Source organism: Tachypleus tridentatus, chromosome 2, assembly GCF_004210375.1.
Source record: "Tachypleus tridentatus isolate NWPU-2018 chromosome 2, ASM421037v1, whole genome shotgun sequence".
Classification (NCBI taxonomy): domain Eukaryota; kingdom Metazoa; phylum Arthropoda; class Merostomata; order Xiphosura; family Limulidae; genus Tachypleus; species Tachypleus tridentatus.
Genome location: NC_134826.1, coordinates 39391335 through 39535513, shown reverse-complemented (window position 1 = coordinate 39535513; position 144179 = coordinate 39391335). Strand labels below are relative to the sequence as shown.

Sequence of the window (144179 nt, the reverse complement as noted above, 5' to 3'; positions counted from 1 at the left end):
TACAAACTTATCTTCCTTCTTACTTTTGAGTTATTAAAACTAACAATATAAGTTTAGAGGTTGCCTTTTCACCCAAATCATTCACATTTTCAAAAACATTCTTTAACTTCTTGTTTACAATTTTATCAATTTATTTTTATATAAAACTGGTATTAATCGATATTCTTATGTTTAATTATTTCCTTATTCTATTGATATTTTCTCCCAGTTAAATTCACCATCAACAGTCTTCTCTGGATGATGACGTGTTATGAAAAATGGTTTCAATTCTTTTAATCTGAGATTTCTCAGATCAGACTAAATATCAATGTCTCGAAATAAGGGGAATATTTTACACATAACTTTGCGTCAAGGTAACGTGTATATTTAATTTTGGCGATTTGTTATGCTTGCAAAAAAAAATCCAAATTTTTTAGTTTATAATAAACATCACTCACGACTTATAGGTTTCTTTAATTATTACAAGGGCATGTTTGTGTGTGTTTTCTTATAACAAAGCCACACCGGGCTATCGGCTGAGCCCATCGAGGGGGAATCGAACCCCTAATTTTAGCATTGTAAATCCGTAGGCATACCGCTGTAGGAGCGGGGAGCATTACAAGGGCATACAATATTTTCACTATACTTATACGTTATATATATTGTTTCACTCAGCTGTTTAAAATCCGGTAGAAAATTTCTGTGACATAACTTTTGTTCTAAACGATAAAATAATCATCCAAACATCATGTTACCTTTAAACACTTTACACACTTAATCACAAAATAATTTGAAAATTATGCTTTCTAGAAAATCCATTACTGGAGTTGAACGAGACTGGTGTAACTCCGGTGCCTATAGCAGTTTTCGAGATTTCCTTTTCAAACACACACAAACAGAGACGAACAATTAGACGAAGCTAAATATATGCCTTTTAAAATAACTTCCTTTTTTAAAAACCTCTTGCGGCACATATTTTATATGTATCTTTAAGTATACTGTGAATACTCTCCACAGAAACTTTAAGGTTATCCAACGAAGTGAGAGTTTTTTAAAAACTCTAGTAGTCTGTAGAATTTAGTTAATGTCATTGCAGTAACTTTAACGTTGATATTAATTTAAATACTATTTAATTCGAGTTTGATTTGAAGCGTTAATGATAAGATAACTTATTTTGTAACCCGAGATTTTTTAAAAGTCTTTAAAAATTAAAAATAAATAAGAAAATTATAATGAAAAATAAAATTGTATTATTTTATACCAATTTTAAACTTAGATTTGTAGCTTTTTGGAAAAGACTTTTGTTGTTTTGTTGGTAATAAAACTTTTTTACTGAAGAGTAGCCAGTGATGCTATGAAATGGGTTAAATAAGAAAAAGTTTTACAAAGAATGGTTTGGTAAGGGAACAAAATGAATCTCGTTTCCTTTTTTATACATACATACATATATACTTGCTCAATTAATGTAAATAACACGAGTTTTATGATCATAAGACAAAATTATCAATGTGCTCGTGATGTAACGCCACACAAACTACCGATCAATAGATAACGCGTCGCCAGCATAACGAGCTATGAACTATGATAAATTATCGCAATATCTACATGCAGTGTTCATACGAGAGAAAATATAGACCTATAAAAAGTACTACGTTATAGCTGCATTGCCTTACGTAGTCAACGTTTTGTTTTTGTTTGTTTTTTGAATTTCGCACAAAGCTACTCGAGGGCTATCTGTGCTAGCCGTCCCTAATTTAACAGTGTAAGACTACAGGGAAGGCAGCTAGTCATCACCACTCACCGCCAACTCTTGGGCTACTCTTTTACCAACGAATAGTGGGATTGACAATCACATTATAACGTCCCCACGGCTGAAAGGGCGAGCATGTTTGGCGCGACGGGGATGCGAACCCGCAACTCTCAGATTACGAATCGCACGCCTTAACACGCTTGGCCATGCCGGGCTGACCAACGTTTTGTAATATTGAATAATAATTACACAGTAAGTATGGAAGCAAAGAGTTCACACAACAGCTTCTGTTCATTGTATTTACGACTGTACCTTCATCTTGAGATTTCAACTGCATGCTCTATTCGACAGACAACATAAAATATTGCCCCCCAGTGGCTCAGCGGTGAGTCCGCAGACTTACAACGCTCAAAACCGGGTTTCGATACCCGTGGTGGGCAGAGCACAGATAGCTCATTGAATTCTTAATATAACTGTATTATTATATCTATACATTAGAAAATGAGTTACTGTCCGTGGAGGCCATGTTTCAAAAATACGGTGCCTAAAGCGACATCTAACTACTACTAAGCTTATATGCTTAACTTACTTCCGTTTTGATTACTAATTTACTCATTCGATTACTACTGTCTAACACTACAAAAACAAGTTAGAACAAATGTTAAAAATACTGACTCTATCATTTGCAGGTTTTCCAAAGCATTTTTTGCGCATGGAGAAACTTGTTTCAATAACACATGTGTGTATAAACAATCGAATCCACTGATGATGGATCGAAAAACTCCACGTGCAGAAATGCCTACAAATGGTATTACTGGGTCTTCTGTAGTGTTTGGCTCTATTACAAAAGTATAAAGATTGATGTCCTTATCCTGACGAAACTATCTTTTCTGTGTTCTTCCCATGGAGATAAAACCCCTTTTATGACAAAGAACTGAAATTCCCTACTTGCGAGTATTGTAACCTTCCTTTTCAATTTCTTCACACTGTTCTCAGTTTTAGTTTTTGCATGGTGGCAAAAGCATGGAGCAGCTGTAAACCACGCTGGAACATGTTTTGTTTTGTCTTCAAAACCCAGTATGATATTTTTTCTCTCCAACAGTCGATAGTGAATGACAATGGGACTTGTGTTGAACTACAACGAATGCTCAGCTGTGTCTGCTTGTTTATGTTTTCCAAGAAGTGAGGATTGTTGGTTTTATTTACTCAAAATGTTTTAGGAGTAAGAATTTTCCGTTCAGAATGTTAAGTATTTTTCATACAGCTTTGATGAAATGATCCTTTGAAATAAAACAGCACAGTGACAGTCTTTCTTCACTGAAAGAATGTTGTCAGTGTTGGATTAAATTTAAACGAAGTTTTTCTTAAGTACTTTGAGCTCTGTGTTTTGTTTAAATGCACTGTTCTTAAGCAAATATATATTGTGTTTGTCATGATTAAAGAATATTTTATTGCCAGTACTTTTATTTATAAAATTGCTTAAAAGGTGTATATTTTTTACTGCAGTAGAGAATAAAGATAATATACTTTAGAATCAGTGTTAATTTCGGGTCGTTCTTGTATTTCCTGATATGTAATGTTTCCTCAGACTTTAATATGAGCTCTTCATTCGTATGTTTCATCGAGAATGTCTCTTTGTGGCACAGTAGAAAGTCTGAAGTCTTTAAATCGGGTTTCGATACCCTCGGTAAAAGAGCCTTGTGAAAATTAAAAATAGTGTTTTAATTAATATAAAATATTTGAATCTTGTCCATTACTTGTACAAATATATAATTACTGCAGTTTTGAATAAACAGTGATACAGGATGTTATTTATTCGAAATATAGCCATACTGTACTATTAATTGTTATGCTGAATGTTAATTTTAGTTAGAATTTTTCATGACGATTTTGTATATTTTCTATATGTTTTAATTACTGTAATACAAGTGTGTATATAGATGGTTTTATTTACTTGTTTAACTTCATTTAAATGTATTTTTTATTTTTAAAAATATAATTATAATATATGTATATATGCACACGTTACATATTATAATTTATCTAAGACGAGTCTTCGATTATGTATAGTCATTTCAAAAAGTTAGGACACCCTATGAAAGCCTGTGTATTTTTGTAACATTTTTGAATATATAGATATTTAATCTCAATGTTAACAATACTGAGAGATTATAGGAATATAACTAAACAATTAAAACTGAAAAAAAGACTTTTCAAGATCTTCTGTAAATGTAATTCTACAAACATGCATATTCTAACTGAGGAAAAGTTAGGACACCCCCACATTACGCCAAACATGTCCTCTGTTCTGGTGTCCAAATAATTCAATTTCGGACTCATCTGTCCAAAGAACATTATTCCAGAAGTCCTGGTCTTTGGCTACATTCTCTCTGGCAAACTTCAGTCTGGCCTTGATGTTTCTCTTAGAGAGCAAAGGTTTCCTCCTTACACACCTCCCATGCAAGTTAAACTTGTGCAGTCTCTTTCTGATTGTAGAGGCATGCACTTTCACATCAACAGTAGCTAGAGCCTGCTGTAGGTCCCGTGATGACATGTTAGGATGTTTGGAGACCTCTTTTAGCATATTGCGATCTGCTCTCGAAGTGAACTTGCTTGGACGTCCAGATCTGGGCATGTTGGCAGTTGTTTTGAAAGCCCTCCACTTGTTGACTATTTTCCGGACAGTGAAATGGCTAATTTCAAAATCCTTTGGGATCTTTTCAAATCCCTTACCAGACTCATAAGCTGCTACAATTTTCTTTCTGAAGGCCTCAGACAGCTCTTTTGCTCTCACCATGGTGCTCACTCTCACTTCAACAGTCAGGAGCACACCAAACTAAATGTCTGAGATATAAATAGAGCAAGCCCCATTCAAAATGCTGAGTAACGATCTTCTAATCATGTGCACCTGGTGTGATACACCTGTGTGTGAGTTGAGCCATTTTAAGTGGGAATAAATGTGGGGGGTGTCCTAACTTTTTCCTCAGTTAGAATATGCATTTTTGTAGAATTACGTTTACAGAAGATCTTGAAAAGTCTTTTCTTCAGTTTTAATTGTTTAGTTATATTCCTATAATCTCTCAGTATTGTTAAAACTGAGATTAAATATCTAACTTTTTTCACCTGACTGTATGTTAGCGTACTACTATTTCAAGTAACCGGAAATTTGAACTTAGAAGTTAATTGAATATCAATATGCATCAAATTTATGATGTTTTACAACAATTATGATACACACAATTTTCTTTCGTAACGCAAATATCAATATATTAAGATACATACTACAATAAAATTTATAATAATGACTGCTACAAATAGTTATTACAAATATTAATCTGTGTAAATAGTTTTACAAATTACAAAATTTGCAGAGTTTTCTGTTTGGTCTAGAACCGAATATTTTATCGTCGGTCCACGTCCATTACGAGATAATTATTTCTGAGTTAATACTCTTATATCTCGCTTAAGCTAACTAGCTGTCTTTTCTTGGCTGGCTTTACACCGCTTACAAGCTGACTCTATAGCATCGAAGGTATTTTGAGTCCTCGTAAACATTCTAACGTCCTAAGTTCATTCACTGAACTTGAACGGTTTATAATGTTTGTAATCTATGAATGTTACTGTTCAAGTTCTGTATTTTCCGAGTAATAAGCGTTAATCACGATTATAGCTTCCGAGGCTTATAGTATACTAACTGTAGCGACCAAAAAATATTCTTTACTGTCTCTTGGCACATAGACTTATAAAAGTTTAGGCGAATTTCTCGAAAGTTCAATTGTCAACAATACTGGAAATCGCATTATTGATTCTTACGTTCGAGAATCTTCAAATTCAGAGAACAGTTGGGACTTGCGCAATACACATTTAACAATATCCGTTATATACATTAAACTGAAGCAAACATAACCCTTGTGCAAATTAATTGAAACAAATGGTCATTTTACAATATTTTCAGTATGGACGGCCGTTGTAGGCTCGCTGGACTCGCTGATTTCCTTTAATAGTTATTTTTTCACACAAACGGCGTCATTAGCTGTGTTTTGTAGTACGGTCGATCTATTTTTGGATATATGACGAGATTTTGAGAAATATTACGTCATTCGAAATTGCATTAGAAGGGCAAGGAGACCAGTCAAAAACAACATTTTACCAACTCAATGAAGAAAAAACGGTATCAATGGGGTCTGAAATACAAGAACTGGACGCAAGAACAATGGAGAAAGGTGTTATTCAGTGACGAGGATCATTTCTTCGTAAAGGGTCAAAGAAGTCTGCATGTTCGCAAATCTCCAGGTGAGAAACTTCGAGAATCTCACATCAATCAGTTCGTAAAACATACCTTGAAGAAGATGTTTTTTGGGCTTTTTCAGCTACTATGGCGTCGGAGGCTTACATATTGTAGAAGGTATGATGCAAAAACCCCAGTACATCGAAGTTTTGCAGAGAAGAATCGTTCAAGAATTGAAAAAGAGATTTCCAGATGGACTGGCATTTTTCAGCAAGATCTGGCTCCGTGCCACACATCGAAGCTTGTGAAGAATGTTATGACTACAACGCGAATAAAGATGCTGGACTGGCCTGGAAACTCTCCGAACTTAAATCCTATTGAAAATCTTTGGGCGATTTGTAAAGAAAGACTTCGGGGAAAAGACTTTACCACGAAAGATAAGCTAATTGAGGCCATAACTGAGGTGTGGTACCGCGATTCAAAATTAATAAAGATTGCAGTCAACTCGTGGACTCGATGCCAAAGCGGATTAATGATCTTCTGAAAAATAAAGGCGGTCATAACATGTATTAATTTGTGAGTAATTTTTGGATTCTCAGAAATATTGTTTGTTTGTTTGTTTTGGAAATTTCGCACAAAGCTACTCGAGGGCTTACGCGCTAGGCCATGCCGGGCCCCACAAACAAACAAAAGCGACATGATTTTTCTAAATGTGATTTAACTAGCTTTATTTTAGTTCCCTACAATCTTATACTGCAAAATTACGGAGAGCTAGCGCAAATTGCTCTCGAGTAGCTTTGCGAGAAATTCAAAAACAAACAAACAAGATATGATAAATATATATTATAGAATATGATTTAGTTAATTTTTATTTTTATTTTTACGTCACATTTTATGTCTCCGTTGAACGAAAAAAATAATGATTTGTTCCTGCGATTAACAAAGTAATAAAATTGTGTGCGCTAAGTAAAATTTCGTCACAACGATTCCTGAAAACAACATTCCTGTTTTGTTTTTCACATTTATAATTTCGAGAATTTTAATGCATTTGTCTTTTACATTATCAAATCCATGACATAAAACTTCGAGTTCTGACCATCCAATAATCTGTAAGGATTAGGCATGATCTTTCTTGAATTTCATTCACACCCACTACAAAGCCAACTGCAGGTTTTACATCCATGAGTAAATAAAGTTTACAGTTGTGGCTAATTTGTTTAAAGACAAAGCAGCCTTAAATTAATTTGCTGGCCTGGCATGGCCAAGCGTGTTAAGGAATGCGACTCGTAATCTGAGGGTCGCGGGTTTTCATCCCCGTCGCGCCAAACATGCTCGCCCTTTCAGCCGTGAGGGCGGTATAATGTGACGGTCAATCCCATTATTCGTTGGTAAAAGAGTAGCCCAAGAGGTGGTGGTGGCTGGTGATGACTAGCTACCTTCCCTCTAGTCTTACACTGCTAAATTAGGGACGGCTAGCACAGATAGCCCTCGAGTAACTTTGTGCGAAATTAAAAAAACAAACAAACAATTAATTTGCATCTGTAAATTCAAAAGTCATCATTTTCTTTCAAATTTAGTTTCTACAACCAGCATCGCTAATACGCATGTAAAACAGTTGCTATTGTATTTTAATATAGCTACAGATGAAAAGAAGAAATAAACCTCGTTCTCGGGGCTTTCGCGAATCAATTTTCCTGCATCCAATTACTGACAAACCAGAAGATTGCTTAGAAGTAGACGTATTTAAGGAAATATTTATCACTATGTAATTAAAACTTCAGTTCAATACAATAAGAGAACAAGAATTTATAACATTGAAATAACTAATATATATATATATATATATTGATCACAAACATATATATATATATATATGTACATACGTAGCTCAGTATGTTTCTTATTGCCAGTAATTTCGAATAAACTGATTCGAAAATTATGAAACGATGTTGTTGTTGTTTTGAATTAAGCGCAAAGCTACACAATGAGTTTTCTGTGCTTTGCTCACCACGGGTATCGAAAACCAGTTTTTAGTGTTGTAGGTCCGCAGACATACCGCTGAGTCACTGAGGGTATTTTGAAACGATGAACTTCAAACATCAACACAAGAAGGAACTGCATAATTATCAGAGAATAAATTTTAATTTTTTTTCGGATATATTTCTCCTGAGTAAACTAACGCCCCCCAGTGGCTCAGCGGTATGTCTGCGGAGTTACAACGCTAAAAACCGGGTTTCGATACTCATAGTGGGCAGAGCATAGATAGCCCATTGTGTAGCTTTGTGTTTAATTCGAAACAACAACAAGTAAACTAAAAATTAATGGTTTCATGATGGATTCTGTTATTAAGGTTATTGAAGTATATAAAGTATATTACTTATTGCTTTATGTATCAGTGTTTAATTAACTTGTGATGTCTTGAAAATTGAAGATCTTAATACAATTAAATATTTTCATACACGTTTTACTGTTACTTTTGGGAGTAAATCTTATTGTTTATTTTATATAGTTGAAATAAAATGGACAATATTAACTGTAACCATGAACAGCATGAATTCATGGTAGCTATACGAAATCTATATCCCTTCTAATTCTATTAGATACACGTTCATGCGTACACTGTGCTGTAAAATGAACAACATATATACACCTTCACCTCTTACATCCTCACGCACAAGTATTTGCTTTGGTTTAGTATATACCGAAGCTCAGTGGAATTACAAGTCTAGTTGCTGTGCTTGATGTTGTATGTATGTCACATAACAAAAGTCAAATGATTATAGCATATCTTCAACAGGATAACGCGCTTCCACAAAAGCGCTGGGGTATCTCCTGGGGCTTTTCTGGCATTCAGCACTTTGCGTTTCCTGAAATATATCATTGTTAAGCCGTAATAAACTTGAGGGAAAAAAATTATTCTTTCAGTTGTACAAGGGTTTTTTTTCCCCCACAGCATCCCAGGAAAGTCAAAGCAATGAATTTTGAAGAAGCCATAAGATTTGTTCTAGATACGCTTCGAATACTGGATACTTGAAATGTATGCACTCCATGCACGGAAATCACGACAAATAAGAACCCCCAGTGGTTCAGTTGTATGTCTGCGAACTTACAACACTAGCAACGGGTTTCGATGTCCATGGCGGGCAGAGCAAAGATAAGCCATTGTTTTGATTTGTGTTTAATTATAAACAAAGAAACAATAAATAAGTTACGTGCCTGAAAGAAGTATGCACAAATCTCGCGCAAGCGATTTTCGAACACTAAAATATAAATTAATATGACGCCACAAAACACATGATTTTACTAAAACCATAAACACACAAAACACATGATTCTACTAAAATCATAAACACACAAAACACATGATTCTACTAAAATCATAAACACACAAAACACATGATTCTACTAAAACCATAAACAACCAGTTTTAGTGGCTTTGAAACTATGAAACAAACACTGTATTTTCATTACAAATTGGTCCTCCAGTGGTACAGCGGTATGTTCACAAACTCGCACTACTAAAAACCGGGTTTCGATACCCGTGGTGGGCAGAGCACAGATAACTTATTGCATAGCTCTGTGTTTAATTCAAAATAATTAATTAATCAATAAATTCATTACAAGTGTACACTAAGTAATGCTCTCTACTGGTAATAAACCACGCTGTCGCAGTGGTGGAATTAAAATAAAAACAAGATCTGTTGTCTGAACTGTACTAAGAGCAGATCTACACCTACGATTAATATAATAACTGAAAAGGAATGGTAGCGTACTAAACATTGTGCCTTTTTGTATTTTAGGAAATATACGGCTAAGCAACATACCTTATGTATTTTATTTGAACTTTCAAGCGTAAGCACAGGTTAATGTTAACCACACTACGTTTACCATACATAGTACCGACAGGCCTTTCGATAGTATCAAGAATCATTTGGCTGACTGGATTAATACATACATATTAATGACCTAAGAGCTATTTATATTAGCAATTTCATGAACAACAATAATGATCTAAGAACCATTTATATTAGCAATTTCGTGAACAACAATAACGGTCTAAGAGCCATTTATACTATCAATATCGTGAACAACAACAGTTAGGTTATGAAATAGGTTATATAAGTGAAATCTAATTACTTAACAGTTTTACGACCAACAACACTTATGAATTATATTGTATACATTAATTGTACTTATTATAAATTTCATGAACAGTAACTGTTATGGTATGAACTATGTTACATGCTTTCATTTGCAATCATTCGCAAGTTCACGAACAACAACTGTTATTGTATGAGCTACATTATGTAAGTGAATTGTGAATTAAGGTCAAGCAGTAATTTCCTTCGCAATCAAATCTTGTCACTGTTCCAAATTCGCCTGAAAAAATTAAAACGTGTTATAACTATTCGTTTTTCCTTCGTAGAACTGAAGCCAAATAAAAGATGTGGAACATTATAGCAGTTTTCGGGTTTCATCTGTTAGGCTTGACAGATTTTACTATCGATATACGGGGTTGATGTCCGAAAACTTAGTAGCTCGACCCGAAAACAGACTGGAATGTATGATTATTTTCTGATAAATATTAAGTTTGAACCTTTTTATAAGTACATAACACGTCACATACAAGTTAACTAGGTTGCTTTGTGTATTGGTGATTTTTAAAGGAAAGAGTTAAACTTCATGAAGAAAATCGAACTTCGTTCCGTGATCAAATATTTTGCTAAAAAGAAAAGACATCGCAATAAATTCACCAGGACTTCAAAGCAACATTTTTCAGAGGCTGTTCCGGCATTTTGAACAGAGAAAAAGTGAGCTGCTGAGTTCAAGCGGAGTAGAAATTCACGTGAAGATAATTTTGAAGAGTCAGGTCGACCATCCATATCGACACGGCAACAAAAGCTGTGGGTATAGTTTATGATATATAGTGGAAGAATGACCTTTAGAAATATTGTAAATATTATCTGAACGTCTATTCAAAGAATTCGCAAACTTGCACGAGGAGTAGATATTGGTTACGTTTAGTTAATGCTTTAAACTCCTTTAAGTGTATGATTATTTAATCAGAAAATGAAAAAAAAAAAAACTTGACAGCAACCGTTATAGCTTTCAAGTTGATTTATTAAGGTATTTTTATTGTAAGTTGATCATAATATAATTTAGGCACTCCAGCTTGTGTCTTGAGATCATTTATCATGAATGTTCTAAAGATGAGAAATTTCTTGAAATGTTGTTTACTGAGTTGCCACATTTTCCAGTTGCAGTAATACAAGTTATATAAAAATAGGTTAGGTTCCTAGGTGGTATCGGACCAATAATATTCTGTCTTAGGAGAAAGATGTTATTTCATATTTTTCATGGTTTTATCCATTTACGTTTCTTGCTTTTAATGATTCTCAAAAAAAAAAATGCGAACAAAATTACGATAAAAAGAAAACTTGGTTTTCAGGTGTTTTTTATTTACCCAAAACTATATTTACCTTGAAATATTTAATGATTCTAATTTGAGAGTTACGTTTATAATTGTCTGTGTTAAAATATGCGTTTTTATGGCTTTGTAAACATAATACTGAACACTATGTGTGTGTTTTTGTTTGCTTGCTTCACTTTACATAATTACCTTTTCAAGACAGAATTGTAACTGTAGGTGAAATTTAGCGTCATCTATTGTGGTTATGTATAAATAAAATAATTAGAAATGAAAAAAAATAAGTTAATTATCGGGATTTTCAATTTGGAAGACAGTATAGAAAGTGGCATATATTTATTCATTGCTTTTATTCATGAGGTAGTTTAAATAAATTAACTGATATGACGTAGTGATAATGTCAACAGCATGTTTAGACAAACATAACAATTTTAATGTCACAATATTTTGATTATCTAATTAACCAGAGTTTATTCCACGTGAAGAGCATAATTATGTTAATTAAAGTTTGTAAACTGAGGACTGTGAAAGCAAACTAAGGGTGATTTTTAAAAAAAATCATAATTGTCTCTATGCTTTATATACTAAGGTTAATTACACTTTATAAGAACAACGTGCTGCCCTTGAAACTACATCATTCATAGTCGTTCATGCCCATAATGATGACCATAATTATGTACTAGTGTTTTACACCACAGTTTAATTTTGATAAGCTCCTGTAATTGACAATGAGGTCGTACTTAGACCATGCAATTGACAATCCTTTATACACACAGACTGAAAGTGAACAATGACTTCCAAGACTACGTGCGTTAAAGGAGGCTCATTATATTTTCTTTGAAGGAGTAGAAATATATTTGGTCATATACAATATGGACTATTGTAATTTCAGTTTCTCTGGTAATTTTTCTTATGGAATAAGGTAATTTCTAGGTGTAACTGGTAGTCTGTAAGTGTTCACAAACTTCAAATCATCGTTTCTTATGTTATTTGCATCACTTAAAGATATACCCAGCTTTCATTGCAATAGCTCTTGGTGTCGGATAGACTTGTGCAACATAGTTTTTGCTTGACGGATAGGGGCGTTGATTGGTATAATTTTAGAACCCACTATTGACTTAAACTCTCTGCTATTCATGTTATTTTGCTTCTATGAAGTACCTTGTGTCTTTTGTCTTTACAACGTTCAAAAATTCGCAAAATACGAACATATTTTATAGGAACGCTTTTGCCAAATGTACTTCAGCTAAAGTCTGTAACGGATTTAAGGATGTATCGATTTCATATAATACACCTTTTAACAACTATCCAATAAATGTTTGGAAAAATGAATATCCCCATATTTATGTTTACCTATCAAATTACAAAATAATTTCATTACAACCTTTAAATTTGATACATTATTTCGACCCTCGTTGAGTCAGCAGTAAGATTATGGCCTTACAATGCTATAAAATCTTGTATTCTATTCCACGCAGAAGACGGAGTGTAAAATGGCCCATTCTATATCTTTGCACTAAGAAAAAAAATCCATAATTTTTAATAAAAGAATATATTGATATTAAAATAGGTTTTTCAGTTTATGACAAAAAAATCAGAAAAATTGGGTTTTTCGTATTGTTTTGTCTGATATAAAAATAGAAATTTTCTTTGACGAAAGCATACCAATTTGAATAGAATCAAATATCTTATGTAGTGTTGTTTCTAAATCTGTACTCATATTTTCTCTGTATAAACCTTGACAACCTGAGCGTTCAATTTTTGAAACACATCAGCCCATGTTTTGTAGTTTTGGGGTCTCACTTGAAGCAAGCAAAGAGACTAATAGTCACAGAAGAAAGATCGATATAACAACGAACTTTATTTGATTTGTATATGTCACCCTAAATCGTGTACGTTTAATATCGTCGACGATAGGTGGCACACGTAATTGACATTTTTTTTTAGAATATTCTTTGTTTAAATATCAAATCACCAATTCCTGTTCTATGTGGATGTAATAAATGTTCTTTGAATAAAATAAATTCTGATTTTCAGCTCTTCTAAAGAAGCGTCTTTCCTGCCATCTGTCGAACTTCGTTGTAATTACATATTGTCAATTTAACTGTTCTGAGTTAAGAGAAGAGCATAAGTTAAAATAGAATTGAAATTGTAACCTGAATTTGCATCTTATATGTCGCCCTCCAGTGGCACAATGATACATTTGAGGACTCACGCCGCTAAAAACCGGGGTAGCCCTGATAGCGCATTGTGTAGCTTTGTGCTTAATACTTAACAAACACCCAAACAAACCTTATGTGTCCAAGGATTAAACGGTAAAGTACAACAATATAAAAACTGAACTATTGGTCAAAAGTAGAGATGTCAAGCAGGAACACTTGCTGTCATATGAGTTTTGTCCGACTTTTGGAACAAATTAGAGGACTGAATGTCACATTTATTACACACCCACAAATAACCTTTGAACCTTTCGATCCACAGTTCTGCACTTTGCTCTAGGCCATTTGCATTTCAGCAGTTTCGGTGTGAGGTGCACTAGTGATGAGAAAAAGTGAAAATATCTAGTCTTAGCGGCTGTTTAACAATAAATTAACGTTAATTACATGGTATACTACAAACACATAATATATGCTATACAGGTACAGTAAAAACGTTAATGAATTCCAATTATTCTATATTGTATCAGTTCTATGAAACAGCTATTTTAACGACATATCGTTTTCGCTTTTGTTACTAATCTGATGGGGAATAACACTCCATTGTGGTTTTAAAAATGAACTACTTCCATAACATGCCTAAATACTTTATATATTTGTTAATTATAAAACCCACTCCAAACAGTTCCATACAATAAATTAAAATAACCAGAAAACAGAAAAGTGCATTACCTTTAGTTATAGTAAGGCATACTGGACCATTGATACTGCTTTTTAATGAATATTTTGTTATTACAGACTAAAGGAATCAAAATATATTATATTCTCATTTCGACCATGGTGACTTTCAGGTTTATGACTCTGATTCAAGTTGACGATAAACAGTTATTTGTCTGTATGGTTAGGTAGCTGATTGCTGGAGACACATTTTCAAATTTTATGAGAATATAGAATAAATCTTTTCAATATATATTGTTTCTTAGATATCTGTGATTATGTTTATTGATCGATTATTTTCTAAAATGGACCGGACTTATGCATGGACATGAACGTTTGTAGTGTTGAGTAGTGCTCAGTACGCAAAATTCCCTGTTTCGTCACATGCAAATCATCAACAACGGGATTAGATGTAAGATCAAAGACAGCATGTGTATTCCTCCGCTTATGCATCATATCCTATGACAATTCCTTGATCCAGAAACTGTTTCCGTATTCCATTAAATAATGTTTCATAGCTTCTTGCTTACTAATCAGAATGAAAATGGAGTTCTAAAATCCGTGTAGGAATCAGCTTTCCGTCCACGTTAATTGCTAAGAAATTGACAGTTAACGTGATACTTGAATTTATAAGGGCTTTTCTTCCTAGTTTTGTTAATAGCGTAAGTATCAACGCATACTTTAACAAGACGTGGGGTACTTTACCTAAAAACATATTGCATATTTCAAAAGATGTTTAGCAGTTCCCTTATAAAATGATTTCATGCGTAACAGAACGACTGACGGACTGATTTTGAATTTTCTAACGTGTAATAGAACTACCTTGAAATCAAAATAATCACTCGACGTGGTATATAATGTACCTTTACTTCGTGCGAGGCATGGTTTTAAAACGACACCATTTAGTAACATTTGGAGATGTTCGTCTGTGAATGATTGATCGTTTCAACAGCTTAATTACTTCAGGTATCTATGTGTCCATCATTAATTCTATTGTTATTCCTGTCTTTAAAGTCAAAATCATTAAAACTAGAAGCTGTGTACTTCACCCACACAGACGTAGTCATACGAATGTTCTTGGGTTTCCCTTATAACGCTGTAGTATTTCTGTATACATTTTATAGACACAGAGACCGTGAGATGAATAAATGAGTTTGGCATTCAGATGTTTGTGAACCTGAGAAAATAGAAAATGAAAAAACAGACTGACAGGTACAGACTTGTCTTCATTTTTTTTCCGTCTGTCTCATCACGTTTGACAGTCTTTCCCTTCGTGTGTAGATATGATTTTACCAGATCTATGCATTCAGCATGACCAGGTGGTTAGGATGCTTGATTGCAATCTAAGGGTCGTAAGTTCGAATCCCCGTCCCATGAAGCATGCTCGCTCTTTCAGCCATGGGAGCGTTATGGTGTGACAGTCAATCTCACTATTCGTTGGTAAAAAGAGTAGCCCAAGAGTTGACGGCGGGTAGTGATGACTAATTTCCTTTCCTGCTGCTTTTCACTGCTAAATTACGGACAGCTGGCGCAGATAACACTCAAGTACGTTTTCGCGAAATTGAACACAAACAAACTATGTAGTCATCTCCTGATTCCAATATAGAAAATTCAATGAGTCCACCGTCAGTCGCTGAAGACCGAGAATAATCTTGCATCCACTAAACCACCTTAATCAGTTTTTGTGTAGGAGGGAGAAAGAATAGGTCTAGCTCTGACTTTGTACATTGATAGAATTTTTCATATAGTAGGCAGGAAATAATTACTTGTCAAAAATATTGGGACTCAGTGTTCTCTGTCTCTTGATTTAGTAATTCTGAAAGCGGGTCCTTTTTGTTAGGTAAAGCAGTCTGTTTGACATCTTGAGTCAAGTTTGGTAATCCTTCTTCTGCACCTTGTATGCCATCTGGTGTTAAATTTATACCTCATTTTACTGCTACTTTTTTCAGAAAAGACTGAACGAAACAACCTGCTCAATACATCTTCCAAACTGTGATCTCATTATCATAAACCGATTGTCGTGAATAAGATACTTTGATGTTGTTTAAGACGACGAAAGTGAAGTGTTGTGATGCTCCTCTCGTGTTCAAATGGTATACGTCGACATATGTAGTTCTCCTTAAAAAGTGACACACGTGCATCATTGATAACACGAGGTTCCCCAATACCCTCCGAATAAACATAGAGTAAATGATATCCACTGTGCATATTAACATTAGGTGAAGCTATAGTGGACTTCCGTATCATACGATTAATCTGAAATTCAAGAAGTACAGAAAAGAGAGAATCATTCGATCTTGAGAATTGATCCTTCATGTTCTCACTTATTTTTCTGGTGAATGAATCTTAGCTAAAAAATAATAATCGTATTTGAATTTTTTACGGAATAAAACCCTTTTTAATATGATTCACCAGCTTGTAGACGTTTAAATTGGTGAAGTCCAGGATAAAATATGAAAATATTTATTTTGAACCCTTCAAGAAAATGTTGAGCATAGCTTCATAATGATTTAGACCACTTATTTTATATCTCAGTTTGTTCTTATCTAGACAGAAAGATATATTATCAGAAAAAGTCCAGTTCCTCTTTTGTCATCAATTTCCACTGTATGTTGTATACTCTTCTTTTAGTCATTAAAATACCCCGAAAACTTTATTATTTTCACGTTTATTTGTCTCTCTTTCAATCATTTCGACTTTAGAAAACGTTTAAAGCCACAGCAAACATTTTAGTCTTAGCTTTTAAGTTTCTCATCAAAGAACAGAGCTCTAGGGTAAGAAGTTTAATTTTTTTAATGAAATGAAGTGCTTTTGAAATAAGGAGAAACTTAAATATAAAAAATAATATATTGTCAATTCAAAACCAAAACAGAATGACGCTATCTATCATTGTATTTCAGCCCTTACCACACAGTTAACTGAACTTCGTGATAATAAGACCAATAAAACTTGATTAGGTATTGTTTTTAGACGTTTTTTTTATTTTCTATCTAACTTCTTATTGTTCATTGTGACTATATTGTTATTTTTTAATCCTTTAGATTCGTGTGAAAAATTTTAAACAGTTTTATAAGTAAAATTTGACTCGTTTTTTTAAATCCTGATATTTGTAATAGATTACTGTGATTTGGTGCGTGAATGAGACGATGTTTCAATCTTCATGCTATTTTTAAAGATTATCCCTTCCCCTGGGGATTTATAACTCAAAACATCGTATTTTGATACTCACTATGGCTACAGTACAGATATTTAAGTTTAACAATAAATCAATAAATAAAACAGTACGTACTGAAATTTCGGCTGACTTGAAAACTGAGGCAGGAAGAGTCCATTACATATGGACTTAGAAAATCTACGCAACATAAAATATCAAAGCAGTCACTTGTTCTAAACGGATAAGCTGGTACGGTATGCATGTACAAAGGACTAGAAACAAACAAATTCTTGTAAAAACAATAATATATGTATTTGAAAATTCAGTTCTGTTCTCGCAAATTTGTGATTTGAAATTAAAAACTCACGAAACTCAATTTCTTAGAGGTTGAAATGCTTACTTCAACGGCCCGGTATGGCCGACTGGTTAAGACACTCGACTCGTAATCTGAAGGTCCCGGGTTCGAATTTCTCTCACACGTCTAACGTATGGGCGTTATAATGTGACAGTCAATATCAGCATTCGTTCGTGAAAGGATTGGCGGTGGGTGGTGATGACTTGCTGCTTTCCCTCTAGTCTTACACTGCTAAATTAGGGACGGCTAGTGCAGATAGCCCTGGTGTAGCTTTGCGCGAAATTCAAAATAAATATTCTTTCAACTTACAAACACTTTTACATGTATTTACTACATCCCAAAAAACTTGTAAATAATCTTTACGCTATTTGAAGGGAATAGAAAATGAGAAATTCAAAAACTAACCTGTTTTCATTGAAAAACACATCACAGCTTTTATGTAAAATGAGAAATAAAAACCAACCTGTTATTCCAGAAAACATACATCAGCTTATTTAAAAAAAAAAAATTCTTAAGTTATAGAGTGTGTTTTACTTGTCATTTTAACAGTGAATAAAACTATCCAGTTTTCGCTAACTTCTTTTAAACTCACAGAACAAAGTTTTAATAAATTCGAGTAAATTGTTACCAACGTTTATGATCGTGTCATTCTTTTTCTGGATTAATTACCTTCTTGAAGACGTTGCACGTGAAAACATTTATTTTGTTAAAGCTTATAGATCCGCGTCACAATCGCACAAAATTACTTTCGTAGATCTCTCTCTGTTTAATTAAATACTTGAAAAGAATACTTATGGCAAATTTTAGAAACAATCGCAGTCGCAAATGTGGATAAACGCATTTTATCTAATCAATCCAATTATTTAAAAATGCTATAAAACTGTAAACAGAACGCAAAATTTGTTTAATTAGATTTCGAGAATTATCCATTTTGAAATAGAAAATAAAACAAAACAAAGCAACTGATTTCAAAGAAACCTTTATTTATGGAGATGTTAAAGCTTAACTTTGGCACAGAGTAAGCTGAACATGTACAAAGCATTAGCTGTATAAGAGTATTACAATTAGCTGTAACAATTTACAACAAACTCCGCAAAACATTCATTAGGTAGAGATTTTCTAAGCAGAGCAAAACAAAGCTGGGATATATAAACCACTAACACTCACGGAAATGATCGTAAACAGAGTTTCAGAACGTCTTCAGATTATGACAGATCGTATATGTATATATATATTTCTTTTGTTTGTGTATGTAACGCAATTTTCATCTATTTAGAATCAGTAACCACGAGAAAAGTTTAAAAGAATCGTACATATAAATGTTAGTATTTCTATGAGGAAAATAACGAAGTGCTAACCACAGTGTTGCTCATATGAGCGGGTATATATATATATATATATTATAAATCTCTACAAAATCCCATTAAGGTCTTTGAATATTACGAGACAAAGAAGTAATTTTTCTCTGTTACCTTTCATATAACCAACGAATATGGTTCCACTGAGGAGATCTTTATTTTTTTAATTACCCCATTTATAAGATCACCTTTTGCGTCACTTGAAGAGACGAATGTACATTTTCAAAGTCATTATCTATAATAGCTTAATGTACAATCACTTTGTATAAAATATACATATTTCTCTATTTCCTCTCCAATCACCTCTTCTTTCTTACATCTAAATAAGAGCAAGTTCGATATTTAAAGACATCTGTGTATTACTCGAAAGTCTTGTGTGACTTGCTTTTCATAATCCTTCTGAGTCAAATATTATAAACTGAAGTTCAAATATAATGCAGTACTTGTCTTATAAAGTATGTATTTTGTCGCTGAAAGATCAGAGGCACAGTTTATCCGGGCCTCGTTCCTCTAACTATTACAAGCTTGCATAATGTAGTGACGAAGAAACAGACTCGGATACATCGACACCACCTGCTGGTGAATAGTAGCAGTTTCATACGTCCTTCTGTTACTCGTGTCGAATAAACACTATTTATGAAATTACTTTCACCTTATACCTCTGGTCCAATTGTTAAAACCTATTAACCTAAGACGTAACATCCAAACCTCATTCAAAATTAATGTTAACATTAATCCTTATATTATTCAGGAAGTGACCTTACATCGTTCATATGGCAGTAGTTTTGTTTGTTTTTATGATATATATTTTTCGCAATCTCTGCCAGAAATTGAGCTTACTATTAGCCAATGAATAGTGGGATTTCATCAGAACGTCCCCACGATACAAAGTGAGAGAATTATCGCGACAAGGTTTAATTCTGACGATAGTGTAATAATAATTCCTTTCAAAGATTATTTTCTGCTCGTGGCTAAAACACAAGTGAAACTTTTTCGGAATGAAAAAAGTTCGTTTCTGATACACGAGGTCTGTTTTTTTAAAAAACATAATTTGTTTTTAATATTCGTGAAAAGCAATTGAAGAGCTGCATGTGCTAATGGTCCCAAATTTTCAACAGGTAGAACTAGAGAATCGGCAGCTAGTCAACCGAAACTCTTGGGCTGCTCTCGGTCGAATGAGAGAATACTACGTGGTCGTCACCTTTATAAAATACAAAGATGACTCCAAACTGAGAAGCGTAGAATTTTACTGGTAAAAATAGACTTACGATTTTTGTTTCGCCACACGTGCCGTTTGATAACGCTAGGCCTTTACTTTTACTGACACCTTTATTTCATGTAATATTTCATCAGCTGAAATCTAATTTGTACTGCTGTTTTGAGCGTGTGCAAAAATTTTCCGGGTAGGGTGAGCCAGCGCACCCTCGTCCCTCTATAGGGTGGTCCGTAAGTCCCTACCCATCCATAATATCTTATGCATCCAGTGTATCTGTGTGCTGTCCCTCATTTCATGCACCCACGCACTTGTCACAATACGCTCTTTAAGTGTAAATGGGCTTACATCGGTCATATGTCTCTGAAAAAAAAGAAATAAATTTATAATACATGCGTAATTGAATATAACATAATAACATATGGATGGGTAGGGACTTAGGGCCACCCTGTACATACGGTCGCCCATGACTACTTATTCAAATTACAGGCTGAAACACATAAAACAATACACAACACCTTGATTTTATTACAAATGTTTGTTTTTGTGACACGAAATTATTTCTCATTTTCAGTGTGTGTGTGTGTTTGTTTTCGTATAGCAAAGCCACAAAGGGCTATCTGCTCAGCCCACCAAGAAAAATCGAACCCCTGATTTTAGCGTTGTAAATCCGGAGACATACCGCTGTACTAGCAGGGGCCTCATTTTCAGTAAAATCCAGTCATGCTTTCATTAGAAATCCAAATTACTTCTTACCATCTCGTGTTGAAAAAAAGTTAAGTGTTATTTTCACAGATCAGATACACTTTGTTACATGTTTATTCTGACTTTACATAAGTTTATCATGTTTTCTGTGTTTTTTGGCCGATTCTAAGTAAAAGAAGATACGTTGAAAAGATTGTTTTCTCATCAACTTCTGACGAAAACAACAACAGACAATGAAGTTACATGGACTGGTACATTTACTAGCCTCACTTTCTTTTGAGCCCGGTTAACCAGGTGGGTTAAGGCGTTCGACTCGTAATATGAGGGTCCCGGGTTCGAATTTCCGTCGCACCAAACATGCTCTCCCCTTTCAGCCGTGGGGGACGTTATAATGTTACGGTCAATCCCCAATATTCGTTGGTAAAAAAGTAGCCCAAGAGTTGGAGGTGAGTAGTGATGACTAGCTGCTTTCCATCTAGTCTTACACTGCTAAATTAGGGATGGCGAGCGCAGATAGCCCTCAAGTAGCTTTGTGCAAAATTCAAAATAAACAACCAAACACTTCCTTTTCTGATTGGGTTACCATTCCAAAATAGCCTTCAAAAAAGCTGCAAAAAATACATGATTTTTCTTATAAGTTATTCACGCACATTATGGAAATACACAGTCACACTCTACATCCTTTTAAAAAGGTAAGAGTTACTTTTACGGAGGCCCAAAAAAACCAAAGTCACACATGTAACTGTTATTTGTTTTAGAGCAAAGACACATTGAGCTATCTTGCGAGTCAAATGTGAGAAACTGAACCTCGGATTTTAGCATTGCAAGTCTGGGGAACTACATGTAACTAAACCAGGTTGTAACTTATCATAGATAATTGTGAAAGTGTAAAGAATTTCCTATCGAATAAAAGTTATATCTTGAACTAGAGTAGAGTTATTTAATCAATTACGTACGAGCTGTGATTAGAATTGCTGGCGTCACAAAAACTATTCAAAAACCTGAAATTATAGTTAAATCGATTAACGTTATGAAAATAATCAACTTATCGAAAATAGTGTTTCTTATTATTCCAACAACGGATTAATCAAAACGATGGTTTAATTAATTATGGCGAAAGTAATCAATTAATCAACATTAGTTGTTCCAATTTCTACCACTTGTAATTGTTTAAACTATTCAAGTAATCAAAATATTGCCGTTATGTTTGTTTCTTAAGCAAAAAGCTAGTGAACTATCTATGATCTGCCCTCTGAGGATATTGAAACTGAAATTTAATGTCATATGTTGCTTTTTTTTTTAATTCAAGCTTATTTTGCATCAACCCAGCATAACCTGAAAATCTGGCGAGTGGGGCCCGGCATGGCCAAGCGTGTTAAGGCGTTCAAATCGTACTCCGAGGGTCGCGGGTTCGAATCCTGGTTGCACCAAACATGCTTGCTCTTTCAGCCGTGGGGGCATTATAATGTTACAGTCAATCTCACTATTCGTTGGTAAAAGAGTAGCCCAAAAGTTGGCGGTGGGTGGTGATGACTAGCTGCCTTCCCTCTAGTCTTACACTGCTAAATTAGGGACGACTAGCGCAGATAGCCTTCAAGTAGCTTTGCGCGAAATTCAAAACAATTCTGGCAAGTGTTCATGATTTGAGGGTCTTGGGTTCGATTCCTGTTGCCAAAAATTGACTCACCCTGTCTTTGTTAAGATAGAGAAACTATGGCCATTTGCCACTTGGGATACCTTTTTTTTTCTTTTTGTGCTCATATGGGGAATCCATATCGTGGTTTGAGGAACACCGTACTAAACTGGAATAATGAAAAGTTCTGAAAGTTAAAATGGTTTTTTTTGTTAGAAGCATGTATGAGATGATTCCTACTACGTGTTGATTTAAGACTTTGAATTTTTCTAAAAACGTATTGGCGTTGTGTTACCGAGTCAAATATATATAAACATTTCTTGTATTTATTAGTCTCTTACAATGTGTAACAACAATGAAAACTAATCTGAAATATAGAAATCCAATCTTAACACATACTTCATTTAATCCATACTGAGAACAAAGTACCATTATTTTTCACTAAACAAAATCCTTGTTTCAACTACAACACAGCAGTATAATATTTTATGAATGAAATGTTATCTAGTGATACAAAGTTTAAATACAAGCTGAATCACTGGCAATGCCTGTACACAACGATACAGCTGTTTATAAACATTATCATACACTAAAGAAAATTAATAGAAATTATAATGGAGTAAAGTAACTCCCATCTCTGTTCTCACTGAGAAACGTGAAACAACTAATGTTATTTAAACTAAGTTTCCAGCTTGGACATGCTATTAGGATACAGTCACAAAAGTCACAATATAGTAATAAATTCCATTAAGTACAATAAGATTGGTTTCTTTTTTTCCTCAGAATATCACAATTTGCATTTACAACTCAAGTACTCTTATAGCATTATCCAGTCAACTGCTAAAATGACTTTTTAATTTCTTAAGAAAAGTTTATTAAACAGCCTCACATTCTGTGATTACGAAGAGCTGGACTAGGACAGAGAGACTAGGAGGACCAACTGGAGATAAACACAATACACTAAGGTCTGGGATGGCTAAGAGAATCATATGCATGGCTTAATAATACAAAAGAACCCATTACCTTAACAATTTATTTTTATTATTTTCCATGCATTACTACATACTGTTCTTTAGTCTTTACTAGAAGCATTTCCAAGTTCATTCAACACAAGTCTTCATTATTAGATTGTATTTATGCTTAGCAATAAGTGCTAAAATTCAGTGGAAACTGGTTTCCTTGTTCTGCAGGTACTTCTGGGTGTAAGCGATTAACTACCTTTTCACCTTCCAGCACTGCTATAACAGCATTCTCTGAATTAGCATGGAGTAGGTCAGGAAGAGGTTTTGTCCATTCACTTTGTTCTTGATCTGTGTGAAGATGTAGCTGTTCAAGAGGAACCATTGAGTTTAGAATTGTATTAGAAGCATTGTATTTATAAAATTTAGAGCTATATAACCTATCACTATTAAACTTCTTATGAAAGCTTCCATAAGCTCTTTCGCTTCTGTGTTGGCGAGGTAATTCGGGTGTTGAAGTTAGAGAAAAACTGTCATGAGAAAGATCTTTTCCATGATCGGGATGTGATGTAACCAACAGAGGACGCTGGTCATAACCACTAGAAGAAGAATGTTGGCTGAGATCAGAGTGTTCTCCATAAAGATTGTGTGAGCAGATAAAACGATGACTAGCTTGTTGGTTGTCATGACAATCACAATGCAGAGATGATACTGTGTCATTATCAATAGATTCATAAATATGTTCTGGATAAGTACTGTACTTATCTGAAGAACCAGAAGATTTCTGATATGGATAATGTTTATGTCTGTCTTGCAAGGAGTAATGCCAGGCAACATTAAGAGGAATGCCTGTAAAACCATATAATTTTTCAAGAACTTCAGAGCTGCTTCCACTTTTTGAAGCGTTTCGTAAATATTCTGTACTCAGTGTCTGAGTATTATTTTGTGTTTCTTTTATCCGAAGACATTCAGTATCAGAGTCCCTTTTCTCCTGGAATTTACTTTCTTGATTGGTTGTGGTAGCTGGGCAATCTACTGGAAAAGTAAAAAAACAAAAAAAAAAAAATAGAATTCAAAATAAATAAAATTAGAAGCACTTAAATTATAAACTGATAATTAAAGCTTCAAACATGATAGTCACATTAGACTTGGTGAATGGGTGGTAGTTGGAAGCTGTACTACTTTGTTTTGATAGTTGGATGGGATGCTTCATGCTGGTATAATTTGTTTGCTGTGCTGTCAATTAGTGCCTTTCTACCATATTGGGATTGGAATGCTAGCTTCAAGAGGTAAGTTACTTACCCCCAATAGGTAGTAACTTATTTCCTTATTTTCATTTTTATTTTAATTAATTTTTTCTTCTTTATTTGGGAGAACAATCACCTTCTCACAACTGTCTGCAGGCAGTGAAGGATGATATACATGTGGGACGTTGTGAGCTTGAGCACCCACATTTCACTCTCCTAATTTCTATATGTATTGAAACTCTTACTTCTTATGTGAGACTAGCTAATGGAGATTAACACTGATAGATAGTGTATCCCCACTGCAATGTAGGTACTACTTACATTCACCTCTAAAGCCTAGTGTACATTTTATTATCCCACATTATAGCTTATACCCTGGGATATTTTCAATTAGTGCAGCCAATTTTGTTTAATTTTTACTTGTTTCAGCTTGTTTTTTTTAGTAGAAACATATCTATAAAGCCTACTAAGTGTTTCTTATTAAGGTTAGAAACTCTTTAACTTGTGTTTTAGTAATGCCCTGTCCCTTATATAACTTGAGTCTTGTACAGGCTTGCATCAAAAATGGAGAACTAAGAATGACACAAAATCACATACATATGATTTATATATAACTTGTTATAAGTACAATAAACATCTCACCTATATTTTCTAGATGTGAACATGTAATAAAAACAGAGTATTTTACTTTTTAATGTTTACAAATGATAACATACTGGTATGACCAGTATTTAGTGTATGTATAAGTTTCACAGATTTTTAGGTCCTGGTTCATATCAAGAGAACAGGTTGATGTATTTTGATGTGTAAGATTACCACTCTTAATTTTCTATTAATGAACAATACTCAAGATTTGGTATTTTCCATAAGTTTATGATATGGCCAATTTCAATGTTTATGTTTATGAACAATAATATCTGCACATGAACAGTTTTGTGATGTCATGGTAATTCTTCAAAATGTGTTATACTGAACACTCCAACAAAAATATTGAAATAAGAATTATGAATAATACTTTTTTAATCTATCTTTTCTGATTGGTTGTTTAGCCTTGGCTTACGTGCTTCAAAATGTTCGCAGGTATTTTAACTAAATTTGGATAATTCCTCTAGAAAGTATCCAAGTGTAAATTATTATCTTTGAAGTGGAAACCTTTGTCTGATAAGATAAGTTGTCCATGTTTTATAGTTATGTGGTCTCATAAAAAGGTGTTATTTACCATAGTAATATCTGATTGACTAGTATGTTACAAGAAAGTGAATCTTAGTTTCAATGAGAGAGAGGAAAGGGAATATGTAATGACAGCAAGAGTATTCTGTAAAAACTGTAACATTGCTAATTCTACAGTGTTTGTCCTGTTTTTACTAAACAGGAAGCCATATTTCGTATTAATGGATTTTTATGATACTGAAGATGGGTGAAGAAGGGAGTGCATAAAACACAACTGTTAGTCCGAGAATTACTTTGTGTTCCTTGGATTATCAAATGCTACCATTACATTTGAAACAAAAAGCTTTCTCTAAACTACCAAACTATTCAGCTCTAAAATCAAATTAAAATTTCTTCAACATTTAAATATACCAACAATTACATTACAACAATCATGAATAAAACCTCAAATGAGGCAACAATCTCAAAAGTTTATAAGCATCCTCCAACACAATAAATGAAAAGCCTGTGCCAACAAACTAATAAGTATATGTATATAACATTATTATAAGAATGAGAGAATAATTAAGTTTTAAAATCAAACGATTGTTCACTTCAAAAACGAAAAAGTCCAAAGAAAATTTTTATTTCTAAGATAACGAAATATATCCATACACAAAATATCTCTTCACTTCTAACATCAAGCTGTGATAAAAACAGTTTGTCCCTGAAGAAGATCCCTTGTAACATCAAGTTGTGATAAAAACAGTTTGCATCTGAAGAAGATCCCTTGTAACATCAAGCTGTGATAAAATGTTTGCCCCTGAAGAAAATCCCTTGTAACATCAAGCTGTGATAAAAAGTTTGCCCCTGAAGAAAATCCCTTGTAACATGAAGTTGTGATAAAAAAGTTTGTCCCTGAAGAAGATCCCTTGTAACATCAAGTTGTGATAAAAACAGTTTGCCTCTGAAGAAGATCCCTTGTAACATCAAGTTGTGATAAAAACAATTTGTCCATGAAGAAGAAAGGTTCACTTTTTGAAAGTGCTTAGGGTTATATGGTTTTTATCCTTTTGTATCAGCACCTACATGTTTTTTTGACATCATGAATAAAAATCTCTGTAATTGTCCATGGGAATGAAACAAACTTGTGTTTATCCATAATGTAATTAAGAGTTTATAGTTATTACTTTTGTTGGATAAGAAACATTTTACAATTTATATTATAACAGTATGAAAACCCTCTGCCAGTTGTTTATGTAGGGTGTGACTAATATGTTGTTTGGGGTAGCTAACTTCACAGGGGTAGTATAGAGCTACATTTATCTGTGGAGTAATCTGTGTAAATCGCTTCTGATGTAACTAGTAAAGTTTTAGCTTTTAATGACATGACAGGAACCTATATTCTCCTTGATTTCTAATAAATTATTTATAGGCTTATATATATGGTAACTTCTGTGATCACTGACATACAACCACAATGGCACGTTAATGTTAAGAAATTCATGGATGCTATAAAAAGACACACCTGATGTTGTGAATTTTGGGAGGATAGTAAAGGTCTTGTCTTGTGAGTTCCATGGCTGGTTGGCGACCTGTAAATGAGGAACATAAATTAAAACCATCACATTTTGCCAAACTGTTGATATACAGATTCTAGGAAATGGCATATTGATTTAAGGTTGGTTTGTTGTTTGGAGTTTTTGGCAGTGTGAAAGAAAAAACTAAAATACTGTAAAATGTGAAAAACTTCCATTAAAAAACAACTATACAATGCCCAAAAAATGTGAGCTGAATAGGATAAAAAACAATGGCTTATAAAAAATTAAAAACACAATCAAGTTGAAGTGTCACCATCATCAATGCCACCATCTAATGTCAGGTAAACCTGTAGAAAATACATATCTAAAATGGTACCACAGCTTCCAGTAGTTGCAATGGCATAACAGTAATATGTGGGCTGTTATGACTGGAGTACTGATTTGAGGAGAGATAAAGAATGATATTATAAAGCAAGTAAGGACCAAAAGAATATCCTATATTATATGTTAACACAATGAATGTATCTAAAACCACTGAAAAAGCTTTATATAAGACTACTGAGTTACCAGGAGAGCTAGTGGAAGTTTCACAATATGGTGGTCTTCACTGCAGGCCTTAAGTTTTAAAAATCAAAATGGTGTGAGATCAGTGGTCTTATACAAAGCTTATACAGTTAAACACTGGGCTACAATACCCACATTGGGCACAACAGTGATAGTTCATTTTATGACTTGTGCTTAAAAACTTACACCAACACAAAAATTGTGGTGTGCCACCTTTCATTGTTTCAAATAATCATCACTTTCAAAGGGTTCACACAAAAAAATTCAATAAGGAACAGATCCTGTCATCAAACAATTTAATGCTGAACTAAGTCAGTTGACAATGATTTCCATTTATCAGTTTCTAACTTTTAACAGTAACTGTTTATGATGTGGTGCAATTCTAATTCAAGCTCAATAGTAACTGTTTATGATGTGGTGTGATTCCAATTCAAGTTCCAGATTATGTTCATAGACTTGACACATGTTATACATATGTTCACGCAAACACACACACACAATAATAAATCTCTGACAAGTCCTTTTGTTAAGTGATAAATAAGTATAAATAACAGTGAAATAAATGCAATGATGCATAATATTTATATGCAAAAACGGCTCGTTTGGGTTGAGAAAATATTTTACATAGAAGAACAACGTTTCGACCTTATTCGGTCATCGTCAGGTTCACAAAGAAAGAGGTAACTGACCGGAAGCTGACCACATGTGGTCGCCTGATGATGACGAATAAGGTCGAAACGTTGTTCTTCTAAAATATTTTCTCAACAAACAACTATAAATTCTCAACAAGTGGGTTTCTCGACATCACGTGATCATATTGTTATGAAAAGGTTTTAGAAGCTTCATTCTCAAACCATATCTGGGTACAAAGAGAACTAACGTACATTGTGTTTTTCCTTCTGTTTAAAAAAAAAAAACCCTAGTTTTATAATACATTAAAGGAATGTACAAAACCTGCAGGAGGAAAAGGTGAGTAGGAAAAAAAATATAAGGAGAATTGATAAGAATAAGAAGAAAGATGTGCAAGTTAGGGTTAATTGAAATAAAAGCAAGACGTTTCGTAAAGGAAAAGAAACTAAGGAAAAAATAAGAAAACAAACAAAAATAGGGTGCAAAAGTGCAGGTTTAATACCTGAAGATAAAGAACAAACAGAAGAGGAAGGCAGAGGTTCAGAAGTACCCACACTTAGTTGAGGTGTTGTCTGAATCCTTGAACTTGGAAAACTGGCTGACGGACTCTGGTTTTTGGATTGTTTCATGCTTTCTGGGAGCCATTTTAATTGCTGAAAATAAGTCCTGACTTCTTCTTTTATCTGTGTAGTACATGAAAAAGGATTTTAATAGTTTCACAAATTAGCTTCAATGCACCTTGTTTTATTTAGGTATTGAAAATGCATAATGTATGTAACGATCCAAAATATGTAGTGTTTTTGGTTTTATTTTTTTTCATTACAAGTCTATATATCTTGATCCACTGAAAGCATGTGAAGTATGTAACAATCCAAACATTGTAGTTTTTTTTTCATTACAAATCTATATATCTTGAGCCATTTAAAACACAAAGTATGTAAAGATTCAAACTTTCTAGTTTTTTTTTGTTACAAGTTTGTCTGGGAAACTAACTTCATAAAGAATATATTTAGAACCTTTGAAACTAAAAGGTAAGATGTAACAACAAAAAACAAAATGATAACTCTATTAAAAATAGAATAATATAAAATATCACCAAGACAAAAAGATTTGTTGGTTTGGTATTTTATGGTGCAAAGCAACTAGGCTATCTGCGCTAATCATCTGGTAAAAAGTTAAAATTAAAGTAAAATTATTAAAATTCGTTGAAAGGAATCACAGTAAAACAAAAAGTGTAATTTTTAATTAAAAATTTAAATATTGTTAAAATGACAATGGCCTTTAAAAAACTAAAAACATTTGTAAGGTTGACAGTGTCACCATCGCCGATGACACAGTCCAACGTTATGGGTAAACCTCGGGACAAAACATGTCTAAAATGGTACCGTTGTTGAGAGTCGTAACGACGGCAAGACAGTAAAATGTGGCTTATTGTGACGCGAGTGTCACACAAACAACACACTGGTGCATCAATCCCAAATATAAGAAAATGATGGGTTAAAAACTGTAACCAATGCGTAGTCTAGTTACGACAACTTCCTCTTTCCGATTCTTACAGAAACAATAGAGGGCTTTATTTGGAAAAGCTTGATTTTACATTGTTCATTCCAAGTCGACTGCCAACTGGCAGGCGGCTGAGCCTTGAATACAGGCCAATAGTCCATGTATGGAACAGGCACAGTAGTGATAGCGCCAGAGCAGACAGATAAGCTACGGTGTCAGCAAGCCCGTTCCCAACGTGGCCTGGTATCCAAAAGAACTATATAGAAGTAGATGTTAAAAAGAAATGGACTAGTCGGATTTAAATATCGGCGAGAGAGTAGGGTGAGAACTGACGTATAGCGATTCCAGGGCTAACACAGAGCTAAGTACATCAGTATAAATAGTACAGTTCGTGTACTGCATAGCTTCAATGTGATCCAGGGCAAAAGAAATGGCGTACAATTCGGCAGTGAACACAGAAACTGTAGAGGAGATTCTATGTGCAACAACTGAATTACGGCAAACAATGGCAGAGCCTGCAGAGTCACCTGATTTTGAACCATCTGTATGGAAGAATGGTTCGAAAGACGTTTGGCAAATAGAAGGTAATGCTTCCAATCAGGAGTATCTGCTTTCTTCAGATGACTCAAAGAGACCTCACATTTGGGGATAGTAATTAGCCATGGTGGGATAGACTGATCTGTGGATATTGCTGTGTCATCCAAAGATAGACCCAATTCATCCAACTGCACTTGGATACAAAGGCTAAAGGAATAATGACAGACCGTTTATTATGAAAAGTGTGGCCCACTAAGAAAGGAAAACACAACTCCAAGTGGGATGCTGTGGTAAAGAATGAAGTTTTGAAGCATACATGCAAATGAGAGAGGTTCCTAGGACTCCGTCCTATGGACCAGAGACCCATAGCCTAGTTTTGATTGAATAAGGACACGATAGATTTTTAACAAGGAACATCGATCCACCACCCAAGAGATGGAAGAGAGGACACAGAGGATGTATGCAGTGTCCTTGTACACTTGACACATAGCTGCTTGATGTGTGGAATAAAGGTCAGCTTATGGTCAAAGATAAGCCCCAAGAACTTTGTCTCAGGGAACACAGGTTGCACAACTTCACTGATACAGAGTTCAGGATCAGGGTGAATACTCCATTGGCAGTAAAATTGCATGCAAGCGATTTTAGAGAGAGAAAGGTTGAAATGGTTTGTTGTGGTTCACTTCAGTAAATGATTGAGAGCAGTCTGTAGCTGCCGCTCAATATACCTCATATCTGATGACTGACACGGGATATGGAAGTCGTCGATAAACAGACTGTTTGCAACTGTCCACCCATGCCATCATTCTTCATAATTAAAAGTGTGACACTTAAGACACAGCCTTGAGGGACTCAAAGTTACTGTGGGAAAGAATGAGAAAGTGTTGAACCCACACTGGCCTGGAATCGCCAATGCATTAAAAATGTTCAATAAAATCGGTAAATTGCCACAACCCATACCAGTGGAGGTCTCGCAAGATAAAATACCTCCACGTTGTATCATAAGCTTTTTCAAGGTAGAGAAATACATAAACAAAATTCTGTCACTTGAGAAAGGTTTCCCCTGTTTGATGTTTCAAGTTGAATCAGGTAGTCCGTGGTGGAGTACTGTCTTTAGAACCCACACTGAGTTAGTGAGAGGAGGTTGTTTGATTCGAGGAACCAACCAAGGCGAGCATTAACCATCTTCTTTAAGATCTTACAGAGACAGCTCATCAGAGCAATTGGACAGTACTTCAAAAGTATCTTGGGATCCTTCGCAGAGTTTAGGAAAAGGGAATACAATAGCATGGTGTCAAGCATTGGGAAAAATATTTTCCTTTCAGATCCAGTTGAAAACTACCAGAATAATAGCAAGAAAGGCAAGAGAGAAATGGCACAACATCTTATAATGAGTATCATCAGGTCTGACTGATGTACTGCAAGACCGATGAAGAGCAAGTTTAAGTTCTACCAGTGTAAGGGGGCGATTATATTCATAAAGACGATCAGCCCAAAAGGGAAGAGGCGATCGTTCTGCCAGTGTTTTGATAGCTAAGAAAATGGGGGATGAAACAGAAGTGCTAGATGCATGAGTAGAGCTTTAGCTGAGAGTACTGGTGATGCTCTGGGTATCAGCAATTTCCTAGCCATCAGAGAACAACACTGATAAGGGACAGAAGTATAATGGCCACTCACCTTTCCTATTTTGTCCCATATGACTTTGGAACTGATGGTAAAAAACATGCTAGAGGTGTATTTAATCCAAGATTCCTTGTGACTTTGACGTCTGACCCGCCAAGCATCTGCAGGTACCTGCTCAAATGCAAAGCATTTTACAAATGTGGGACACCTAAAAAAGGTATTCCCAGCCCAATTTTGAGTTTTTCATGTCATGTGGCAGGCAAGATTCCACCAAGGACGAGGATACTGTTGGAAACGTGTCGAGGTTTTAGGAATATACTGAGCAGCTGCTTGGACAATAAAGTCAGTTACTGCTGCTACATGGTCATCTATTGATGGCTTACAGATGATGATAGGATCAAGTTCTGAGAGAGCAGTGAAAGAAGGTCAGTTAGCCTGGTCCAACTTCCATCAAGGTATGTGGGTCGGATGGCATTGACCACAGCCAGTCTCTCTCAAAACGATAGGAAAATGATCACTGCTCCATGAATTACTGTCGACTCTCCAAGAAAAGTAAGTGAAAAGTGAAGGGGAGCAGACAGAAAGGTCTATAAGGTATATCTAGTCAGTAAAAGACTGACTAGATGCACGAAAATAAGTATAAGAACCAGTACTGAAGAGAGATAGGTTGTGGTCCAAGAGCATATGCTCTATAGCACGACCCCTCCCATTAATGCTAGCACTACTGCAGAGGTGATTACGTCTACTAAAATCCCCAATAGTAATAAGGAGGATGGTAACTACTCAATGAGGGTATCAAGGTTTGACTGATTAGAGATTTCTTCAGGAGGCAGGTAGAGAGAACAAATAATGATGGTACAACCCAAGGAAACATGGATGGCTACTGCCTGCAAGGGTGTATCAAGTGACAAGGACAGAGTAGGCACATGCTGATCAACCAACAATGCCCACCATGCACTCATCAATCACATGACCTGTCATTTCTGTACAAGGAAAATTAGCAAATGGTGACGGTATCAGCAGGCTTCAAAAACATTTCCTGTAAGGAGAGGCACATGGGATGGTAAAAATCAATCAAATCCTTAATGTCATCTATACTTGATTGAAAACCTCGACAGTTCCACTGGATCAGAGTGGCCATTGTTATTTATGTGGAGAAGAATGTGGCAGGGAGATCTGTGTGTGACTACGTTTTTTTCTTTACTGGATAAAGATCTATCAACCTTCATGGATCCCACACTGGGTCAAGTAGGCAAAGATTCCAATGACTGAGGGCATGAATGAATGGTCCATATACTTTGAGGCTGCAGAAAAGAATGGGCCCAAGGAAACACTTGAACATGAAGGAAGTGAAACTGGGCAGTCACTGGAATGAGTGGTATAAACAGAGATGGAAGTAGACATAGGAGTGTCAACTTTTTAAATTATGGAATGTGCAAGAATCTTAAGATGTTTTGCAAACAACTCTGTTGGAGGCATGGATAGATCTGTTTGCACTGCCACTGTGGTAGTGGAATGAAATGCAGTAGCATGTGTCAGAGATGGAGTTGGGGAAGATAATTCCAAGTCTCTGGGTAGGTGATATTATTAACAGTCTTCAAGTGTTGCACCATATCCTCTTCTACATATTTAGGGTAAGAAATAGAGTAAGAGAGGTGTGGGCCACTACAGTTAACACACTATTGTTCCAGGTTGCACTCATAAGCATCATGGTCTTTACCACCACAATGAGCACATATCAAAGATCCCCAAAATGATGTTTTTGAGTGATCAAACTGCTGACACTGGATATATCTGAGAGGATTAGAAATGTAGGGCTGTACCTTGCAGTTCAAATAACCTGCTTTAACTGTCACAGGAGGACGTGGTGATATAAATGTTAATATCAGAACATTGGTAGGGTCCATAATTCTGTCTTTACGAATAAAGATTTGGTGCACACAGTAATGCTTTGGCTAGAAAAACAGGTGAGTATTTCTGGCTTGGGAATGTTCTTTAAATTCCTCTCAACTATAACTCCTCTGGAAGAATTCAAAGTTACATACGGAGTAACCTCAATGGTATATCCCCAATGGCCTTTGAATTCAACAGGAGTTTGGTATGTTTTGGTGAAGATGTTTCCACCAAACTGTTTCCAAGGTGCAATTTCTTTACCAACTTTGGAGAGCTAGCAAGTCCCTCTAATCCTTTCTGAATGAAAAATGGAGACATTTGCCTCAATAATTTCTCATATAAGGAATGGATAATCAAAAATTGAAGTGCAGAATCTGGCTGTAATATTAACTGTACAACAGAGTAATCCATGCGTGGTTATTTTTCAATGTTCTGTTTTTTACAGTTTTGTCATTTTTATTTATTTTGTCAGAAAGAGGGGAATCCATAATGAAGAAGCTACATTTCAGTACCCACTGACCCCACCCACCATTGAGCCTTATGAGGGGATGCACTGCAGTGCCTAACAAGAACACTGCAGCAACACCAGTGATTCATGAGCGTGAGCACTATACCCAAACACCAGCATCAGATACTATATCCATAACACTTGCTGAGAACATCCAACACTGGTATTTGGCTGACCATAGCCAAAGTGGACTCTCTGACTGACCCTAGAGGGGGGCCACCCCAAGGCTGCCCATCTACAGGAATTCAAAGCCAAAGAGGTGTGTCAGGGTTGGACCCCTCAACCATCAGGATCCTCTTCTCCTCTTCATGGGTTACCACGCACAGCAAATACGTGGGTGGATGTTTAGATTCCAGAGGAGGTAAACTCAAAGAACAGAACCTCCTTCCTTGGGAGGTCCCCTCACCACATACAGGAATCCACACCAAGGGGAGACAAAAAAGAATGTTATGGTAATTAATCCTATCTATTGGAAGAAAATGAATATAATACACTTTTTCATGGGTATTTTTTAATATACTGATAGCTCATGTGATCAACTATTCTCGTATATATTTGACACACATTTATAAAGACACACTACAGAAGAATCAGGCATTTTCTTCCAAGAGTAATATTTTATATGGTACAGAAGTATAAATTAACATTTTACATACAATATAATACTTTTAGTGCCTAAGGTGCATTCATAAATTGTTCATCCAGTGTAAACACTCACTATCACATGTGTGATAACATCAGGTTCATACATTTGCCAATATTGTAAGAGAATACTATGTACATTTACATATATTCTAAATATTGTTCATTCAGTTGAATAATTTCACAATAATGTTAGTAATCACATTAGTTTAAACTTTGGTTTTTCAATGACATAATATCACAGATATCTGCATATGTTCTAAATATTACTGTATCTTAAACACAAGTTGCTGCAGGCAGATTCCAACAGTATAAAAAATGAGTTTTGAAATGCTTTATCACAAAAGAGCTTCTACTTGTTATTTTATAACCATATCACCAACTCTTGCAATTAAAACAGATTTCTTCATGAGAAGTACACCAATGATTAATTCTGGCCATACTGTTATCAAAACATGCCCCTAACAGTGGCTTTCTTCCACGGCCTTTATATGTATAAAACATCAATAAAAATAATAATCTACCCTTTAAATATTACCTTTTCATTTTTCATGAAGTAGAATATGAAAATGAGAACTCCCAAAATACAGTTCAATATTCCAAAGATATAGGCAAAGATGTGTTTGGATTGGGATACATACAAAAGCCCTACTGCCCATGTAGAACTCAGAGATGCAATAAGCACACTGGCCCATCTTATCCATGATCTGTAAAAAAGAAAATGCCCACTCAATGAAAAAGCATTAAGTTTAAACTAGAATCAGTACAGCTGGTCACCTCATTAGCTAAGGTATTTAGTATAGGTATTAAACATTTATCAATTTTTACCAATTATAAATATGTTTGAAACAAGAGTAAAACTATTTTTAAAGTGATAAGTGTCATAAAAATCACAAGCAAACTGAAACAAAGTTTGTTTGAACACTTCACTGCTAAGTTGTACAATACAAGTTTATCATACATACTTTACAATAAAATAATAAAATATTAGATGGCTTAAGGATTTTTGTTATGACAGTTAATACTTCTACAGACAGTGAAAAATTCCAGCTATACTATTAAAATAATGCTCAGATTTCGTAAGTGACTCTACTATTGATTTAACATCTCTTCATAATCCATATAAATTATTCAACTTATTCACAACTTTTGCAGTCGGAAAGGTTCTTGTCCTATGGTCAGCTATAGAATTTAAAATCACTTGTATAACAAGATACTTACCCTATGATCAACTGTAGAATTTATAATCACTTGTCTAGCAAATTGCTTGCCCATGTCCAATTACAGAATTTATAAACACTTGTGTAGCAAGATTTTGCCCAATGGTCAGTTGTAGAATTTGTTATTACTTGTCGAGTAAGATAATTACTCTATGGTCAACGATAATCATTTGTCTTGCTAAATACTTGCCCTATGGTCAACTGTATAATTTATAATCACTTCTCTAGCAATATTTTGGTTGATTCAGACAAGTGGACCAACATAAAGCAAAAATTTAGTATGCTATTTATCTCGTCAGTTCTGAAAATATAAATGAAATACAACAAAACTAAAACCCTAAACAACAGAACATACAGTTATTATGTCTAATTAGGACAAGAGAAATTAATTCTCTCTCTACACAGACATGGGTGTATCTAATAGTTTGTTAAGTGTGCAAATGAAGCTGTGTTTTAATTCTTGTTCATGGTCACTTAAGTTCATACCTAAATACTGATATATTTAAAAAAAACAAAAACAATCATACTTTAGTTTTTTCAGTTTTGTCTCCTCCTTCCCTTTAACCATTGTCTTAACTCCAGAGTGATAACAAAGAATGCACATGGCTATACACAAGAAGACTGCACTACCCTGGAAGTAAAGAGTAAACACAGTTTTATTTCCACACTGAGATCAACACTGACAGAAAATTACAACATGTAAACTATCATAAAAAGTATTTTTTCTGTAAATGTGGATGATAACAAAATAACATTTTTTCTATGAGTGTAGTAAATGGCTTAATGTTTTAGCCATTTATGTACAGGTGATGGTCAAAGTGTACATGCTATGACTTTTTCAAGTGGTATTATATTATGTATTTGATGATGGAAGTTGTCAACTATTCATCTTACCCTATATTGGTGATTTAGCAACAGTTTATGGGAAAGGAGAGTGAATACCACACATAACATATAGAGAGATACTGAAAAAAACTGTAGATGTAGATTTCAGAAGACCTAGAGGTCATACAAATTGATTAATGGTCAATTTTAAATATATTGGGTTTACAAAATGGTTATTTTATGTATATTTGTTCTTTAAGTATGAAGTTATACAAAGTATCATTTATCATAAATATATTGGGTTTACAAAATGGTTATTTTATGTATATTTGTTCTTTAAGTATGAAGTTATACAAAGTATCATTTATCATAAATATATTGGGTTTACAAAATGGTTATTTTATGTATATTTGTTCTTTAAGTATGAAGTTATACAAAGTATCATTTATCATAAATATATTGGGTTTACAAAATGGTTATTTTATGTATATTTGTTCTTTAAGTATGAAGTTATACAAAGTATCATTTATCATAAATATATTGGGTTTACAAAATGGTTATTTTATGTATATTTGTTCTTTAAGTATGAAGTTATACAAAGTATCATTTATCATAAATATATTTGGTTTACAAAATGGTTATTTTATGTATATTTGTTCTTTAAGTATGAAGTTATACAAAGTATCATTTATCATAAATATATTGGGTTTACAAAATGGTTATTTTATGTATATTTGTTCTTTAAGTATGAAGTTATACAAAGTATCATTTATCATAAATATATTGGGTTTACAAAATGGTTATTTTATGTATATTTGTTCTTTAAGTATGAAGTTATACAAAGTATCATTTATCATAAATATATTGGGTTTACAAAATGGTTATTTTATGTATATTTGTTCTTTAAGTATGAAGTTATACAAAGTATCATTTATCATAAATATATTGGGTTTACAAAATGGTTATTTTATGTATATTTGTTCTTTAAGTATGAAGTTATACAAAGTATCATTTATCATAAATATATTGGGTTTACAAAATGGTTATTTTATGTATATTTGTTCTTTAAGTATGAAGTTATACAAAGTATCATTTATCATAAATATATTGGGTTTACAAAATGGTTATTTTATGTATATTTGTTCTTTAAGTATGAAGTTATACAAAGTATCATAAATCTTATATATAAAAGAACTCATCATTTCTTAAATATTTATTTCATTGTTTCTTAAGTGTACTATTAAAGATTATTTTCTATAACAAAGTTTCACTATAAACCAGTGACACTTTGTTTGTAGTTAAGCACAAAACTACACAATGGACTATCTGTTCTCTGCTCATCACAGGCATCAAAACCCACTTTCTAGTGTTGTAAGTCCATAGACATACAACTGTGCCACTGGGAGGCACTACTTTCAACTACAACAATCTTCTACAAGAGAAATGGGAAACAGATAAATGATTTAACCTTTGCTTTGTTCTCAGCTTGTTTTCAAACCTAAACATAAAAAAATCTAAAATGTCTAGTGCAAGAAAACAATTAGTATTTAAGTCTTGTTTTATTGTATTATTGTGTTGAAAATTGAAAATACTTAAATCATGGCAAAGGAATACCATACTTCTTTACAATTTAAACAGTGTAAATGTTTTCATATTTTGACTTTCAGGACAACAGTTTGTTAGATTAAACCTGTGAAGTTTTGACTGTTAAAATTATATGAATACTTTTATACTTTTCAAACAAAAATTTTTGATGGTATACATTAACACTTCACAAAATAACTATTGGACTGTTCAATCCATTTTTCTTATGATAAATATTTTTTATTGCAGTTTGCTTTGATAGAGTTGTCAGCATTTCAAAAATATTTTCGAGCATTTATTGAATAAATTATTTTATTAAAACTTAAATTAGTTTCAAAGGGTTTTACAAATATTTGACAAAATCTGTATTTTTTTATAACTAAGATGAATATGTTGATTGTACTTATTCTTAATTTTTTCTGTAATGCCATATCCTCAGAAATTAGAAAAGTCCCAAGAATTTAAAAATATATTGAATTAATTAAAGTTTGTATTGAATAAGCTTATGTTTAATCAAGTTTTTTTGTCATCCTTTAAAAAGGTTTTGATCTAATATGTACCTATCATTATATAAGAGACACTTTTCACTTCATCAAATTAGATGGAAAACTTAACAGACTCTGAAGTTTTTGAAGTGTATGATCATACATTTTGGTATTTTGAACAGCTGTCTCACCTTAGTGTTAAACATTCCTTATCATTATTTTCTTAATTTTACAGATGCTATACATGTGTAAATATTACAGTAGTTTATTTATACTACTAAACCATTGAAAACTAAGTCTGCTATATTAATGTATAGAAGTTTTAAATGTTTATAAATCTATATGTCAGGAACATAACTATACAAAAGTGTTGATATACATAGATGAATTTTGCTCCTATTGTCCAGTGAAATATGAATCACTTATAACATTTTTTTTTCAGAGATATATAGACTGTTGCTGTAAAATCAAATATAAAGGTACATAAAGGGAAGATTTGGCATTTTTGTTACTCTTCTAGTGCAAAAAAAATCAAATCAACTTTACATATTTCTCTATCACATCACAAACATTTGTTTATTAAAACAATAGCTTCTAACTTCAGAAGAAACAACTGATATTATAAGTTAAATTTTCATCTGCATAAAAAACATTTCAAAAAACTGAGTACAATTAATTTAACATTCAACTTATTTGTAAGTAGTGTTTGAAATAATTACATGGAGTATCCTTGTAACATCAGATATGAGATAATTTTCAAAAAGTGCCAGATAAAAATTTTAACAATATGTTTAAGGTTTGTGAAAATAGTGAATCTAAAAATTGGTAAGCTATATTATCAGTTACATAGGAAAAACAGAGGTAGATAATTGTAAAGCATATAAGCAATGTGTAGGCAGCATGCACAAAATGCAGCATTATTAAACACCCCCCCCCACTAGTACAGCAGTGTGTCTTCAGATTTACAACACTAAAATCAGGGGTTCAATTCCCTTCGTGGGGCTCACCAGATAGCCCGATGTGGCTTTGCTATAAGAAAGCACACACTCTTTTGGGTTAAATCTATCCAAAAATTCTAAAGCCCCCCAGTGGCTCAGCAGTATGTCTGTGCATTTACAATGCTAAAATCCGGGTTTCGATGGTGGGCAGAGCACAGATAGCACATTGTGTAGCTTTGTGCTTAATTCAAAACAACAAACAACAACAACAATTAAACACACATTTCAGTGTAGTACATAGATTTATGTATATATAAAAGAATTAACGAAACTTTGATTAAAACAGTCTATATACAATAAAATAAGTGCAAATGTAAATCAATTACTTGCTTTGTGTGTGATTATTTTTTCAAAACGAGGCATAAAGTAACTTCAAAATAATAATAACTTCAATACACATCACAGAAACAACAAGTAAAGTTTCAACATCAGTAGTTTAAAGTAGTCAACTTTTATGAACTGTACAATTTCAAAACTGGGTGATATAGGCTTCTGTAACATTTTGCACTTGTTGAGAATTTTGTTTTTTAAAAATACACTGGTATAGCTAATGTTACAGATCTTTGCAAAGCATTTTGCAAATGCTATGATCATCAAAATAGGTAACAATTAGCATGTACTGCATTGATATGCTGCAGATTTGTTTGTGTGTGTTTGCTTACTGCTAGGCAAGCAAGAAGGAATGAATTATTTCATAACAATACACTTAAGTGTACAAACCATTTGATACACACATAGGCCTACATGTATATCCCATAAAATTTTGTATCAATTAAGGTATTAACAATTTGTGAGTAAAAGAGAGATCTATACCTTCTGAAGCATTTTAAGTTTTTAAAATTCTTTTTCTCAAAAACAGCATTATATTGAAGCAAATAAAAGACACTGTCAATGTTGACTGAATAAAAGTTTACACTAGGAAAAAACACATTCACTTGTATCAATAGAGAGAGACAAGAATTTTCATGAATATAAATTATTACAGTTAAACAGAAATGCATGCATACTCTGCCACTGTTAATATTTTTTATGTAGCAGCAGGGCCTTTAAGAAGCCTGAATGCTAAAAACAAAACAGTGTTTCACTCTCAAATGTTTCAGGTAACAAAAAATGCAACATAATTAGCTACACTAATTTCAATACTTACAAAAAGTATTCCTACTGCTGGACCCACAAAGCTGAAAATAAAATAGTTGTCTGTCCGTAGCCAACAAAATTCTTTTGTGCCATAGCTGTATGGATCCACAATGGCTGAAACTGACACGATAATTATTGGAATTCCATAGCCCAATCCATGATACCAAATAGCTCTGGATTTCTCAGATTCATACACCTCAATTAAAAGAACATAAAGATGAAATCCTTCAACAAATACCCATGCAAAAACAGCCAAGAGAAAGTAGTGTAATAATCCTGCTACCACACCACAGAGAGTTCTAATATGGGTTTGACTAATTCCAGTTGCAAAGACTAACTCTGCCCCCAGAAGACAAAGGCAGAGATTCTTCTGAATAGTTATTCTGTCAGTTTGAAGATTTCTGAAAATATAAAGAAATGATATTTTAAACAAAATAATTTATAATTACATATAGGTACACAAAATTTGTATTAAAACAAAACAAAAATGTTAAATTGTTTCTTGAACCAAATAAACAAACACAGTATATTTACTAATGAAACAGGTTATGGTATTCATCAGAATATTACTTAAACTAGTAAACTCCATACAAAATATGCTATTTTCAATGTATGATACATTTTTAATACTAAACCTTCAATACTTCAGTATTAATAAACTTGGACAGCATAAGTAGCACTTTTATCACATTAAATGAAGCAACAATTGAATTTTAATTCAACTTTAGTATACATAGGAAGTGCAACATGTTTTCTAAGCACTACAACTACAATAGTACCTGTGGAAGAACAACTACCTTAATCAAATACAAATAACTGAAGTTTTTTCCTATCAACCATATTAGATGTCACCTAATGTTTTCAGACTGACATATAAATTAATATTTAATTTTATAAAAACACACAAATTAATTTAAGAAACTAACTTCTTAGAAAATGCTTTATGTATTAGTAGAAGTTCTTATACTTAATAATTAAATGAGAAGAAGAAACTTTTATATTTTGTGACTATATAGAAAAGATTACAGAATTCTCCACAATAACTTACAGCAAGCATTGAAAAAAAAAGTACTACAATATGAAAGAAATAACAATGATAACCTAATGAATGTTATATAAGGTATTTTATGACTTGTTCAGAAAATATAATACATACATTGTTATCTTTCAAGATACAGCACAATCCAATTAGTTAAACCTACATGTACAATCAAATTTTGAATAAAGTTTCTAAGTAATAATGTGTTCTTATAAACCAAACTTGTTGTAACTTTTCTGTAGTAGAAAACTGCAAGATTTCCCTGAATGAATTATAAGGTGTACATTGACTGAAATATCAGAATAAGTCATTTATTACTGATTAATATCAGAAATTAATATCTTTTCTACTAATAACTTAACCTAACCCAGCAACACACCTGCTTCCCTTACAGTAAACATACTCTTTCTGACTGTTTATTGAATTCATTCTACTTGTGTGAGGAGAAGATACTAGCTTTCTTCTGTAAACATAATTTTATTACAGCATTCTAAAGGTTTGAATTTAATATTACATTTTATATTTACCAGATTCATCAATACTTTATTAATGTCATCCTTTGGACTTTCAAATGTGTATTTTTCTCCATGGAATGCTGTTCTAGACTCAGTTTTCTTTCTGAGTGATATTAATTTCTCTCCCTTTTTTCTTCTTCTAATACTTCAGTTATCACAAAATGTTTATCAGTTTCAACTCTTCTAACATTGGGTTTCTTTGTTAACTCAACATTTTCCATAATTATTTTTCAGTCATCTCTTGTACTCTTATCCTTTCTGTCTATGGTTTAATTTCATATTGTGTATTCTCTTGGTGTACAGTCTAATTTTTAGAAGTTTATCTCTTTTTTTTTTTAATCTAAGAATCATTATTATCACTATTTCCATATTTGTGATTGGTAGATTTTTGTCCATATCTTTTTTCCATCCTTGGTTCTAATATTTGTCATCAAACATTTTTGATTATTATTTGTTTACCAATAATTTTCTCTTGCTTTTATCTTTATGATCTTTGAACTTATAATGATATTGTTTATTGCTATGATGTATTAGTCTTAATAGCCAGAATACCAATAAAATAATGTTTTAAAGTTTGTTTTTATCAGTTTTATTCTGTTTAAGGTCATCAATGGCAAATAGAAGAAATACACTAAAGTTTACCAAATTATAGTAGTTTTGCATATATACACACATGCTTCTAAAACTGTCAGTTACATTAACAGTCAGTAGACAATTAAATCAACACTATAAAAAAAAACAATGAGTTTAATATAAAACACACATTACAATAGAACTAAAATTAAAGTTATTTTCCCTTATTGGACCAAGTTATCAACATTAAGTCATAAGTTATAGTTTAATTTCAGTTCTATTGTAATGTTTATTTTATACATACATATATAAATAAATATATATCAGGTTACCCGTTAGTCATGCCTGAAAATTTAATACGGAAAATGCATCATATTTTCTGTCTTTGTAGAAGGCTTTAATGACTAAAATATGTAGTAAGACATGTATAAAAATGTTCAGACAAACAAAAGAAACCAACCCAACTCCACCTTTTCAGATCAGTAATCAAGTAAACCCTTATGAAGATGGATGTATCTGAGGAGCACATCAGGCATATAATTCTTTACAAGTTTAAAAAAGGCAATAGTGTAGCAGAAACTACACAAAACATTCAAGGTGTTTATGGTGTGGAGTCTCTAAATGAAAGAAAATGTTGAAGATGGTTTCAGAAGTTCAGATCTGGTGACTACAGTTTAAATGATGCACCACATTCAGGTCATATTGGTGAGTTTAATTATGACTTTCTGCTGGCTGCACTTGATGACGATTGTGCTATAACAGTTGAAGAACTAACACAGAAGCCTAATTCAACCCATTCATCAGTTTACCATCATCTGCAACGGCTTGGAAATGTGTCAAATTTTGGAAAATGGGTTCACCGTGATTTGACAGAAGCTAACCTAAGAGCAAGAGTGGACATTTGCACTTCTCTGCACTCTTGTGAACGTAACTCACCGTTTTTGAATAGGTTAGTGACTGAAGATGAAAAATGGATATTTTATAAAAATGTTAAGCACTGCAGACAATGGCTCAGTGTAGCTAAACTGGCTAAAGCACAGCCCAAAATGAACCTCCACCTTAGGAAAGTCTTGTTAAGCATTTGGTGAGATATTGTTGGTGTGATCCACTTTAAGTTGCTGCCACTGAATGTAACGATTATATCAGACTTCTGTTGTCAACAGTTAAAGCACTTCAATGTTGCACTAAAACAACAGAGACATGCTTTTATCAATCATAAAGGTGTTGTATTACACCAGAATAATGCATGGCTCCAAAAAGCAAGGATCACATCTGAAAAGATTGAAGAGCTTGACTGGGAAAAACTTCCACACCCTCCTTATTCTTCAGACCTTGCCCCATCTGATTATCATCTGTTCCAAAGTTGTGGAACTATCTTGATGGAAAATAGCTTGGAACATTTGAAGACATCAAAACTACCCTCTCTTCATTATTTTCCTCCAAATCCCAAGAATTTTATAAAAGTATCATTAAGAAGCTTGTGAATCGTTGGCAGGAAGTAATTAATAATAATGAAACATACATTATTGATTAAATAACATTAAGAGCGTTTGAAATCCTTTCCATTTTTCTGAACCTAAAATCGGACACTACTTAATAGATGACCTCATATATGCATATATAATATTAATAATGAACAGTCATGTAAAATAAAACCTAATCAAAAGGAAAGATTGCATTAAAAACAGCAAATCCAAACCTCTGTCTAATGATAATTTGTTATAAACAAAACCAATACCAAACAAAAATAAAAGATGCTGCACTAATTGAAAAGATCTGCAGGGTACAGGATATATATAATATGGGATATAAAATGCACCCTAGGTTTTAGAGGTGACTGATGAAGTATGACCCACATTGTAGTGGGGATACACCATCTAACAGTCTTAACCTCCATTTGGCAGTCTCATATGAAGAATTATTAAGGAACAAAATAATCAAAGGAATAGAAATTAGGAGAGTGAGATGTGGGTGCTCAAGCCCACAATGTCCAACATATATATCACTCTTCAGTGCCTGCAGACAGTTGTGGGAAGGTGACTGCTCTTCAAAGTAAAGAAGTAGAAAATAAAATAAATAATTAAATCATAATAAGGTATTACCACCTGGGGTAGGTGAGTTAAATAAAATTACCTCCTGAACCTGGCATTCCAGGTCCCATTATTGTGGAAAGGCACTAATTTGTAGCCTAGTACACAAATTACACTAGTATAAAGGGTCCCAACCAGTTACCTAAACTAACTAGAATAAATGATTTTGTTTATAACAGATTATATATATATATACTCTGAATAACTGAAATTTGTATTACAAGCATTTGATATTTTGATCAGTCCAACTGATATTCTGTATGAACGATGTAGATTTTACTACAAAAATTTATATAGTGTAAGAACAGGCAACAAGGGTTAACAGATAATCTAAACCTGTCTTCTACAGCAATGGTTTCTAACTGTCAGTCCACAGGGAAATTTCAGTTAGTCAGAAAAAGAGATGTGTGTGGTATAGAATATTTTTTCTGAAATATAGTTTTACAGTGTAATTCAAAAGTACTCCAACCCAGTACAGTACAAATTGGGCCTCCTGCTAGTACAGTGGTAAGTCTACAGATTTTCAATGCTAAAATCAGGGGTTCAATTCCCCTCAGTGGACCCAGCAGACAGTCTGATGTGGCTTTGCTATAAGAAAAACACACACATACATGATATGAATTGGTTCATGAAATGTTGGAATCATAATATGCTGGCCCTCAGTTGGAAAAAGGTTGGAAGCCATTTTCACAAATATTTGAATATTGTTTCTCAAAATAAAATCATTGTATTCTAAGAAAATACAATGAATATTATTCAAATCAACAAATTTTCAGTTATTTTTTGTCACTTACTTAGTAAGATGAAGAGCTGCAATGGTTGCCAACACAAAAAGGCCACATAAAGCACAACTAGTGGAAGTCAAAATTTGAAGTAAACTGTTTTTTCCATGAGCCATCTATAGTAATAAGTGAAAACAAATTTCAAAAGTATCACTGAAACCAAAAATAATAATAAAAAATAAACTATTGAACATATTTTACTTTGCTATGTTACAAGGAATACTTATGTTTGTGCAACACATAAATATTCAGCATAAAACTTCATCAATGATAAGTTATTAAAGATACCTTTCTCAGAGAGATATTCTGATATCAAAATATTAAACAACATTTTAAGGAGTAAAGTTCATTTTCACGGGGACATGCTTTTGTTTGTTTTTCATTTTCTAGAACTAAATCTACTATTTTATAAATAAAATATAAATATATATTTATTATATGATAATATAATATATATCAATATAAAATATATATCAATATATATATTGATGTCAATTGTGACACAAAAGTCAAGATATTGACAAGACATAAACTTAATCACAGAATATGATTAATTTTTTTTTATAAAAACACCAATATATTTTTGAGGCATACTAATTCTAGGAATAACTACATACAAATATTTAATGCTATATATATTAGCCTACATATGTATATTACATATTCCTTAGAGAAGGAAGGAGTTCAGGGATATCCTTCCCCATAAAATGTTTACAATTAGAGTGACAGTGCAGTGAGGGCCAAAATAGGAAACAAAATGGAAAAAAAATAACAATAAAACATAAGTATAAATAATGGAAAAATAACCGCACAAATGTCCAAGTTCACATTATCTTTTTATTTCCACCTACTGAATTACTTTTAGAATCTTTGTGTTCAAGAAATAATAAATTAATTGATATTTATGTAGGGGGTAAACTGAGTGTTGAACATGTGTATTGGAGATAGAAGTATTCTATGCCCCCTATACTAATTGCCTGCACTTACTAGAGATTAGCAAATAATCCTCTTGTATATTTTAGGGATACTGAAAGCCTGTATTCTAACTATTTAGGTAAATGATATCACTTAGTGTTCTAAGTGATATTCTAACTACCTATTTTGTGTAAGTGAGGTGAATAAATTTAATAATTAGCTACTATAAATTCAGCATTTCATATTATTAGGAATATTAAAATTATCCACTGCAAGCTTAAAGGTTCATATAACTGAGCTAAGTTCACTTTATAAATATTTTGAAATTTTGAAAAACAAAGATACAGTATATGATCAGAATTAAAAACAACTCAACTTAAATAAAATAATAAATATGCTATTTGCTGCTAAGTAAAACGTTCACTGTCCGTTTAGATCAATATCAAACATCTGTGGCAGTTACAGGCACATCTTGGACTGTCAACACTTTAAAATGAAAATGTTATCTAATGATACATGTAGTACCTGGTTAGAACACAAATTAATGGAACACTAGGTATATCATTGGTAGTTTGTCTGCATGATAGTGTATGTTTTCCCTCTAAGCTAGTTTCCTTCAATTAAAACCATTGTGTACCACCCCGACTTAGGTAAATGCTGTAGAAAATTTCTAGTGCCAGTATATGAAAACAAAGCAAAAAAAAATGCACTGCCAGTGAAGTATGAGGCAGCCAATGTCCTGATGAAACAGATGCAAAGTTATTCTTGGATACAAAATATGATTGATTTTGAAGTATGATTGTAATATTGGTCAGACCAAAAACAAAAGTGAGAAACACAGAACTTAAAAAGTCTATTTAAACACTTACTGTACAACATGTGACAACAAAACATTTTGTTACCTCCAATGGCTTGACTTCCATTAAAACAGCAAAGTTGGTCAAGTGGTTACAAGCACAGACAGTGTGTGATATGTTTGACTTCTTTACCCAGCAACCTTCTCCTGACCATTCCCTAAGTATATAAAGAAACAAATTTACCAGATCTTAATATACAGTAATGTGTATTTCAAGGTATGTGAAAATATATTTGAAAACAAAAATAATTAGATAGATATTTACATTTACCTATGCTTTACTAACTTTAGGTATAAACTTTCAGCATCAGTTAGAGAAGGCTACAGCTCATCTTATCAAAATGATCACAGTATCACATACATGACATTCTTAGTTCATTCTTTCTGATCCAGATGGTTAACACTTACAGTGTGATTACCTTAAGTATGTCACACTTGGAATTTGTTGCCCTCGTGGTCATCACATATATTACAATATAACTTATGTAAAACAGTTAGGTTCTTATATTAGTTAACAAAAGTTCTAAGTAAGTTAATACAGTAAAAAGCAAAACTACTCATAAAACGAACTAGAATTATTTCCAGAAATACTTAGGTATTTACTTATTATCATTGTAAATATAATGTGATTAGTAAAACATTCTTAGTTACCTGATAATTACATCCCAATACACACAGTGGGCATTAGTGGCATTCTCCTCCTAGTGGTGTTGGATGAAGTGAAACATAACAGTAAATTTTTAAATATTAACCAGTTTCATCTTTCTTAAACTCCAAAGTAATTTTTAAAATCAAAATGATGAACTTAATGATTTGTATCTTTCTTACTTCCAGAACTGATATAGTCTTGGAAATTAAAAATTCTTCTTCCAATGTAACAAATAAGGGAATATTTATTTTCAACGTACAAAGATAGAATCATGACTATTACTATAGTCGTATATATTAATACTGTAGATCTAACTCGAAAAGCTTCTGCAAATAGAAAATTCCAAATTAACTAAACATTACCATTTTCTTGCTCTGAAAAAGCATTTCCATTAGACCTCCTCTCACATAAAAGGCTTTCTCAACTTATACTGTCTTCTGTCAGCACAACTTTTTGCTCACCCATAACCTTGACAGCCTCACTTATTTCTGCACACAAGCATGCAAATGATTATGTAACAACCCTCCACTAATAGGAGCGTGGCACTACCCCTATTGTAAGTAGTGCTCTTTCTAATCTTACAGCTGTTAACCACTTTGAGATTGGCAAAGGAGACAGAAAGGATTGGAATGATGGTGAAAAATAGAGGGAATGGGTAGGTGTAAAGGGAGAAGTACCCTCATGAAGTTCCAAAACCTTGGACATAAAGGAATATTCAGGAACAGGGGCTTGAGGTAGTGATACAAAAAACATGAATATGACAGGTTCAATGGAGTATGAGAGAAAACATGGAGGACCACATAGATATGTTAATCCAGAAGGGAAGCAGGGAGGGGAGGATGGGTAAAAGAAAAGGAATGAAACAACACGTATAAGACTAGCAACTGGAAAACAGAAGCAGAGCCAGGAAACTGGCAACAGCAAAAGAAACTGAAAGGCTCTGCACAAAAAGCCAAGTCAAAAAGAAAGGAAGGTATGTGAGGAACCATACATTTGGAAGGACTATAACCTCTTTGCTTGGAGGAAGAAAGAGCAGGATAAAATCAAAGGAAGCTACATGAGAAAATACAGCCCTTCAAATGGGGACCAGACAAAGCCATACATGAATATGAATAGCATGTACAAAGGAGTGTCAGAGGTACAGGAAAAGAAAAGGAGATGACACCAAAAATTGATGGAGCAAAGTTAGCTAATATTTAACCACTGGAGCAGTGGAAATCACTTGTGAGTTGGCTAATATGTAACCACCAGCAGAATATTACACCAAGAGAAATGTGATACTACCCCCATTGTAAGTAGACGCATTCTCTCTAATCTGGCAGCTGTTAACCAGCTTTGAGTTTGATTATATTACACCAAATCTCCTGAGAACCAATAACTGCCAGATGTTAGACAGGTGAAGAACCCATATCAAGATGAATAAAATAATCTGTAACCCTTTACAAATGATAATGGTTAAGAACAATGTAATTAAAGCAGAAAAATTAACAAAGCAAAAACTTGTGGATAAACTAATCAAATTTTGAGCAAAATCAGGTCTATTCAATAAGACTGCCAACTGAGAAATGGTTAACTTTGTGTTTAGAGAGAGCACTAGTTACAAAAGGGGTAGTATCACACTCCTACTGGTGGAGGGTTGCTGCAAAATCATTTGAAGTTATCATACAGAAATAAATGGGAACATCAAGGCTAGTAATGACCAAAAATGTATACCAATGGAAGGTAGAGTAAATTGAGAAAGGTTTTTATGAGTGAAGGTAAAATATCATTTTCGAATTTTAAACTTAAACATTTTAAAAATATGACATCAGATTTTATTTGTTAAAATATTGTTCCAAACTATTTTGGAAGAGATACTCTCCTGATTTAAATAAAGGGAAAATAATTAGAAAAAATATATCAAAACAATTACCTGAATGTGTTTTAAACTGATAATAACAGGTTCTGATAATCTAACCATTCTCCTCCTTCCTACAGATGCTGCTACAATACGAGAATTAATTGTCCATGAGATGTTTTTATTGGCTTTATCAATTGGAAGCACTGGCGATTGGAATCCATTTCCTGGTTGAAGAAGTTCATCCACTTTGTTATAAACTCGAAGAATAATGCGGACAAGACCTAAGATACAAAGTAATATTTTTAACATGCAGACTGGAATGAAAACACCTGTTAATACATGTGGCTGAAATTACAGGATAAAATGACAGTTCAACCCTTTTAAAGCTATTTAGTGCATACACTAAAAGACTATACCCTCTATAAAAATGTTGTAAGGACTTACATTATTATTCTAAAATAATAAAGCTGCACTTGCACAAAAAGCATCTTGATCTTTAATCTCATTTTAAGTATATCTCATTATTCTGAAGACAATTTTGCACAAACCAAGAAATGGTATTTTGCTTTAAAGAATTATTGTTTAGTATAAACTACGATAATCAGAATACTAAACATATGAAGGGTTTATATAATAACAAAGGATCAGTAATGAAGAATTTTTAGATGCTGAAATGGGGTATAAAGAAAGATTTCAATAATTAGCAAGTTATATGTAGATTTTTACAGGAATGTGTGCTAATGAAATATCTACACTGTGAAACAATAATTCTGTCTTTTACTGGGTTATAAACTTTTTGGTAAATATTTATTTGATAGGCTTTATAAAAAATGGATGTTCAAGTAAATGAAAATAAAACATAAAATGAAGTTGAAATAAATATATGAACTTTCTCACTTACCATTATTGGCAAGATCAGCCAAAGCTTGGACTGGCAAAAATAGTAGATCTTCCACTTTGACCCAAGATGTCTCCCTAATATCATTTCTCACAGGAAACAAAACATTTTTTGAATGTTTTACTTCCATTACAAGAACTGATAATACTGAAAATATATATTATCAAAATAATTAATAAGAAGCTCAAATAAATTAAAACAATTTTTTTATTGTGAATGTATATTTTATCATCATCTGTGAAAATTTAATAATTTCAAATAACTTGAAATATCTAAAGGTTTTTATGTACTGAACATTTATATTTGTACATTCAAACATAAGCACAAATTTCAGTTTTTACTAACTGCAAAAAACTATGCCCTGATAAAAGTAAATGTACTTATCACTAAGAGAATATCCAAATGAAAGACAAATTTTAATTAGTACAAAACCTTATTTTGAACATGCCAGTTAGTTCTTACACAAAACATACAAAGTAATCTACAAAAAAAAGTCAAAAATGTATTCTTTATAGTTAAAGTGCAGATAAGAGCCTTTCTTTTTCTTTATTAGTTGTAGACCCTTCGACAAAAACTTCTATGTCACATCTCAAACATTTTACTTCATGAACAAATGTAAATAAAATGACAAAGTTCTATACAATGACCACACCTCATTATTTATATTAAAAATGGAGCATTAAGGTGACCTTTCATCTGCATCTTCATCATAAAGCAGAATTTGAAAATTCAAGTTACAGTTATGTCTAATGAATGCACATGAACACAAAGTATCACTTAATTTTAGATTTAGATGTAAAATAAAAGAGACTTGCCACTAGTTAATAATACAGTCATATCTGTGCTTAATATAAATACTTTGAAAACAGTAGAAATCCGGGTATCAAGTATATAATTTGCATTGTTATTTCTAAATGCTGAAAGTTACTTACATACATTATTCTTTGCAAACAAGTAACTGTTTCCTTGTACTAAAGTTTCAGCTAAAAGAAAAGCACTTTCTTCTAAGCCTTGTAACAAGTGAGATGCAACTTGTTTACGCTCTGATCTTGAGAGGTCAAGCCATGCCTCACTGTGTTTTTCTTCCAACAGGTTACTAACAGTTTCTACTACAGACTGTAAAGGTGGAAAAAAAACAAACAATTTAATATTTTGCACATAAATATTACTACAACAAAACCACCTGTGTAAAATATCCTTATGTTGAAGAGAAATATACATATCTTTTAAACTTAATGTTGGAAATATTCATCTTGTGAAAGGCGAGTTTAATATGTCACTAAAAGTGCCATTCTCTTCTATAAAAATTCTAGTAATACATGACCTGAATAACCTTACTAATGTTCTACAATTTTCATGTTACACATCACTTAGAGCTAATTAAAAACCTATCACAGAAATTCTACCTATAACAACAACAAACATGTTCATAGCCGTACAATTTTTCTTACATTTACAATGAAAAATGTGAATGGTACGAAAGTTTCTCAGAATTGTTATTGTTTCCACACTTAGTTTAAAAAAGTAGAAAAACAATGTTGCTTAGCATGTATGCTTTCATTTTTAAGACATTGTATGCTAACCTAAAGAAACTATAATTATCTTAATGTTACTCTAACTTGTTTATAGATGAAGATGACCCAGATAACAGAGTTTTAAGCTAGTAATCACCCTGGTATAATCTGACTGCTTTAATTTCTTGAATTATTCAACAGAGATTTTGAATCTATTTATTTCAAAACATTTATATTATTAAAGACATAAGTATCAAGTTACCTGGAATCATTCTGTGCATTACATACATGTAAGTAAAATCTCTTCTTTATTTCCTATTATTATTAAACCCTCATGCATTATAATTAAGCAATATATAAAATTTACTGTTATATGACATGCCAACTCCTTTCTGATTACCTCTGGAATTTTTATTTAAATAAATATTTTCATTTTACTTAAAAGTCTTTCTTTTTCCTTCATAACTGTAATTAAACATTTCATACTTTTGAATGATGTCTTTCATTTATAATTGTAATGTTAAGTAAAGAGTATCAGAATTTATAGCCATAGCAAAATGCTCGAGACCAAATGATTAGCAGTGATAATATATTTTTTATAAATTAAAATGGCATTTCTGTACCTCTAATAGTTCTTTGAAAGTTTGATGTCTACGCCAAATTTCTAAATAGCTGTCCATGTTATTTAAAGCTCTGCGTAAGGTCTGATGAATCATAGAAGTCACATGAGTGATATCTTTGCTAAAAAGTGGTCTGGTTAATGTCATCAGAGCCATTTCCATGGTAACACTGTTAATAGAATCCCCTCCATGCATCTGAATTAACAAATAAAACATTTTGATGAATTCACCAAACATCTTATATCTATGTAATTTATCATTTAAGACTTGGTAATAAACCACAAAAATTAAAGTATTCAAATAAACATTCACAAAGTAATTCTAATATTGGCTATTTTTACAAAATGCATAATACTGTAACAATTATGAAAGGTAATAGAAATGCATTAATTAAAAGTAATGCATCTTGACATATGCTTTACCTTGTTAATAACTGCTTGTTGTATACTAATATAAATTAAATAGAATATACTGTATTTTACTTATTATGATTAAAATTTAGAAAATATTGAAAACTGTATAAATCAGTGTTTTATACAATGCCTGTTTCAGACATAAGGTATTTATAGGAGCTCATATAGGACCTGGTTATTGTAATTTTTCAAACAAATTAGAGTACAGAGGCTCTCTATTCTATTATATAAATTAACTATAACATGGATATCAACATTTTTCAAAGAAATAATGATTCTTTCAAGAAAGAGTTATTTACGTAGGTAAACATAAATCTTTGATTTATGAAAGCAGTCCCCAGATGAAAAATTGTATTCTCAGGAGAAATGTGTCCCCAATTTTAAAAAATTATCACCCTGGAATACCACAACATTCAATTTGTTACATTTATTATTAAATCTGCATCAAAAATACCTTAGAATTAAATATTCATCAACGTTTTTATACCAAACTTAGTTATTACATCACAATGTGGTGACACTCATGTAGTTCTAGTAGTTACAAATTTGAAATGTCATAAACATTTTCCTGTTTGAGAAAAAATAAATAAATTCTGAAATAGGTATATGCATTTGATAAAATAAAATTGGAAGTAATAAATCAGACTTTTCCAATACTGTCTGCATCTGGAATTATACCTGAAGTATATGAGTACAGGTTGAAATATTTATAAGTGTCCCCACTTGTGGTTTCTAAAATAAGTCTCCTTTATATTAAAATGGTTATATATTTCAGTCTAGTGAGCCACTAATTATTCTGAATACATTTAACTTGCTTACATAATTTAGGATTAATTGCTCACTTGTGATGACTTAATTAAAGCTGTGTATATAGGATTACTTGATGTACGGAGTGAAAAACTCCCCACCAACCAATTGAAACCATTTTGAAGCAAAGCTATTGGTAACAACTTCCATTTTAAACCAATGTTATGTTATTGTTATATATTTGGTCATACCTTGTCTCATTGGATTACTTTATTCAGCAAAAATAAGCTTCAGAAACTACTTCACAATTCTTCCTGAATTAAATGTATCATTTGTTAAGCATGACTCTAAAGCTTCTGTTAATGACATTGTGATATTGTACCCACATGTGAAAAACACCCGAAAGACCTCGAGTTGGTTTGCTAAAAGCTGTTCATAACAAGTTTTGCCAAACAGAAGTGCAATACTTAGAATTTAAACTTACTTCTGACACAGTATACACAAAGTAATGCTGTGAAATGCAACAGAACTCCAAAGAATTAGTTCAGGAGATACAGTTATAAAGAATTATTGCTATATTGTTCTTGATAATGGGAAAATGATTTAATTTTTAAGTATTTTTATTCACTGGTAAATTAAGTGTTTATTCTTCTGTTTATTTTTCCGAAATCATTTTATATTTATTAAAATCAGTAACACTGAGATTTATGTTGTGCTATCTATTATTGTATTATCTGACCAGAGATTGGCTTACTGCTCATTTTGAAGAGGCTCAGCATGACTAGGTGGTTAAGGCACTCGACTCCTAATTCGATGGTAAAAGAGTAGCCCAAAAATTGGAGGTGGGTGTTGATGACTAACTGCCTTCCCTCTAGTCTTACACTGATAAATTAGGGACGGCTAGCGCTGCTAGTCCTCGAGTAGCTTTGCGCGAAATTAAAAAACAAAAAATCAACATGAAAATGGCAAAATTTGTATTCTAATTGTTTTAAAGTTTTTCTTTGGATTTCTGTTGTTATATGTAATAAATTGTTTTTGTTGGTTACGCGTTTTGTTTAGTCAGTTACAATTTAAATTACGATAATATACCTAACACTTTTTACCATTTGATAAATATTTTGATGCTAATTATATCGCGTTTTAAAACCATAGAAATCAGAATTTGGTATCACTTTATCCAACTAAAATTATAACAAATAAATTAGAAATTTGTCGAAGTTGACTTGCAAAAAAATCAATTAAAAGAAAACAACGAAAAATGGTTTTAGGATTTTTACATTAAGGATCAGTAACTTGCACGCTCCTGGACTTTGTTCGACGTGGTTCCATAGGTGCTGAGTTCTTACGAAAATAACTTTTTTTTTTATTTCACCATGTTGAAGCACTTATCGTACAACAATTAAATTCAAAAGATCAAACAAACGATTTTATGACAGTGATTGCCTAAACCTTATTTTCTGAAAAGAAAATCGAAACCTCAATATAATGCTGAAACTCATTATTTATGTAGTGTATACTTAAAACATTTGAAGGTTTATACAATCATTACCGTTTGTGTTTTAGTTAAACGCTACCGCAGAAGCTGTAAACCGAAACGACGAGTGACCAGTTAAATAAAATAACAAATTTTGTTGTTTTAAGGTCATTTATTTCTAGTTTTAAAATACTATTTCCCATAATGCTTAACAAGGTGTATGCGTGTTCAGCTTATTAGCATGCGTTGTCTGCTAGTCGAAAATTGTCTGTTTTTAACTGTTATATATCTGAATTTACATATGTTGAAGCGGAATAAGGATAAGTGTTATTGAATAGATTGAGCCTAAGATGTACATCGCTAAAGTAGTGAGCATAGTTTGTTCCTAAGAGTAGCGATTTAGGATTGCTATTTGTAGTTTTGATCTTAAATGTTTCTTGTTTTTAGCACTGTGCATCCAAAGTAGCTAATCTTATTTTTCTAGCTCGTCTTACCATAACTAATTATGCATGTTCGTTAGCGATGTTTAAATATCACCTGATAAAGGGTTTAGGCTTAAAACATTGCTGAATAAATAATCTAGTTCTGGTTTGTTTCTGAATTTCACACCAAACATAAAGTTACGGTCTATCCCATTATTCATTGGTAAAAGAGTAGCCCACAAATTGACGGTGGCTGGTGATGATTAGCTGTTTCCTTTCTTCTGTCCTCCGCTAGTACAGCGGTAAGTCTACGGATTTACAACACTAAAATCAGGGGTTCGATTCCTCCGGGGGGTTCAGCAGATAGCCCAATGTGGCTTTGCTATAAAAAAGAAACACACACACTCCTTCCTTCTAGTCTTACACGGCTAAATTAGGCACAGCTAGCGCAGATAGTCCTCATGTAACTTAGTGCGAAATGAACCCGCGACCATCGGATAAGGAGTCGAGTGCCTTAGCCACTGGCCATGCTGGGCCAATACCATTCCATATTAACATTTTTGCAGTGTTACGATTCAAGTACTAGGCTTAAATGAATGATCTTCGATACTTCCTTGGCCACCAAAAAATGATTTGTTAGGGGTCTATAAAACGAAAAATCAGCTAATAATAGGCCTACACGGTAGCATCAAATAAATTTCAGGTCTCAAGTAGCTTTGCCTAGAAACTTTAATTTTTGAATAAATTTGAAAAAAACAAACATATTGACGACAAAATAATATTTTTTTCACAACATTTTAGTTGCCCAAATAATTGTAAAACCACGACAACTGCCTACACAAAACATTTTGACAGTCGCCACTAAATTATTATTATTATACTTCGAACTTACTCTCTCTCTCAGGTTATCCACCCAGACAGATTTGCATTCTTTCAGATCTGGATCTTTCGGTGTCCATTTCATATCTGCACCACACCGCCACTTAGCTAAACCTGAACAACAACAAAAAAGGTACATTTACTGAACGTCTTAGATATTAGTACGCAGCCATAAATGCATTGAAAGTAATTAGTTGTATATGTTAAACTTAAAATGGTTCCAGGCACCCATTTCACGACATAAGTCGTAGTTAACAACGGCATAGTGTACGATATGCGAAAATTATGAAAGTTCAGCGTTAAGAAGCCTGAATTAACTTTATTGCATCTACGATTCTTGACATACACCATATATCTTTATCCCAAGAAGTATGTTAAAGACGTCCAATCAGAAACTATAAAACCATGACCTATAATGGGCGGAACTTGATTTACTTTATGTGTTAAAATATTGTAAACTCCATGTACTCCAACTGTTTAATTCATTTGCATTGGTTTTCAATACAATATTTCATCATGTAATTCTGTAGAAGTATCAGCTCAGCCAATTATTCTAATTCCTTTGGGTGAATTTAAACAACTAAGTTAAAACCTACTTTAGTATAATGTTTCAACGTCTCTCCTTTCACTTTAGATACACTTATTCCAAAACGTTTGATGTAATAAATAATATATAACAAAAGTATAAATTATAAAAAATTTGCATGCTAGAATAAAAAAGTTAGGGTAAGTATTTCAGCTCTTACGTAGCCAGTAACCTTGTTACTGTCTGCAGTTTGATACAATAAATGATAGGTGGAGATATTTATTTATGTTTCTGTTTTTAACCTGATTCAGGAATTAAACTCGATGATATCATTAGTTGTGGATTGGTACAGAAAGGGTTTAGACTGCTTGGTATTGGAATACTCCCTTTCAAAATTGTAATTAAATATGTAAATTCCAAAATTTTGTCTTTCGTTGATAAATTTGCTTCGAAAAGTTCCAGTATATTATATCACATAAAACTAGTTTGAATTATTTTTTGTGTGTTTTAATGTGTCATTAACTGAATATTTTGAATATGTACTTTTTTTATAATATAATACGGATAGGTACATTCAGTCATAATCTTCAGTAACAAGTTTATCATGCTTTTTGAATTACAGACAACATCCAAAATAGTTTTATTACATAACTTGTATTAATTTTTAAATTCATATGTTAACTTTGATTGATCAATAACACATCGACTTGAGTGCTTCTCTGATGGCTCAGCAGAAAGCTTGAGAATATATAATTCTAAAATTCGAGGTGTGACATCCATGATTGGCATAGTACAGATAAACCATTGTATGAATAAGCAGTATATGAGCCCAAAAGTACACGTAATGAGCAAGCAGTGATGATGCTGTTATTTTACAAAATTATCAGTATTTTACAAATTAATAAATAATTGGTTTTTAGTTTTCATAAAATACGTTTTAACATGTTTTGCATTTTAATTTTTAACATTGGGAAGCAAAGTGTGATCAGAAGAGATTCAACAATCATGTAATTCTGACTTACCTGTTGCACCACCTGGGCAACTCTGAATATTAATCTCTCCAGCAGCAGTCCAGTTCCAGTAGAGATTATGAGAACTGGTTGGTGAGCACATTCTACTAGGGTCTATATATGTTTCTTCTGGAATTGATGTAAATACTGGGCCTAGGTTTGCAAGCAGTACGAAAAACATGGGTATGAAATCCCTTTTAATATCAAATACTGAAACTATGTTATTACTACATTGATATTCAGAGAATATAAATATATCTGATATTTAAGTTTTATTTCCTAAAACGCAAATTACGCAAAACAGGATATTAAATAATTACAACGTATACAATATCTCTCTGGGATATTATGGCTGATAAAATTCATTTAAGATAAAATTACTCCAGTCTTTATGTTATTTTATATATGCCATAAAATATTTAATTCATTTTTAAATTTTATCCAGAATTCAACTTGATATAAACTCAAACTAAACGTTAATAGATAATCTTAGAATATAAGTTTTAAATCAAGTAATACTATTTCAGTAGCCTACATTAAGGTTTTCAACCTTTTTTACCAACTTTATTTATATGAACATACAGTTTTATGTACAGTAATAAAATTCAATCTCTACACAGTTGTTTTTTTACTGTTATTATTTCATGGCTTCCTCTGTTTTTTATTTATTTTTTCATGGCTTCCTCTGTTATTTATTTATTTTTTCATGGCTTCCTCGGTTTTTTATTTATTTTTTAAGACTTCCCACTAATTTTACAAGATTAAAGATTGGAACGTAAGCCGTATATGATACAATATCATAGCAAGTCTTTTTCACGCATACAAGCTTTCTGCACAGTATTATTTTAAACTTTCTTATTTGTAAAACATACTAGTCCAATGTTAATATACCTATTCTTGCTAACTTAGCTTAAATTATGTTATTAAATATTACACTTCTACACTTTAATATCACCATCGATTGATGTCTTGCTTTTTTTATTTCGTTTCATTTTGATTAGGACTAGCATTGTGATTATCTTACTTCAACTATACATATAAATAACTGTAGGAATCTGTGTTAGTTTTCTGTAATAACAATGAAAACTATTGCATTACAAGTTATGAGCTTTGTAAGCAAGCCAACAGGTACAATCAATATAAAGGGAATTTATGCTAAGCCAATTTTGAAGACCTACGACATTTTTCATTTAGTTTTAATTTACTCTCTCATCTACGGGCCCGGCATGGCCAAGCGTGTTAAGGCGTTCGACTCGTAATCCGAGATTTGCGGGTTCGAATCCCGGTCGCACCAAACATGCTCTCTTTCAGACCTGGGGGTGTCATAATGTGACGGTCAATCCCACTATTTGTTGGTAAAAGAGTAGCCAAAGAGTTGGCGATGGGTGGAGATCACTAGCTGCCTTTCCTCTAGTTTTACACTGCTAAATTAGGGACGGCTAGCGCAGCTGGTCCTCGAATAGTTTTGCACGAAATTAAAAAAAAACTGTCTGATGTAAAAACAATAAAAAATACTACAAATACAAGTTTCTTTATATTCCAAGCAACATGATATATATATACTCCCATCGAGTACTTCCGAACTTTAATAGTATCACATCTCTTTGTAAATGTCATGATCTCAATATTTTTTTAAAACTAAGATTTCTGTTGTTAATGTTATAAACTCAAAAGATAGTGAACTTCAATTCAACATATGCATTAGATTAGTCTTGCATACAATACCGTGAACTAATACGTTCTCTTTTTCCTTTTCTGTTGTCACCACGAAAATTGGCGTTGTCCTTGTAGCAGAATAAGGTTGTGTAACAGAAATCGTTCGTTCTGTAGAAAAGTGTTTCGGCATTGGGGTTACCGAAGCGCCTGTCCTATCTGCACCAACTCCTTTGGAATCAGCACCGTCAAGATATTTGCTGAGGTTCAATGTGCCATTATTTAGCCAAAGTCCGATTATGGGTCTTCCAGCAGGATTAGTAAAATTGAATGTATGGAAATATGGACTGTCTATTGCAGGATGTTCTGTGTCAGTTGGCGAATTTGATCCAATTCGTGAATTCGCTAACATGAATGAAATGGAAATTGTCATATATAACTAGAGTGGAAGCTAAAGTGATTACAAACGTGTGATCTTAATATATAACAAAATAATACATGCTGTCATATATGTAAACTTTAACACCATATTTGAAAGGCATTTAACACCTACATTTTTTATATGAAATACACAACTGTTAAGAAACAAAACCATGCGATTTTAATGAGTTTGATAGTTCGAAACGAAAGGTGTGTTTAGGCGATGATTAAAGGTAATTATAAAGATATGGACTGCAATAGAAATTTGATTATTTTGGGAACATAAATTTCATTCTCTATGTGTTTCTTTTTTAAAAGTTCTAACCTGCAAACCTTTATGTTTTGACTGCCAAAATTTAACCCAGGCACTAGTAAACACCTGAGTGTATGGTGTTTTTTTCCGTTTTCTTTTTCTATAGGTAACATTGTCCTATTTTGTTTAAGTATTAGTTTTAAACCATTACGCTATAAGCCTGACATTCCTGTCCTTAAAAGGCTGAGCTGATAAAAGTAAGGGATGACTTTCAGCCAGTTTGCACAAATTTATCTTCATCTCGATTTATATATATTAATTAAGTCGAATTATTCATTAATAGATGGCAAAAGCAACCGTAATGTCTTTTTTCTTAAATTTTTTTGTTATTTTGTCGTGTGTGTGTGTATGTGTGAAAAGCAACATTTATATTGACTATCTGTATTTTGCCCACCAAGAGTAAGTTGACCCTCGGATTTCAGCTTTGTCGGTTCTTAAGCTAACCGTTAACCAACCGAGTAAGAGCGAATTAAAAACCCAATCGTATTAAGTTTAATAAAATCTTTGAAGGTTCAGGCATCCTAAGTTCCTTCCTCTTTAAAGCTGATGATTCTTTATGATAGGTAGAAAATGTAAATAAATAATAAACGTTTATAAAATCGTTTTTTTTTGTTCATTTTACTTTCACAATAATTCTGATTTCTTTTATTTCACTCTAGCCTGCAGGCTTCAAACATAATTCTTGTTAAAGTACGTAATAATTCATGCTCAAATTAATTTAAAAACTTAGATTAAATTAAAATGGCTTTCAGTACAAAAGACTAACATGAAAATAAAATTATTATAATTAAATCTCTAGTCGTCTTTCCTACGTTCTAGCTGAAACTTCTTGACGTTGGTCTGAAGGAACTAATGAACGTGAAAAGTATATTGTTGTTTTTTAACTGTAGAATACGTAGCCCAATTGCCAACGGAAATTTGAGTTACGTTTTACACAAACAAGTTTTATTTTCAATATGTTTCGTTTTTGCTTTTTTATATATCACCTAAAACCTATCACAAATGTAAATGTTTAATCTCACTTCTAACAACATCATATTAAATTGGGCGTATGACTAAAGCCATGATCTAGCTTGTTATATTTCCATTAAAGGTAAGTATTAACTAGACTAGGATTTAAACAATAAAGTAAGCTCTTTCTTTCATATTAAGCACAAAGCTGTACATGGGGCTATCTATACTGTTCCAACTGCAATAATCGGGTTTCAATAGTCGCAGTGGGCATATTAGAAATAGCCCATTGTGTTCTGTTTAACAACAAACAATTTACTGTGTTGAATAAATTGTAATAAAGTTATTTTACCTATTAAAAATAGTTAGCGTGCTGTTTGAATGGAGCATGTTAAAAAAAATAGTTTTTATACTTACGAGAAATACAATGGTACTGTACTTCTAAATATTTCAATGTACCAGGGCAAGGATCACCAAAACTTTCGCTCGAGACAAATACACTACACGAAGATTTGCCACTACATCTGAGAAAAGAAAGAAAATATTTAATGAAGTATTAAAATTGGAAATAAACAAACATAATTGTTACAACGTATTATTCTTGCGTAGACTCGTTATTACTGTTAGAGCATGATAAATGTAAAATGATTTACCATTTTCTTCTAATAACAATGGAAGTTCGTCATTCAAAATAACCCGCTCAATCAAACTAATAAAGACACTAATCTCTTTCTAAAGCGACGTAATCTAGGAGAGTACTTGGTTCTTTAGAAATACAACAGGTTACTATTATTCAGAAAAGTGTTTGAATTTCATTACCTATCTTGCATGATAAGGAAAGATCTGTCGGACATACAAATCACGCTCCAATCTGTATTGCCTTTGTCATTACAGATGCTTATACTAAATCTACCATAGTTGGCTCGAACAAGGCGTATATGGTCGCCATCGTTACACGAAATTTTAAGTTCCCTTCCTTCACAGGCATAGGTACTGGTGTAATGATACCTCTCTGGAAAATAAACAAACAGTAATGGTATCTCTCTGGAAAACAAACAAACAGTAATGGTATCTCTCTGGAAAACAAACAAACAGTAATGGTACCTCTCTGGAAAACAAACAAACAGCAATGTCAAATTAAAGAACGCCAGCTCTGGCCCATTATCTATTAATTTTACAAAGGATACATCTCACGTATCTGCTAAGTAGCGTAAGACACTTAGTATTAAGAAGTAAAGTAACAACAGTGGAAATTATTTTTTTATTAACTTAATCGTCTTACGCTCATAGCATTTAGGGTCGAACGCTATCGGGATATTATATCTACATATGTTATTCCAGGTGTAAGGATGAGTCTAAGCCGATACATACATGAACAAAAAATTGATTCCGGTTATTTCAAAGTGTTGATAAATAACTATGAAAACAAAAATAAAATTACCTATATGTGGGGGCCTGATAGAAAAATTCGGCACGGAAACTGAAACAGATAAATCATATAAAAATTTATGAAAAATAAAAATAATGGATAACTTAACAAAAACGCTGGTTTACGAAACATAAAAATTATGTTACTGTTGGTAAAGTATTTCGAATAAATACAAATATTGGAATGATTTGATTAAGAAAAACCAAAGAAAAAAAATTAGTCATTTCTCAAAAGATACTTATCTCAATGACATTGATACGTGTGTTTTCATGAACAGCCAATACTATAAATGTTGTTGTTATATTTATTTTTATTGAAAATCTTGCGTGTACAACGATAACAGAATTATAGAACTATTTATAGAAATGTCGATTAAAAATACGTAAAATGTCAACATAACAAATAAAATATTAGGATGTTCATTGGCACTGATCTTCGTATCACGTTATTTTTACATTTTCGAACAGTAGAAATTATGAATGTTATTGTTTACGTAATATTTGACTCCAAATGATGTCATTGGATATTGGCATTATATTTTGGAGAGTTAAAAGATATGTCTCATAACATACACAGGATGAAAGACTACATTTATCACGAGAAAATAATACTTTTCTATGGTAATACAAACAAACCATCTCAGGATTATCAGTTCCCTCTAGCAAATAAAGAAATTTTAACAATACATAAATAATATGTTTGTGTTACCATAGAAGAGTATTATGAAAGGGCAAGCATGTTTGGTGCAATGGGGTTTCGAACCCGCAAGCCTCAGATTAGGAGTCAAACGCCTTAACCCACCTGGCCATGCTGGGCCTCCTGAGATTAAAATTATCCTAGGATATAGAAACTTCCCGTACTTGTTAGAAGTGAGAGCGAGGTATAAATACAAGAAAGAATGAAGAAGAAGACATTGATTGAGCTAGTAAAAATTTTAGTTTGTTTTAACGTTGATACTTCTCTTAGATATTGAGTCAGGTTTGTTATAAATGGAGGAAATTTCTCTGAAAAATCATTTATGTTTGTTTGTTTTAAAATTAAGAACAAAGCAACACAGTGGGCTGTGTGTGCTATACACACCACGGTTATCGAAACCTGGATTTTAGCAGTGCGAGTCCGCAGATACGCTGCTGTGCCACTAGGGGGCGATTATTATTGTATGGGACCTACTGCTGTTTTGTAGATTTTGTTGAAAAGTTTTGTATTTGAAGCTAAAACTACAGATAAGTGTAGCTGGGGCAAACGTTAAATAATAATTTCATTTTCATATAAACTGAATTTTGCAGTATTTTACTAAATATCCTAACAGAATCCGTTGAACGTTAGAAAAATGTTACAAAAACATACTATATTTTCGTTTCGAGTATATGTGAAAATGATTGCCCCAGTGATTAAAACGTTGTATATGTTCTAAAAACAAATCTTTTGATGTATTTTTATTTGAAAAACATATATTTAACACTGTATCATCATAACCATGCAGCAGTGTGGAGGTGTCATTTTTATTATTCTTGAAAATATTAGCATAGTCTATAAACGAGTCAAAGATCTAACTACAGAAATGCAGATCAGTACTGTGATATAACCTAACAGCTCTATTTATGAACTAGTAATTATTTAACATGAAAATAGAAACTGTTGAAGTTATCAAAGTGCATAGCAGCTATGAGAAAATAAATAATAAGCAGATATATTGAATAACAGTTCTAATAACTGTAAAGGAAGATAGTTAGAGGGCACCACAATCACGTTAATTTTAAATCGTTCGTTTTTCATTTTTGAATTTAGTAGTGTAAGACTAGAGGGAAGGCGACTAGTCATCACCACTACCCATTAGCTCTTGGGCTACTCTAGTGGGATTAGCCGTCACACTGTAACGCCCCAACGGCTGAAAGGGCAACCATGTTAGGTGTGACTGGGATTCGAACCCGCGACTCTCAGATTACGAGTCGAGTGCCTTAACTACGTGGCTATTCTGGTCCAAATTTTAAATCGTAACGTACTGTTGCTAAAAGCTGCTTCTTATAAAAGATAATGATTGTGCATTTTATACACTAAAAATAAATTTTGATACTGCACTTTCCTCAGTTACAAGTTAAAATGATACTTTATATTTTTTATCAGTAAAAAACACCACGAGATTTAAGAAAGAGAAAAAAAGAATTTGGGGTACTGAAGTGTTTCAAGGCCTTAATTTTCTAGCATTTGACGCACACATATGTATAACTGTCATTGACCTCCAAAGGAACGTTTAAAATTGCAAAGGGTGTGTCTCAAAAATATTTCTCACGATGCTCTAAATGAACAGTACGTTTCTCAGCCTTACGACAGTCCACTAGACACTTAATAATTCGAGAATCTTCATGGCAGGTTTTTCTTACTTTCTTCACGGAAAGAACTAAGAAATTTTAATAATTCTTGTTCCCTATTCAACCATGAAAAAAAGAAAATTTCCACTTTTATATATAACATAAATTAACTTTTTTCAAGAGACCACGATAAACCTTTTGTATAAGGTCACCGGAACTATTAGCCAGAGAAATTAATACGCTGGTTATTTGTTACAGTTTGGTCTGCAACAACTGGATTTTTTTAGACAATTAATGTATGAAATGTGAACGTTCTGAAAGTAACCAAAATGTTGTTACATTGTTGGTTATTGGTTTATGAAAACAGTATGATAGCTTATTTTTTTTCAGAAACTTAAACTGACAGAGTAAAGAATTTAAGCATTGACTGTTTGCGTGGTTGTAGGTAATAAATGCGCTTTTCCTTTAAGAAGGCGTGGGTCTTCATGTCTTTGTTACATTCCCCATACAAACAAGTGTATTAAACGTAATGAACTTCGCCCATAAATTCAAATATCTAAACTTATCTTTACAGATACGTTGCTAAGTAATCAGGATACAAACGTGCGCACTTTAGGCAGAGCTGGTATTTGTGTGCCGGGTAAATTCGATCGGAGTCATTTTAAGCTAAAATAAATTAAAGACAGATTATCTTTTAGCGCCTTGGCGTCGCTTATAACCGAAACTATGTTAAAAGCTCATAGTTTTATTCGCGACCAAAAATTGTTGGCTTGTTTTTTACTTTATTCAAATTATGTATATTTTTTTGATATTATTTGCCTTCAAATCCAGATGAGACTCGGCATGGCCGGGTGGTTAAGGAACTCGACTCGTAATCTGAGAGTCGTAGGTTCGAATCCTCATCGCACCAAACACGCTCACCCTTTCAACCGTGGGGGCGTTATAATGTGCGGTCAATACCAATATTAATTGGCAAAAGAGTAGCCCTAGAGTTGGTGGTGGGTGGTGATGACTAGCTGTCTTCCCTCTAGTTTTACACTGCTAAATTAGGGACAGCTAGCGTAGATAGTCCTCGTGTAGCTTTGCGTGAAATTCAAAACAAACCAAACTCCAGATGATCAAAAGGTAATGCGTGTGACCATAATAATACTTCGCATTGTTACTGATATTGTAATACTTGCATTTATGGCAAAATGAATAAGATTATTTGTTGCTATCCTTAATTGTTAAAGTATTGACTCGACAGAATACAGCCAATCATTAAAACCCACTTTCCAGTCCTGCATGGCCAAGTGGTTAGGTGAATTCTCATCTGCTACTAGACGTTACACTTCAGGTGCTACAGCTGAGACGCGACACTTTTGTAGGTTTCTTTTATCGACAGTGCTTAGTAACCCAAATTGCTACATGGACTGGCATGACCAGGTGGTTAGGGCGCTAGCCTAGTAGTCTGAGGGTCGCGGGTTCGAATCTCCATCACACCAAACATGCTCGCCTTTCAGCCATGAGGAGGTTATAATGTTGTCAGTCCCACTGTTCATTGGTAAACGAGTAGGCCAGGAGCTGGCAACGAGTGATGATAACTAGCTGCTTTCTCTCTAGTCTTGTTTTTTGTTTTGTTTTTGAATTTTGCGCAAAACTACTCGAGGGCTATCTGTGCTAGAGGGAAGGCAGCTAGTCATCACGACCTACCGCCAACTTTTGGTCTACTCTTTTACAAACGAATAGTTGGATTGACCGTAACCTTATAACGCCTCCATGGCTGAAAGGGCGAGCATGTTTGGCGTGACGTGGATGCGAACCCGCGACCCTCAGACTACGAGTCGCACGCCTTAACCCACCTGACCTTGCCGGGCTTTTCTCTAGTCTTACACTGCTAAATTTGGGACGGCTAATTCAGATAACCCTTGTGTAGCTTTGTAAACAAACAAAGAGCCACTTTCCATGTTTGTAGAATAACTGAACCCGACGATAAAATGCAGGGAATATTTTGTAGTATCGCTGAATTCGAACTGGGTTCAGCAGCTCCGAAATCCATAGCTCCACCACAGCACCAACCTACGCCTCTTCTATCGAGAATGAAAAATTATTCAAAATGTACTGTAATTACAATACTTTGGAGTTTACCTAAGCTTTAACATATTTTATTATATAAGATTATAAGATACCATATCAATGTGTTGTTTTGGTTTTCTTTAATAACAACAACTTAAAAGAAAACATAAGTGTTTGGTGGTTGCTCTGGCGTTCGTTTTTACCTCCATCAAGAGCAGAACTTTAGGATGTTCTTTTTTTCTTACAAAAACCACAAATATTTTAAAACTATCTTATCAAGACAATGTTTGTTTTCTTAATACCTTTAGACGCTTAGTTACAATAATATTCTCTGGTTACATGTTACACTAACCTCTCGGTTGGCCTTAGCGAGATTATGTTTATCTTTTTAATATTTTTAGATACTTTGTTACAAGAGCATTCTTTGGATCTGTGTTACATCAAGCACTGGCTGGTCTTACTAAGACAATGTTTATTTTTAAATACTTTCAGATACTTTGTCACATGAATCTATGTTACATCAACCTCGTGTTTTGTCTTTCTCTGCAAAGAATAATTACAATCGCACGTAATAATTAATTAGTTGTTTCAGTATCAGACCAATGTCCTGTAGGAATACTTAGTACGTTCCAACACCAATAAAACGTTTCTTTATGCTTGTAAATTGTTGTCTACCTTTTATTACTGCTGTGGCTCTCTATGTATATTACATAGAAAAGAAGTGGGTTTCGCCCAATTTTCTGTCCAGTTCTTTCTCTCGAGTGTTGTAACATAGAAAAATATAACGTTGCTTATTATTGTTATTACAGTGAACGATATGGAAACAAGACGCTGGTTTCAAGGTTGAAATACATTATCCGCCAAAACTATGTAAGATTTTCAATGTAACAACACTCGATAGAAAGAGCTCTACAGAAGATTTGGCGAAACCCACTTCTTTTCTATGTAATATACGTAGAGAACCACAGCAGTAATGAAAGGTGGGTAAACAACAATTTACAAACATAAGGAAAAGTTTTATTGATGGTGGAACGTAATATGTATTCCGACAGGACATTGGTCTTTTTCCTTTAGGTATGAATTCAAGGTTTATATGTCGTTATAAAAACAAAAGAGACAATAATTAAATGTGACGGAACTGGTGTTAACAAATGACATGATATAGGTCAAGTCTGGTTAAATGTATGTACGGTGAATAGACCTTGCCAAATAAAGTTGATGTTGCTAGGATCATGATAACGGTTTAGTGAGGGATCATTTAATTTGATAGTTTGTAACAGTTTCTTTCATTTTTACTTTGGGGTTGATATAGCAGAAGAATCTTGTTACCTATCTGATATTGACGACGTGTTAAGACGAATATCAGTAATTCATCTCCACGTATATAATCTTGGTGTTCTTTGCGTCTTATTTCTAAGAAACGTACGTTTCTTTTCACATTCACATTGGATGCTATATATGCCTTATTTTTCTTCTTATACTAGGGACTCCTTTGTTGGTCGATTGATTGTTTAGTATTAAACACAAAGCTGTACAATGGGCTATCTGTGCTCTCCCCACCACGAGTATCGAAACTCTGTTTATAGCGGTGTAAGTCCACAGACATACCACTGTGCCACTGGGGGGTGGGGCAGTAAGATGTTAATTTTATGGGAAGACTTGTGTATGGTTTTTACATCAACACTCAAATTATTAAAATGTCTATTAGTTTCGTTAGCAATTTCTGGCACAAAAAGAAATGAAACAAATTTACAATGTTCAGTCTGCTGATAATAAAAAGTTAGAGTTAACATAATGTTTCACAGTATTTTGAATTTTAATACAAGCCATATTTATGACGCTGGGGCTGGAATCTCTAGATAATACTGTGTTTTTAAGCAGTTCAATTCAATAATTGAGTCATTTTTGAGGGTACAAAGTTGCATAGCACAATTTGTGTTTTTTTTAATTTCGCATAAAGCTACTCAAGAGCTATCTGCGCTAGCGATTCCTAATTTAGCAATGTAAGACTAGAAAGAAGGCAGCTAGTCATCAACGCCCACCGCCAACTCTGGGGCTAGTCTTTTACCAAAGAATAGTGGGATTGACCATCACATTATAACGCCCCCACGGCTGGGAGGGCGAGCATGTTTGTTGCGACCGGGATTCGAACCTGCGACCCTCGGATTACGAGTCAAACGCCTGAACACGCTTGGCCATGCCGGGCCTGTATAGCACACTTTACGCAGGTGAGATGAAAGATATTTTCTGTGATAGGTTCTTATGTGGCAGAATAGGATTTTCTATAAATATTGGTGATAACTTTGTTATTTTACCTTTTTACATTTGCATCTAAAAATGGAAGACAACTGTTGGATTATATTTCAGGTGTAAAAATTATGACATAGGGTAATATTGAGTTTAATAATTAAATGAAATTGAATAGCGTGTCCTTACTACGTCGCTATATGTTGAAGATATCTTCTAGACATCTTAACTAGTATTCTGTTTTCTTTATGCGTGTTAATTTGTTTACAAATAGTTATTCCTCTAAGGCTCGGCATGGCCAGATGGCTAAGGCACTCAACTCGTAATCTGAGGGTCGCAGGTTCGAATTACAGTCACACCAAACATGCTTGTCCTTTCAGCAGTGGGGGCATTATAACGTGACTGTCAATCCCATTATTCGTTGTTAAAAGTGTACCACAAGAGTTGGCCGTGGGTGGTGGTGACCAACTGTTTCCACTCGAGTTTTACACTGCTAAATTAGGAACAGCTAGCGCAGATAGCCCTCGTGTAGCTTTGCGCGAAATTCAAAAACAAATAAACAAATCTTCGCCTGGATCGGACACGTATAGTTCACCAAGAAGAGGGGTATTCCAATATACTGTTTGTAAAACTGACCTTCTTACATAAAATAAGTGTTCCTTAAACAGTATCCTGCGAGTTTGATAAGTTCGTCTGTTATAGGATTGTCTTGCAGTTTTTCTCTTAGACGGCTTAAGGCTTGCTCTATATGTATTGAGGTAAGTAAATATTTTTTTGTCAAAATATACTAGGATATCTTATTGGTTTAGTTTGAAGTTTTTGATTCTACTTATGAAGCCTAGAGAGTTTTCTGGCAGAGGGTTCAGCTTAATTTCTTAACTAAGAACTTAGCAACGTTTTATGAAGTTTGCCTATGTTAGATACCACAGATCTCTGACGAATGTGGTCTTTGTCAGTTTTAGAAGGACGTAAAATTGGTGTGGAGCGTAATTTGTGTCGTAAGGAGAATTTTTTTGAGCAATGAGGATGAGCAACATTTAATTAATTTTCAATGTTTGAAGAAACCTTGTTCGTAGGATACCCTTTGAGACGGTGTAAATCTATCATTTAATAAGGTGTTGACACCTACTTTAATTAAACTAGTACTACAACGTAGTCGCCTTTCGCAGCTCATGTTAAGTATATCTTATTGTTAGATTTTAATTCTTGTAGGGCGTTGGCTTAATTTCTGTTAAGTTTTAATGTTTCTTTCTTATATGCTATAAGTCTAGAGCGTATGTTCTGAAGTTTCTACCTTCACTGAGTTTTATATTTGAAGAGTTCTTGTTACACATTATTTTGTCGCAACAATTTTCTCGATAAATTTCTAGGTTTAACAGTAAAGTTTAAGCATTAATTCAGCACTTGAAAATGATCATCAGTTAATGCTTAATTTAAGATACTTAAAATTGAATGAGAATGATTAGTAGCCTGAGAAACTTTCCTTTTTCTTTACAACCTATCAATGACATATTGTACCAGAAATTGTAAATGAAACTGCTAGATTTGTAATAATTTGAATATTGGTATAAAAACTATATTCAAACCTTCTCGGCCTGGCATGGCCAAGGGCGTAAGGCGTGCGACTTGTAATTCGAGGGTCGCGGGTTCGCGCCCGTGTCGCGCTAAACATGCTTGCCCTCCCAGCCGTCGGGGCGTATAATGTGACGGTCAATCCCACTAGTCGTTGGTAAAAGAGTAGCCCAAGAGTTGGAGGTGGGTGGTGATGACTAGCTGCCTTCCCTCTAGTCTTACACTGCTAAATTAGGGACGGCTAGCACAGATAGCCCTCGAGTAGCTTTGTGCGAAATTCCAAAACAAACAAACAAACAAAACAAACCTTCTCAAAATATTAACATCTTACTAGCTAACCCCAAAAGAATCCCTTAGCAAAAACACAAAAACAAAGGGGGGAAAAAGCTCCATGTGATGGTAGAAATAAATAAATAGAATAAACACGACGCAACGCAAGAACACCATGATGAAGTTCAGATATCAATCTTCACATCTCACCAATATGAAGTTCAGATAGCTATCTTAACACATCATCAATATGAAGTTCAGATAGCCATCTTAACACATCATCGATATGAAGTTCAGATACCAGTCTTAACACATCACCAATATGAAGTTCAGACAGCCATCTTAACACATCATCAATATGAAGTTCAGATAGCCATCTTAACACATCATCGATATAAAGTTCAGATACCAGTCTTAACACATCACCAATATGAAGTTCAGACAGCCATCTTAACACATCATCAATATGAAGTTCAGATAGCCATCTTAACACATCATCAATATGAAGTTCAGATAGCCATCTCAACACATCATCAATATGAAGTTCAGATACCAGTCTTAACACATCACCAATATGAAGTTCAGACAGCCATCTTAACACATCATCAATATGAAGTTCAGATAGCCATCTTAACACATCATGAATATAAAGTTCACATAGCTATCTTAACATATCATCAATATGAAACAGGTCATAAACGACTTTGGGATAAAACTCTTCTCCTACACAAACCCAAAATGATGAAGAAGGAAACTGTTTAGAAACTAGAGAAAGCATCCAACTAAACGATTTCTCCCTAAGCCGTGATAATATCCCGAGCAACATCAGCCTTATTTGATAAAGTCTACTGACCATACTCACACTTGACTGGTCTTCCTTATCTTACGTTCATATTAATAATTACTTTACGTAGTCCTTGATGAATTATCCTTATTAAATAAGCCTAATTACTGAAATTCTCCCAAGTAATCACCTTATCAAGTGCTGGGCGTGAGAAGACGGGATTCGGAAATCCCAGATTTTCAATCTAAATTTCTACCATGATTTGATCGAATTGTTACTGAAGAAGATACCAATATTCTCTAAGATCATGTTGTATGTTACATCATTAAAGAAATTCTTCTTTTTGTGCTTGTAAATCCTTGTTCGTTTATATGTTACTGTATTAGCATAATGTGCGTCTTTACTCAGTATCCACAGCAGTAAATAGTGCATCATATATATATATTATACAGTAATTAGTGCGCCGGATATACATATTATACAGTAATTAGTGTATCATATGTACATATTGTATATTTGTTTACACTAGTGTGCGGCTCGTGTGTCATTATGGACTCTGAAACACACAAAGTTTTCAACTCTCAAGTAATTTGAGCATAAGTAATTTAGAAAAGTTTTAGAAAGCGGACGAATTCTATCGGTAATTCTAGGGTCGTTTTACCCATCTAGGGACATATTTCTCCTTAGAGAGATCTTTTATGGATGCTTTCCTAGCTTCTTGTTTATCTGAATATACTTCTCAGTGACAGTGAAAGACATTCTCTATTAGAACAATGGGCTGAACGTGGCCTAGTGTTTAATGTGCTTGGACTGCAAATCTGGGAAAATTTGTGATTAGTGTTCCATGGGCGAAGAAAGTGCTCCCATTTTGAAGCCCTTAGAGCGTTATAACAGTAACGGTCAAATATAACTTTTATGTCAAACAAGATTATCCTAACAGTTCGTGGAGGGTACTGTTGTCAAGTTGCCATTCCAAATTAAGTACAGCTATGTGCAGATAACTTTTCTTGTAGTTTTGTGCGAAACTTTTATAAATCAACACAAACAGAATTTTAAACACATTTTCTCTAAGTTTCTTACGTGCTTAGGTGCTCGTGCGTCCAATGCCTGCGTTATTTACAGGATCTCTGATACCATATTCGTCACAACATAAAATACAACGAAATATATTTCCTATGCTCAATATAAATGGAATGGATGATTTCTCACACATTTTTGGGTTCTCCAATGGGTCAGCAGTAGGTCTACGGAATTGCAACGCTAAAATCCGACGTTCGATTTCCAGAGGTGGACACATTATACTGCTTAATGTAGCTTTCCTATAAAACATACAAACGTCATATTTTTTCTAATTTATTTAAGGAATACTATAACGGACTGAAAGGTAGAATTACTCAAAATGCACTCTATCGGTAGTGAAGTACATAAACGAAATGGTTGTTGATTCTATAATGCTAGAAAATTAGCCAAGCGCTGTGCACTTATAACCTTTACATTTGTATCCAGGTCTTCTATCTGAGACAGAAAACGTTCTTCATCCAGAAAACATTATAAACATTGGCAGCACTGTGTTCAGTACATTTTTAAACTGAAGGGTGATGTGTCGAGTGGTCGACATTTCTATAGAAGGAAATCGTGAAGAGAATGGCCGAAATGGACTGTAGTTCATTAGATTGTTCTAATTGAACACAAGTAAAGTGGGCAGCGTCCTTTCAGTTCTAGCAGTTAACTAACCGACGTGATTGCTTGGGGTTCTCTAACATGGTTGATAGAAACTTAGACTTTCGAGTGAAGTATCATTGATACTGAAGGTGCTGAAAAAAACTCCACTCGTTTAGGGTGTGTGCGGGGGACACCCAATGCTGTTTGTTTCGTCATGGACGTATACATTCTCTCAGTATGTAATCCTTCGATATTGTACGTGCTTGGTAAGGGTCCGTATTCTCGTTAACTACACGGAAACGCCGCCTGCTGGATGACTAGCACAGAAATTGAGAGCGAACCAAACTCTCGGATGAGACATTGTGGAAAGTATTCGTATGATGTTGATATGAAACAGTGTCGTGCTAATGAGAATCGTCTGTTGCGAGGAAATGAAAAAAAAAAAGGAAAAGGAAAAGCCTTTAGTTGGAATAAATCAAATAAGTTTGGTCCCTTGTGGACCAAAATCATTTGTCACTGCCATAAACTGGTACATAGACAGCGTGATCCTGTTCTACCAAACAGTTGGACAATCAATTTCACACAATCTACTTCGTCGACTGGTAACGATGATAGACTGGGAAATAATCGGCTCATCTCGAACTAAAATAACTGTTCGTCTGTTACTAACATGCTAAAAGTCTCTCAGTAACAGCTTAGCGGTTAGCTCGAGAGCTTATAATGCTAAATACTGTATTCTATTCTTGCGGTGAGTATGGTGCAAATACCCATTGTACAATTTTATACATACTTAACAGATAAAGAAATGTTGTAACATTTTTTCTTTTTTGAGCTGATATTTATATCAGGCATACAGCACTGCTCTTTGTTCTGTTTTGTTTATTAAACAAACACAATAAAATAATAGATATCTGTTCTCAAAGATATTTTGTGTTAATGTTTCTTTATTATTTATCTCCATTAATCTGTCTGAAGATAATAAGTTAAATATTTCATTGAATGTGTAATACGCTTACGCCAAATATTGAGCTCATAACTTTTACTTGATTTATTATATGTGAGTTTTGAATATTCAGTCATTTTTGTTTTAAATGATGTCTTTAATTCTTAAAATCAATATTTTTATAATGTAGTTTATTTACTTAACGAAAACACATCTTCCAAATTTCAAATTAATCGATTTTACGCAGGAATTCCTTCTCGTTACTTTTTATTTTTACTAGTATTTAATATCTGATATTAATGTTGAAATATTCACTATATTATAATTCAGTGTTTCGTATTAGTGAAATTGTAATCACAGTAAATAAAAAATTCTTCTAACAAATTTATTGATTAATCAGAATCTCTGTCCATTTAACTTTCCGTATCAAATTTTACGATGCAGCATTTATCTATTTACTATTTTTCTTTCTTCCAAAACGTGCATCTGACCATTTATTCTCGCAACACAATGTATGATAAACACAACTCCAACTTTGAATGATCTCAACCTTCTTTACTTTACTTCTGGTAAGTCTGCGTAAGTACAACACTACAAATCAACTCACATACCTGTCGTGGGTAGAGCACAGATAACCCATTGCTTAGCTTTGCGTTTAACTAAAAACAAAACAAACAATCCTTACGAGAATACTCCAGTCTTTAAACAACCTTCAATTAGCCATCATTCTGCTGGAATCTTATTTTTGTACAAAGTACAGAGGCTGATAACGTTATATTAAACTATTTTGAAGCTTAACCACTTCGTTATAATCCATATCGATATGTTTGATCATGCTTAATCTGATGACCTTGCATTTTGAGAATATCCAAAAGGCTTAACCTTAAGGCTGTCATATATAAAGCACTCTATAGTCCCTACTACATTTTCCATTGCCAATTTCAACAGTTTTTTAACGTATGAAATAACATGAATAATTGTTTCATTGTCAACTGCTTGAGGCGTACGATGATTGAATAGATACGACGTGGAAACAGTTTGTGCCATGCGGATTGCGTCGTTTTTCCAAACGGAGATTCTTCTTGATTAAGTTGAGTAATGTTGCCTGGAACGTGTGGATAACTTTGCCACTGACGTTTGTGTTTATGGATTCTCACATGTTACAAGGAGTTGCATTTTACTTACTGCAGCTGAGACACGACTTGTTGCAGGATTCGTTTTGGACAGTGCCTGGGGATCCAAAATTGATCTACATCATTTTCTTTCTCAATGCCATTACGTATAAACACACTTTAATTGTCTGCCTGTAGGAATATTTTGCAGTGGAAAGAGCTGTTGTACGCCCTTACAAAAATCAATTACATTTTAGTGTTATCACGCTATCTATGAAATGTTAATGTTAAAACGTAGATGTTACACACGTAATTCTACTAATGACTTTCTATCGGTTGTCATTTTTATGTGAGTTACTGATTTACATGCTTAAAATCGTTTTAATATAATAAAATATCTGTGAGCATTTTTAAATTTTGTTTTATATTTTTAACACTTATAATTCTAATATGAATTAAAATAAACATAACTCCCAAGTGAAAAACACTCTTTATTAACATTTTACATTTAGTTTATTTAATTCATATGATTTAAAAACAATTCAGATTATCTTATGTGATTAGTTAGCCACTTTAAAAAAATATACGTTATTGTTTTTATTTCTTTGTAGTTTTTGGCTATAAACCAACTGGTACTAAGTTTGTTTAGATTTTCGTTTAGAGTTAGTCTCAAAGAACCTATACGACCTTTATGTCTTGATAAGACATTGTTCTATGATCTGTATGCGAAGGAAAAAATGGATATGTGCATTCTTTATTTCATGAACACGAGAAACATAAATTATGTCTGGTATATTCCTAGCTTAGCAATAATTTAAACATTTTGATAAACAAATCGATGGTCAGTTTCTCCCTTGTAGGAATGAAAAGTGAAAACTGAAAAAGCCACCAAACTTAACATATAACCTGTCTTTATCATGTTTTAAATCTGTTGATGGAAATTCGGATATCATCAAAGTTTTTAAGTTAATTAGAAGATGTAAGTTTACAACTTGAAATTTATTACTACGGTCAGAGCACCATACTAGCGATAGAGTACTAGCCTACGTTCATATCATGGAAAACATCAAGTTACTTCATAAATTAAAAAACAATATTTAGCTTAATGTAAGAAAATATGACTATTTCAGTAGGTGGTGTGATATTCCATAAGATTCATAAATCCGGACGTCTAACAATCAAGAAGATAGCTGTGTATAGAGACCGTTTATCCATGCTGTTTTCTTTAATTTGAGCAGCCATTAAGGTGTTACTTAGAGGGGACCATCTGCACGCCATGGTCGTGTTATTTTCCTATTATTTTAGTTCTTTTTTTCTCCATATATGCTTGTAGTATTCTCTCGTTTCATTCAATACCTGATTCCGTTCTTTACCTAATCCTGAATCAATATCTTCTTTCTCCATATATGTTTGTAGTATTCTCTCGTTTCATTCAATATTTCTTTACCTAATCTTGAATCAATATCTTCTTTCTCCATATATGCTTGTAGTATTCTCTCGTTTCATTCAATACCTGATTCCGTTCTTTACCTAATTTTGAATCAATATCTTCATTCTCCATATATGCTTGTAGTATTCTTTCGTTTTATTCAATACCTGATTCCGTTCTTTACCTAATCTTGAATCAATATCTTCTTTCTCCATATATGCTTGTAGTATTCTCTCGTTTCATTCAATACCTGATTCCGTTCTTTACCTAATCTTGAATCAATATCTTATTTCTCCATATATGCTTGTAGTATTCTCTCGTTTCATTCAACACCTGCTTCCGTTCTTTACCTAATCCTTAGTCAATATCTTCTTTCTCCATATATGCTTGTAGTATTCTCTCGTTTCATTCAATACCTGATTCCGTTCTTTACCTAATCTTGAATCAATATCTTATTTCTCCATATATGCTTGTAGTATTTTCTCGTTTCATTCAACACCTGATTCCGTTCTTTACCTAATCCTTAGTCAATATCTTCTTTCTCCATATATGCTTGCAGTATTCTCTCGTTTCATTCAATATTTCTTTACCTAATCTTGAATCAATATCTTCTTTCTCCATATATGCTTGTAGTATTCTCTCGTTTCATTCAATACCTGATTCCGTTCTTTACCTAATTTTGAATCAATATCTTCATTCTCCATATATGCTTGTAGTATTCTTTCGTTTTATTCAATACCTGATTCCGTTCTTTACCTAATCTTGAATCAATATCTTCTTTCTCCATATATGCTTGTAGTATTCTCTCGTTTCATTCAATATTTCTTTACCTAATCTTGAATCAATATCTTCTTTCTCCATATATGCTTGTAGTATTCTCTCGTTTCATTCAATACCTTATTCCGTTCTTTATCTAATCTTGAATCAATATTTTCTTTCTGTCCTTCTCCCCATTTGATGGCACGTCGTCTGATATATCCGTTGTACACAGACATACCTCTTTCCGGACACTGCGTCGAAACTTCTGTGGCTCTTCCTATGGATAAAATTTTGAGCAACTGGTGTGCAGTTGAATTCGCATACACAACTGCTATACTTGTAACACTTAGAACATTTTGCTACTTTATATTTGCAACTTAGATCTGAATCCGGTCTCGTTTTTATTTAGAAAAGAAAAACAAAAACAAAACACTTGGACTTGTTGACTTGTTTGAGCATTTCCTCAAAAAGTTTGGGAATGAGTGTTCCATTCGGTACACCAATATCATAACCTTCAGGGTAAAAGGATTACCTAGTTTCATCGACAAAAAAGAATAATAACTTCTTTGGATGCTATCCCAATGTAGATTGGTGCACACCACTAGATTTTTCCTAAAATAATGCATAATTCTGTAGATTTTCAAAAATGATACTAAATGTTGGATATTGATCCTTTACATTATAATATCGCTTCTACCTCTGTTAAGTCAGATACTGTTTATTAAAACGTAAAATGTGAACCATGCGGTTTAATCGTAAGTTTTCTTTTTCACATGTGCCACAATTAGATGTAACAGTAAGTGAGCTTACTATTAAAATAATCCCATAAGGTATCAGCTGTAAGTTTACCGATTTATAACACGACTGTCCAGGGTTAGACCTCTAGTGTTGGACAGAGCGCAGTTATGTCTCAGCGAGAAAACACATAGACAACTAAAATATCATCCCAACTCTCTTGGTATTGTTACTTCCTATATGTGGAACAACTAAAGCTAGAGTTAAGCTAAAAGAAATTGGAAGCTTGTTCTTTAACTATGTATACATAATCACTCAGTAGATCAACAGTAAGTAAGCTTACCGACTTAAAACGTTAACATCTCGGGTTCAGTTCTCGCATTGGACAAAACTCAACTAGTCCTGAGTCTATACAACGTAATGTTGTATGGTCGTTGTTTATTACTAATTGTCCATCTGTACAATAAAATGAAATAAATACATTTTGTGGTAAAACAGGGAATATAAATAAAAAAAAATAAATTGACGTATAGCGGAAAGGATGTTTTGCAGTTCATCAGATACGTGAAAAACAAAAGATTAATATTTTCAGGCTTTCTTGCTGATACTCGATAGAGTTCGTTAGACTGAAGTGCTTTTCGAGGCTAACAAGATGGCAAGAAGAAGATAATCTCTACTTACGTAACTTATTTTCATACAGGCAGAAATCAGGATCAAAATCCTGAACAAGCAATGATTAGTAGTATAATAACAGGAGGCCAGTGACTTCAGAGTTCATTAAACTCGTATGTGTATGTAAGGGGGGGGGTAGTTGAAAGCAGTATTAATAGGGCTAAGGCAACGAAATGATCACGTGATCGTACGTCAACTTTCTTGTCATTAAAACCGGATTGTTCAGGATTTATAGGGAATTGTTTGGCTTAAAGAACTTTGCGAATGGCTTTCGATTGGTCAAATTGTACGTGATTTCTAAAATTCTCAGTAGGTGGGTTTCACTAGTTGAAGCTTGCTGTGCACTGAAATGTTCACGAAACGTGAAAGAATAAATGAAAATATAAGAAATATAAGATGCAGGGCGCTCAGCCCGCCATGGGGAAAAAAAAACATAATTAAAATGGAAACGAAAAAACAATGATACGCATCGTTTCGCTTGATGAGTGATTACTTAGCTGTTATTATATGTTAAGCCACAACATAAACATTCTTTGGTGTTTAAATTTTGCGTTATGTTGTGCATTGTTTGTTTTGAATTTCACGCAAAGCTACTCAAGAGCTATCTGTGCTAGCCATTCCTAATTTAGCAGTGTAAGATTAGAGGGAAGGCAGCTAGTCATCACCACCCACCGCCAACTCTTGGCCTACTCTTTTATCAACGAATAGTGGGATTGACCATACATTATAACACCCCCACGGCTGAAAGGGCGAGCATGTTTTGGTTGATGGGGATAATAACAACAATATATATATATATATAATAGTAGCTCTTGAAATAATCAAATTCAAACGTTCTAACTTTATTCAGACAAAGTAAAAATCACTTATTATTATTTTGTTATTAGCTAGAAACTTCTTAAAACAAAACTTTGCTGGACATTTTCGTTTAAGCTAATAACATTTTCTTATAGCAAAGCAACAGCGTGCTATCCAACCCCTGATTTTAATGTTGTAAATCCGTTAACTTACCGCTGTATCAAAGAGGACAACACTTGTACGTAACGTTCACACATATATTGGCTTTCATTATCTTGAAAACAGTATTATTTGTCCTGGTCTTAAATCACGAAAAAGTAACTGTCGATTTTCGAGGAACGTCAATGCTCACCGATCCCAATTTAGGGCTCGACATGGCAAAGTGGTTAGGGCGCTCGACTCGTAACCTGAGAGTCGTGTGTTCGAATCCTCGTCGCACCAAACATGCTCACCCTTTCAGACGTGATGTCTTTATAATATGACACTCAATTCCACTATTCGTTGCCAAAAGAGTATTTCAAGTCTTGGCGGTGGGTGGTGATGACAAGCTGCCTTCTTACACTGCTAAATTAGGGACGGCTAGCGCAGATAGCCCTCGAGTAGCTTTGCGAGAAATTCAAATAAAATCTATTTGACAACAACAAGAATGAAGGTAAAACTATAAATCAAATGTTATTGGAACAAAATAAATTGTTAGACATTTCACACAAGAACCATTGGGTTGCCGAAGCACACATTTGAAACAGCACTTTGGCCTGGTCCGTTTGTATATGTATTTGTACAGAACATGCTTGACTCTGTGTGGCAATACACTGTGTGTAATTAAAACAAACCAGCAGTGTTTTATAAATAACCACCTGGTTTATTATTTGTTATTTTTCTTCCCATTTTTTGTAATACCTACCGTAACAAACCTTTTGTTGTTGTTGCGCTTCAGTCTGTTTATAGGTCGATAATCTGTCATTTCTCGTTCAGGTATTACCCGGGCGCGTGCTCAGATATAGTTACGATGCTGGAACCACGAATAACTCTAAATCCAGCAGATTTTTTTTCTTTTTTTGCGGGTGAGGGTATAGTCGGGTTTGTGTCTAATTGCTGTTGCTTTGCATATTTCTATTAAATTAATGTGCAACGTAGTCAACAGTTGTTTAACGTAAATTTATTAAATCCATGTTTAAGAAGTCAGCAGTTGTTTTACGTAACTTTATTAAACTCATGTGCAAGGTAGTCAGCGGTTGGTTTACATAACTTTATTAAACTCATGTGCAACATAGTCAGCAGTTGATTTACGTAACTTTATTAAAATCTTGTGCAAATAACTCAGCAGAAGATCGTCTCTCAGAATTTAAGCCAAATGCAATATTCTTCAGCTAAGATTACTTCTTGTAACCGCCACGTGCCGGTATTAGCACGAACAAATCAATTTCAACCTCTAACAGGAACTGTGATCAGAAAATAGAAGCGCGCAATCAAATGGAATGACAAAGTAGTCTCTTGATGAGAGGATTTTGGTCCTTCTCAGGTTGTTCAATCATTGAGAGGATCGATTAAAAGAAATTACCGATGATGCCTGGTTCGTATCGACCTATGGAAAGAAAGATAATGCTCATTGTCCGCTGAAAGCTTTTTACAGAGCTGAGAAGAAGCATTGGTTTCGCATCTTATAAATCTTAGAAGCCATTGAAAAAAGAGTTTAGATGACGAATCTCTTTCTTTTATCGCTAAAATGACTCACCTCTTCTACCGAAAACTAAATGTATTACTCATTCGAGTTTTAGTTTAATTTTTTGGTCATTATTATGAAGTAACCTTGGACACTAACACGCCAAGCTACTATAAAATAATGAAAATTAATAAAGTAAAATCGTAGTGTGTGTGTGTTTTCTTATAGCAGGGCCACATCAAGCTATCGATTGAGCCCACCGAGGGGAATCGAACCCCTGATTTTAGCGTTGTAAATCCGAAGACTTATCGCTGTACTAGGGGGGCAAATTCGTAGTGTCTTTGTTCAATGTTACTATGGAACAGTATTCTCACAAATCGTATGGTTACAATCTGAAAGGAGATGATTATATAACCTACTTGCAACCACCCAAATAAAGTATTTGAAGAATACTTTGGTTTTTAATTTAATTATTCGATTTTTATTTCATGGGATTTAGCGCAAGATAAACGTTATGGTATTTTCAATGTTATTCAAATTATCCAACACTGTATTTTATTAATTTAAATTCCTCAATGTTGGCCAAAAGATTTTGGTTTTCCATAAACCATAATGGAAACATCTTTAAATCAATACAGTCTTTGTGTAACAATTCAAAAATGTAAGAAATATTACTCAATTACTTGAATCCGTACTTTTATCACAAATATCAGTAACTACAGCGTATGGAAATTATACGTATTTTGTTTATTGAGCTTTAATGGATATTTTTTTGGTCAGGAAGAAAGTTTTAAGAACTATCTACTTGTCAACTCATAGGACTCTGTTCGAAAGAAGACGAGGATGTAATCACAAAGACAAAAACTTGTCAAGAAGAGCATTAGTTGAAGTAAGTCATGATAACGTGAAAGGTATAGGACTTGTTACAACTGGCAGACGATAACTTACTGATACAGGGATCGGGCCTTGTTGTTTGTTTTCCCCCTACAGATTTCGATACAGCTTTCACATTAATTTCCTAAAGTGCGTAGTCATGTACGAGGCCTCAAAAGGATTTGGAAACCATTTCAGTCATACAGCAGTGTGATGAAATTTAGAAGGAAGAGTCAAAGAAGAAAGTTCTAGATACCAATGGAAGAGTAAACGACATTTATAATTTATAGACACGATGAAGCTAAATGTATACAGTAAATTCAAAATATTATAAAGTTTTCAATGCTGAGTCTAAAGGGTGATTTAAAATTAGAGTATTTTAAATGTCAAGTGTGAAAGATAAAAACAAATAATGCTGTAACGTTAGGCAGTTTTCTCATAAAAGATCTTCCAAAGTGTCAGCTTGCTTAATGATATTTCGTTAGCGAAGACCATTTGTTTTCATTGTGAAATGTTCGTGAAAAATATTCTATCTCGACAAACGTTCACTATATTACTCTGTTAATGTTTAGAAAGGGTGAATATCTGAAATAATTCCAAACAGTACAACAGTGTTTTATCCTATAATGAAATTTATCTGATACCTTATTCAACCATTTCACATAATTTATCAGGTGCATTATATACTTAACACTGTATGTTATTTTGGTTCTCTCGAACCGAAAGTAACCAACAGAAAATTAAATAATTTCAAAAGTAAAAAATCATTCAAGTATCACTGTTAAAGTTAAACACAAAGCTATGCAATGGGTTATCTTCCCACCATGGGTATCAAAACTCGGTTGCTAGCGTTGCAAGTCCGCAGACATGCCGCTGTGCCAGTGGGGGAGAAGAATCAGACCCCCAGTGGTTTCGATACCTATGGTGGGCAGAACACAGGTAGCTCATTGTGTAGCTTTGTGCTTATTTCAAAAACAACAAGTATCAGTGAACAAGTGCTTCCATATGTAAACGAAAACGTGTGAATAAATAAATTTGCTTTTGTTTGTTTGTTTTTGAATTTCACGCAAAGCTACACGAGGGCTATTTACGCTAACCGTCCCTAATTCAGCAACGTAAGACTAGAGGGAAGACAGCTAGTCATCAACACCCACCACCAACTCTGGGGCTACTCTTTTACCAACGAATAGTGGGATTGACCATCAGTTTATAACGTCCTCATGGCTGAAAGGGCGAGCATGTTTGGTGCGACCGGGATTCGAACCTGTGACCCTCAGATTACGAGTCGAACGCCTTAATCCACCTGGCCATGCCTCGGGCCCTTTTATTTATTGAAGAAGAAGCAAGATAAATATGAAACGGAAGCACCAGCAAACAGCTATTTGCAGTTACGAAAACAATACATTTTATAAGAACAATGATGTATTAACACTACAGAAGAGCAAAAATTATTTTAAACGTTTACTCATTATCATAAATGTCTACAAATTTAACAGCAATTTTCATGCAACCTTTGTTATTTGTAGAGATCTATTTCTCTTCGTACACTTTATATGTATGTAGTCACAATTAAAGGCAGATGAAGCCGTATAAGGTATCAACAGACCTAAAAAAAGAGCTACTAAAATGTTCAAAATCAACTAATAATTCTTTGAATCAAGCAAGGGTGTTTGAACCTATTTACTTTGTTTTATATGTAATCCCAAATCAGACAGTGAAACTGAGGAAGCTAAATAAAATCAAAACATATTTACAGAAAATCTTTGACACAATGGCTTAGAAACAAGTTCAGTTCTGTTACACTTAGCTAGAACAAGCGCGATTGCAATATTTTAGCGCAAATTTAAGAAAATAATCCAAATAAAATTAGCCTATTTTAATGGCTTTTATTACTAATGAACTATAGTATTAGGTTCTGGTGATTAAGGCGCTTGACTCGCAATTTGAAGGTCGCGGGTTAAATTTTCCACCCTTTCAACTGTGAGACATTATAAAGTTATGGTCAATTCCACTCTTCGTTGGCAGAGGAATAGCCCAAGAGAGGACGGTGGGTAGTGATCTCCATCTGCCTCCCCTCTAGTCTTATACTGCTAAAGTAGGGACGACTAGCACAGATAGACCTCGTGTAGCTCAGCGCGAAATTAAAAACAACAAAACAAACCTTCTACTACTTTGTAATGCTCTAGGCGGAAAACGATTAAATACACAAGGGTAAAAACTGTCGATGTGAATTATCAGTACACTGGAAATGAGGTGAACCGACAAAGAGAAATTGGTAAATGTTACCACAGATCAGCGTGTCCAGTGTGTCTTTTGCCATTTTTAACTGGTTCAAGTTAAAGGTCGGACTGTGGATTTGAAGTTATGTGGTTCATGTTCCATTATCACACACACACAGAAAAAAAACGCACTCTGCTCTCTGATGCTGTGGGTGCATTACAAGGGTGACTGTCACGTACAACTACTTTGTATGAAGAAACAATTTCAAGAATTGAGAGTGGATGGTGATGACTAGCTGCCTTCCATCTAGTTTTATTACTTTAAAATTAGGGACACCTAGCGCAGATAGCTATCGTGTACCTCTTCCTTATATCTCCCAAACACACTTTTTCACTCAACTACTGCAGCCAGTCGACAAATAATGTCGAAAATAACCAGTCGTAAGTCATCTTGAGGAATTTAAGTAACTTTACATAGAGTTTTATCATTTATTATGTGCGGGTAATGCTTAAAAAGTACCTTCACGTGACCCAGTAACCTGACTGGTTGATATTTACCTTCTTTCATGAAATCATATTGATAGTTTGGAATTTAGATGGAAGTTATTTCAGTCGGTGTCGGCATTCCTGTTATTTGATTAATTACCAAAGTGACACCTACAATTTCGATTTTATCTTTCTCCCTATGTGCTGATTATTGTGGTTAATTTCCTATTTTCAAATTTATACCATTTCCTACCTGTCACGATACACAAAGTGGCAAAAGGTTGTTGTGGCCACAGTATTTATAAAGTTGAATGAAAAATGCAATATATAAATATATATATATATTTATATACACTGCTGGCCAAAATCTTAAGGCCAATGAACATAAATAAAAAAATATGCATTTTGCGTTGTTAGACTAAACCACTTATTTGAGTAGAGCTTCGAAAGATGACAATAAGAAAAGGGAAAATATAAAAAAAAAAGTTATAGTATTTAATAGGGAAAATGTGAACACTATGAAATTAGCCTGAATACTAGTTGGTCAAAAGTTCAAGACCATACTGAAACAAATCGTTAATCGGTTAACAGGTAACGAAATTTAGTCATTTATGTTCAAGCATCAGCGTTGTCAACATCTCCCACTGACATCTCCTATGTTACATTGGGTACAAACATGGCAAAGGCTAAAAAGTTGACAGAGTTTGAGCGTGGCAGAATTGTCGAGTTGCAAAAGCAGGGTCTTTCTCAACGTGCCATCGTTGGTGAGATTGGGCGTAGAAAAATTGCTGTTGCAAATTTCTTAAAAGATCCTGAGGGATACGGAACAAGAATTTCAAGTGGTCGGCCCAAGAAAATTTCGCCGGCGTTGAGCATGAGTATTCGACGGGTTGTCCGGCAAGACACCAGCCGATCGTCGAACCAGATTAAGGCCTTTATAGATGCAGAATGCAGCTCAAGAACAATAAGACGACATCTACGAGAGAAAGGCTTTAAAAACCGTAAACGTCTTCAAAGGCCACACCTCCTTCCACACCACGAAACAGTTCGGTTAAACTTTGCTGAGAAGCATCAAACATGGGACGTAGAAAAGTGGAAGAAGGTTTTGTTTTTTGATGAGAAAAAATTTAACCTGGATGGTCGAGATGGCTTCCAAAATTACTCGCACAATAAGGATATCCCACCGGAGACATTTTCTACACGATACAGTGAAGGAGGTTCCATCATGATCGGGGGTGCTTTCTCCTTCCATGGAACAGTGGAGCTTCAGGTTATACAGAGGCGTCAAACAGCAGTTGGCTACATTGGCATGTTCTAGAGAGCATCCTTATTGACAAGGCCCTCGCTTGTGTGGAAATGATTGGATCTTTCAGCAGGACAACGGTGCAACCACAATGCTCGCAGGACAAAGGACTTTTTCATGGCGAATAATGTGATTTTTTGGACCATCCAGCGAGTTCGCCTGAACTGAATCCCATTAAAAATATTTGGGGATGGATGGCAAGAAAAGTCTATAGAAATGGACGTCAATTCCAAACAGTGCATGATCTTCGTGAGGTTGTCTTCACCACTTGAAATAACATTTCAGTCAGCCTTCTGCAAAGGCTTATATCGATCATGTCAAAGCGAATGTTTGAAGTTATTTGCAATAACGGCCGTGCAACTCACTACTGAGCCTTCTTGTTGGGCATTTCCTACCCTGTTTAGGACTTCGTTATGGTCTTAAATTTTTGACCAGCTAGTATTTAGGCTAATTTCATAGTGTTTACATTTTCCCTATTAAATGATAAAAAAGTTTGTTATTTTTATTTTCCCTTTTCTTATTGTCATCTTTCGAAGCTCTACTCAAATAAGTGGCTGAGTCTAACAACGCAAAATGCATAGTTTTTCTTTGTGTTCATTGGCCTTAAGATTTTGGCCAGCAGCGTAAAAAAAGTGTATTCATCGAGAATGAATGGGTGAGCTTCTGTGGTGTTTTGGTATTGCAAAGCCACATCAGGTTATCTGTTGTGTTCACCGATGGAAATCGAACCCCTGATTTTAGCATTGTAAATCCAAGTACAGTGCACGATTCAGGCTCTATAAATTTGTCGGTATCTTTTTTTTATCTGTCTAGTTCTCACTTTTTATATGTCATATATTGGACATTTCTTTCAGTGTCTTCCAAAACAAGTTTAAGTCTTTGACGTTGAAAATTGTTTCTCCGCGTTCTGCAATGAATGCTCAGACAGATATCCAAATAAGTTTATTACCCCATCAACCAAGTGAATCCGAGAGAAAAAGAAAGTACAAAGGAAATAACACGTAATGACTCTTGTTAGCAATTCTCCAAAGACTGGGGAACCCTCCAGAGAAAAGAAAAGGAAAAGGTAGGATACATCTCAGGCCACAATGTCAATGTTATAGAATATAAGCTAGAAAATTGCCTTGTACCTCTTTATATAGCAACCCACTGGTAAAAGCTATGTTTCATGATAAAACAGACGGACAGGATAAATAGAATACAGTACTCTGACATAGTTCACGAATTCTCAAGGATTCAAAAGTTTGTAATAGGGTGCGTGCGTGTCGCGAAATAAATAAATAAATAAAACATAGATAAAATTCGCAACAAAGTTATGTGATATATTTTTGGATCTCATGACATTTTTGTTAAGATGTGTGTTACAAAATTTGATAATCTGATGAATTTTAATCGGTCCTGCATTCTGGTGTATTTGAGCAATTTAATAGCTTTGAAAGTCCAACTATAAAAAATACGTTAATGGACAAACAAAATCGAATGCCATTAGACAATACTTTATCGTGTAAACTTTAGAGGTTTTAGAATAATCGTTCTTAACTGTTTGATATATATATATATGGGCGGGGTGGGTTTGTTTGTAATTAACTTTTAGTTTGTGTTTCATTTTTATTGAATAACGACATTCAAAATCACAACATAAACAACAAATATTTTATAATCCTAAACATACGTGAAGAAATCTAAAATTATGTTATCACATTTGTCATCGCGAACTAGTGACTGATTATAAATTAAAATTTTATAAACTGTGGCAATTAGTATTTTAGACGCTTCTAAGTCCACTTAGATGCAGTATGTATGGTTGGAAATAAGTTTGTGCCTTTTAAAATTCATTCCTTTTGGAGTAATTCGTTTCTACCTTAACCACTTGGCCTGAATGGAAGAGCAACAAAAAGGTTAAGAAGTACAGGTTTGTACAAGTCTTTAGCTCTATAAGGTTTGTAGTTAAACGCTGTAATAATGTCAAGTTTCTAAGAATTCGTTTGTTTGTTTTTATAAAGTCAAGTTTCTGCAGCTTATTTGAAAAAATATATATATATTTATGCTATTTAAGGATGAATATGCACTTTTTTCTGAACTTAATAAAATAACCTATAGCATCTAAAAATTGTTTTCGATACCAAGCTGAACATCTTTACGTAAGCCATAAATTATTTAAAAAGCTAAACCTGTGTAAAATATCATTGTAAACTAATTTTACAGTTGCTTACAGCGCTAGATATAACAATAATTTTGGATTTTTAGAAATGTAAAAATCCTTTTAGCATAATTTCTTTTTACTAAAACACTACAATAAGAAACACTAAATGTCAGAAACTTGCTAGAAATACTTAGCAAGAATTATACGTTTAATGAGGAAATAATCGAACAGAATAATTAGTTCAAAAGTATCAGAGACATCGTTGGGCATTGGCACACGAGTTTTGTCCACCAATTCTACTTGACAGTGCCACGAATTCCCAGTTGGTGTCTTGAAAAATCAGAATAGAAATCCATGATTGATATCATACTAAAACACCGAAAATTATGCGTATATGGTCCCATGCACCAAATCTTTTAAGCACCAAGCAGCGCCTCTGAAAATTACAATAATGAGTAGTTTTTTAAATGTCACTTTTATATTACTACGACGTATACCATGGGTTGTAACGTTGTGACAATTAGAATCGGAGTTGACCAATCGTAAAATTTAATTTTATTGTATTTTTAATTGATTAGAAAAAAACTAAATGTGGTGTACAATTAGTCATTGATTTTTACTGCTTAAAAAGCTTATTTGTTCATATGAATTTTAAAATGTTGTTGCATTCTATTCATAGTATTTATATTCGACACTGTTGTGTTATAATGACAGAAATGTGAAAACAATTTTACAACGTTCCGACAAATGAAAGTAGCGTTGTGACTGGAATAGAACATCGTTTATTTTATATAATCTATAATTTAAACATGAAATCATCGTTCTCAGTACTGAATTATTACCCTGATTGCGTCCAGCTAGCCTTCTGAAAATAGATTTCAGCATTAAACATCTTATCTTAACTGCCTATTATATGCCTTCTTGAAGAAGGCAAAACATTTGATTCGCTTTGTTTCGGATATTCACGAAAAGCTACACAAGGGCTTCCTGCACTAGCCGTTCTTAACTTTGAACTGATAGGCTAACCTACCACACAAACTGCCAATTTTAGGGTTACTTTAATCGAAAATGGGTATTGATTATTTGTTCTTATAATGCACCCGTAGCCCTAAAGCGCAGAAAGTAATTCCGTGAATCGTGCACCATCAAATTCACAGGCCCACTCGTCGACCACTAGATTTGGTTTGTTTTAAGTTTCGCGCAAATATACATGAGATCTAACTGCTCTACCCGTCCCTAATTTAGTAATGTAAGACTAGAGGGAAGGCAGCTAGTCATCACTACCAACCGCCAACTCTTGGGCTACTCTTTTACCAAAGAATAGTGGGATTGATTATCACTTTATAAGACCCCCACGGCTGAAAGAGCAAGTATGTTTGGTGCGACCGGTATGCGAACCCGCGACCTCAGATTACGAGTCAAGTGCCTTAACCACCTGGCCATGCCGGGCCTTGACATTATGCGGTACCTGGCTGTAGAATCATTTTGGAAACTACTTTTTATGAAGAAACAGTTGTACAGAATACTTAGATTAAAATGATTAACGAAAATGAATATTTGTCATAGCTTCCATAGCAATGTGTTAGAGATGTATTATAAAATTGCCAAAATAAAATTTTAAAAGCTATTGAATATTCAGTCCACAATGCCAGATTCGTTAACTTTATATAGAGGCACAATAAACTGTATCTCAAACTTTATATTTATTGTTGATTAATCTTTAATGTAATGTTTTAATTTCTAATCAGACAGTACACACACACACACACATATATACACACAAATAGATTACAAATTATACTTCAGTCTTATTAGTTATATTTATTGGTTGATTCGTATTTAATAATTAGTTCTACATTTGCGTTTATTGTACGAGTTTCCTCCTTGTATTTCACACATTTTTTGATAACTGAAAAGTTCATAATATTTGAGGTATAAATATATCCTGGCATTAAGAAAATATCCTTTTAGAGATAATATTTTGTAATTTGAGCTAAAGTGTATCCACTTCACTGAGTGATCGCTTGTTTGGGCTACATAGGTTGGTTTGTTTAGAATTATGCACAAAGCTACACAACAGGATATCTGTGTTTTGCCTACCATAGGTATCGAAACCCGGTTTTGAGCGGTGTGATTCCGTAGAAATACTGCTGTGCCAGTATGTATATATATGTGCATCTTAATAGAAACGTTTGTTCGTACAAAATATTTTAAACATTTGTACAGTTCTCGTGTTTAGTCTTGCCCATTCCCACGTGTTTGAAACTGACTTCAGAAACGATATTAAATCATATTTTTAGTTCTGGAGAATTTCATATTATATAAATAAGCTCATGATACAGCTTTATTGTAATTTCTTACACCATATTTGATCCCGCAACTGACATAATTATATTTAACGTTTCTTGAATTTTACGGGTGTTCTGCAAGAAACCTAAACTTAGATTATTCTGAAGAGATTTTCTCTAAGCTCAGAATAGATGAGAATTAACAAACGAGGCCCCTGTAATCATATAAACTGTCGTATTCTTGTTATAATAACAGGCTCTAAAGTAGATGCTAGATAACTACAGTTGGCAAAGAGCCAAGGCAGAAACGTCAAGTCACGTCTGGCTTCATCATTTTGACAAACAAAACTAGAGAGGTATAACCAGGTAAAAAACTAATATGGCAATCCACCTAGGACATTTTTAACATGGTAAAGATATTTTTGATGGTTTTCGTCATTACCTCTAGAACGCATTTAGATTCTTCTGTGATGTAACATTTTAACTCAATAACAATATTTTGGAAGGTTTTTACAGTTAATTCTATAGAGAATTGAGGCTTGTCTGCGATGCACAGTTTTCGAGAAATTATATATATCTAAAAAAAAAAAAAAAAAAGCTGGAAAAGTCACAAGAACAGAAGTTTCTTCTAACAACACTCCGGCCCGGCATGGCCTGGTGGGTTAAGGCGATAGACTTGTAATCTGAGGGTCACAGGTTCGAATCTCGGTAGCACCAAACATACTAGCCCTTTCAGCCGTGGGGACGTTATAAAATGACGGTCAATACCACAATTCGTTGGTAAAAAAAAAAGTAGCCTTCTATCTAGTCTTACACTTCTAAATTAGGGACGGTTAGCGCAGATAGCCCTCGAGTGGCTTTGTGCGAAATTTAAAAAACATAACAAACTAACTAACTAACAATACTCTAAAATGAACAAATCAAATAACATTATATAAAGACTTCAGAGGTTGCCTTGGAAATGACGCTATCCAGAATTTGACTCAAAGTATTCTATAATACAGAGTGTATGTTAATGTGTGGAAGATTTTTTATTGTGATTTTGAATTTTGCGACTAGCGCAACCAACACTCGTGTAGCTACGCCCTGCTAAGTTAGACCGAAATAAAAGCAACTAGTTAGCACCCATATCCATTTCTTGGGCTACTCTTTTGTCAACGAATAGGGGGATTGACCGTTGCATTATAACGAACCCTAGACTGAAAGGGCGAGCATGTTTAGTGGAAAGAGATTCGAACCTACGATCATCAGATTGTGAGTCAAGCGCCCTAGCTACATGCCAATGTAGAAGAAGACGTAGCTTTAGTTTTAATATTACAAATCTAGGAATCATTTGGATTAGATATATTTTCTCTATCTTATGAAAAATAATAGAGAAAGATCAGTTTTTTATATAGAACCAGATGACAAAACCCGCCAAATCTGTATTCTATAGGGCCTGGCATGGCCCAGCGCGTATGGCGTGCGACTCGTAATCCAAAGGCCGCGGGTTCGAATCCCCGTCACACCAAACACATTCGCCCTTTCAACCGTAAGGGCATCATAATGTGACGGTCAATCCCACTATTTGTTGATAAAAGAGTAGCCCAAGAGTTGGCGGTGGGTGGTAATGACTAGCTGCCTTCCCTCTAGTCTTACTACACTGCTAAATTAGGGACGGCTAGCACAGATAGCCCTCGAGTAGCTTTGTGCAAAATTAAAAAAAAAACACAAACAAACTGTATTCTATATACACATATATGTGAGTGTTTCCTATAGCAAAGCCACATCAGGTTATCTGCTGAGTTTACGGAGGGGAATCGAACCTCTGATTTTAACGTTGTAAATCCGTAGACTCACCACTGTACTAGCGGGGGGCATATATATATATAACATCAAATACAATATGATAACATTTTTAAGAAAAACAAAACAATCAAAATATTATATTTCAAATTGTTGCTTTAATTCATTTATTTGTGCTAAGTTATTAAAATAGATACAACGTTTTAACAGCGTTTTCATATATTTAGAATTCTAAATCATCAAACCTTTACACACAAACCAAACAAAAACAACTGTATATAGTTTTTGCCTATGCATTAGACAATTAAAAGCTCAGTTCGCTAACAGATGGAAGATTATTATAGAATGTCTATTGGAGTTATAATGACTTTAACAGTTTCTGTCATGGACATCTATCTTCACTTCTTTATCTGCCGTTTATTTTAATCTAAACAGCCCGAAATTGAAATTTGTAACATAATTGTTCTTATTAAAAGCTATCCAAAAGTAGTTACTGTGAGCTTTGAGTTGTTTTTTTAATAGCACTTGAAAGCACTAGAAATAGAAAGCACTTGCTTTCTATTTATACAATATTTATTGAAGTATTTGTTTACAAAATTAAGAATCTTAACGACCAATAGAGGACACATTTAGTTTAGCTTCCACTAAAGTGTGTGTTTTTTTATAGCAAAGCCACATGAAACTATCTGCTGAGTCAATTAAGGGGAATCAAACTCCTGATTTTAGCGTTGTAAATTCGTAGATTTACCGTTGTACCACTAAAGAATGAGTGACATACTAATATTTTGTGAAAGGTGTTTCAAATATACCATTAAGTTCTTTCTTGGCAAAGGAACGAAAAATTCATATATATGTATAACTAATGTACGTGTCCGCATGTGAAAGTAATATTTGGTGACATGACATTGCAATATATTAATTGTATTTCGTAAAGTACATTTCGAAAGAATAGGGTCAAGAAAAAAACCCAACACAAACAATACAACAATGTATTATTGAAATACCCTGTATTATAATACAGATGAAAACATAAAATAACCGCAAAATATTCAAGCATAAAATAATACAATGCCATTTTATACAACACATAAAAACATCATTAGCTTCTAATAGGGTTCTTTACTGCCTTTTGTCATTACATTACTTACGATAGCGATCAAATAAAGTATCGATTACACTTCTGACATTTCGTAGATCTTTGACCTTTTGGGCAGTTCTGGCAATTCCACTTTCTAGTGATAATAGGAAAATGATCTTTCTTTTTAAATCAAATGTCATCTACTGGACGAACTTTAATTGGTGTGGCAATTCTTCTTATTTGTAACTGAAAGATCCAGATCTTTGTTTTTTGTTTGTTCCTGTGGATCACATCAGATGCTGTATCGTTATGGCACTTTGTTCCTGTGGGTCACGTCAAATGTTGTACCAAGATGGCACTTTATTCCTGTGGATCACGCCAAATTCTGGACTAAGATCGCAGTTTATTTCTTTGGATCATGCCAAATGCTGTGCCAAGATGGTACTCTTTGAGAAGTTCTGTCTTGCTTTTCTCAATCAATCTCATCTCCCAGAAATACAATAGAGAGGCTTATTGATGTACGCACCAAGAAGTTGTGAGAAAATTGCTGGATGTCATCTGTGGATTCTCTAATTGCTGTACAACAATCACGTCTGCTAGACCCACCTTCCACCCTTTCCCATGTGTGTATTGTAATGTTAGCAATTTGGGGACATTATATGTTAACCTTTTTTTCGTCTTTTCTTTAACATACCATTTGGTTGTTTAAAACATGTATAACCTGCCAGTCACTAGAGTGACAGTATTGTCAACATTGTAACCGTAACTAATGAGATCCTTAACTTTCTTTAATATACAACCAACAGTGTGATTATTTCTTATGGTTCAAAAAACCTAAAATCTTGTATTTTGCTTTTAGATTGAAGTTGAAGCTTAACAAAATAGGATACTGTTCCAACAAGATCTAGAGTATGCTCTATGATACCAAAACCATGACAACATGGTTTGTCTCTCTTACTTCTTCTTCGGGTGAAAAATGAATACCAAGGAACGTATCTGCTCCAGAAAGCAGATAAAAGTAATACAACATTCTAGAAAGTGTTGGTCTGACAAAATACTGTATCCCCACTAGGGTGCAGATAGGAGTCATATACTATCTCGGAAACTCCTGCTTTGAAAAACAAGGTTGTACAGCCACCAAAGTACAAATCAGAGTCACAGTCTATCTCGGAAACTCCTGCTCTGGAAAACCAGTTTGTATTGCCACCAAACTACAGATAGAAGACATATACTATCTGGGAAGCTCCTGCTCTGAAAAACCAGTTTGTATCGCCACTAAACTACAGATAGGAGACATAGACTATCTGGGAAGCTCCTGCTCTGAAAAACCAGTTTGTATCGCCACTAAACTACAGATAGGAGACATAGACTATCTGGGAAGCTCCTGCTCTGAAAAACCAGTTTGTATTGCCACCAAAGTACAGATAGGAGTCACAGACTATTTCGGAAACTTCTGCTCTGAAACAGTATTTTCTTCACCAATTTGTTGTTTGTCTTGCTAGATATTGCCTCAGGGTACTTACCTCTTGTATCCTCAGGGTAGTTACTCTTGTGTCCTCATGGTACTTACATCTTGTGCCCTCAGGGTAGTTACTCTTGTGCTCTTACAGAGAATCATTACCTCATTCTCTGAAAATCGTACTTGATTTTCAAGAACAATACTGTTCTTTTGAATTATTTCCACAACACTTTTTAGCTTATATGGACGTTCAACATTTGCTTGACTACTGTCTACAATTGCAAGTATAATCTCACTACTTAATTCTTTTAAGAAACACAACGTCTGCTTAACTCAATTGGATTCTACCTGGTTTTTGTAGCCCATTAATGCGTGCAGCTTGGTAATACACTAACAGTTCACTACAAGTGAGTTTCACTTAAGAAATAATTACTGAAATAACTTGCTAAGATACTAAAATAGTTTCTCACTTCAAGTATTTGGTAAATGCATCATATTTGGATGGGAAAATTTCTTTTTTCTGGTATAAAATAAAATATATATAATTAGAATGTCGTATTTTTACTAGGACATGTAAAATGATAACATTTGTGTAAGACATTGTACATGTAATTAATTTGTTTGATCATTGAATGTCTGTATTTTAATTAATAATATCTGACTATTTTTGGACAGTCTAGCCAACGGTAAATAATCTCCTGAATACCCAGATTCAGTTACACTGATGGTCGTTTCGTAAGGTTGTTTAAAACCGTTTCAAGACGAATTAGGATGAAAATCATTGTCATGGATTCTTTCATGTTTTGCTTGACATATTTAGTAAAATTATTCGGTACTAATATGTGTTTTTTTCTGAAATAAAAAACAACAACTAGTAATATATACATATAAATAGTTATAGTTTCTCCGATATCAAGACTTCTAATAATTAGTTGCGTTTTTATTGAATACTTAACTTGGCAAAGTATCTTTACAGGTACACAACAACGTTCAATAATATGTTTTCACATTGGTTTAAGAGCATGGTTAATTAGTGTTGTAATTTAAAAACGAAGTATCTATAAATAAAATATAACGACAATTATTGATTTTCTTTTAATTTCGCGCAAAGCTACTCGAGGGCTATCTGCGTTAGCCGTCCCTAATTTAGCAGTGTAAGACTAGAGAGAAGGCAGCTAGCCATCACCACCCACCGCCGACTCTTGGGCTACTCTTTTACCAACGAATAGTGGGATTGACCGTCACATTATAACGCCCTCACGGCTGAAAAGGCAAGCATGTTTGGTGGGACTGGGATTCGAACCCGCGACCCTCGAATTACGAGTCAAACGCCTTAACACACTTGGCCATGCCGGGCTAGTGACAATTATCTCTGCTGTAGAGTTGCAAATGTAACAATGTCAACCATCTTGATTCACTGTAATGATAATTTTCAACATATGCGCAACAAGTGTCATAGTTGGTTAAATACGCTCTATGAATGAATCGTATGCGTAACGCAAATGTTAAAAAAGCAGTGTTAAAACGATATGTGTAATATGTATCACTTAAGATACAAAATAACACGTAATAGTTCATATAAACATAATTATATAAACTTCTTCGCCAGCTTCGTTAAAAGGGGGTGTTTAAGTCTTATAATAACGTCCCGTTTTATCTGTATATACATATATGTCGCCATGTAGCACGGTGGTATGTCTGCAGACTCACACTACTAAAAACCGAGTTTCGATACCCGTCGTGGGCAGAGCACAGCTAGCCGATTGTGTAACTTCGTGCTTAATTCCAAACAAATAATGGGTGTATATATATATAATAACCATAACATATTCAAGCCATAAACCAAAACACATTAACATGATTTTTAAAACCTTTTTAAAATACGCTGCATGTTTTTAAAAAAGAAGCCTCGAGTACAAGCTACAACGTGAGATTATAAAATGTATCCTAGGTTTTGGAGGTGACTGCGGAAGTAGGACCCACATTGCAGTGGAGATACACTGTCTATCAGTCTTAACCTCCAATTCGCTAGTCTCACATAAGAAAATTAGAAATTAGGAGAACGAGATGTGGGTGCTCAAGCCCACAACGTCCCGCATTTATATTTTCCTTCACTGTCTGAAGACAGTTGTGGGAAGGTGACTGCTCTTCCAAGTTAAAATATGAATAAGATTTAATAAAGAAATATTAAATAAAATTATTAAATTATTCTGTAATAAATACAAAAATGTATTAACTATGTATAAAGAAAGTAAAATAAGAAAAATTCTACTTAAAATTATTTTTAGTTAAAAATAAAGTCATCTAAGAACTTGACACTACTTTATGCGATTGTACACCTTAAACCTTATATAAAAGCACGACAGTCACAGTAAACTATCGCTTTACTGATGTCATGTTAATTAGTGCCTCTACCATATTGGGGGCAGGAATACTAACTCCAAGAGGTAAGTTTTATCTTACTTATCCCCAAATGATAGTACCTTATATTCATTTTTTATTTATTTATTTTTTACTTTCCATCTTTTTATGTTTATCTTTTACTCATTCCTATGTGGAACGTTGTAAACTTGAGCACCCACATCTCGCTCTCCCAGTTTCTGATCTTCTTATGTGAGACTAGCGAATTGGAGGTTAAGACCCATAGACAATGTATCTCCACTGCAATGTGGGTCCTACTTCCGCAGTCACCTCCAAAACCTAGGATACATTTTTTAATTTCACGTTGTAGCTTGTACTCGAGGATTCTTTTTTGAAAACATGCAGCGTATTTTATTTCACGTTAATATGTTTTTATGACTTGAATATTTATGGTGATATACATATATATGTTAAGTATAGCGTTCTATTACCATACGATTTCCTTTTCGAATGTTCTATTTTTGATGTTTCACTTCTACTTATTTAGAATTCTTTGTCTATCATTTCAACAGCTAAAATCAATATCATAAGCTCATTTAATAAATGTTACATACACTTTAATAGAAACAAAACATATATTTTGTACTTCGACGAAAACATCGCATACGTACCTACTAATTTAAAACATTAAGCTAATGAAATGAAGCGAACGCAGTGCTAGCACATAATTCTGATTATTAGGAGAAAAGCACGATCACTAATATACAAACATCTAACGCAAGCATGTTTGAAGAAAAGTCCTAACCTTTTTCCAGGTCTTTACGCCATCCAGATAATATGTTCAAATGTTTTGAACACCTCAAGAGCACATTTAAGTAGACTACTAGTAGTGAAGATGTTCAAAAAAGAGAGGGAAAAAAAAAGTTATTTAGGTGTGTTGCAGAAAAACAATACTATTGTTTTTGAATTTCGCGCAAAGGTGCTCGAGGGCTATCTTCGCTAGCCGCCCCTAATTTTGCAGTGTAAGGCAAGAGAGATAGCAGCTAGTCATCACCGCCCACCGCCAACTCTTGGGCTACTCTTTTACCAACGAATAGTGGGACGATTGACCGTCACATTATAACGTCCCCACGGCTGAAAGGGCGAGCATGTTTGGTGCTACCGCGATTCAAACCCGTGAACCTCGGATTACGAGTCGAATGCCTTAATACACTTGGCCATACTGGGCCACAACACAATTGATTTAACGTCTTTAAATACACCATGCAAATTAAGACTATAAAAAACTAAATTATTTTAAAATGTATTATTAGGTTAATTAATTGGGTATTGATTCACTGGGTGTTTTGAAATATCTTAAGTTACAGAAACATTTAGGTATGTTAAATATACGCCAAATGTTTGCCAAAATGATAGATTTTTGTTAATGATTCTACGTAGCCAGTATGATTTAGTAACTGAAAAAGTTGTTTGTTTTTTTAGCGTAGAGCTACAAACGTGCGCTTTGCACTTTGCTCACCCAATAGAGTTCAACTCTGAATTTTAGAATTGTAGTACCGGAAACTTGGCGCTACCTACTCTTCTCCAATGTGGAAATGTGATTTATTGCTTTTTCATCTGTTTTAAATGATGAATTTAATTCTTAATTTTAAGTTTATTTGTTTTAGCGCAAGGATATATAATATGGTATTTGTGCTGTGTTTTCTCTGGAGACGTAGTCTCCCATTTTAGCTCTGTAGCATATCACTAAGGGACCGAATAGGTAAGACGATTTCACTCTAACAAGTAACGAATATAATTCAAAATTTTGATGAAAAATGTACTATACAGAAGATTAATGCCCGAGCAAGTATTTGTCGAGCTTGTTTTTTTTCTTGTTAATTATAAGATATCTCGTGTTAATATATCTTTGCTTATACATTCCTGAGATATTAGTATACATAAATATGGTGGTAAATAGAACTTAAGATGAAATTTGTACTTGAAATAAATCATAGTTCGCTGCTTGCGACGGCTCATGTGTAAACTTCAAGACTCATAACACTAAAATTTGGAGTTTGACCCCTGCTGTGAGCACAACACTGATAGCCCATTGTATTGTTTCGTGCTGAACGTCAAGCAAACAGACAAAATAGGAATGATCGTTACAAACAATTACCTTTGTTCTAAAAAAAAACGTTTTTCTTCCGGTGACTATTGGAAGTCAATTTTTCAGTACGTAGCATTCAATATATAAGAACCACTGAAATCAACTCCTATATTGGGTATCTGATATATATAAGATGAAGTTGCTTACTGTGCAGGTATATCTGCACATATATTACTGACATGAAGACGCGGTGGAGAAGTGTACTGAGTTAAACGCTCTGCTTCACATAGGCAAATACACGTAAAATTATAGGTTTTATGTTCATTTGGAGATAAACTATGACACATTCTTTATCGGAATGGTTCCCTGTCATTAGCTTCTAACATAAAATTTGAAGGAATAAAAATTCTGTTTGAAAAAAAAAAGTCAATAGAAAGAAATGTTATGTTATTTGGACTCCCTCTTGAAAACATCTACTCTACAACAAAATGGCTCACAGTTGGACTCCCTCTTGAAAACTTTCTACTGGCTACAGTTGGACTCCCTCTTGAAAACATCTACTCTACAAAATGGCTCACAGTTGGACTCCCTTTTGTTGGACAGTTGGACTCCCTCTTGAAAACTTCTACTCTACAACAAAATGGCTCACAGTTGGACTCCCTCTTGAAAACATCTAATCTACAACAAAATGGCTCACAGTTGGACTCCCTCTTGAAAACTTCTAATCTACAACAAAATGGCTCACAGTTGGACTCCCTCTTGAAAACTTCTAATCTACAACAAAATGGCTCACAGTTGGACTCCCTCTTGAAAACTTCTACTCTACAACAAAATGGCTTACAGTTGGACTCCCTCTTGAAAACTTCTACTCTACATTGGACTCCCTCTTGAAAACAACACAAAATGGCTCACAGTTGGACAAAACATCTAATCTACAACAAAATGTTTGGACTCCTCTTGAGACTCCTCCTCTTGAAAACTTCTAAACAAAATCTACAACTACAACAAAATGGCTCACAGTTGGACTCCCTCTTGAAAACATCTAATCTACAACAAAATGGCTTACAGTTAGACTCCCTCTTGAAAACTTCTAATCTACAACAAAATGGCTTACAGTTGGACTCCCTCTTCAAAACTTCTACTCTACAACAAAATGGCTTACAGTTCCTTCTGAACACAGAAGTTCCTTAAAAGTTCTTAACTGTAAACGTAAAACTTTGAAAGAAGAGAACAACCTTACTCAACCGTAGTGCATGTGGCCAAGATTGATCAAGTTCATTATTGAAGTGCTCCCTCTATCAAGTTCGTTATTCGAGTGTTTCCTGCAAAACATTCAACCTTTGCTTGGAAGGTCATGAAGCAGAAGACATTTCTGCTCTGATCACGTTACTACGAGATACATCTATACATAAACACGTGGCTATTATTTCTTAATAAAAGATGAATTCTAACTTAAATATAAATTTAAGAGCTTTTATAAAGTACTTTATGAAAATATGCTGTAAAGCTATTTACAAAATACCCATTTAACAATGTTTTGGGTGCTCTTTAATTAAGTGACACTTTTTAAATCTTTGTTCCCATCCTTGAACTCTTTTAATGTCATTTTGTCTCATAAACTTTAGTTAGTTTTAAGTGATTTGAAATCGGTTTTACCTCACAAAAAATACAGTTATCATGCAACTTCCTTACACATTTTTTTATGTAACAAGTTATTTGGCTACAAAATCCTCATCGGTGTGACCATATCAACCCTTTCTCTGTGATTAATGTTATCTTTTGTAACACGTGTGCTCATAATTCGTGATGACGAGAAATCTACTTTTAGTAAAAACGTATTCTCAGGTTAACTTGAAGACGACCTAAGAAGGTCAAAACATCGTTTGTTCTTTATTTTAATTAAAGTTTTAGTACCCATACCAGCCGTCTTGATAACACACGAGTGCTTGTATTTTCACACCATTTCAAGGTCACGTTCAATTGGTAGACGAATATCAATCAAATCGTACCGATTTGTAGTTATCAAAAGGCACGATTTTTGTTTTATTTGTTAGAGATAAAAAGTTAGTTCGAAAAAGCCTTGGAAACATGTTGAATCCGCCTGAAAACTCTCACACAAAACGTGTTTAAAATTGTAACTAAATCACCTGAAATGTGCCATTTATTGTGCTAGATTACTGTTAGATATAATATTGTTTAGACACATAACGAGATACACTTGAATCCGCCTGGAAATTCTCACACAAAACGTGTTTAAAAGTGTAACTAAATCACCTGAAATGTGCCATTTATGTGCTAGATTAGTGTTAGATACAATATTGTTAAGACACATAACGAGATACACTTGAATCCGTCTGGAAATTCTCACACAAAACGTGTTTAAAAGTGTAACTAAATCACCTGAAATGTGCCATTTATTGTGCTAGATTAGTGTTAGATACAATATTGTTTAGACACATAACGAGATACACAGTTTGTTTTCAATAAGTGAAGTCAAATTAGATCAATAGTTAAACAAATAAAACGCGATTAGATTTTATTATTAGTTAATTTGTTTTATTACTTCTGATGGTGTTTAAAAGTTATTGTGAGATCTTTAGAGAAGCGACCACTGACCTAAGTGTAACAGTGAAAGGAATGACTTTGATATAGACCTCCAAATACGTCTAACATGTATTTATGCTATGGATCCATGTATGGGCAATCCGAAATGAACAAATATGCTGTAACGAAATACAAGTTATTATTTATAAGTATCATGTACCTACAAAAATTGGCTGAAACAAAACGGTTGAAAAGAAAGTTCTCTTTGAGCCGCTATATTTGAAATGTAAATATATCATTATACAAATATATAGATAATTTCGTATTTGGTATTAAAAAATAATTACAAATTTATGTTAGTAATGTAAAAACATGTTTAAAGATGTTCCTTATCATTTTAACTAGTGGTTTATGATAGTGTAAAATATCAATCTTTTATGGATTATCCAGTTTTTAGTATTATAATACAGATATAACGAGTTGTGCGGTCCGGCATGGCCAGGTAGGTAAGTCGTTCGAGTCGTCATCTGAGGATCGCGAGCTCGAATCCCTGTCGCACCAAACATGTTCACCCTTTCAGCCGTGGGGGCGTTATATGTTACGGTCAATTCCGTTATTTGTTAGTAAAAGAGTATCCCAAGAGTTGGCGGTGAGTGGTGATGACTAGCTGTCTTCTCCTTAGTCTAACACTACTAAATTAGGAATGGGTAGCGCAGATAGCCTTCGTGTAGACTTGTGCGAAATTCAAACAAAATCTAATCATGTAGAATATTGAAAACATTTTTAGTGCTTACATTATATTATACTTTGAAAAATAAAATTTATAATACTGTCAAATAATATTCAACATCTAATCCTGTCACCAACTTAATTCTTAACTCTAATGCTATTGTCATTTTTAGATTTAAAAGAAAATATTATGGTGTAAAAAATCAAATAAAAACTGAAAGATTTTTCCCTAAAGGTGAAAGAAATGTTAGGCACAGCAGATTTTGAATACTTTTCTTCAATAAAATAAAAGAAAAAACTCGTTGTGTTACAAAGCTATTTTGTGAATTAGCCGATTCAGCTATTTTACACCAAAGTCAGTAAGTAACAAAAAAATCGATAAGGAAGATTAAGCCAAACCCGAACAATTGGTGGTGTTCATTGTCCTCCAGGTAGCAAAAAAAAATCTGTCACTGTCTTTGTCAGGTAGCTTGAGTCTAGAACTTCATTCTTTCTAAGCTAATATGTCCAGATCCATCTTTAGATGAGTATCATTATTGAAGGTTTAGAAAAAATGTTAAATGGACTTATTATTCAGATCTCAAGAGGCCTGAGTTAAATGGGAAGCAGAAAGTGTTAAAAAAGAGGTCATATGTTTATCACGTATCTTTTTCAATTCCTTTTAAAGGTTTAGAAATAATTGTACACAATAGATTAATAACTCTGCTTATCTCACAAAAAAAAAGAGTGTAATAAATTTTAAAATAATTATGGTTTAAAAAGTCCTCTGCACGTCTTGGGACTTTGTTAAGCCCATTGTGTTGTTTTGTGCTTAACTTCAAACAAACAAAAAGTTCCAACTGTACAGCACTTACTCTCTGAAAAAGAGCAGTAAAACCAAAAACTGGTTTAATGACAAACCTGATAAACGTTTCTATCATTATCACTGCAAGAGAAAATTAGAATTGTACATGACAGCAATCTCCAACTGAGCTCCCAGCTTTGTTTTAACCAAATAAGATAGTCAATGCTTTTGTTAAATCGCATTTAAAACACATAAATATTCATGTTTGTTCGGAACGTCTTTAGTATGGCATTTTTGGGTACTGATTATTCACTGTATGTTTACGAAAAGAACTATAAGTACCAATGAAAGTCAAACGCCTTTTGATCCACCTACTAATACTATGTTTATGGAAAGAACTGTAAATACCAATGAAAGTCAAACGCCTTTTGAACCATCTACTGTCACTACATGTTTATGGAAAGAACTGTAAGTACCAATGAAAGTCGAACACCTTCTGAATCATCTACTGTCACTACATGTTTATGGAAAGAATTGTAGTACCAATGAAAGTCGAACGCCTTATTTCACACCTACTAAGGATGAACTGTGACAGACTAATCTTCACTGCCGTTAGATAAATGTTTCTTGTGTAACTACAGAGCAAAATAATGATTTTATTGGTTAAGAAAAGCGATGTTTTCAAATTAATTAGAAGAAAGGTAGGTGTATTTATAATCCTCTTTTTAAGCCTTTCGTTGGTAGTATCTTTGACTGAATATCTTTCGAAGAATTTTTTTGTGGGCAGTATTATCTTTCAGGGGATACTTTATGGAAAATTTTCCATTTACGCTTACCAAAATTGTTGATGTGTTTGCTTTAGAGCAAAGCCAAACGGAACTATCTGTTGCTTCCCCCGAGGAGAACTGAACCCCGGATTTTAGCACTGTAAACCTGCAACCTTAGTGTCGACCCATCAAGGTATCGAAATATTAATAGAAAAATAGAAGCATTTTTATTCTACTTGACGTTCATATAATTCCTTCTAAATTTCCAAAGTTTCAACACTTTATCGCTGTCCACGGCTTACGTAGTCCACTCTCAAACGTTATTTTCATCTCTCTCATATGAAATGCAGGTCTTAAAAATACAAAATACTTGAGAACATAAATAATTATTCATACAGAAAGTATTTTAAGAAAATTAAAATAATTTTAGATTAAAAATTGTATGAAGTATAGTTACATATAATTTAAAGAATTTTCTTTTCATAAAGACAACCAACCAAGTTTGAAGACTTGGAGAACATTTTATGGATAAAAAAAAATATTAAACCTTGACGTTTAACAATTTATTATAAATGTGCTTGAAACAAAATTATTCAGCTCTTATCATTGAATTATAAAATAACAAACTAATGGCCGAATACCATCTCAACAGAATAAAACGTAATTAAAATCGCTTGTTTGTACAGAGATACATTATAATATTTTCGTTTTCGTACTGGGACATAACAACATAATAATCCGTAATTACTCGTAAATAACTTTCAAGTAAAGGCTTCGAGCAATGCCAGAGATCTCTTGGTGTAATCCAAGGGTTAATGTTTTCTCTTTTCAATCTAAAAGCACAAAGTTGAAGCTTAATGATGTTCCTCAAATACTAATGAGCCCAATATATTCACTACCAAAGAATAAAGAACATTAGCCATGCAGGGTCGAACGATCCGTTATTTCCGGTAGGAGAACATTCTTATTTCATTCTAGTAGTTCCCGTTCAACCATAACCCTTCGGGATTCCCATAGTTTTGTCATCAGATAAATGATTATCATAGCTAACACACATACTTTCTTTACGCTTCTGAAGCCTGTCAAGATTTTACTTATCAGAGATAGAGAGAGAGGGGGAATGTTTACTGAGAAGATTAATGTTCACGGATTCTGAGTTTTGACCGTTTTGAATTCTGTTTGGGAATCCAATACATTAATGTGAAAAATAGCAAGAGAAACACTTCTAGTGTAATATGAGTATTTTTTGACATAACAACTAATGGAAATATCCTCAACAATAATTCACTTTTCCTTTTGTTATTTCCTTTCATAGCAAGGATAAGATACACCACCGAAAATTAAAAACCGAACACTAATGGTAGTTTGTTTTGGTTTTTTGGTTTAGTTTTCACGCAAGTTTATCTGGTATCTGTCCACCGCAAGGAATCGAATCCTGGAATTTATCCGTGTAACTCCGTAAACTTACTGCAGACCCGAACACGGATAGAATTGTAATTTGAATGTTATTATATGTTTATAAATATATATGTATTTTCAAGACGGCTGGTATGGGTATTAAAATTTAATTAAAATATAGTACAGAACAACGTTCCCACCTTCTTAGTTCATCTTCAGGTTTACAAAGAGAGTTTGTAACTGACCGTTGTCGGGTACATGTCTTAGGGACGAGAATGTAAACGGGTATGGGATTGTAGGGGACGTTCTAGTTAAATGCTAAGTTATTAATAGCCGAGAGAATACATTTCTACTTCAAGTGGGTTTCTCGTCATCACGAAATAATAAATATTATTTTAATATAAAGAAGTGTTCATGAAACGAAAAAATTTTTTACCGCTTTCGTGAATAATCCTTTATATTGAAATAATATTTAAATGTTATTGTATATAAAAATAATATATATATTTCAAAGAAGCGTAAACTTTGAACTCAGTTCATGTACATCAAGTTATTAACGTTTGAAAGAGAAAACATATATAACAGCTTGTTTATTAATTTCGCGTAAAGCTACACGAACGCTATTTTCGCTAGCAGTCCCTAATTTAGTAATGTAAGACTAGAGGAAAGGCAGCTTGTTATCATCACCACCCACCGCCAATTCTTGGGCTACTATTTTTTTAACAAATAGTGAGAGTGGCCATTACATAACAGCCTCCCACGGCTGAAAGGGCGAGTATGTATGGCATGATTGGGATTCGAGCCCGTGCATGCCAGGCCGATATAATAGCTATCGTGAATGATACACAATGCTGATGTATTTTAATTCACAGATTGCTGTATAGTTACTAAAAAGAAAAAAAATATTCATTAAACAATATATTCACTGTTGTGATGCCTTGTGAAACTGCCATTTTAGTAGTACGTCTGGAGACTTATAGCATTAAAAATCGGGTTTATATACCCACGGTAGGCAGAAAAAAGATAACCTGATGCGTAACTTTGTGTTAAGCAACGAACAAAGGCATCATAACGTTATTTGGTTACGTCACTAAAAATTCCTAATTTCGTGCAAACCGCGTCATAAACTGCTCTGTTTATCTTTGAGATTATTGTATTTCACTTCTTTTCTTTCGTATCCATTATGCACAACCTTAACAATATTTGGATTGTGAGTGTGATATATACATATCACATTAGAATTGTGTAAATGTCAATGAACGTCTATGTTGTATCTTGTTGTGTCTATATATGGCTGTATATTCTACACGACGGACAAACCTAAACATCTCCATTCTACAATACTTTGTTTCGTCTTTTGTTTTCGAAATCATCAATTATTTATACCTGTGAGGATTACATGGCCTGATGATTAATATGTCTGGATAAGCATTCAGATTTTGGGGGGTACATTACGCTATAAGAGGTGCGGTTTACTCCACTATTTGACTAGAATAACCCTAGAGTTTGAGATTAGCGTTGTTAACTAGATAGCTAGCTTTTCTCTAGCAGTTCGAATTTAGTGACGAATAGTACAGGAAACTCTTGCTTCGATAAATGTATGAGTAGTCTTGTATTTATGAAATGTCACTCAATGGTAAAGGTTCGTTTTGCTTCTTTCTTGTTAATCAGCTAAACAATGGTTTACCTGAGCTATGCCATCTACGGGTATTAAAACCCGGATTTAGCTTTATAAGCTTCGGGAGTTACCATTTAATCATCGAGAGTCAGTGTAGTGAAATTTATCCTTTACACTTGCATTAATGAATTACACATGAATAATTTAACCAAACATAAATTTTCAATGTTGGATAAAGTACTGTGTCTCAAAAATATCTCTTGGTAGCCTAGCGGTAAGCATGATGGCTTATAACACTCAGATTCTGGAGACGATCCCAGCGGTGGAGACAGCACAAACAATCTATCGTACAATTTTGCGTTAAAACAAAACAAGTTAAGACGCAAGAGGGCGTAGTGTTAAGTAAAGAAAATGTTAAGTGATAATAATTTATTATAGTATACTACACGTAGCACTTTTCACGTTTCATACAAATTCATAAATTTTCTTACCAAAAAAGAAAATAAAAAGGAAGAATAAAAGAACAATGATATAAATTAAGCAGAAATTATATTATTTGTACTTCGTTTGGCTTTAGTTAATGTAGTTTGTACACGTTTGACTTCATCCTATGTTTGGTCGTTTTCAGACAATTTGAAATGTAGCTATGTTCACATTCTTCAAAAGCTTTCTCTGTTTATTCCATCCATAGTTCTAATAAGTTGAACTGCACAAAATCTTTCGTAAAACGTTACATTGACAGGATATACTAACATTTGAAGGAGAAGAATTTGTTACACCCCTGTTTTTTTTCTGTCTTTTGGGCGGCTTTGCGAAAAAAAATTAACGTTCCAGCAGAGAATCTGTCAGTGCCCCATCACCACACCAATTTAGAAACGTCAGCATGAACGACAAACGTCTTTACCGATTTAAGAAAGATAAATTTCAGCTTATAAGAGACTATTCAATTGAAGTTTTATAAAACTTTTCAATTATAAGTTGCTGTTTGTTTTATTTAAAGAAATGGTGATCAATTTCTTGTATTAAAAAAAAGGATATTAAACAGAAACATCTTTGTTATAACTATATGAATGGAAGAACAAAGTGTTTTTATATTGCTCTGTTTTTTTTACGAAACAGATAGGAAGATTTTCATCATGTCATTACTGCCTCAGTTATTTTAATGGAATTCTGGAAAAGCACTTTTTAAATAAATATATGGATTTACTCTATTAAACAACCAATGATATGTTACTTGTGTGAAACAAGTAGGAGAAAAGCGTGTACTTTTAGATATTCAATTAAATTGTTCTATACATACACACATAAATATATATCAGATTATCCCATTAGTCATGTCCAAAAATTTAGTACAGAAAGTGCATCATCACTTCTCTCTTTGTAGCAGCCTTTAACGACTATAATATGTAGTAGGACGTGTATAAAAATGTCCAGACAAATAAAAGAAACTAGCCCAACTCCACTTTTTCAGATCATTAGGCATTTGATGCTTTATGAGTTTAAAAAGGCAATAGTGCAGCAGAAACTATACGAAACATTCAAGGTGTTTATGGTGCAGAGTTTCTCTGTGAAACAAAATATCGAAGGTAATTTCAGAAGTTCGGATCTGGTGACTACAGTTTAAGTGATGCACCACATTCAGGTCATGTTAGTGAGTTTAATTATGACATTATGCTGGCTGCACTCGATGAAAATTGTCCTGTAACAGTTGAAGAACTAGCACAGAAGCTTAATTCAACCCATTCAATAGTTCACCGTCATCTGCAACAGCTTGGAAAAATGTCAAATCTTGGAAAATGGGTTCACCGTGATTTGACAGAAGCCAACCTTAGAATAAGAGTGGACATTTGCACTTCTCTGAACTCTCGTGAACGTGACTGACCTTTTTTGGACAGGTTAGTGACTGGAGATGAAAAATGGATATGTTATAAAAATGTTAAGCACTGCAGACAGTGCAGACACTCAGTACAGGTGCACAGCCCAAAATGGACCTCCACCCAAGGAAAGTCTTGTTAAGCGTTTGGTGGGATGTTGTTGGTGTGATCCACTTTGAATGCTGCACTCAATGTAACGATTACATCAGACTTCTATTGTGAACAGTTAGAGTGCTTGAATGTTGCACTGAAAGAAAAGAGGCCTGCTTTGATCAATCGTAAAGGTGTTGTGTTAGACCAGAATAATGCATGGCTCCATACAGCAAGGATCACATCTGCAAAGATTGAAGAGTTAGACTGGGAAAAACTTCCTCATTCTCCTTATTCTTCAGACCTTGCCCCATCTGATTATCATCTATTCCAAAGTTGGAGAACTATCTTGATAGAAAAGAGCTTGGAACATTTGAAGATATCAAAACTACCGTCTTTTCATTATTTTCCTCCAAACCCTAAGAATTTTATAGAAGTGGCATCCAAAAGCTTGTGAATCGTTGGCCGGAAGTAATTATTAATAATAGAACATACATTATTAATTAAATATCATTAAAAGTGTTTGAAATCCTTTCTATTTTTCTGAACCTAAAATCGGACATAACTTAAGGGATGTCCTGCTGTATATGGCAATGTTGGACATTCTTAAACTAGCTAGTTTAGAGTTGTGCTTTTATTAAGCTTGGCCTTTCGTGGCCTGGGAGGTAGTACGTCTATATTGTGCAACCGCGAATTTGTAATTCATGATTCATTGTCGCAAAAACGTCATTCGCAGTTTGGAGCTTTGAGAGGCGGCGAGTGCTCTTCACTAGCTGTCTTTCCTCTTGTCTACGATTCTGGAATTATGGGAGGATATGATTAAATAACCGCTATGAAACTCTGAGAAAAATTCTAAAATAGAAAAAAAAAGACGTCGACTTTTAAAGGATTCAAAAATATTGTTTTTTCTCGGGAACGAAACGTAAATTTTCCTTTTTATACCTATCTGCTAATGAAAATAACACAGACTTTGTTTTTGTAACGATTTTTTTAAAGTACGGCGTAGAATGCAATAGTGATAAAAAATTCGAAATAACTGCGTTCTTGTTTTCATAAAGTATTAGTGCTAACGTGAGAATGTCTACCAGCCCCTCTGTTAAAAAAAACAATTGTATCACAATGCAATTAGATTAACATGTAAATAAATGTTTTTGTTTTGTTTTTAAATAGTTATATTTGATACGACCGGCGTTTGAATACATTTATACTGCAAAAAAATATCAGCTGTGAGGGTTTTTGTTGTATTAAGAAACAGTATTTGTTGTTTTCAATATGAATGATGCTTTATATGACACCTGGACTGAACAGCTACGCCAGAGGTTCCAAGGCTCAATTGTGTTCCTATTTTTAACTTGGTGACCACATAATGAACACTTAGGCAACAGTTCCCGCCGCCTACTTTTAAGTGGATAGCGAAATTGGCTGTCATTTTTATAAACGAAAGAGTGTCTCGTGTTCAACGACACGTCCTGAGTTCGAACCTTGAACCGTTCAAACTGCAACCATGGAGAAACTAACCATTGGGTCATGTCTGGCCACCAGTAAAAACTACTTGTTAAAATTTAAATATGACCGAAAACTATTTGTAAAAGTGAGGATTCTTTTATTTTGTTTCGTGCTTTTGTCAATAATTCTCTTATGAAAATCCAAACATTGAACAAATTTAACAAACCGAATATAAAAATGTGATTTTAAAAATAAGTTTCTTTCACTGAAGTCTCGAATTATTTTTACCGAATGCATCGTAAAAATGACTGTATTTTAAAGAACACTATTTAACGCTACACATCTTCCTCTCTCTCTACGACTTCGTAATCTGATGATCGCGGGTTCGAATCCCCGTCGCACCAAACATGCTCGCCCTTTCAGCCGCGGGGTCGTTATAAGTAACAGTCAATCCCACTATTCGTTGGTAAAAGAGTAGCCCAAGTGTTGGCGGTGGGTGGTAATGACTAGCTGACTTCTTTCCTGTTTTAGACTACTAAATTAGGGACGGCTAGTGCAGATAGCCCTCGAGTAGCTTTGCGCGAAATTCAAAAACAAACAAACCTCTAGGACTTACAACGCTGAGTCCGATTCCCCGGGATGAACACATCAGATAACCCAATGTGGACTTTGTTCTAAAAGAAACAAACTCTCTTTCACAGCTGATCAATTTCTTTTTCTGGTATTCTATTTCTGTCTATCCATGACTCATTTTCCGAAGAGTTAGAAGTTTCTTAACCTGTAATACATTGTTCAGAAGTTAAAGATAACCAAAAAACAGATTGTTCGGGAAACTCTTGTTGCTGAAATGGCAAGACTACACTAAGAGTTTACATGGGTGCTCATAGCAGGAGGATAACCTTGTGAGTCCTTTCGGAGACTTAAGGAAGAGCAGGAGGATAATCTTGTGAGTCCTTTCGGAGACTTAAGGAAGAGCAGGAGAATAATCTTGTGAGTCCTTTCGGAGACTTAAGGAAGAGCAGGAGAATAATCTTGTGAGTCCTTTCGGAGACTTAAGGAAGAGCAGGAGGATAACCTTGTGAGTCCTTTCGGAGACTTAAGGAAGAGCAGGAGAATAATCTTGTGAGTCCTTTCGGAGACTTAAGGAAGAGCAGGAGGATAACCTTGTGAGTCCTTTCGGAGACTTAAGGAAGAGCAGGAGAATAATCTTGTGAGTCCTTTCGGAGACTTAAGAAAGAGCAGGAGAATAATCTTGTGAGTCCTTTCGGAGACTTAAGGAAGAGCAGGAGAATAATCTTGTGAGTCCTTTCGGAGACTTAAGGAAGAGCAGGAGAATAATCTTGTGAGTCCTTTCGGAGACTTAAGGAAGAGCAGAAGAATAATCTTGTGAGTCCTTTCGGAGACTTAAGGAAGAGCAGGAGAATAATCTTGTGAGTCCTTTCGGAGACTTAAGGAAGAGCAGGAGAATAATCTTGTGAGTCCTTTCGGAGACTTAAGGAAGAGCAGGAGGATAATCTTGTGAGTCCTTTCGGAGACTTATGGAAGAGCAGGAGGAACGGATAGAAACATTTATGAAGGACCAACAGAATAACATCAGGACGAATTAACTTTTAAGTGTCGCATAAATAGCTCTTAAGTATCACATAATTAACTCTTAAGTGTCATAATTGACCAAAATAACTGATAGTATGCACCATGAAAAACAGAGAGTGTGTAGTGGCGTACAAAACAGCGATACGTAAATGATTTACTAGGTCTTAATGCTATTCTGGTTCTGTGTGTGAAATTCCGTATGTGAAATGTCGTAGAACTTTCACGAGAGGATGACATTCTCAGAAAGTGTACTTTGTCGTCATATGTATAGATGAATTAGAACTGATTCTGTTTATAGTCTAAGGCTCACCTAAACTTGCGGCTATACAGCAAGAAAACATTGAATACCTGGACTATATAGGAGCATTTAATGGAGCCATCTGTTAGTTTAACACTGTTGTATAGAATCTGATTACTACTTCCCCATCTTTCATGGACAAAAAAAGCCAGTGCTTTGATAACCCTATAGCAAATCCCCAGGTGGACTCAGCCGATAGCCCGATATGCCTTAGTTATAAGAAAAAACACTCTAATATGTTCTAAACTCGTGTTTGTAGTGATAGCTTCGTAACTGTTCTATTGTTCTGAAAGTGCTTAGGCTTAAAACAAAGTACCTATTTGATGCAGACGGTATTATTGTCACATTTCTAGAAGAAACTGATTTCATATTTTTTCTCAGAATGCACGTGCATAAAGTATCAATTACTTTAGTTTTAAGTCGTTTGCTTCAAAAGAAAATAAGAAAATAAATTTTTACATTTACCAAAAAAAAAGGTTTTAATATAAATCTTGTATTTTTTGTTCGTATATTATATTAAATAAAATGCTACAAAAACAAGTTCAAAGCTACTGCATGAGTTTACACACATTTCAACACAGGGTAATTTTACGAACTTAAATTTGTCTGAAATAATCAGAATCAATTAGATAGATTCCAGATGGGAATACTTCTGTAAAAAAAAGACTCTACTGAATGCTTAGAATATTCCTACTCGCTCTTACAAAGTATGTTGTAGAAAGCAAATAATTATGTTTATTCAAAATTAAGACCAGCAAGAAAACGTGACATAAAGTTTATAACAGAAGGAATTACGAAAAAAACACACACATTCAAGCATAATATGCCATGAACTTGATAAATAAGACATTATGAGAGTACGTTGAATTAATATAATTTAATGTTTATAATGGTAAACGATTCAAGTATAACGCCTCAGATTAAGATAACATAATTTCATAGCAAATACGATATATAAACTTCTTATAACTTAAACATGAAAACAGTGGTGATTATGAGTATGGTACCCCCTCCTAATATAATTCAAATTATACCATAGTAGAGAATATGAACATTATGCATAAGTTTAATAGAGTTTAAATCATGTCACAGTAAAACTAAACTTGAGTTTGAACACTTTTACGTATTTATATTTCAAATGTACAAAGTACTATTTTCCGTTTATGTGTGATGTGATGCATTAGAGTTCTAAAATCTCCAAAAATGCGACAGTGGAATGATCACTCCTGCCAAATGAACCATACAAGAACTATAAATATATATTTATATATATATATAACATTTCCCCTGCTATATATATATATCCGTTCTGGTGGAGAGTTAAGGTTGGCTGGATATGAATTGAAGCCAAGCTAATACTTTCACCTAAGAACTGTTCTATGGTCTATTCTTCGTTGTCCAGAGCCGAAGAAGCCAATTTCTTAGCTTAGGTGACTTGGAGATATAGTTCTGAATCGATATCACGAGTATCAAATTCTTTTCTCTTCAGAAAAATAAAAATAAAATATTACAATCCAAAAATACCCAATGCACACGTGTGAAGGAAAATGCGGACTGACTAGAGATTAGGTCAGACATAAACAAACAGCTGGTCATAACCTCGCATATACTAAGAGTGATAGCGCGTGAAAAAAGAAGCCTCGAACCACCTCATACCAAAACCTATTATTCGCGGAAATAGCTTCGGTCTGTTTTTCTTTTACGCTTTAAAGGAGTATTATCTCATAGTTTCCGTAAAAAGTTCACAAACCAATGTATTCAAACACTCTTATGTATCGATTTCTCCAATGATCGCCTTAAAACAGAACTTGTATTTCCTAAAAGTTAAGTTTAAGTATGGAATCTAATGAAAGTATATTGGAATCAGATACACGTATAATACAGTAAATATTTACTTTGCATACTATTTGCATAAGTTATATTTGCGTCTGGGATTTTATTCTATATTATTCAAGTTGGAATTTAGTTTGAATGTCAAACATAAAAAAATCAACACATTATCGTATTTAATAATATATTAAAACACACAAGCTTGGTCCGTAAATATATCTTATTAGATTATTTAACAACAACACCAAACATATTTTGACAAAAAACTTCAAGAAAGAGTATATCAGTAGCTTGAAACGCGAAGTACAGAAATTTAACTTCATTGACACAAAAGTCATTGAATATTTAATTGGTAAGAAATATGATGCCATAATTAGCATATATTAAAGTAAAGGCATTGATCTCAAAATCACTAAATATAATCTAGAAACAATCCCAGAAATTGTTTTGTTTCTGCACTTACGTCATTTTGTCAAAAAAAAATAAAGGATTAAAAATTTAACATTTTTCTTTTCGTAATAAGAGTATTTTCAGAAACTGAATATCATCCTTCATCGTTGTTTTTAGATCAAAAAAGAATAGAGAACGATGTAAAATTTACAAACAAACATGTCTTTATTTTCTCAAAAATTGATCTACAAACATTTTTACTTTATTAACACCCGTTAACAAAATGTTCTCAGTTCGGAGTACCGCTCATTAATTGATTTTAGGAAAGCGCTTCTGATTTGATCTTCATTAGCTATCCTTGTCGCGTTGATGACCTTGTTGTTGAAAAGGGTGAGCGCTTGCTATCCATTATACCAACTGCATAATAATGTGTGAATCAAAACATTTGAAATCACGTCCTCTCAAGGATTGTTGAATAAAAACCTTTGTCATCTTTAATTTTGAAAACTTATAAAATATTATCAGTTCGGGTACTAAGCACTTATAATCTAACTCTGTTCATTAAGAGGGTACATTTGTACATAACGTTCACACACATACTGAGTTTTAGTATCTTGAAAGTAATATTAGTTACTCTGGTCTTAAGTCACTAGAAAGTGATTGTCAGATTTCGAGGAGTGTCAGCGCTAATCGACCCACATTTGGGGCCCGGCATGGCCAGGTGGTTTGGACGCTCGAACGTAATCGAGACTTGCGGGTTCGATCCCCAGTCACACCAAACATGCGCATCCTTTCAACCGTAAGGGCATTATAATGTGACGGTCAATCCCACTATTCGTTGGTAAAAGAGTAACCTAATAGTTTGCGGTGGGTGGTGATGGCTAGCTGCTTTCCCTCTAGTCTTACACTGCTAAGTTAGGGATGGTTAGCGCAGATAGCCCTCATGTAACTTTGTACGAAATTCAGAAACAAAACAATAAATCGCCTATACGTTCTTTATATATGCTACTAAATCAACTAGATTTATTTTTTGTACCGCTTCTAAGAAGTTCGAGCAGTGCGTCTGATACATATATACTTAAAATAGCTATTTGTGAGTTTTATATATTGTTTCTATTCATGTTCGAGATATATTTGCCGAGAAACATTATCAACTCATCTTTCGGCCAATACTTTTCCATATTTAAGAATGGATGCATGCAATGTTCGTAATCATATGTAAATTACAAAATAGTTCATATCCATTTAAATTTAGTTTAACCAACTAAGGACAGGTTACCCAGTATATTAAAGGCTGTCATTTAATTCTTTACAATAAAACTTGGAAATTTAAATAAAAATAACTTAGAATGCTTTGTTGGTACATGTGTTTTTTTTTTATCAGTTAGCAGAACAAGGCAAGTTATTCATAAAACTCTTTTCAGTGATTCCAAAAATTAATAGCCATGCACTGAGCAGAATAAACATTAAACTACAATCATTTGGAATGTTCTAAAATATGATGAAATGTAGAACAAATTAAAAGAGTGTCTTCCACTCACCTCCGCGACGACTCACTGTTAACCCTAACAGTAGACACAAAATCAAGAACATCAGCTGCAAACGAGTTTCTCGCACCATTTCTTTTTTTTTTTTTCTTATTGGTCAGTAGAACATTCCTACAGGAAGAAATAAAACAAGAATACAGGTTCAAACTATGTGTTTCACTGTATTAGAAATTCCAAAGTGATACTTAAAATATACGTGACATCAAACACAAAGCTCGTCTCGAACACTTATTTGCTACAAGAACTGATAAACGTGCCGTGTTATAACAGAGAAATACATAATTGATTAAATGTAACAACGAAACAGTATAGAGGCGTAAAAGTATGTTCACTGTGTATGTATATATAAAATGCCATGCTTAAACCTAATGAGGCTGAGTTTATATGAAAATCGTTAATGATAACATCAACTGTAAACATTTAATTTATCGATATTCAGTATCCTTTTATTTGTTGTGTGTTATGCAGCCTAAATGAAACCAGGAACGACTTATATATGTTTGTATTGAACCAATAAGTGATCAACGTTAAGTTTTTGGAAGGCATGTAGCAGCTGACCGATTTGAAATTGACAAGTATAAAGGTTTATCAAGTCTAAACTGATATTTATACACCGATAATTCAATATTTGTACGCTGCCATTTTCTAATAGTATGCGGATCAACGGTATACTTATCCATTTTAATCATTAGCAGTAAGTTTACGCTTTTACAATGCTAAACTTCGAAATTTGATCCCATTTGGTGGACAGAGCACAGATATCCCATTGTGTATTTGTGCTAATACTACATAAACAAATCAAAATTGAAAAAAACAAGAAATGTTGGCCAATAGGTGGCTACTGATCATTAAGTGACAAAAAGAATTCACTTCGCTTTCGATTGACCTTTGAAATGGCTAATTTAACTAATTAATAAACATTTTAAGCATGCGATTTCAGACAGTGTTTGCTCATAATCTGTACAGTAATGGGTGGCACACAGTATTCAAGTTGTGAAATTCAAACATTAAAGCTCGAAGAGCGAAACTTGGCAGTATATACGAATAAATACTTTGACATTTGTATTAATTAAGTGTGGTAAAGACAAGACTATAAAAGAATTAAAAATAAAACTTAACTATGTAACTTTAAAAATATTTTGATAGCTATTTATAGCTAAATATACAAATATTTACAATATACAAATGCAATCAAGATTAAATTTCTGGTAAGTTTTCTGAAGTCTTTATATTAGTAGGACTAGTGCATCACTCAACTCCTCCTGTGATTTTTATATTAGTAGGACTAGTGCATCACTCAACTCCTCCTGTGATTTTTATATTAGTAGGACAAGTGCATCACTCAACTCCTCCTGTGATTTTTTAAAACTACTTTCAAAATTTCATTTAATTATTAAACCAAACATATTATTGTTTGGTACACAATCTTGCGTGCCGGTATTCAGTACCGCCTCTAAAATAATTTGTGTACCGGCGAGAAAGTCACCTTTGGTACTGTCTGTATTATATCTTGTTTTCTCAAACTTCACGCAACGCCCATGTTTTCAATTTCGATTTCATCAAGTGAAACCGAGAAGCATCTTTCAACATAACTGACAAATCGCAGGACTGTCTCGCGGTTTCTCTGCTGGAGGTTGGCAACTGACACTCATCGCTTCTGTGCCTCTGGTGTATTTAGGGCTTTGAACTAAGTTACAAGTAGAGTGTTACATTAAACAAACATAATGTGTTAAACCAAAACCTTCCATCTGGCTACTACAAATCTGAGTATCATTTACATAGTTCCTTGCTCTGCTGTACTATGAGGTCAAGATAACTAAGGTCACAAGTAACATCTTGCTGTACAATGAAAGACATGCTAGTCCTAAGCTCGCAAATGTTTATCCATGTAGCTTCCAATACGTCTCAGACATTTTCTACTTTGTCAACAAAATATTATTTGACAGGCTTTATAAGTGAGAAAGAAAAAGTAGGACAGTGTTTGATATCTGAAGCATTAACATTATAGAGATGTTAAAATGTGTTAATAAAACACTAAATACTTCTTTAAACACAAAAATACTTATTTCGTTTTTCTGGTATTCAAAACAATGATTGCCACGCACGCCAAATATGGCGTTAGAGAGATCTATAAGCAGAAAGATACACGAAAGAGAAGAACGTGTCTGGAATGTTCTAGTTTATTCCACCTAGCGTCACTTTTGAATAAAAAAAAATCACTTTCGGTGCAGAAAAATAAAATTACCGAAGCTTTAGATGCGAATAAATCCTTAAACCTATTTTTAATATAATAATTTCTCTTTGTTTAAATTAGATCCAAAGAGTACACGATAATCGAGACCTGACAAGCATATTAGTCGTTCACGTTGGTGAAAAGTCAGTTCAATGTACAATTATTCAGTGAAACTGTTCAATCCATTTCAGTTTTCCAATGTTTTACACGTATATTACAGAACGACGAAGGACTTCTAAGTAGCTACAGCCTAGTTTATCATTACTACATTAAAAACTTCAAACCACAGCTGAGTTTATAACGTTGCTCACGCTAACTTTGTGTGGTTTCTCTACAACGGACCCCAGAATATTATTTTATCGAAATTCTATATTATGTTCTGTTAACCTGCAGCGGGATTTTTCACATTCAAAATATGTGACTCTTCTACATACAACAAATACAAAGGCTGTTATCCACTTTAACTATGTCTTGCTGTTAGCACTAAATTGTGAAACCAAGCACTAAACTCCTGTAAAAAATGATAATAAAAATACGAATGGACTTTACACGAATCGCAATTCAGGTCTTTTCTTTACGAGTTAAATAATAAGATAAATTACTACACGGAACTACAGGTTACTATCAGAAAATGAACAAGTAGGGTTAAAAAAGTTTAAGTCACTCATTTTTGCTTCAACAAATTGACTGTCAATTAGAAGTCAACAATTTCAACCAAATAGAAAAAAAAATACAAAACAAAACAGTTTAAAATCTGAAAGTGCTCAGAAGCAAAAAAAAGAAAAATATTTTGCACAATGTGATGCGTCGTGGTGGCCTCGAGGTGGAGTGGTGACTTATTGTCTTTCCATGTTCTGTGATGTAGAGGCAGTGAAGACCAATCATCACGCAATAAGCAAGATCACCTTACTTTAGGGCGTTCAAAAGGTTTTTTGTCTCCAGACGGGGACATCAGTATGACTGAGTATTTTACGAATTTAGAAATCAATTAACAACAATTCTAACTAATAAAGTTATCATTTTAGCAACACAGGTGTAAATACTTTACTGGTGAATGTAATGCAGGCTTAGAATGATTTCTAAAAACAATAGTACGTACTTTCAAGGTAGTTGTTTGTTATTAGGCACAAAAAGCTATGTGTGCTCTGCCCACCACGGGTATCGAAAACGCAGTTTCTTGAGGTATAAGTCCGCAGACATACCACTGTGCCACTAGGGAGGTCAAGAACTTTTAGACGTGGTATTTTAATAATTTTTTATTTGTAGTTAAATACAAAGCTACACAAAGGACTATCTGTGTTCTGCCGACCACAGGTTTAGAAATCCGGTTTCTTGGGTTGTGAGTTTGCAGATATATCGCTATACCATGGGAGGAGTTTTTATAATTTGGTTGTATTTTACGAGGAAGAATAATATTCCATTACCCTAAATGTTAATCTAAATAAGATTGCTCTCTTAATTGCTCTTTTACCATTAATTCAAAGAGTATAATTAATTTTAATTGTCACTACTAACATATTCACGTATTTCTACTGTAATTAACAAAATAACACATAATATATAATATAAGCAGTTGTGCCCACGTGAAATATTTTACCTTTAGGAAAATATGCAAATTAATTAGTAAGCAAGAAGTTACAACTATTAACTAAGGAGTTACAACTAGTAAGCAAGGAGTTACAACTAGTAACAAGGAGTTACAACTTGAATTAACATTTCTGATATTTTGTTTTCTTTATTTTAAATTAAGTTTGGTTTGTTTTGTTTTAAATTTCGCACAAAGCTACACGAGGGCTATCTGCGCTAGCCATCCCAAATTTAGCAGTGTAAGATTAGAGGGAAGGCAGCTAGTCATTACCACCCACCGCCAACTCTTGGGCTACTCTTTTATCAACAAATAGTGGGATTGACCATCACATTATGATGCCCTTACGGTTGAAAGGGCGAATGTGTTTGGTGTGACGGGGATTCGAACCCGCTACCCTCAGATTGCGAGTCTAGCGCCTTAACCACTTGGTCATGCTGAGCCAATACATTTTTAAAAGGTTTCTAAACCGGTGTATCAACACTATATAAAACAAAAGAAATATATAATTCCAATTTTAAAACTATAGCAAGGTAATAAAATACAAAATATTTCCAGTCTTTCTTCTTAGGTTACTGTTAGACAAATGATGCCGCTAATAATCAGTCACGTGACCTGAAGTACAAATCATTAGTTGTTTAGATTACAACACACGCATATATAGTAGTCTCAAACAGTTCTACTCAGTTGACATTTTGAATTGATAACATAAGGTACTCCGAACTAGTCATGAAAGATTACTAGACCCCAGAGCGTCGTTATAAAATGTGTGGTAACTTTCAAAACCAACTGTATATTTGCTGAACAGCCTAAAGAGCGTAGATCATCACCCACAACGCAGGCAGGGGACTGATATTTGTCGAGTCTGGCTAACTGAGGTCGTGGGGTACCTGCTTCGAGATTGAATCATATCCGTCTTCACAAGGCCGGGGCTGTAAGTAAGACCCTTACGTCTATTCACAGCAAGACGTAAAATGGGTATCCTGCAATGATGCAGAGATGACATTCAACGAACCAACAGCACGTGGAGTGTTATTTGTTCTGAAAAATGAGTCACACCCATAAACCGGATAGCAGACCTCAAAGCATTTCAAGAACCAAGTACAACCCCATTTTAACAGAGGAACGTGACGCATATGATGGTGATGGTACCATGACGTCAACATCCTGAGATTTGCTCCCATTAAGCTTAGTTTGCAGTGTATATACCATATTTTAAGTTCCTATCTTGAAAACAGTTTTTTTCAAAGGAAAGATTGGATATACCCTGGGCCCTTATCAACAACTTGATTTTAAGGATGATGGGATGTTTTCACTGTTCATGAGGACCTAAGTCATATTGAAGTGAACTATATATATTAAGCTAAATTTACCAAATGCTCTTTTACAAGCACTGCCTGAGTGACCAGTCATTTACAATTCATATCAGATGACGATAAGGGCAGATTTAACTGTAAGGAAATATGGAAAGGGCGGAAATTTTGTATTTCTGTTTGTATTATGGACGGTTGTTGTTAAACGCAATGCTACATAATGGGCTGGCTATATGTACTCTGCCAATTTAAAGCTTTAAAAACTGTTCTAACGTCTTAATCCCGCAAATCTGTCGCTGATTCTTTGGAAAGCGTTTGCAATAGGAGGAGGGAGGGGTTTTGCATTTTGTGTAGAATTTGGACAATTACGACTGTAGTGTACATTAATTAAATTTTTACCGGGTTTGGTAAGCTTTGGTTCCAGACTCATTGACTTGAAGTTACTCTTTAGTGCGTCAGAAATGCAGTTTTCTGAAGGGGTATTGTTTTAAAAAGTACCCCTAGCTATATAAATAGTAGGGCCCCTCTCTTTTAATTCGGCTATAATACAACAAACACGTAACGTTTTTTCGTTTTTGGGCGAATATATTTCGGTATTTAGATGGTTTGTTTGTTTGTTTTTTTAATTTCGCGCAAAGCTACCAGAGGGCTATCTGCACTAGCTGTCCCTAATTTAGTAGTGTAAGACTAGTCATCACCACCCACCTACAACTCTGGGGTTCTCTTTTACCAACGAATAGTGGGATTGACCCTAACATTATGACGCCTCCACGACTGAAAAGGCTAGCATTTTTGGTGCGACGGGGATTCGAACCCGCGTCTCTTTGATTACGAGTCGCACGCATTAACCCACCTGGCCATGCCGGGCCCGGCATTTAGTTTGTATTAAGACATTTTTCAATATTAAAAAAAGAGATAAGAGTAAAATTAGTTAAGAACTACATACTTTGTTCTGCAGCTCCTGCAATTAGCACATATCCAGGAATAATCATTAGATATCTGATTTACATGAGACTGAACTGGAGGTAGTAGTGATTGATATTATTTTATAACAGTGACTTTCGTACCTTCTTATTGCCACGGGTAAACTATAGCAAATTCTGCTTCTTTTACACAGCGCGTGCAGAACATTTCATTACGCTTGATATAAGTATACATAACACTACTTCTAGCTTCTAGCAATACCATGGTGGTCAGTGCACTGTACTTGCAGTCGGCGAATCTTATCACCGAACATGCTCGTCCTTTCATGCGTGGTAATGTTATAACGTGACGTTCAAACAAACGTCACTTCCAAGTTCCAAGTCTAAGGAAAGAAATGTCTACATCCGCACTAACAGTCTCCAATTGTATGAATCCCTTCCTATCAGTCTGTGTTATTTTGACGGATGAAATTAACCACTGTGGAATTGTTTTCTTAGCTAGATAACAATTCAAATGTAGTGTTAAGATAAATAACGTGGTGTAAAATTATCTTTACCCTAATTCTGGTGTGTTTTCACACACTGTAAACCGATGAAACATTATATCTCACCAACTTCAGCAAGTTCAGATCTCATCAGTTGTTTATATCCAATATATAAATAACATCTCAAATACTAATATGCTTGTTGTATGCGACTTTGGTTTCTTTGAAATTAAGCACAAAGCTACACTATGGGCTATCTGTGTTTTGTCCACCCTGGGTATCGATAGCCGGTTTTTAGCGGTATGAGTGCACAAAAATACCGCTGTGCCAGTGGAGAGCGTTTTATGCGAGTAGGATTGAGGAGATCTGATATTGAACGAAAATATAGTTTGTTTGTTGGATTTGAATTACGCGCAAAGCGTCGTGGGTTCGAATCCCTGTCACGCCAAACATGCTTGCCCTATAAGCTGTGGGGGCGCTATAATGTGACGATCAATTCCACTATTTGTTGGTAGAAGAGTAATCCAAGAGAGTTGGCTGTGGGTAGTGATGACTAACTGTCTTCTCTCTAGTCTTACGCTGCTAAATTACGGAGGGCTGGTGCAGATAGCCCTAGTGTATCTTTGTGCGAAAATTCAAACCAAACAAACCAAACTTAATTTAAAATAAAGAAAACAAAATATCAGAATTGTTAATTGAAGTTGTAGACTGGTAGACTGATCATTAGAACCCACCGCTATTTCTTGGGCTACTTTAATCGAAGAGTGGAAATTGACCCACGACTCAAAACTGAGGATGACGATTTTTGTGACAACTGAACGAGAACCATGAACCACACACGGTCCATGGTTTAGAATTATTAAAACAAATGTGTGAAGGTTTTTATAATTGAATGTTAAGAATTATGTTCAAACTTTCAACCCGATTCTTGGAAACATAAATGATGGTAAATTAAGGTTTAAATGTTAAGACTTTTTGTTAACAAAAATACAGAGACAAGTAGATAAAAATGTAAGAAAACAACAAACAGATTACTATGTTTACAAAATATACAGATAAAGATAAAGTCAGATTGCAGATAAGACCCGATTCTAGGGAGCGACAGAAAATAAAAAAAACGATAGGTTGACAAGTGACACACGTCTATATATTGAAAGATAGTACACGTACTTGGACATCTCAAATATTTATAGTAATAAAACGGTATGCGAACAATAATTTAAGTTGTGTAATTCGAAAGCATTAATAACACATGTCCTTGTCGTTGTCTCAGCAATAAAACTTATGGCATATATCACGAAACACAGAGTTTCAATACCCGCAGTGTGAAGATGAGTGTGTGGTGATGACTAGCTGCCTTTCTTCTAATCTTAAATTACTAAACTATGGACGGTTAGCGCAGATAGACCTCGTGTAGCTTTGCGCAAAATTCTAAACAAACAAACAATGTGAATATGCTATTGTGTAGCTTTGTGTGTAATAAACAAGAAAACAAATACTTCGTTTGACCCAAGGATCAGTGGTGTGTTTAGGGAGGGCTCAGCCCGAGGGCACATGATCGTAGTGTAAAATTAAGTGGGATGTAGAGCTGACAGAACTTACAAGTCCGCGGGACCACACAACCTTAAACCCGCCACTGTCAAGGATCTTTTTCTTAAAAAAGGTATAGTAATATAAACAGTCTTAAACAGAAATGAATTAACTTTAACACTGATTTATCCACTGTTGAGGACATGTTTTCAAACTGCCGTGAAATAGAATAATGATCAATGCGTGTTTAATACGCATGAATACACATAACGTGTTGAAATTCCGAAACAACGCCTCTTCGCTTACACAAACAAATCATGTGTTTGTAATACCTGTTTTCAAAATGATGCAGTTGAACTTCGCTTTCTTATCGTAACGTTCATGTTACGGTTGCACAAGCGTACCTTGCTGTCCGCTTTACACCTGTACCCAATAAGTTTTACTCTGTTTTATAAACGCTCGTGCGTCCTCAAATACCTGTATGTATTTGTAAATACATATTCTTGGATATAATTTATGAACTTTTCACCAGGTGTGTAGCATTTGAGACCCCAAAGTCGTACAAAGGCCGTTTCATGATTTAAAACTTGTAAGTATAGAAAATAAGGAAACAAAAGAGTGCGCTTTTTCATACACGCATCTATAGGAACACAACAAAAATACATATATATATACGTTCATAGGATACATTGGTACCAAAAACTCGTAACGTACCATTTCTCTCCTGTACTTCCCGCTTATCCATTTACCACGGCATGTCTGTTGTAATTATCATCAATTTTCTTTTCCTATAAATTAGTTGAATGCTTCTATAACTTTCCTACAAATAGTGTCGTGTATTTAGTTGTATCTAAAATAATAAAGAAAACTGGTACTACTTAGATAAGTAAAATACGATCAATGATAAACATCTATCTTAGTAAACTTTTCCGTTTGTCTTGAAACGAAGCTTTCGAAAAAGAAACAGATCTTCAGAGAAACTCTTAAAAAAAAAATAGTGTAGTACATTCCAATACCCTGTTTTAGTTCAGTTTGAGAGGAAAAAGTATATTCTTAATCAGTAGTGTAGTTGTTTTTTACTTCAACGAAGGTAAATATATTTTTAAAAATATTTTTTATTATTGAAAAATTTGGTTTTATTACAAAACGTATGAAAATTGTGATAGAATGGTGATATCTCTGTTGGTATGAAATGATCCTGTTAGTTTTCTCTATCGAATGATACGTGATACGAATGATAGAAATTCTAATAACGAGATTCAGAAGAAACATGACGATTACTAAAGTTATTGGGAAAATAAGCATCGAAGAGAGGTTCATACTTTATTCATTATATGTGTTTATATATATATATATATAGATAGATGCGTGTGAGTGTGTAGTGGTGATACAACTCTGAGAAAGTTGCGAACGTTTTACTTTTACTTACATGCTAGTTTGTTGATGTGGTGAACATAAATTCGATTACGGCCCTATTCTATTGTTACAATATGTGCTTTAGGATGCAGTGTGTAAAGTACAACTGGTATATGTGAGAAATCCATTAGTGAGTAATAAGAAAAATAGCAGGCTTTCAGTACAAAACTGGCTGCCTGGCATCATCTCGTACTCCACCAATCACCTCTGCTCTTGTAATAGCATAAATCCAGCCTGTATTACTGTCGTTCATTTCACAACAGTTGTTGATATATATATTTATATTTACCCTTATTTGTCAGATTTTAAATCATTTCATATTCTCTTAAAATTTTAATGTAATCATGTTTAGCTTCACTCGATCAACCGACCGGCTGATTGTCTAACTGCTTTGCTGAACTGTCGGTTGGTATATATGGAACGTGACAGTCTGGGTCACTCACTCATATCAGTTCCATTCTGATAAATAAGGAAAAATTTATGATTGTTGATAATATATTTCCAGAGAGGATTGGCCTATAAGTTACATTTTTTCTCACTAGATGGCACGTTGATCAGCTACACAGATTCACGAAATGCAGACGAGTTTTGTTTGTTTTCAACACATAGCTTATACAACAGAGAAACTAACTCTGGTTCAGTGGAAGACACGCGAATAACTAGAACGAAGAAAACAACTTTACTTAACTATATAATATAATATATATAACAACGTTCGATCACCTTTACTCGAATCTCTTAATACATAAATACCAAAAAATATTCTACTTTATAAAAAAAGTTTTATGATATAGAACTTTCTTACGTTTATCATACAGCCAATAAGTACGAAAAATTATATAAATTATTTATTGGCTCAAACACTAACGTAGAATACTAGACCTCTAGGTTGTATGACGAGATAGTTGAAGTGCTATTTTATGAATTGTGGTTCTGATATACAAGTCGCGACAGCACCTACGATATAATAGCTACAAAACAACACCTTTCCATGTATATCAATGGATGTAAGTTTTTTCACACTAAATCGTTAGGTCTGTTTAAATATCGTTTACTTGGACTTGAGCACAAACGTCAGGGCAGTATGTACTTTTCTGTTCTTTGAGCCAAAGACTCTTTCATTTTGTTTCACAGATTTTTAAAACGATTTAGAAAAGTCATTATTGTATCCACTGTCATGATCATTTTTGATGTTTTCATATAAAATCATAAAATTCCTGTCGGTTATAACTCTCTCGAATGCCGATAACTGATATTATTTGTCCAACTGTTATGTTGAATGTTTCTTGAATACCTCTCTCTCTATTCATGTATGGACGGTTCTCATGTTCGTATCAAGATCCACCTGTCTCCTATTCTGAGTTATTAAATGCTATAGGCTATAGAAAATAGATAAAACAAATGCGTAAAGGAATATCATTGGCCACACTATAGGATACGGTATCTTCACGTAGCTTATAGTGGTAAACTCACACAATGACTATTTGTGTTAGCAGAATAATTAATGCAAATAAATTGCCGACGGTCGCTGTCCATGCGAAGAATAGTTTCCCAATTAAGCAATGCTAACATCTAACCGACTTGAACACATCAGGAAAGTTCTAATTTCTATCGCTAGCGCAGCCCCCCAGGGGCAGGGTGGGTTTCCATTGTCAATCAGACGAGTCTTTCTGCTAGTAAACATTACAGACGTTGTTTCTTATAAGCTCATTAACTTACTCACCCACAGTCGTGACAAAACTTGCTTTCTATTTCTCTTTGTTATGAACAGAAATAACAGATTTCAGTTCACAAGTAGTTTTGTGAACATACATATTACACGTTCAGTTAGCTGGATGTCTCCTTTTCAAATGTTTATTATATATATCTCCTGTTAATGAAAAACAAACAAACGGGGTTGTACTCGTATATGAGTATTGGCTGTTTACCTAATACACTCCGAGGGTCGCGGGTTCCAATCCCCGTCACACTAAACACGTTCGCCCTTTCAACCGTGAGGACATTATAATGTTACGGTCAATCCCACTATTCGTCGGTAAAAGAGTAGCTCAAGAGTTGGCGGTGCGTGGTGATGACTAGTTACTTTCTCTCTAGTCTTACACTGCTAAATTAGGGACGGCTAGCGCAGATAGCCCTCGTGTAGCTTTGCACGAAATTTAAACCAAACCAAACAAAACAAAAACCTAACGGACAATACTCAACGCTTAGTTGTGATCGTTGTCTTGATAACACTTTTTTGATTCGAAATTTAAAATAATGCCAAGGACGTTCTGTATCGTTGTAACTTTACTATGTGTGTGTGTGTGTTATACAATATGTGCTGAAATGTGCAACGAAATAATTACCTTATTGCTCTTACTTGCTGGAACGAAGCCTGATCTCTAAAATTCGACATAAGAGTTACTAAAATTGTATACCACGTATTATATAACCAATCTTCCATGCATTTTGGACGTGATAGTTATAATTGATACTTATTCCACCAGTTTTACATTTGCTTTAATATTTTAGGCTTAAGCTTGCCTCTTCTGGTTCTACTTATAAATTTCTTGCACTATTTTCTCTATCTTGCTCCTCATTTTTGCCGAAACTTTGACGTGGTTTACTTGAATTGATTAAAAAAAAATCCCTTGCGTCAAAACCTCTGGTACATTTGCTTGCCTTCTATGATTACTCACAGGTTAAAACAAACAAAACTCCACGAAATCTTCAGCTACACACACACATAGTCAGTGGGCTTGCAAGAACAGCAACAAATTTAACGTCTCGGGCACTACCACTGAGACACCAAAAACAAATGTATATATTAATTACTCCTATTTGAGTTGCTCTTTATACAATGGTTATAAGTTACATCTTTGTGATCGCTCCGTACGAAACATATTGAGCTTTATGGACAAAGATAAAAGCTGTATTATCACAATCCAATATCTTCAGTAGTCTGATACACAATATATGCCGCTTTGTGTAACTCTGTGAAAATTAGGACTGACTCAATATGTCATCAAAGTTTATTATGCGATTTTTCTTTTCTCGCGTATAAAAGAACTACAACAGCAATCAATACAACTACGTTTTGTGACATTTGACTTGTTTATCTGGAAAAAAATCGTTTCAGGTCTTCTCTAGATAAAATAATAGAATTATTAATCTACAAATATAACAACTAATTTGTTGGTAGAGATATCGTTATAACGGCAGGATTGTTAAGTTACAGACAAACAGACAGACAGAATGATAGAGTTGCTAGGTGACAAAGAAATATACAGAATTGTTGATAGACAGAGTGAAAAAGTTACGATGGGTAACAGACAACGGGACAAAGTTTTAGGCAGATAGAGTGATTTCTTTTGGCAGACAGGTAAAGCTGCAGTATATATTAAGAAAGAGTTATTAACGGACAACTAAATAGAATGACAGTTTTACTGATACAACAGATAGAAAAAGCGCTTTTGCAGTGTGTATATACCATAATGACCGTTGCTTACTCTTTCTGTGCATTATTTATTTACTGTTCATCTCAACAGGTGTTGTGAGCGTGTACCTGATTCTTCATATTCAAACTATGTCACCTAATATATTAAGATAAATGGACTCACTTACTTAACATGCTAGGTGAGATGTATCTGATAATGCTTATTCACAAAATATAAACATATGTTTACAAATATGAATCGATATGTTATAAATACCTATATAACTTACATGTTATTCATCGGGTTATTCTTGAACGAAGTTACACATCATGCGGCTGTTATCGACCAGTTTTTTAATACTTGAAGAAGTAATACTTAAAATTAATGTTCTCAGACTTTATATATATAAATATATTTAATTACTACCTGATGAGTATTATAAATATCTCTTTCTTTGGTCAAACTCTATAGTTTTAAGGTTAAATTATAAATCATCGAATAATTTATGCACTTGACCAGTTCAATAAAATGAATGCATTTCTGTACTATTTCAAGAAACTTTTTTATTTGAAACACGTTTATTACTGTAATGACAGTACGCACGTGATACACATGTTAAGAAATACTCAAAGGTAATCTACTAAGAATTTATCATCTCTTATTTTCTCTGTGAAATAATATTGAAATTCCACATGAAAAGCGTGGAAGCTCTCGCCTTGAGGAGATAACAAATATATTCACTGACGTGTAAACTTCATAGTTTTGGTGATATGAAAAAAGTGCATACTTCAAAAATTATTCTATATTAAACGAAGTGCATCTATATATATTCTTGTATTTCCATAATGGGTAATAAGACGTAAGTGCTTTTGAAAAATTTTCGGTATTTATAAATCTAAACCAATATTTTTTTTTTTGTATCAGCTAACATTACATGCTGTTATATATATTTTTTGAAAGAAATAGCTATTTATGTTTTATCTTATATCATATAAACATTAATGCTTACTAAACTCAAGTTAAAAAAAGATATAAGATTTTGGTTTTAAAAAAAATCTGATTTTTCAAAAATATATTTTATCTCATGAACAGCACCAATCACGTGAAAGTCTTTCATTTTACATACACGTGTAGTACAATATACAATCATCATGTTCTGTACTGATCTTCTGTAGATAACATGCCAGCTGTTGCTATGGTATTTACTTTAAATCATCAATATACAAACAAACATGAATGTTGCTGAAGTCATGGCCCGGCATGGCCAAGCGTGCTAAGGGTTCGCATCCCCGTCGCGCCAATCATGCTTGCCCTTTCACCCGTGGGGGCGTTATAATGTTACGATCAATCCCACTATTCGTTGGTAAAAGAGTAGCCTAAGAGTTGGCGGTGGGTGGTGATGACTAGCTGCCTCTAGTCTCACACTGCAAAATTAGGGACGGCTAGCACAGATAGCCCTCGATTAGCTTTGTGCGAAATTAAAAAACAAACAAAAAACAAAATTTTGCTGAAGTCAACCTATACAAGTATGACAATAAGAGCAGAATGAAGCGATTATTATAGACTTTTCATACTTTCGTACTGATATATAGAATTTTCTAAAAAATTCAAATACATTCGTGTGTACATATTTATAAATATTATGTTGATAAAATCAGAAATAAAAGCAAAAAAGGGAACACAGGAATTGTATCAACATGTCAGATTTTGTAAACTCACATCACGCAGTGCTAATAAACAAAACCATTATGCGTCACATCTAATCTGATGAGTTGATGTCACTCAAAACTGTATGTTTATTCATAGCTAAATATTTTAGGAGTGTGACTGTGGATATTGACAACTGTAGTCGCCCTGGGGCATTTTCTTTATGTACTGTATATCGTTTCGTTATATAATACTATTGCAGTTTGGAGAATGTACGATTCCATACAAGCATTATCTTCTATCCTCAGCTGATGTACTCACAAGGGAAAAGTTGGAATACGCTAAAAAAGCTTCGGTTTCTGATCTCGACGCTGTGCTCGAGGTATTTCTTCTCATGTTGTATCCTCAGAGACACCCATAAATGTATACATTAACTTCCCTCCCCCCTTCTTGATATGAGGTCGAATTTAGGACCGAGAATATGTTAGAAGAGCGATAAACTACGGGCGGTAGTTGAGGACTTAATACAATGGTGTATGATCGAAAATGTGCCAGTAGTAAAAGGAACGTTGCATATTATCACATTTTAACACATCTAAGGTTACATCTGGGGTCAAATTGAAGCAATCATCAAAACAATATAATAGAAACAGTTTTGTAGTAATGACAAAAATTACATTGATAGTTCTTAATCAGTCTTATAATGATGACGGAAATTACGTGAGTAACTCTAATCAGTCCTATAGAAATGACGGAAATTACGTGGGTAATTTTAACAAACTCTATTGTGATAATGAAAATTGCACGGGTAGCTCTAATCATTTAGAGCTAATTAGGTCATGTGGTGTATTTCTTTCATAAAATCTATACATACACAAAGTTATATTGAACACCTTTGAATATGTAAAGTGACGCCACAGAGAGTTGATCGCTTTTGGAAATAGTATATAGAATATATAAATGCCCTTTCCGATTCAAATTATTCATATACTCAGATCATAAAGTTGTGTTGACATCGAGGATTTAGAATTTTGAAGCCGATATTGAAAAACTAAAAAGATTTGGAGCAACCTGGAATAGCAAGACCATTCAGAAAGAAACCTACGTTATAGCTCAGTGACGGTAAACAAAATGCAAAGCCTTGTAACAGGTGAGAATCCACAAACGTAACGGTCAGTGGCAAATCCATTCATGGGTCTCACGCAACAATAGGAAACATAATGTAAAATAAACTTTAGTCCGGAAAAGCGACACAAGTTACATATGCACAAGTTCTTTCCACAACATATCCTTTAACAATCGCATACCTCACAAAGCTGGAAAATCGTGCTGTTCCATTCAAAGATATGCTTTTAAACTCGACAGACACAGCGCTTAAGGATTTCTCTGCGATCGGACTGGTGCAACAGACGCTGATAAATTGCCATCTCCGTAAAGTGAATAGATTATGGAAAGCATGCAGGAAGGAGAGGTATGTTTTATACATGACGGTTTTACGAAATAGTTTTATTACAAAGAAAACTGCGTTGCATGATTATAGTCACATTTGCCAAATAGAACATGACTGATCGTGGCAACCAGAACTGTAACTGCGTGGTAAAGCTCCAAAATCGTTTTCGTACAATATTCCTTTTGTACGATAAAGAATATCCGAATACTCTACGCATATAACTGTTTTTATTCACAAATACTTAATCTAGTCGTGACCAATTTATCTAACGTTAGTATTAAGCACTTTCAAGGACGTTTCCTGTATTGGGAACGGTCACTATGTGGATATGTACAACAGTCAGACGTGTCTTTAAGGTTCTTCTGGTATCCAATTAATGTTTTAGAAATGGACGCATGTTTACAAGCGGTCTTTCAGTCTTCACTGGGGTTTTTCTTTTCACGGGCCCGGATTGGCCAAGTGTGTTAAGGCGTTCGACTCGTAATCCGAAGGTCGCGGGTTCGAATCCCGGTCGCACCAAATATACTCGCCCTTTCAGCCGTGAGGACGTTATAATGTGACGGTCAATCCCACTATTCGTTGATAAAAGAGTAGCTCAAGAGTTGGCGGTGGGTGGTGATGACTAGCTGCCTTCCCTCTAGTCTTACACTGCTAAATTAAGGATGGCTAGCACAGATAGCCCTCAAGTAGCTTTGTGCGAAATTTAAAACAAACAAAACAAACTCTTTTTCACGTAGTTACTTAAGAAAGAAGAAGCACAAAATAGAACACAAAGTAGCGGAACTGTAGAATCAACGATGATTAAAATATTACACTTTTTGAGTGATATTTTGACACAAAACAAAAGCTAAAATACTGGATATCCTAAAAAAACGTTTTTAATGAATGTAAGCGGGTCACCATGGCCAGGTGATTAGGACACTCGACTCGTAATCGGAGGGTAGCGGGTTCGAATCCTCATCACACCAAATATGATCGCCCTTTCAGCCGTGAGAGCGTTATAACATTACGGTCAATCCCACTATTCGTTGGTAAAAGAGTAGCCCAAGAGTTGACGGTGGGTGGAGATGACTATCTGTATTCCCTCTAGTTTTACACTGTGAATTAGGGACAGCTAGCGCAGATAGCCCTCGTGTTGCTTTGCGCGAAATTCAGAACAAACAAATAATATAAAGCGCTGCATTTATTGTACCTGACCCTCCCTAGGTCCACCCCAAGGGCCTGAATACCCACAATTAGAAACAGCTGCATTTATTTTTTCATAATACTCTTTTATATTTGTAATTTATTATAGCACCATTAAAAGGAACTAGTGGTAAATATTGTTTTATAAAATTTTAATTTGTTTGTTTCACTTATTTAGTTAGAAAAAAAAATGATATCGTTAGACAAAATCAGTTATAGATCCAGTTGTGTTTCGTCATTCGATAACCTTGATAAAATTACATTCAAAAGGCAACAGTAAAACGCTATGTAAAAGAGACATGATAAGATTACTAGGTAACTTAACGAAATAAAATTTGTCATTTTCTTTACTTAGAAACTTTTTCGGGAATCTATAACTTTCTTATTGTATACATCCAATACTTCTCGAAATAAAAACAAATAAATTTGATTTCGGCACGTGACCATTTTCATTTTATTTGGGTTTCATCAGCTGAGTCTGCCTTTTTTTTTCTCGGCCTATTAAACGAGCTGCTTTATTAACGTAATTCCAAGAGAACATTGGACCTCTGATAAAAACAGGCATTTAGTAAATGACATGACTCGAAGAACATTTGGCAAGTCCTTACTCACACGTTTGATTATATTTATTCGGTCTTGAAGCTCAAGGGTTACTTTAATAAAAAGTGTATTAAGATTATTTATTAAATTTAAACAGGACGACACGTTTTTAAAGCAACTCTGTTTTCCATGACCGGGCAGAAATGTTGCTGTCCCTCTAGGAACTGCGAGCATTATACCGCTAGCCGAGCCTCAAGATGCTGAACGGTGAGGTCGTCACTTCCTCAGCTGAGTCGCAAATGGGCCATTTCGCCCAAACAGCCAGATCAGCTAATTATTCCTTGCGGCTCGAGATACGCAACATACGCATAAGTTTCTTAGCGGTGCCAAGATGAATACAGAAACTGAGTCGAGACGAGAGCTTGTTATGCCGTTGTTCATTATATCTAATCAGATGAAACAAACCAACGCGTTGAATCGTCACGTGAATATCTAGAACATGTTAACTAAGAAACCACAAATTAAAGACGTTTGCCATATTTACACATTGCCATCCTGCCAGGCGTTCGTAACGCAATAATGTCTGATTAAATAATAAAAATACTACGCAGGCATTTGAGTTTCAGTGTTCGCTCTGTGGGGTAAGACTGCACGATTTTCGTGCTACCATCCGAGAAAATGGACAAAATATATTATATTAGCGTTACGAAATAAATATGTACCTTTCTTCAATGCATCGATCAGAAATATCACATTACAGGCGTATTATGCACGTGACTCTTTTACGCAGCAGTCCTGAACAATTAATATTCGAGGAAGTGCTTCTTTTACCTCAAAGTAAGTGTCATTACAGCAAAATAAACTACATAAATATATGGTAAGACTATAACTATAAATGAAATTATCTTCTGAAGCACGTAAGTGAGCCACAAAAAATCAGAAAGGCAGATAGACTTGACCCACGGAACATGCATGTTTAGGGTCAGCGTTAAGTACCGGCGAATAATAAAGAGTAGCCCGCGTGATACACATACACAGGCACGCCGACGATTCATGCTAACGGGCTAAGATAAAATATATCATTACACTATTACAGTTAACACACACAGGTGTTACATAACTCAGTGACCTATTTATTTCAAAGTTTTATCATAAGTGACAGTTTTAGGAAGATCTGAAATATCTGGTTAAAATCGTTCATACAACTGTAAACATAGAGATATATAAATAGTCTCAGTGTTCTTTTACATATACCATGTTATTAAGACAAATTTTATATATTTTCCAGAACACGACTCTTAAGTGTATGTGTGTGTTTTCCTATATAACAAAGCCACATCGGGCTATCTGCTGAGTCCACCGACAGGAATCGAAACCCTGATTTTAGCGTTGTGAATCCGTAGATTTACCGCTGTACCAGCGGGGAACTCAAAATTCTTAAGTCAAGCACTGAAATGCAATTATTACTTAAAGATAAACTTTCAATAATAATAACAGCTGTTGACACTTAAAACCTGTAATCTTATATATATATATATATATAGTTTCTTTTTGCGGTTTTAGCAAATCAGAAACATGTTATCTGTAACCGAAAATCCAGGGTTTCGAGTGACGTCGGTAATATTCGGCTATTGGAAATTCAATAATTCCAAATATTTTTGGTTTCGCTTATTAAGCGAAGAGATCGAAAACAGGCTGTCTGCACTATGTCCATTACTGGGATCGAGCCCTCAAATTTAGTGCTAGTAGCCCTTAAGCTTATTGTTGAGCCATCAGCAGAGAAAGGACAATTTCGTTTAAAAAAATAACAAGAAGAAAGTTTTTTTACACATGAAACTAAAATTAATATCCATATAATTAAAATTTTCTTCTCAAGAATACCCTATTTCGGTATAACAGCAATCAATAGGTTTAACTTGGTTGCTTTGTAATATCATCCGTAGCCGGTTGAATCCATAATACAGTATCATATTGAGCAATTTTCTGTTTATACCTATTTCAACGGTCACTTAACAAAACGGCCTAAAAAACTGCGTAAAATATTATTTTATTTTGTATGTAATATACGAAAGAACCACGGAATCTAGTTGTGGGTTTAAATGCGATATTGGTGGTGACATTTGTTTACAGTTTTTGTATGAACCTTACACTTTTAGAAAACCTGTAGCGAACGAACACATAGACCTAAAGCAATTCAGTGCAAATATTCTTTAGATATATGCATTTCAAGAATCTAACGTTAATTGTATGGTTAACGTTCAGCTGATACACAACCAAAACTAGCCTTTCAAACCAACGAACCGTTAGATATCCAATCATTTGATCGGTATATAAATGTAATTCAAAGAAAATCGACACATTGTTGTCAAATCATTTGTTACTGAGGAAACACAAGAGGAAAAAGTAATGTGTTTTGTTCCACTTTCTGCGCCGACTATTTAAAATTCATGTTTCTTTAACCAGTTCTGTATTATGTAACTAAGTACGTTTTAAGTATCCACCTATCTTTACGCTATCCCTTATCACGTTACATAAATGTTAAAACATCTACAAAATGTTATGATTAACCACGAAACACACCCAATTTTCATGAGACGCCAGACAACACGAAATACACATATTCTCTCATTGCTTTACACGCACAACATAACTGTGGGCTCTCTTCTAATCTTGGAACTTTCGTTTTCTCTTTGTTCTGGACGTAACACTTCATAACATCATGGATACACCCTTCTTATATCGCATTATAACTATTATGTCTAACATAGCTATATTATCTTCACATCACTCTAGAACTAATATGTATAATATACATCTTTAGTTCGCTCTAAAACTAATGTGTATATGATAGTTAATCTTTAGATCACTCTTGAGCTACCGTGTTTAACACATCTACGTCTTCAGAGAACTCTAAAACTAATACGTACCACATAGTTATATCTTTAGATCACTCTTGAGCTACTGTGTTTAACACATCTACGTCTTCAGAGAACTCTAAAACTAATACGTACCACATAGTTATATCTTTAGATCGCTCTAGAGCTAACACGTATATCACATCCACATCTTTAGCTCACTCTGGAACTAAAATGTATAATATAGTTACATCTTTAGATCGCTCTACAGATACATGTATAATACATCCACATCTTTAGACCGCTCTGAAACTAATGTATATGCTATAGTTCCATCTTTAGATCGCCATATAATTAATATTTATGATACAGCCACATATTTAGGTTGCTCAAAACGTCTTTATGACGTATCTATATCTTCACTATCATGAATGACTCAATAAACACTCCTAACTTTATATAACTAATTATCTTGTATAACGTAGCTATATCCTCGCCGCATAACTATACAATAATCATGTACAGCGCAGGCTTTTCATATCACTCTAGAATTACCACATATATCTCAAGTACACCTTTCACACGTCTACGAATCTTTCGTGTATAACGCATAAATCTCTGTATTTTTCATAAAAGTAATATAACATGCGGCCATTCTACGCAAAAGGCTTGAGATGGACGCCAATATAACGAAGGCAATTATTATATCAAGCGATTAAAACCTCCTTATTGTAAAACTAAAAGTAACTAGTCCCGTTATGAAAAACTTCTCTTGGAGTCTGCTAAACTGAACAAGCAAACAAAGAACGTATATTACAGTTTGTTCCTGTTTCGCGTTGATTTTTGCTTATGATACTAGCGGTAGGTGTATTTTTACAATACGTAAAGTATTACGCATAATACGGTGTCCACTTACTTGAGTTTATATTCCCGAAAACGACTGTAAAACACAGAACTGGTGACCTTAAAATGCTGTCAATAGTACTGATACAACTGAAGTCTATTGAATAAATATTTGTTGAGAAACCTGTTGTTGTCAGGTTCAGTCTTCTCTGTTAGTGAGTACTTTTCAAGAAAGATATCAAAATCAAGACTGCAACAACAAAGGGTCACCTGATGGAACACGGGTCTGTTGGAAAACAAAATAATTCTTTTTTTTTTATGTTAAATTGCTTGCCTTGCAAGAAACGAATCTGGCGTAGAAATAGTCGCTTCTTCTGTCTAGTGAAGGCTACTGTCAAATGGTGTCAGAGAAGCTGGTGTGAAGACTCCGGTTGAGAAGCGTACGCGACTTTCTCCCGACGCCAATCTAAAACTTCAGCCCCAAAAGATTGCGTTTCATTGGCGTTCTCGATAAACCATCGAGAACTAGCGACACCTCGCGGCTATCACGTAAGAGTGCAACATGCACTGATGAGTCGGATGTCAAGTGGTGGTTATTCGAGACATACTGCTTAATTATACAACATATGAATAAACAACGTTCACTCCACTTTTGCACAGTAATGTTTAGGTGCACAAAAGGCTTAAATTGCACTTCAATTAGCTCAGTAAAGCATCGTATCAGCTATGGTAGTTGATGGTCAGTTAAGTGAACAGAGGACACTTTGAATGAAAACAGTTTAATGAAAATTTTAGCACTACTCTGTGAATAACTTCTCGTTGGTTTTACACGTTAAAAGATGTAAATTTACACGTGGAATTAAATAGGTGAACTCTAAGTATCAGAGCTATAAATGAGATATCCAAGTTGTTGTTTTTTTATCTATCAAACTGGCATAGAACGTAGAATACGCACAACAAGTAACAAAGTATAGTGCAATATAGTTTTCACACAAGTCTCAAAACTCTACCGCTTTCGAACGGTTCACTGTTCTTCTTAAAGAGAATAAAGAGGTTTGTTGAAAGAGCGTAATGAAACGTATAGCCATGTACGTAGTGCTGTATCGTGCAGACGTATCTCAGCGTACGGAACCGCTCATGATGAAGTGAAGACGTATGACAAACATAATACAGACTTTTCTCGGTATAGGCACATTAAAACATACTTCCAAATAAAGACGGCAATTACGTAGACAAAACAAACAAACAAAACTGTTGAAAAATATTTCCAATTTGGACATATCTGTGTTTTCAATAAACGAGATGTGAAATAAGCTTCTACTGACAGCTATGCCTAAAAAAAACAAGCTGTTAATGTAGGCACGTTTGAAACATTTTTTTCCTTGTTATTTTTTGGAGCCTGATTTTACGAGCTTATAAGTCTTAAAATCAAACAACTCCCTTTCGTTTTCGTGTTTTACATGTTAGTAAGAAATAAATGTAATGATATTTAAAGGCTGATTAAAAATGTTTTGGCTTTAAGTAACATCGTTGCACGTCAGGGAATAGATTTTTTTTTTTTTTTTTAATTTCGCACAAAGCTACACGAGGGCTATCTGTACTAGCCGTCCCTAATTTAGCAGCGTAAGACTAGAGGGAAGACAGCTAGTCATCACCATCCACCGCCAACTCTTGGGTTACTCTTTTACCAACGAATAGTGGGATTGACCGTTACTTTATAACGCCCCCACGGCTGGGAGGGCGAGATGTTTGGCGCGACGAGGATGCGACCCGTGACCCTCAAATTACGAGTCGCATGCCTTAACACGCTTGGCCATGGCGGGCCAAATTCACGAAATAGGACAGTGTAATTATGAAGGCTCATTTGCTCATGTTTTGCATGTAAAGGTTTCATCCTTCCATTGTTTTATATATACTGTATCTTATCAAAGTCCCTTCGACTCAGAGAAAAAAACAATAGAAAATGACTCTTTTATAAAACACAGTATTTGGTTGTCGCATTCTATTAACAGTAAGTCAAGGGCTTAGTAATAGATGTGGCAAGAGGGGCTGTTGCTTTATGTTCCAATATACGTTGAGATTCACTGAAATTCGTGCAAGTTTCGAACGAAAAATAAGACAAAGATAAAACAAATAAGTAGGATTCAGAAACAATAAAAAATCGAACAGAATTTTGTCTTCCTTTAATATCTATTGCGTGACTTTTCAACTTCTCTCTCTTGGAATTGTATTAATGTTGATTATGTAGTAAGAAAAAATACAGTGGTGAGTATTCGCAAACAGTATGTTTATGAAACTAATATTACGTTACCTGTCATTACAATAACGGCGAGATACAATGTAACGTACAGAATTAATAGGCCGTACTATTAATAAAACAGCTGGTTTTATGACTATTGTATACTTAGAGAGACAAGTCGATTTTGAAGAAATGAGTTAATAAAGTTTGCTTAATAAACATTGAGCGTAAAGGGGTAATTTGCTCCGGGAATTATTAATATTGATTTACCCTTGGAAACTTGAGGTAAAGACTTGATTCAGCAATTGTTATTACCATTGATTTACCCTTGGGAAATGGAAGTAAAAACTCGATCCAGCAATTATTGTCATTGATTTACCCTTGGGAACTGAAGGTTAAAAACTCGGGCCGACAGTTATTGTTACCATCGATCTGTCCTTGGGAACTGGATATTTTCAACAGCTAGGTTTTCAAAAAAAAAACAATCGTTTTTAGTGTCAACGTAGACGTTGTACAATTTAACGTCTTAGCGAATACTTTAGACGACTAGCCCAGAAAAGTGACAAAAGCATTTTTAAAAGATTCGAGAAAGGTGTTAGCGAGATCCCGGATTTGCACTCAGCTCTAAGTAAAAGAAACAAAACAAATCGTTTAAATTTCCATCCACCTTCTAAAACTTGGCTTACTTGCTGGCAACTGAAAACTTATTTTTGAGTGATTCAGGGTGTGCACCAATTGCATAATATTATTATCCATCCCAAGAACACTTAAAAGCTTAGCGATCATTCTCAAATTTATTGTATGCATACAGTTGTGGGAGATGAGCTAGTTTTAAGGGGAGATTACAACCCTAAAAGTAAAATCAAGGTCGATGGTATTTTAGACCGTTGCAGGACCATCGAGTTCTGCAACCATCAGAAGATGGTTGTACTGAAATACATCTTCTACACACGTATCTTTTTAAACTCTTGTTTCAAACACTAAGATCAGTTCTGTATATCACTTTATCCATTCCCTATTTCTTTAAAACCAGAAGATATTTTTCTATTTTTTTAATAGTTAGTACATAATGAAAAATCTCTTAATCAGACGAACTTTGTTCTTTTTTCATTCTCACGGCTATACACATAATATCAGTTATAATAATTTTATTTCATTTTTCACGACTATCGGTTACTATAACTTCTTTTCTCACCACTACAAAGGCAATATCAGTCACTGTAAATTTCTTACCTCACTCACGAGTCAAAACATAATATCTCCTCGAGATGTATTCCTATATGTGGTAAAGAAACCTGCCAGAGAAAGTTCTTTCTTCAGTTTACTTCATCTGGGATCTGAGCATTCATTCACTTATTTGTCGTGTTTGACATTCCGAGAAAGGGAAGAGAGAATTCTGGTGGTTGAGGGGCGTCTTTGATGAGTCGGTTTATGTCTGTGGCACTTTAATATATCACTTTGACCTTGAATTATTGTACACAGGCGGCCTCGAGATGGCTCATCCGGGGTCATTTGGCTGGTCCAGTTAGATCAGGGTCAACTAAGTAACACTGTTATTTGTTCTCACCAGGTGCTGCGGACATTGTAACTGATACTGGTGTTTGGTTATAATGCTCATGAATCCCTGACATCTCCACAATGCTTTGCTTTAACATTGTAATGCATCTCCTTGTAGACTCTATGGTGGGTGGAGTTACTTGGCATTGACGGTTCTCTATTTTGTATGGATCCTGTACCCAGTGACCAAACAAAACACATGTTCATAGGAAAGTGACCACTTTTGGACAGCAGCCTCCATATCATTTTGCATCTGTACCTCGTTTTGTCATCATGCATTCTTATCAGACAAACCTATAGAGCAAATGCCTACCATTTATATTCAGAAGCGATTAGAGATGTATGCTAGCTCTCCAAAATCAATTAAGAAATATGAGACATCTTGGTGGAAACATCTATTTCGAAGTGCGGTTAACTCCTCCTGAAATCAAAGACCATTGGGGATATACCTATTGAATTTATTCTCCATGTTACTTTGAATTTCTCAAGAGAAGTTATCATTGAGAAGGATTAAAAACCTCCTCCAATCTGAAATAATCACTGGTTTTTCCTGGCAAGGAGTTCCTGTAGTACGACGAATCTCCACTCTTAAAGATAGAGTTATGCTATGTACCAATTTTCTTGTACGACGTTAACCTCCTACGTCCACCTGCCACTGTTATCTGAATTGTATAATACAGCTTTATACACTTAATCCACTCAGATGTTTCCAGT

The 144179-nt window shown here is 34.1% G+C and overlaps 1 protein-coding gene across 7 annotated transcripts; it reads right to left on the bottom strand.

Annotated features, from left to right (window-relative positions):
• Positions 1-22992: 22992 nt before the first annotated feature.
• On the bottom strand, positions 22993-140137 carry LOC143241222 (latrophilin Cirl-like). Of its 7 annotated transcripts, none has more exons than XM_076484760.1 (21): positions 139743-140137; positions 118243-118359; positions 64259-64297; positions 63637-63829; positions 63235-63341; positions 61206-61538; positions 59493-59633; positions 57958-58058; positions 54013-54204; positions 52808-52991; positions 51879-52022; positions 51050-51258; positions 49140-49189; positions 48535-48646; positions 46730-46833; positions 41729-42119; positions 37217-37320; positions 36008-36176; positions 29269-29449; positions 27560-27626; positions 22993-24670 (listed from the first exon to the last, which is right to left on the bottom strand). In XM_076484760.1, the coding sequence occupies exons 2-21, from the start codon at positions 118319-118321 to the stop codon at positions 24634-24636; spliced, it is 2937 nt and encodes a 978-aa protein (XP_076340875.1). In that variant the 5' UTR covers positions 118322-118359; positions 139743-140137; the 3' UTR covers positions 22993-24633. The 7 variants fall into 7 exon arrangements, with proteins under 7 accessions (XP_076340875.1, XP_076340876.1, XP_076340872.1 ...); XM_076484761.1 differs by having other exon boundaries at positions 22993-24667; XM_076484757.1 differs by having other exon boundaries at positions 29321-29449.
• Between the last annotated feature and the right edge of the window lie 4042 nt (positions 140138-144179).

Bases quoted from the DNA above. Each gene is read 5' to 3' on its own strand.
- LOC143241222 (XM_076484757.1), bottom strand. From the start codon at position 118,321: ATGGTGCGAGAAACTCGTTTGCAGCTGATGTTCTTGATTTTGTGTCTA. The intron at 63,830-64,258 runs GTAATTTTATTT...TTTATTTTCCAG, and splicing joins TATCAGGCCCCCACATATAG to AGAGGTATCATTACACCAGT. The intron at 37,321-41,728 runs GTAAGTATTGAA...CTTTACTTCCAG, and splicing joins CAGCAGTAGGAATACTTTTT to GGTAGTGCAGTCTTCTTGTG.